At 58.4% G+C, this 140,980-nt stretch overlaps 1 protein-coding gene and 1 non-coding gene across 3 annotated transcripts; both read right to left on the bottom strand.

The window, feature by feature from the left end:
- Positions 1–27,163: 27,163 nt before the first annotated feature.
- Positions 27,164–129,965, bottom strand: PDZRN3 (PDZ domain containing ring finger 3). 2 transcript variants are annotated; one of them, XM_024566080.4, is made up of 10 exons: positions 129,073–129,965; positions 122,632–122,718; positions 117,881–117,988; positions 40,151–40,398; positions 38,075–38,150; positions 32,811–32,909; positions 32,582–32,644; positions 30,996–31,097; positions 29,925–30,041; positions 27,164–29,412 (listed from the first exon to the last, which is right to left on the bottom strand). In XM_024566080.4, exons 1-10 carry the CDS (start codon positions 129,793–129,795, stop codon positions 27,952–27,954), a joined length of 3,084 nt encoding a protein of 1,027 aa, XP_024421848.3. In that variant the 5' UTR covers positions 129,796–129,965; the 3' UTR covers positions 27,164–27,951. The 2 variants fall into 2 exon arrangements, with proteins under 2 accessions (XP_024421848.3, XP_053785474.1); XM_053929499.1 differs by lacking the exons at positions 122,632–122,718; positions 129,073–129,965 and adding an exon at positions 119,450–119,567.
- LOC112310025 (small nucleolar RNA SNORA67) lies at positions 30,408–30,542 on the bottom strand. The gene has a single exon (XR_002975342.2). It is a non-coding gene; the product is annotated as a small nucleolar RNA SNORA67 (small nucleolar RNA).
- Positions 129,966–140,980: the final 11,015 nt, after the last annotated feature.

Genomic DNA, 140,980 nt, shown 5'->3' with positions numbered 1-140,980 from the left:
GCCCCCCCCCCATCTCAGCAGCTCCTACAGCCACATAAAGAAAATCTATGTCAGAAACGTGTCGGCCTGATGGATGTGTCCCCTCCCGGAGTGCTATTGTCGCCCTCTCCTGGGGCCTGGCCACGGGGGAGCTGGGCTTATTAGCCTCACGCTCCACCTGGCGCCGTGCCCTGCGGCCAGGGCCCCACACCCGCCCTCGCAATTACCATCCTGCTGAGCACCGTGGCCGGGGACCCGTCGGGGAGAAGACCCTGGCTCTCCCCCTGCTGTGGGTCTGCGCTATCGAGAAGACTTGAGAAGGAATCACTTTGTGGTTTGGCCAGCCAGTTGCCAATGTCTTGTTCTGTCCTGAACGGGTTTGATTCGGTTTTAATTAGTGACCAGAGGGGCGTGTGACGCAGGCCTGGGCCGTGGGCGCGAGACAGACTCTGCGGGAACATCCTGTGCTGGAGTTTCTCCCTGGGAGGTGACCGAGTGGCGGGATCTGGGCGTGGAAATGAGGTCATAGGAGTGACATGGGGACAAGCATTTCCCACGGTCCCGTCGGAGCATCAGCGGCAAAGTGAGGGCTCCGCTGTGGTTCGGCCTCGCTCGCCCATGGGCCCTGAGGCTCAGACCTCTCACTGAGGGAAGAAGGGACCGCGTGCTGTGTCTCCAGCTTCAGAAGACATGTGGCTCCTCCAGGAGCAGAATCGTTCGCCTTCTCTTACTGTGAACTGGTTACTAGGAAACACCATTTACAGGTTCCTTTTCGTCAAACGTGTACACCATCCAGTCAGGCTGTGTCTTAAATTCATCATAATTGTGTGTAAAACACATGTTTTTGAGTCCCCACAGCTCCTACAAGCATTTAGATGTCTGAGCTTGAAAGAAAAGTAGAAAAAGCTGTATCTGGTGGAGAAAAATGCTGAAAAATCTACTTAAAAATCTATTATCTCAATTGCATATGATTACATGGGCACACATATGCATTTTAGGGTTTTATTTACTGCAATTAAGCCTTTAATTAATGTTATTATAACACAATAGATTAAACACGAAAATGAAAAAGAATGCATTGAGGTGCAAAAACAAAGCAAAACCTTGAAACTAAAACTGTATCTGAAATTAAACAAATGTACCTACTATTATGCCCGATACTGAAGAAGAGAAAGTTCTATACATTGATGAATAATTAAACTTCTCGAAATCAAACCAGTGGGGGAAAAGGCTGCTCTAAAAAAAATAACAACCCAGAGACATAAAGGCATAAATCATGATTTATAGCCCATCCCAACTCTGACCCCACGGAAAGCAGGAAAGATCGAAGGTGCTGCTTCATTATGTATTTATTGCTTGGCCCCACCATTACTCATCGGTCTTCATTTTGAAAGATATATATGGAGAGAGTTCAAATTCTCACAGAGCCATTGCAGGGAATTTTTTATGTATGGAATTTATCACGAAATCTGCAGCTAATAGCACAATATGCCTAATTTGTAATTTGCCTGTCTTCTTCCAGATTTATAGCATCGCCGTTTTATAGCCAAAGATGCAGGCTTCCCAGATCCCGGGAAGACGGCTGATGCTTTAAATATAATCACCGCAATTCTGCAATTCTGCAGAGCCCGATTCCTTAATTCTCTGAGGAGGACGCCAGGGAGTAACCGCCCACCGGGCGCGCCCACACGTGCAGCCTGGAAAACTCTACTTGGACGGCCGTGTTCGTTCCTAAGAGGAGGTCGTGCCAGAGAACCGCCTTGTCTGCGTGCCTTTGGCAGGAGAGATGGCATCGGGGGTTTGCTTGCAGTAATCTGTGAACTGAGAGGAAACCGGTGCCGCCTCCCAGTGTGCTTGGAAAGCCCCAGGGGTCCCCTAGTGAGTGTGAGCGGCCTCCTGACAGCCTCAAACCCACCTAAATCCACTTCACCACTTTGTGAGGTGACACACACGGCGAGGGGGTACGTTTGTACATTTGGGGAGAAGGAAGGGAGAGACCCTCACAAACACGAGCTTTGGGTTGCCACGGCGCCCCAGGCCCGGCATAGACCCCACGGGGTATGGGCCACCTGAGTTTCTGGGATGTTCTCCCCCCGGCCTTCGGGCAGCGTGAGTACCCTGCTTGGGAAAATGGGGTGCGGCAGGCCTTCCCTGAGTGGCGTTCATCAGAGGACGCGGTGTGGTGCTTCATCTCACGTGTGGACGCGCCTGCCCGGGGTGCTGGGATGCACACGTTCCTTCTGGGGGTGTCAGCAGGGTGTCTTCCTGCGGAGGTGAGCACTGGGTGAGGAGAACTCAATGGTGTCCAATGTGTGTGGGATCTACTCCGCCGGGGGCTTGAACAGATCCAATGGGGAGGAAGGAGGACCCGCCCCTTCCTTCCTGCCGGCCGGCTGGGACCTCTCGTCCCCTCGGCTCCTGCCCTGGGCCTGGACTTGGGTCCCTGGGCCCCTGGCTGTCCAGCCTTAGGACTCAGCCTAGAATTCCATGCTGGCTTTCCTGGGTACGTGCCCTGTTGGCTGTATTTCCCAGCCTCACCCAGATATAGGGTTTATTGTTTGGGGGCTGTTCAGAGCCCCGAACACACTGGCACCCAAGTCCCTGAGGGGACAGTCCCATGCAGTGTTTCCCAGGTGGAAGCAGACTGCCTTAAAGGGTTAGATTTCCCAGGAAAACAGCTTGGAGAAGGAGAGGAACCAGTTTTCCCTCCTCACTGGAGCAGGTGATTCAGAGCCTGAGCCTGCAGGTGTGAAGGGGCCCTTGGTGGGGGAGGCGGGGGATGCAGTGGAGGGCGTCCATCCCCTGGAGGGAGGCTTCCTGCCAGAACAGCTGCCTTGCTGGGCCTTGGGGTCAGACACTCCCGGACCCCACCTGGCTGTTGCGTCTCCAGCTGCGGCCCTTCGGTGCTGACGTCAATATTTCAAGCCATAGCTGCCTCATCTCCAAATGCCCTAAATGAGATCATGCTCCTAACTGAGTGTCAGAAACTGGCCGTCACCCCCAGCCCCTCTCCAGAGCGGCTGGGACAGGAAGGACAAGCAACGACCATGGAGCATGTGCAGAGTAGCCGTCCGGCGGGGGTGCCCGGCTCCCACACCCCTGGTTCCCGCACGCTGGTTCCCACAGCGGCCCAGCCATGCCTGAGGGTCTCCCTGCCTGGTGGTGTGTGGTCCTAGCAGGACAGTCATTGCAGAAAGTCCCCGCACTGTGGAAGTCAAAGCCTAGATCTGCTCCCTCCGCCGCCACATCTGGGTGCGGAGGACTTCAGTTCAGGCAGCAGCAGCCTCTCCGCCGGGGCACCCTGTTTGCGGTCACCCACAGGGAAAGGCCGTTGGAGATCGGCTGAGGCAGTGGCAGCAGGAACATCCTGATGACCGGGGAGGTACTGGGCTTCCTACCCGACCCCTACCCTGGGCGCCAGCATCCCGTCCACCCACGGAGCCCCCAAATCCACCCCATCGGTTAACACGGTGAGTATAAAACTGAGCTCCTCTCCGCTGTGCTGCTGAGCAGAGACACAGCTCTAGAACACACCAGGCCTCGTCCTCGATGGCATCCAGGGAGGAAGACAAGAGGGACAGGGATGCAGCGAATAACCGAGCGTCACCTCCTGAATGGTTCCCGTGGGGCCGCGTGGAAAACCAGAAGAACAGGAAGTGGTCGGCGAAGGGCTCCACCTCGGAAGCAGGAAGCGCCGCGTGCCTGAGGCCACAGAGGCTCTGGCCAGGACCGTGAGGCTGGGTGGGAGGAAGGACAGCCTGGCCTATCCTTCCTCTGCCTTCCAGCCTCCTGCTGCGTCCCCTCAGCCCAGGCGCTGGCAAAGGAACGTGTGGAATGCGGCTGCAGGTGGGGCCCCTCCCCTCCCAAGATGGATCCCAGGCACACAGCCGCACACCTTGCGTGTGTGTGTGTGTGTGTGTGTGTGTGCACATAACACACTTCTCGGCTCCTCGGGAACCTCCGGGTCTGATCACGGTTCCTCCTTCACACAAGACAAAACACTTTCAGCCCCACCTCCTCCAACCCCACAAAACACGGCAAAACGTTCTCCTGGCCTCCCCTGCAGATGGCCTGGGGACGCTCCAGTCCCTGGGCTGCCCAAGGGCCCACATTTCACTGGCATTTCACCCCCCACCGGAAGACAGCGGGACGCGTTCACTGCATTTATCACTTCTGCAGGAAAAATGGAGCCTGGTGAAGAAGCGAGTGCCAGCAAGATAAGGATGAAAGGTATCGCTGTGTTATGTGGGATTAGGGTTTCCTCAGCCACAGTTAACACTGATTTTTTCTCCAGGGAATTTCTGATGATATGGCCCTGACAGGGACCATCCCCTAATGGGATTAGCCAGTCACACCTGCTGCTCAGCATCCACCCTGGAAGAACACGTCTTTGGGCAGGAATGAGTGCAGCGGGAGGCCCCCTTTGCTGGCACAACCCAGGGGTGCCTGGATGGCTGGGCCCCCCACCCTAAAGAACCCGAATTAGAGAGATGTGAAGCCTCAACCCAGACCGTGTACCTCCTCTCTGCTCCCCGGTCACAGGGCTCCCCAGTGGTGGTGGCCCTCCTGGTTGGTGGTCTCCCTGGTGCCACGGCAAAGGCCCCCTCGGGGAGCAGCAGCCAGCTCCTGCTTCTTAGGTGCAGCAGGGGACTCATGTCACATGGAGACCTGGGGTGTCCTCCACCGAGAATCTGCATCACGGCCCAGAGCGTCTCCTGGGAGAGAGCTGGTGAGAACAGAGAACTGTGACACGGATTAGAAATAACTTTCAGTGGGGCCCCGGGGGCGGGGCCTTGGTCTCCCCGAGTCCAGGAGCAAAGGCGGGTACTGCCTCAGAGGGTTCTAAAGCAGCAGTAACCCTGCCCGGCCCTCTGTCTCCACTTTGTCATCGCCCTGAGCTGACACTTCTAAAGGATGTGAGTGAAAAAAATTCCTCCTCAAAAAAAGAAAGGACCGCTGTCACGGGTCTGAGTTCTCAGCAATTGCTGTGGTCACCAGCATGTACCCTGTAAGAGACGCTGTATTCTACACGGAAGTAAGCTCTGAGAGGTAACTGCACAGCCGTCCCCCAAACTCAGGGACTCGGCTGCTTGTTTGCTTTCGAGAGCCGTTCCTGGTGGTGTGAGCGTGCTGGGGGCGCCGGTCCCTTTCAACGCCTGCGTGACGACACGTCCCTGTGTTTTAACGGGAGGTATGAAGACCCAGAAACAGAGTTCATGTTACTGCACTGGTGTCACTTGGTGTGACGTCGGGGTGTTTGTGATTGACAGCCGCTAGGATCCACCCTTAACAATCGAGGAGGCCGGTGGTGCTGGGAGCTCTGGGACTGGCGGTGAAATCAGGTGTTATGGGTCCCAGTTGGCTCGGCCTCGTGGTGAAGACTCTCCCCAAACCTGTGTGTTTCTGCCACTTTATGTGGAAGGAACATGTAAAAGTCACATGGAAAACGTTCTTTGACCAACTGCGAGCAGAGACAGATTCACGGGACTGGTAGGTATAAACGTCTATCGGACCCCAAAACGCGGAGCTCTGTGGAAGTAGCTGGCAGAGTGGCAGAAGCCTTGAAAGCAAAACTACCTATCACCACAAAGTAAAAAAACGGGATTCTCTCTCTTTTGTCAGAAAACACATTAATAGGAAGTTTCAACTCATTACTCTTTTCCTTTCTGACACAATATGTTTTCCTGTTTTTGTATCCAAAATGTGTTTCCTGGGAGGTTCCCCCTCATCTCGACCCGGGTGCTGCTGGTGCTGCTTCCTTCCGAAGGGGCAGCCCGGCAGCCTCGCTTGTCCTCTCACGGGCTGACCAAGGGCTGCAGGGCCGCCAGCACACACAGCCACCACCCACCGCCCGTGCAGGGCCGACGGCCATGGCAACATCACGGCGCCCCAGGCATTTCACGCCCGGGCGTAGGAAGTGGACTCTGGGCAGGCGCCTCTCCCTGGGGGTCCCCGTCTGCTGTCCTGGATAGGGGAAGGGGGTCCGCAGCAAGGGGCATGTGGCCGTGGGGAGTGTGCCAGGAGAGTCTGGACTTCTGCCTGTCCTTTGTCTCATCTCATGGTTGTTGCTGAAGCTAGCCGTCCATCTGCAGGAAGGGGCTGCAGACCTCATGCGGCTCCCTCAGGGAGGTCTGGGAAAAGGGGGGCCGTTCCCCCAATTCCACTGTCAGCCTCCAAACAGCTTGAGCGAAGAGCTCCGTTCTTGGTTGTTTTGTTTCTCTTGAAACTGAATTTGACTAAAAGCAAACCTGGATCCGACAGTTCTGAGGGCTGCCTAATGGGCATCTTCTGGTACCACCTCACCCTCCTAGGGTGGGCTTCCCACACTGCAGCCTGAGCCTCCTCCTTCCTGTCCACTGAAGGCCTGCCCTCTTTCCAGGTGAACAAGGGACCAGATCATGGCTGGGCAGCTTGTGCTGCAACCACTCCATCCTCAGGCAGACACATGTTGTAACCTGCCCTGTCTCGTCTGCTTTTATTTTTGTTAAAGATTTTATTTATCTATTTTTAGACAGAGGGGAAGAGAAGGAGAGAGGGAGAGAAACCAGGCATGTGCTCTGACTTGGAATCGAACCGGCAACCTTTTGGTTCACAAGCTTGCACTCAATCCACTGAGCCACACCAGCTCAGGCTTCTTGACCAGCCCGTCAGGTGTCCTTGACTCGACAGGCAGCCCTTTGCTGTGAGTCTCAAGGGCTTTGTTCAAGATGCTAAAGGAGAGCCCCAGGCAGCTTGGCCTCAGGAGGGGACGGCCCACAGCGGGCGTGGTGAGGACGACCTTCAGAGCAGCTCCAGGGCAGCTGGGCCTGGTGACCGTCTTCCTGGCACCGAACCTTCTGGTGGGACAGATGCCTGCGCTGCGAGGTGGCTCCTCTGGCAGACGCCTCGAAGCCATTCCAGGACCTTCCCTCAATTGTTGGGGACCATTCTATTCATTTCCTGATGTCAGCATCCAAGCAACCAGGGCTGGACGCCCAGCTCTGCACATGAATGCAAACGCCTGACCCTTTGGGCCTCGCTTGTCAAATCCAGAGGCCAGGCTCAGCCTGGAGGTGGGAGCGAGGGTTAGGGAGTGAACCTATCAGAAGAGCCCACCCTACCCTGGCGCACCTGAATGCCTACCAACAAAATCCCGCTGCTGTTAGGACCTGAGCAAAGGTGTGGCCCGGAGACAGAGAGAAGATAAATGGGCTACAAGGATAAGGCCAGTCTTGTGACAAAGGATGTCAAATAAATGTCATTTGACTCAAGGAAACATGTGCTGGCTGTTGGTGTGACAAACATCAAATCACAGAGGTGACAACGGAGGAGAAGCCGCGTCTGTGTGCGTGTGCGCGTGTGTGTGTGTGTGTGGGCACTGATGACACAGGGCCCTGTGGGACGGCCGTGTTCCCGCCCAGGCAAGAGACAGCTGAGGAGAGAAGTGGGGGCCAGGGTGGGGGGAGATGAGAAGGAGGAGAAGCAGAGAGGGAGAGAATCTTCCCCCACGAGTCCCCCGACTGGGTCTCCTACGCTCCCCAGACGACCAGAGGGGAGGACCAGCTCACAAAGGGACCCAGAGCAAAGCTGCTGCGGGTGGTGGGAGGTGCCTCCAAGTGCTGGCCAGGCGAGCGGCAGGCTCCTCAGGGAGGGGCTGCAGGAGAAAAGACAACACGGCCACAGGGACCAGAGGTTCCTACAAACCCCCAGGAGCTGCAATTCTAAACTTAGCAAAGCCCAGATTTGAAAGACGCAAAGGCAACTGTGCGGGAATATTAGACGAGTTACATCAGGGGAGTGGAATGAACTATTTTCAAGTTCTTCTTTGTACTTTTTACATCTTTTAAGAATGGAAAAGGTGTTCCCATTTGAATCAAACTTGAGCCCCAAACTGTGAGCTGACAAGCAACATACAAGAATTAGGCAGGACTGAGTGGTCCCCTGGGGTTACCTATTCCAACAGGAAGGAATGGGACAACTTCATGGCTCTGGACTTAGAGAAGAAAATGTTTCGGTTCGTAATCAGTTCATTTGGAAACAAACAAAACGAATACCTTGTGGAACACCGAGAACCTAGGAAGGGGGGCCAAAGACGAACAAAGTGTATGTGGCCCAAAGGATTTCATTGCTAAACCCCAACTGAAGTGACGAATCTTTCATCGAATTTCATTGTCCACCCAGGTACAAACCCAACCTTACTGTACGAAGCCTATTAATTGGCGATTCGGAGATGGGGGCCCACCTTCCCTCAGAGCCGGCCTCTGGGCGCTCTGGACCCCACCTGCATCTGAACCAGCGCTGTGAAAAGGTGGAGAGACAGTTACGTATCCAATTCACCAGCCCATCTTTGCAAATGATTGTCCTTTTCTAGAATGATCTCTGGGCTGCTATAATGTAAAGACCAGAGCACACTGGAAGGCCAAGGAGGAGGAAAAAGTAGACTTTCTTACGCAAGCACTCTTTAAGATTTTTAACTTCAAACTTGGGCCCCTTTGATTAGGGACTGAGTAAAACCAAACACTTTTAAGTAACAAGAACAAAAAGGGAGGAAACGGGACCATATCAAGAGGAATGTTGGAACCGGCAGGAGAAAGCAGTTTCCCAACAGTGGTGGGGCCTGCGGGCCTTGGCGGAGGAAGAGCCTGCATCCGGCCCGAACCTGCTGTGTCCGCATCGGGTGGAGATGCCCGGGCCTCCCGCCTGCTCCATAGGCCGCTGCCCCACTCGCCCTGGTGCGACTCGCTCTGATGAGGACGGCGTCCAGACCGAGCTCATTCCGCTTCCGTCTCACATCGACACAGCGCTTCGGGTCCTTACTTGTCCAGCCGGGACTCCCTCCTGTGGGGCCGGTTCTGATCCACCTTTTGTGAGGCGGGCAGAGGCCACACACACTGAGTCTGCGGTGAGTTTGTCAGACCGCGTGTCTCTCCTAATGCCAGCACCGGGACTCACACTCAGACACACACATTCACACTCACAGGCGCGCACACACACACAGAACAGTCACACGCGAGGAGGTGTGCACGCCCCCCCCCGGGGGGGGGCACTGTGGCCGACCCCCCTCCGGGGGTCTCCCCAAACTCCAGGACCTGCTGTCCGAGGACCCGATGTCTCAGCACAGAGACGTTAACGAGCACCCCCAACGAGCCACCACTTCACTCCCTGCGCGAATCTGCATTTTGCTTCGGTCACGGCCCAGAAACCGCGGAGGAACCGCTGTGAGAATTAGCTCTGCCGCGCGGGTTCCACAGGCGCAACCCCTCGGGCTGTTATTTGCAGTATTTACTTTTTTTTTAAGTGAATTATCAAGTGAACATGCAATTGCTCCTGAACGCACTCCGTGTGTTTCCCATCGTCGTACATGAGGAAGGCTTTATTATCCATTTGCAGTAATTAAGACACTGATGGTATATAGGGCCATAAAAATCCTTCATTAAGCCAGTAAGGAGCTTTTCATCAAAATTACTGTGGCTAAGTATTTATTTAAAAATAAAAATTAAATTAAACCGAAGAGCTCCCCCGGCCAGTCCAAGAAAAACGGAAAGCTTTGAGAGATGTTCGAAAGCGGAGACGGGCTCCCCGAACCGTTTCTAACCACAGGACTGTACTTTCTTACCCGGGAGAAACGCGCCCAACTGGCAGCCAATCACGGCTGGCTGTAAAGAAATGAAGTAATTAACCACAAGGCAATAATTCAGCAAAACGCTAACAGTCTGATCACATCTAAGCGTTCGCGTTTAAGCATCGCCGTCGGGGATGGTGGCACAATTGTCTGAGGGGCGCAGAAGGGGTCGCCATGGGAACACGAGGGCGATGCCGGGTTTGGTGATTGTCGTGGCCGCGCTGAGTCCAGGACAGGCCCGCTTGGTCCCGTGGGACTGAGAAGGGGGCAGCCAGCGAGTCCCCACGAAGAGAAAACCGTCCGGTGCTGCGTGACGTCACAGGGGAGCCCGCTGAGCGAGGAGCGAAACGCGGAGCAGCCTGCGGGGCGGGCGTTTCCTAGCAGCCTTCCCTGACCTTCGAGGGTCAGGGAAGGAGCCGCGAGGAAACCCGAGGTCATCCGTGAGCGAGTCCTCGGGCCACAGGGTAGTGGTCTGCGCCTGAGTCACTATCCCCGGGAAGGAACCAGGGCTGTCTCCACTTTCCATCAGAGACCAGATGGCCCTCGCACCCAGGACAGAGGCGCAGGGTCCGCGGGTTCTCTGGAAACACTTGGCTGGTCTCTGGCCTTAAACTGTATGAAATCTTCAGAAACGTGGGGAGGACTGAGTACTGCTCTCCTCCACTGTTAGGTTCCTGAGCACAGGGCACCAATCAGTGAGGCCTTGCTGGCCACAGGCTAAGGAGAGAAATGACAATCGCAGACTTTAGATGAAAACGACGTTGGTGCAGAATAAAGGCTCACACAGGCCGCTGGGTGCCGGGGGAGGTCTCCTGTCCCCAGCAGAGCTGGGCTCAGGGCCAAGAGTCACCAAACTCACACTCGCCCTGTGAGCCCCAGTTTAATGTCAGCCAAACTTTCCATCGATTGCCAGTTGTAAGCAGATGTGAGTTCACAGCTGGAGCAGGGATTCTCAACCCCCGCACCCTTGTCATCTTGGGCCCCGAAACTGAGGCTGTCGGCGGCATTGCGGGGGGCTTAGCGGTATCTCTGGACTCTGCCCACTAGATCCCAATAGTACCCCCGATGTGTGGTGGCAGCCAAAATGTCTCCTGGCAGTCTGGAATGTCCCCCCACGGACCCGGTGGTCCCCAGTTGGGAATTGCTGGCTGGGGGACCAGGCCAGGGTGCAGGCAGGCAGGCAGGCGATGGCGCAGTGAGGAGGAGGCACTTTGCCTGTGGAGGCTGTGGATGAAGGTGGGAGGGGCAGGGCACACACGCTTTGCAGGCCCCACAGTTAACGCCTCGCTGTCCCTGCTTTACCGCAAACCTGTCCGCCGCTCTACTCTCAGTCCACTCTGTTCCTTCTGTATATTTCACAGCAAATTGCAGACACGAGTCTACTTCCCCCGAACATTTCCATGTGCACAGCACCCAAACTGCTTTTGAATACATAGGTCATGGAACGCTTTCGCGCACCAGGGGGGACCACACATGTCCCATTGGACTGTGAAAGGGGGGCTCGGAGGGAAGTGGGGCTTGAGGGACTTCAAAAGCACTAATTGGATTGGGTTTGCCACCTTGGACCAGACCTCACCGAGCAGGAGCAGGGAAGCACCCACGCTCACAACCAAACACCAGCGTGTTTGTCATCAGTCCAAACGGCAGCTGAAAACATCAAAGTGAACACGGGACCTGGACGTGCTTGTTGCTGTGAGCGGCTTCCAAGAGGGGCTGGCATCTCCCACGGGCAGGGTCTGGCGGTTGGCTCCGAGCCTTTTGCTCCTGGGAGGGTATCTCCAGCCAGGCGCTCTTTCAAGCCTAAGAGTCTGTTGCTGTTTTCCTGCAAATATTTGCATGTTGATATCATTGAGTGTTCTCAGTTTTCTCAGGTGTTGTTTTAGCTACGGAACATCTCACCCTGAGCGCTTTCGTGCAACTCAGTGTTGCCGCCTGACCTGAGAGCTTTGTTAGCAAGTAACCTAATAGGACTAGCAAACCATGCCAGCGCCTTCCCTTTGACAGATGGGCCCCCCGCCCACCTGGCTTGGGGGGAAGCAGAGCATTTTTCTTCCGAAACCAGATGTCACAGGTGCTCCGGCTTTGATGACGGCACCCGGTGGGCACTGCCCCCTTCACACGCAAGAACCCGACCGGACTGACCCACCCTGGGACTCGCCCCATCCTGCAGTCCCCACCGGACCTACAGCTGCCGGGGCTCTGTCCTCACTCGGGAGCATGAAGCTCACCCAAGCCCCCACAGAGCTTTTGTTCCATGCCCATAGGGACATCTAAAGTTCCAAAGTTTAAGACTTCCCCCAAATTCTGGAATAAATTGCTATGGAGTAGAATGAAAAAAATCATTAGAACATCTGCCACAAAGATTAGAAAATCATTAGATTTAATTATTTTTCTACCTGCCAAGATGTCCCCTCCCCAACTGCAAACTACAGATGGTGTATTTAAGTGAAGTGGCACAGGATTCTTGGGAGTCTGCATGTCACGCTTGGTTAATAAAAATGAGAATCAAAATGGAAAAGCAATTTATATGTCTTTTTAGGCATATCTGTCCAAGCCTACATGCTCATGTTTTCCTATTTACAATTTAAGAATAAGCCCTGGCTGATGTGGCTCAGTGGATTGAATGCCAGTCTGCAGCGCATGAGAACCAAAGGGTCGCCGGTTCAATTCCCAGTCAGGGCACATGCCTGGGTTGTGGGCTGGGCCACCAGTAGGGGGCACGAAGGAGGCAACCACACATCGGGGTTTTTCTCCCTTTCTCCCTCCCTTCCCCTCTCTCTAAAAATAAATAAAACCCCCCAAAATAAAATAAAATCATATGCAAGAGTAAGATGGCAGCATAGGGAGACATGGCTCACCTCTTCGCACAACCACATCAAAATTACAACTGAAACATAGAACAACCATCACTCAGAACTGTCAGAGATTGAATGGAAATCTGACAACTGTGGAATTAAAGAAGTCACGTCCTCCCAGACTGATAGGAAGGATGCAGATGCAAAACAAGCTGGTCCCTCACCCACATGTGGGGGGTAAAAACTCAGGAGGGATGTCTTGGGAGCAAGGAGTCCCAGCCCCACACCAGGCCCCGCAGCCCAGGCTTCCAGTGCCAGGAAGATAAGTCCCCACAACCTCTGGCTGTGAAAACCAGTGGGTAAGGAGTTGGTGGAAGAAACTGCCGAAGCCCTGAGCAGTTCCTCTTAAAGGAGCTCATCTACTCAGGCTCACTCCCTCTGAGCTCCAGCAGCAGGGTGGGACCTTGAAAGGCACCAGTGGTATATGGGGAGGAACTGAAGTGTCTGGCATCAAGGAGAGCAGAGGCCCTTGTCCCACTGCTGAGCCTTCCCCCCCTGCCCCCACCCAGAGCCAGCAAGCTGGTGCCATATCCGAGACTCCGTCAACATGGCTAACACTTGACGGGCCTTGGAGATCCCAAGAGACTCTGTCCCACACAACTTAGTGGCCACCCCAGCTGCTTTTCCATAAGAATGGCTGGTCTTGGCTCCCGAATCCTATCGAACAAGCAACAGGTGGCCTCAGTGAGCCCCAGGCCCCAGGACTAGCAGCAGCCAGCCTAGATTCACAGGTTGGCCTCACCTGAATCTCCAAGCCCAGCACAAGTAGCAACCATCTCAGACTGATTTATAGCTCAGGCAGGGTGTCCCTAGGAAAAACACAGGTGGGGGCTGACCTGGGCCTGCACCACCCAGGAAACCACAGGGCCAGTGCACCCAGTGGACAGCTACAGACCATGTCAGAACACAGCTGATCCTCCACAGAGCGTGGAGGTTGGTGGTTATCGGTCACAGTCAATCCTTGCAGCTGACTGGCCTGGGTAAATCCCTCCCATTGGTCTGCCAGCAGCAACCAAGGCTCAACTACAAGCGGATGATGTATTCAGCCCACATGAAGGGTGCACCTTGAGTACCCAGCTTGGGTGATGAGGAGGCTGTGCCACTGGACCCTACAGGACACCTACTACATTAGGCCACACGACCACGACACGGAGCAAAGGAGCTTTACTACTACACAGAAACAAACACAGGGAGTCAGCCCAAGTGAGGAAACAAAGAAACATGGCCCCAATGAAAGAACAGAGCAAAACTCCAGAAAAAGAGCTGAATGAAATGGAGATGAGCGATCTATCAGATGCAGAGCTCAAATCACTGGTTGTAAGGATGCTCAAGGAACTCAGTGAGGACCTCAGCAGCATAAAAAAGGCCCAGTCAGAAATGAAAGATACGCTAATTAAAACAAAGAACAATTTACTGGGAAACAACAGTAGAGTGGATGAAGCTGAGAATCAAATCAATGATTTGGAACATAAGGAAGCAAAAAACAAAAAACAAAAACTGAAAACAACGAATCATAACAATAAGAAGAGGAATCCAAAGAAAACGAGGGTGGTATAAAGAGCCTCTGGGACAACTTTAGGAGGTCCAACATTCACATCATAGGTGTACCAGAAAGAGAGGAGAAAGAGAAAGAAATTGGAAATCTATTTGAAAAGTAGTGAAAGGAAACTTTCTTAATTTGGTGAAGGAAATAGACATGCAAGTCCAGGAAGCACAGAGGATCCCAAACAAGATGGGTACAAAGAGGCCCTCTCCAAGACACATCATAAATAAATGCCAAAAGTTAAGTATAAAGAGAGAATCTTAAAAGCCGCCAGAGAAAAGCAGGCAGTTACCTACAGGGGAGTTCCCATAAGACTGTCAGTACTGGCAAGAAATATTCGAAGTCATGAAAAGCAGGGACCTACAGCTAAGATTGCTCTACCCAGCAAAGCTATCATTTATAATTGAAGGGCAGATAAAGAGCTTCCCAGACAAGAAAGAACTAAAGGAGTTATCATCACCAAATCATTATTATATGAAATGTTTAAGGGGCTTATTTAAGAAACGATCAAAACTATCAACAATAAAATGGCAATAAATACATATCATTAACACTTGAATCTAAAAAACAAACTAAGCAAACAAGAAAAACAGAGACAGAATCATGGATACAGAGAGCATTTTGATGATTGCCAGATGGGAGGGGCGTGTGGCGGAGAAAGGGAGAGGAGGTGAGGGGATTAAGTACAAATAAGTTGTCACAGAATAGCCATGGGGATATGAAGTATGGTATAGGAAATGGAGTAGCCAATGAACTTATACATAGGACCCATGGACATGAACAATGGTGTGGGGATTGCCTGAGGCAGTGGGGGAGGCCGGGTGGAGGGGGCAAAGAGGGAAAAACCAGGACAACTGTAATAGCATAATCAATACAATGTAATTAAAAAAAATAAAATTCAAGAATAAGTGAAGAGCTAAATCCACTAAGACTTTAAATGACTTTCATGGTGAGGAACGAATGACATTACATTTATCTGTTGAGAACATCAATGGAAAACTAATTTGAGGAAGAAAAGACTAATAACAGCAGAAAAGACCGCTTAACTTCCTTTCATCTTAGAAATTATCAAACAGTAAAATAACCTCTCCATTTTATTGGGCACGATAAACACAGACAGTGAAGGAAGAGGAAGCAAAGCAGCACTGAGCTGAAGAGATGGGAAATTCCTTCCTGCAGGAGCTCCAACTGCCCCACCCCCAGGTTTCGGAGCAGAACCCCAGCCCTCTGCGGGTTTTGCCCAGTGCAAGGGGGCTCCCCAGGTCCCACCTCCTGTGCTCCAGGGGCCTCACTGCCCCAGGCCTGTGCAGCGCTGCACACCCAACGCTGACCGCAGAGGCGGAGAAAGCCCTGAGTGGCTGCAGCTCCTTCCGTCTGGTGGAGAGGCTACATAAACCCCTGTGGGGACCAAAGCAGCCTGCCCGGAACGGGGACGCAGGACAGGGGAGGGAGAGATGCAATGGGACCGGGAGGTCGACAGGGAGGGAACAGGTCCAGGCACTCTCAGGGGACTGGGAAGGTGAGCTGCGAGGGGGAGACAGCTGTGGTCTGTCTGGAAAGCAGGTCCGATGGCCCTGCTGCCTTGGAATCGGTTCAGCTGAGACCAGATATAACCACAGCATCAGAATCTCCAAACGGCTGCGTATCCCAAAGCTGCTTTGTAAACAGAAGGGCGTGGACACAGGAGCCAGAAATTCTGTTATGTCTTGACCGTTTCCCCAGGACTTAGAGGAACGCCGGGTGCTGGGTAGGTGCCAAGTCAAGATGGCAACAGCAAACTCTACACATGAACTTAAAAGCCACAAAAAGGAACTAACAGCGTTCTACGTGCTAACTAGGTATGTTTCCAGGGTTGCTTGATTTTGTTGATTTCTAAAGGAAAAGACACACACGAGACGGTTTCCTGAACTGAAATAGCAGCCTGCCAGGCCCCTGGAGCAGCAGCCGTGGGGAGGGAGGGTCAATGACTCAACCCGAGAAGAGGAAGCAGGAGCCGGGAGCTGTAGCATCCTCCCCGGGCCAGAGCGCTAGTGACTGAGAGCCCGCCCACACCCACGCTCTTCACTCTCACGTGGAGATTCCTTTACCCAAGACCTGTCACAGGCGTGCCTTTGCCCACAACTTGAACCACAGCCTTAAAAAGGTCCCTTCTAAGAACTGTTCGGTTGGCCACACGTCAGTTACGGTTTTGCCTTAAACTAAAGGCATTTTTCATTTCACCACTAACTTTACCTATTTGGATGTGTTGAGTATGTCGGCTCTCTCCTGCTATTGGCTTCCAGTGGGGAGAGGCCAGGGGTGCTGCTCATCACCTTGCCAGGCAGAAGACAGCCCCTCAGCAAAGAATTATTTGGCCAAAATGTCAGTGGTGCCAAGAAACTTCACAAACCACTTCTGACACATTCCATGAATCACAGCACCTTCTCCACACACTGCACAAATTTTATTTTTTGCGTTTTTACCTTTTTGAAATAATAAAGCATAATAGGACAAACATGTTGCATATCTTCTTCCATTTTCACTATTAAAATGGCTGCACAAAAATTCACCAGTTTTGACAAATTTTTTAAAAATGCAGACTGATGTGACAGCTGTCACAATACAATCTAACAAATTGGAATGAAGTTTAAGACAACTAAGCGCCTCTAGAGCTGTCACAACGGAGAAACATAACGGACTTTTCGGCCGACCCAACCCGACTCTCCTAGTTGCGTAGGTGGCAGGGTGCAGCCGACAGGCCACATCCCAACAACAGTAGGACAGGAGTAACAAAAGTTACACGGGAGTTGTCACTGCCCGTTCTAAATTCTGCTCCAGAGAAGAAGACAAACGCAGACTTAAAAACTTAGGAAAAGCACTGTGTTTCAGGACCGTTATGGACGCACACACCTCCGCTTTCGTGGGCGTAAAATTTCTCCTGAGTCACACAGCCACCGGAGGCCCACAAAGGGAGAGGCCTTCTCCCCGAACAACCTGCTTTACTTGCAAAGCTGTGAACCACGGAACTGCGTTGCCTGACTCATCTGACTCACATTTCATTTCAGTTTTAAGGGTAATTGGTGCAGAGTGGCAGTGGGAACTGCGGCTCAGAGGCCAGCCAGGCGCTGCGGGGGGGCACATCCCCCCCACCACCCCAGGAGCTGCCTGGGTCAAGGCCCATGGTCTCCCACGGGGCACAGGACTGACCTCAGCATCCCAAGCACCCAGCCCACTCTCACCATCCACCAGCTTGCAGGAACCGGCTTTCCTGAGCTCAGGGCCACGCCGCAGTGGCCCGTCCAGAGGGGCTGAGTGAGCGCACGGCGCCCTTGCCCGTCACAAAGCCCTGGGCGCCCAGGCTGCCACAGCCCTGGAGGAAAAGGCCTCGCAGGGGAAGCTGGGTGTTTCCCCACTTAACTCTTCTTCCAGGTGAAACTCCCCTCCCAGCCCCGCTGTAAAGAACTGTAGCAGGAATTCTTAATCTAAGACTGCGAAATGCAGACCCATTCCAGCAAACAAACAAACAAACAGGAAGACGCACATTGTTCTGAGGAGATTCTCCAGGATTTAAGCACCGGTGTCCTGGAACCCATATTGGACGTGTGGCCCTGTCCCCCTCCACCCCCCACGCACAGGGGCGCTTCTCCTTCAGCCTGCCGCCCTCCCGCACCTGCAGGCCACACCTAGGAAGTCCCTGGGGAACGCGGGTGAGCGCCCGCTCGCCCACAGTAGGGCTGTGGCCCTAAAGAGCGGGTGGGTTGTTTCCTCGTCACGGCTGCTGTGAATGAGGCTGCTGTGGCACGGGACGGGCGGGCAGACCGCGTGTGACGCAGGGACATGTGCGCTCTTTAAAAAGGAGGGGTTCTGCCATCTGAAACAGCACAGGCAGACACAGAGAGAGACACACTGGGATCTCGTTTTCAGTGAAGGCTGAAAGAAGCCCAGATCGTAGAAGCCTTGAGCAGCGCAATGGTTGCCTGGGGGGTAGAGGGAGGGGCGGAGTGGGGGGGTCGGAGGCCAGGGCTGGGTGAGGCCGAGGGAGGCCGCTGTGGGGTGTGACACAGCGTGGTGACTGTGGTTGACCGTTGCGAAAGGGTTGGATCTTCTTCGGTGTTTTCACCACACAGGCCCCCAAACAGCAGCTGTGAGGGCATGGGTGGGCCCGTCAGTGTGGCTGCTCACTGGAATAGACACGACTTTCATTTGTCGAGCTCTCCTCAGTAATGCTGGAAAAAGTCAAAGAAAAGAAGAAATGTTCAGAAAACACGGCACTTCCTGGAGGTAGAGAATTGGTGGTCTCTTAAGAGAGCAGTGTGGTGGGGCCGGGGCTGTGGATGAAACAGAAGCTCCCCAGGAGGGGAACAACGCGCCATGCTGCTTGTTTGAAGCTCTTCTGGGTGTGGACCGGGCCAGCCCTCTCGGAAACCAGCGTCTTGGAGTCGAGTTCAGATGACACACCACTGTAATAGGTCTTCAGTGCCATACGTGAAGGGCGGCGTATTCTCTAACTTTATAAACCCTTCTTTGAAAACCATGCCTGATTTCCAAAGACGAAAAGAAAGTCTGAGTTGTTTATTGCTCACTCACTTAGTTGCCACACATAATGTTCCCAATTGTGATGTATTAAGAATGTAAACCTAACAGCGACTCACACCCAGCCTGACACCGGGATAGGTATGTGTTCCAGGGTTTCTGCCGCCTTCTTCATTCCAGCCTCATGTCTCCTGATGGAAACCTCCTCGTCTGACCCACAAGGCTCTCGCCCAGGTTTTCGTCTCGTGAGTAAAGATCTATCCATGTGAATTCCTTTTATGTCGGTATCTTAATGGAACACTAAAATAATAATACTTTGTGGAATACAAGATTTACTGTGGCACATAAAAAAATAAAATGACAATAATAAAAAAATCTATCTCACATATATTATGGCAAAGCCCTAAAAGTTCAGCCTCTGGATATCATATATTCTGCAGTTGATTTTCCATTTTCGGCCCCCAAATGCAATAAATTACGAAGTATTAGCATGCAGCGCGGTGCCGATCAGACACATTAATTCTCCCCTAAAACATCTCGGCCGTTTCTTGTATCATATTTGTCTTTCCAAATCTTTATTAACTCCACCAAGAGAGCTTATTGAAGGCCTACCTTCGTTTTGACCTCAGGGGCTGGCAGCCAGTAAAAACAGAACGAAATTAGAACTCTGATGTTCACATACAACATGGGGAAATCAATAGTTTTAATTTTCACATGGAGGCCCACAATTTTCAGTGACGGCCTCAGCAGGTTTTAATGGACACAAACAATTTACTTTTACTGTTTTAATTGTTTTTAGTCAATCGCGTTTTATTGCCCTCCACATCTGACTAAACAAATTAATCAAGCTGTATTCATAAATGATGACTTTGTAAAATGGCCGGTTATGTATGTTTCAGCATTTGAGTCTCGATTAGGGAGAGGTGGCCCCCAGGTAACTCTGGTCATTGCGGAAACCAGAGCACTCGGCAGGGAGGTGACAGAACAGTGGCCCCGGGCTGGGGCCTCTGAGGACAGCTGCCTGCGGTTCCCTTTCTCCCACCTGAATGCAAAGTGCTGCCCCGTGGCCCCGGGGAGAGGGCCTGAGAGTTTCAGGTTGCTGCACAGCCAAGGCCTCAGGAGCCCCGGGGCAGGTGAGGGCTGATGTGGGTTAACTAGGGGACGCTGAGGAGGCAGCTCAGGGGTCTGGTGTGCAGGCTGCTGGGACAGATGCAGTGTCAGGTGGGCCCCCCACCCTGCAGAGCCTGTGGCACCTGGAGCTAAGAGTGCACTTGGGGTGCCTTTATGTCAAGCAGACAGGTGTGAGGGAACCCTCTCCCCATGGAGCTGCCAGCAAAGTGCATTCTAACCGTGAAAGTCATAGCTTCTCGTTGTCTCACCAGAGCACGGCTCTCTCCTCGTGGGCCTGACTTCTGCGAGTTCGATTCCATGCACTTGAAAAAAAAAAAAAGAGGGAAGAGAGAGGGGTAGGAAGGGAAATGGGAGGTACAGCACAGACGAGGGTTTCTCACCCACAGGATGAGCAGGTGTCCTCCAGGGGACATGGGAACGGAACTCAGCCGTCCCCGCAGGGGCCCTGAGCCTGGACTGACTCTGAGCCACAGCTGGTGCGCAGCAGAAGCCGCCACTGTGAGCACCGCGCAGCCGGAGAAGTTATCCGGTGGGGTTCACTGAGAGATGGAACCGTAGTTTCCCAAATGGGGCCTCGCACAGGCTTGCAAGGACCGCGACACCCTCCTCCCCTGTCTTCCTCCTGCGCACCTGCCTGCAGAGCTGTGAAGGCCAGTCGGCAGCTCTGGGAAGTCAAATAAGACTTGTGATCGTCTCCTCTCTGGGTGCAGCGACCTAAGGAACCGAAGAGCTCCGTGGGTGCCAGCCGGCGTCTCAGACTCACGGGCTCTTACCGGGCCCCCAGCCCTGGCGCTTTCTCAGCAGAAAGTTCTGCTGCATTTGCCCGTCACTCAAGCACATTGTGCAGTGAGGGGGAGAATGCAACTCTGAGTCACAGTCGCTGCCAGGTCGCTGCTACATGGCTGCACGGGATCTCCGGCCCCAGCTCAGGCTTGGAGACACCGGGAAGACACCTGCAGAGAAGGAGCCCAAACGACACCCTGCTGACCACGCTCCTGACAGCCATGGTCGCGGCCACACTGTGCTGCTGACCAGTCTCCCCTGCGGATGAAGCAGGAGTGGGGGACACAGTCCCAACGGCAGCTGACAACCGACCCACTCACTCTTCCTCGGGAGTGGGATACACACCTGCACCCTCTTCAAGGTTCTTTGCCTACAAGCAAGAGGAACCAACTCTCACTGAACAGAAGACTTAACTAAAAGGGCAACCGAGGCAGTTAGAAAAGACGGCCCGGTCCCCCACCCCCCTGAACCCCATTCCCCGGCGTGCCACCTCGCCGCGCCCGCCTACCACTGTCAGGCTGGCTCGTTCCCCCCTTTGACACCAGGCTCAACTGTGTGACCGGCCTGGGAATCGGCTGCCAGCAGACAGCTCCCAAGACAGTGTAGACTCACTGTTCCCCGCACCGTCCTGCACCAGCCAGGAAGGTGACCATCAAAGGTGCGCTGGGGAAGGGGGCTCAGCACTAGAGGGACGAAACTGCAGGGAGCCTCCCAGGTCTCCTTCCCGCCCACTCCCCACGTGTCCCGGACAAGGCCCTGGGGACCCACGGCCCGGAGCCTCCAACAGGCACGGACCAAACCACAATGACAAGCCAGCTCTGCCGGGGCCACATTCCCCGGCAGGGCTCAGGAGGGTGACCCTCGTTCAGGCTGACCGACCGGCAGCCTCAGCCCCAGCAGAGCTCAGGAAAGAGCGCGTCCTGGTCTTCTCTCAGCACCACCAACCCGGAATCTAGGCAGGTGGCCTCACTGCACAGCAGGCTTCTGTGGCAGAGGTGGCATCTCCTGGCACCCGACACAGAGGGCAACCCAGGCCTGGAGTCCCCACCCCACCCGGCAGGCGCAGGGCCTCCTGATTCCTTGCCCTGACCTCCTGACATGTGGCCCTCTGCATGGAAGGAGGCCCTCCAGCCCCGGAAGGCACAGGCAAGCACCGACCTCGCGCAGGGCACCAGCACACGCAGGGCGAGGAGCCCACCTGCCCCAGGCGGCCAAAGTCCAGACTGGGAGAAGCACTGCCTGTCCTGTGGGCCCAGTCCCCCCGGCAGCACCAGGTGGCACAGGACGGTGTGTCAGGCCCCCGTGAGTCCCCCCACCCTGGGCAGTACCAGGACGAGGCCGGAACAGAGCAGAGGTCAGTGTGGCGAGGGCTCAACAAACTGAATTGCCGTTGGAACTTCAGCTTACGAGAGTTGGCCAGAACCCAGACAAGGTCGCTTTCTGATCAAATTAAGAAAATTTAGATACGATCAAGAACCAACAAAACGTCAACTTGTTTGAGAGAAAGATAATCAGCTGCCACCAGCACTGAAGGAGTCAGGTGTCGGACTGCGCGGCAGAGATGGCAAAGCAGCCGTCCGAAGTGGCTCTAACCCGTAATTATGAATTCTCTCGAACAAATTAAAATGCGCTGGTGGATTGTCAGCCTCAGCACATTGCAGATGTCCTTCTCCCCAAATGGGCCTACAGGGCTCATGCCCTTCCTGTCAAAATCCCGGCACAAGACCCCACGCTCATTCGAAAGCCTCAGCGGTAAAATAGCTACTATAACCTCGAAAAGGAGAATGAAGTGGGGGGTCGACTGGAGCTGACGTGGAGGTTTACTAAGCGGTGACAGGGAGCCGGACAGCGTGGTGTCGGTGGAGGGAGACGCAGCCTTGACCAACAGGACAGAGGAAGGAGCCCAGGAATAGACTCACAGGTGCATCCAGCGTGTTTCTCACAAAGTTTCAAAAGCGTCCCAGGGGAAGACGGCCTCTCCGCACCTGGTTCGGGGGCCGATGGCGGCACAGGTAGGAGTGAGCCGTGGCTAAGCCTCACGCACCACACAAAGTCAGCTGACAGTGGCCCACGGGCACCTGTAAACGCGAAGCAATAAAACACTTAGAACAAACACAGGAGAAAAGGTCTGGGGCTCGGGGCTCAGCAAAGAGTTCTTAGACTCGACACCAAAGTGTGAGAGCAGAGGTGGTGACCGGATGTCATCCACACTGAGCCCTCTGCCTTCAGAGCAGCCGGGTAACAAGCAGCAGGGAAAGGCGAGTGCGACGTAGGAGGCAACATTGCCGAAGACGCGGAGAACATGTGGAGAACCACCAATGCTCAGCAATCAGGCCTGTCGGGGACACCTGGGGGATGGAAAGCAAACGATCCCCTTCACACACAGGCCAGACGCATGGATGGACTTTTCATCCCACAGAACACACAGGTAGTGACCAAGGACGTCAAAGGACTTTCAGCTGTGTGAGCTTTTAGCAAATGCAAATTAGCCCACCGCGAGGGATCCACCTATTGAAACTGCTGAAACAGAAGAGTGAGAACCCAACGCTGGGAGGAGGCGGAGAAGCCCAGTGGTTTGCGCATCGAGGGGGGCAGGGCACAGGCACGGCCCAGCCTCTCTGAGCCTGGCGGTTTCTTACACCACTGAACAGGCAGCCAACCTACCAACCAACCAACCCACACGACTGAACAGGCAGCCCTCCCACGCCCCGGGGGTGAACTCTTAGGCATTTCCCCCTAAAAATAGCAGTTCCAGATTCACACAAAAACCTGAACACAACGAAAAGCAACTGTTCAAAGCATCTTTATTTGTAACAGCCCAAAACTAAAATCCACCTGGACATGTGTTGGTGACTGTTTAAATAAACCGCGGTTCACCCGCGCTCTGGAATGCTCCCCAGAAATACAAAGAAACGAAGTGCTGACACATCTGACAGTTTCGTTCTATTATTTATTTATTTGTTTATTTTACTTAATAGTTTTACTTCTTTACTTCTTGATTTATTACTTCTATTTAATAAGATACGTTTGACAATTGGGATGATGTCCGGAGAAGCGCACTGTGCAAAAGCCACTCTCAGAAGGTTACACGCCACATGATCCCATTTGCACGGCACCCCTCAGGCGGAGAAAAGGCCAGCGCTTGGGGAGCGAGTGAGGTGAGGGACGGGGTGTTTGCACCGACCCTCACGACTGCAGGCACCATGGCTGTGATGCGGGAGTGGGGACGCGCAGGTGATGGCACTGACTGCCCGGAACACGCATGTGCGGAGGGCAGGTGGGCTGGGCAACCCGGGCCAGGAGGGCGGCTGCGGTGGTGTCGGCACCCTGGTTGCGCGACTGTGAAGGTTGGGAGGTGTTGTCACACAGAGAGTGCCCAGGGTCTCGCTGTACTTCTCACAAGTTCATGTGAATCTGTGATCCTCTGAAATAGTTTTTAAGGGGAAAAAGGTGGAATTTCACTTTTTTAAGGTGGGCCATGCACCCCAGTGCCTCTTTCTCCCTGTGCCTCTGACATCAACGGGCCCCGAGCGGCCGGCTGGGAGGTGAACAGGAGCGGAGCTGGGCCGGCCGTGGCTGCAGGAGGGACCGAGGGGAACCAGCAGGGCCCACGGCCATCCGCTCCAAACCCACACGGAGCTGACGCTGCTGCTGACGTCCCTGCAGGCCCCTGTGTTTGTCGGCTGCAGCGTTGGGACTCTCAACTGATCCAACCCCACTGCTCAGAGAAGACACCAGGATGGCCGCAGAGGAGAGGCCACTGGCCTCATCAAGGCTCCCGCCAGGGCAGAGCTGCTCCCGCCGGGGTCGGTGCTGAGTTCTTTGGCTCAAGTAGAAAAGGTGCAAACCCCTAAGGCCTCGGCTTGGCCCCTCTATGGACCCCTTCGCAGGCAGGACACTTCCTAACTGCACATGAAGAGAGAGTGGGGGCCCCGAGGGCCACGTGGTGTCCGCTGACGAGAAGGGGCGATAGCTGTGCTCTGCCGAGACAAGCCAGTCCCATCCAGTTGCTCCAGGCTGTGGTCAGCTTCCAAAATCGATTTAGAATCCAAACTCTCATTCTGCATCATGCTGGAGAAAAAGCAGCTTTAGGAAAGTGGCCACGTGGAGCAGCAGGACGGTGGGGGTCAGGGAGCTTTCGGACCCCAGAACCGGACTGTGGGGGTTTCCATTGAGCTCTTCTGCAAACTTACAAACTTCCTAGCTCTGGGCAATTAATGAACTACAAAAATGCCAAAACCTATACCTGGCTATTGACGACTGCCAGCCTTGCGGCACCACAGCCTGCTCATGTGCGGTTCTCAGCATGCACGGCACAGGGAAGTGAGGTCTGTCTCCTGGCTCACCACCCATCTCCTGTGTGACCTCGGGCAAGGTGCCGAACCCCTCTGCCCTCAGTCGCCTGGTCTGCAAAGCGAGGATGATGGCAGCTCGTGGGGTTGTTGGGTAGACTTAGACAATGGATCTGTGAAGCATTCAGAGCAGTGCCCGCTCTAAGTAACGCAACAGCCTGGCCTGGCGCGGCTCCGTGGGTCGGGAGGGCGGCGTCCTGCAAAGCAGAAGGTCACCGGTTCAATTTCCAGTCAGGGAGCAGACCTGGGTTGCGAGTTCAGCCCCAGTCGGGGCGCGTCAGAGAGGCAACCGACCGCTGCTTCTCTCCCTCTCTTCCCCACTCTCTAAAAATAAATAAATAAAATCTCTAAAGAATAAATAACATCCCAGTAAGTACTGCCTAGGAACGCTTTGCTTGAATGAGGAAGCCCACTCCCTGACCCTTCCCCTTGGTGGGAGAAGATGGAGTTTACGGCACTGACCTGGGAGTTTTAACCACAGGAAAGGCCTGTGTCCAATTTCATTCCTCGGCAGTGGGGGGAAATGACCGCAGAGCCATCACAAGCCCCCAAACGCTATTTTAACAGCCACTGCAACTGATCCTTTGATGTTCAGCATCCCTTTTCACTGTGGTTGGTGTCCTGTCCCTTCCAAGGTCCCACAAGGATGCTTTGTGGCCACGCCTTTGTGGATGGGTGGCTCATGACTGGCCACAGTAAAGCCCTCGGGGGCTTGTCCCTCCACCCGTGAGCACCTGACAAACAGCTGGTGGCCGTGAGGCCTGGGTGACTGGCCTGCATGAGGCCACCCCGGAATTAGATTAAGGCCAGGGTCCCAATGTCGCAGGTTAAAGAAGTAATTCTTCCTCTCTGGAGGCCTGGCTTCAAACGTCACTGAGGCCACAAAACAGGTTTCGTGGCTTCAGTCGGCCCCATGATTTGTCAACATGCAGCAGGGAGCAAGTCCTTCCTGGGGCCAGTAATGGAAGCGAGTGGAGTCATCACAGCACGAGGCTGGGATGCGGGCTGCGGAGAGGCTGTGGTCCCCTTTCGGATTCCGTGTGCTCGTCAACGAGCCATATTTGTCTCCTGGAGTCCCCTGCTCGTGGGAAATCGATGATTTCTAAGGTCTCTTTTGACTTCTTTTCGAGTGAATTTGCTAATGAGATCAGGGGAAGCTCACGTTCCACTGCATATTAGGACCAAGTGCATGTCTGTGGTAAAGTGATTTAACAGTAAGTCGTCATGAAGGATCTGGCACTGGGTGCACATGTAGGCTTGTTTTTGTCTCCCCCACTTTGCCATGAGTGGTGCAGGTGACCCCCAAACCCAGAGGCACACGGGAGCCCTGATTAGAAGCCCCCCTGCTTGACCCTGATCAGGTGGCAGCTCTTTGTACTTACAGCCCAGCACCTCCCACCCCCCACCCCCATCTGTAATGAGAACACACAGGGGAGCAGAGCTGTTTCCCCAAAGAAACCGGCATTTAGATGTGCCTCGCACACTTCATAACTCATCGGACGGGAGTGTGTTCTCTGGAAGACGGGCTGGGAGGTCAGAGGCCGGGGTGGGGAGCTCCTCCCGGGAGCCCAGGCCCAGGCCCAGGCTGCGGGAGGTCAGCTAGGGGAAGCCAACAGCCCACCTCATGCTGAGTCCTGCCTGGAGGGCCAGAGTGTGGGCGTGGACGTCACGACCTTTGCACGCCCAGTTCTAAGAGGGAGTGGACAGGTGTCTCAGCCGTGAGGGAACTAGACGCTCCCGTCACATGGTTGTGTTGCAAGTGTGATGCCTAATTCGTCCCAAGAGTGTGGCCCCAGAGGAGGAACCTCGGTTGGAACAGGTAGTGTGGGGGGACGGTCTGTCGGAGATGCTCGGTCTCCCGGCAAGCGACACCCTCCTGCGCCCAGTCCTGCCGGGAGGTGCTGTGGCTGGAACTGCTGGGAACACTGCCACCAGGGGCAACTTACAGCAACTTCGCTACTTAGGACCTGGGGTCCTCGGGTCTGCGAGATGCCAGCTGTGAAGCCTGTGCTTCTGTGAAAGAAAAGCATGTTTTCAGATGCACCTTAGAGAGGGGAGCCGGGCCCACGGCCGGTGGTGGGAACGTGACGGCCAGGCTGAGATGGCCGCACGGGCCCAGAGAGGCCCAAGGTGGACACGACCCTGACGAACTTGCTCACGGTCATTCTTGGGTCTAGGGAAGCGGGCCAGGCGGAGGCTGTCTGCAAGACACACTGTTGGAACGTGGGGCCCCAGGACGCCCCCGCCTGCGGCTCCACATCCCTCTCAGGTTCAGGCAGAACGCAGGGGCTGATGACCGGACAGGCAGCAGGCAACACAAGGAAGGAAAAAGCCAACACCGAGAAAGGCTCTATTTTAGAGCCTTTTGAGGCACCGCTTCAAAAATGAGAGGTCACTTCAGAACATATCAGATAGAAAATAATTTATTTTATCTTCACTTTACTTAGTGTTTGTAAGTGATCGCGATTTCGTGGACTTGCCAGTGAAGTCTGTCCCTTCACACCCACCCAGCAAAGCTCTGCCGCCGCGAGCGCTCACGTCTGCAATGCGGCTCCCCTGCGCGCACAGGCTCCCGGCCCACCGCGCTACTTGCGAGGGAGCTTTAAACCTCCGTAAGGCTGCACGATACTTCATGTCCTACTTAAACTTTTACCCTCGCTTGGGAACTTTAACCAGAAAAATGCTTACAGTTGGAAGACACATTCAAACGCGGCTGGTTTGGTTTTGTGCATTAATCGTTAACCGGTTCGGAGTTGAAGCCCCGACCCACATATTAACGGTCACGCGTATGGAACATGTTCTGCAAAGTAGCTCTGAAGTCGGGCTCCGTTAAACATACGTACTGGGGGGTTGTATTTGTGCTTTCGGCAGGAGAAAAGCGTGTTTAACTTCTTTTATCTGAATACAGTTTAAACAAATTATTCTGTGAAAGTATGCTTAATAAAAAGATCTTTTTGAAATTTAAACACTTTATGTAAAAGGCAACAAGTAAAAAAGTACCACTGCTATCTGAAAAGGGCCCTGCTTTTTAACATTGCTTTCCACGGCAGTTCAGGGCCGTCTGTCTCCACGTCACTAAAATAGAGCCGAGACCCGGTGCTGCACAGCTGGGCCACCAACACGACCTCATGACCTGCGTACAAAGACCTGCCGCGCAGACCGAGGCAGGGGCTTCCGCCCCGCCCTGCATGGCGCTTACACAGTCGTCACTGAGAGGAAGGAATTGTACACTCGGCTGCCGTCCGGGGACTTGGTGCCGTGGGTCAGGAGCTCCTGGATCGTCATCCAGTTGTCCAGTATTTTTTTGTTCCTCCTCTTCATCATCTTCTTGTGGCTCAGCTCCAGGATGCTCACCTCCCTCCTGTCCTCCTCGGCGGGCTGTTCCCGGGGACCCTCCAGCCGGCTCTGTAGCAGGAGTGCGCGCCGCCTCCGCTGCTCCCGGGCGCGCGCCACGTGCTGCTTGCGCTCCTCACGGCTCCAGTAGCGGCCCAGCTTCATGTCGCTGGCCGCGTCGTCGTCCGTGGTCACACCGCTGCGCTCCTCACGGATCCGCAGTGCACGCTCCCGCAGCAGGCGGTCGCGCACCGGCCGCTTGGTGATGTAGCGGGAGCCGTCGCTGCGCACCTTCACTTTCCACTCGGTGCGGGGTTCAGCGGGGCTGGCGGGGCCCAGGTCCTTGCACACGCCCAGCAGGCTCACCTGGCTGTGCGCGTATTCCACCGCAGACTTCTGCTGCACCAGCTGCATGTAGCTGCGGTAGCGCCGTGCGTGCGCCGGGATGTGGGCCAGCTTGTGGGGTGTATGCGCAGGGGGCGCGGGGCTGGGGCCGTCTCCGGGGCTGTGCTCAGGGCTCTGTGGAGTTGGGCGCAAGTCTGTGTCCTCCGTGATGCATAGCGGACTCTCGAGGGACGGCCCGCAGGCCCCCGCAGTCCCCTCCGCTCCTCTCCTCAGGGAGCTGTCTGGGGACATGTCCAGGGCGAGTGGGGTGCTGCGGCAGCTCTCCCCAGTGTTGTAGGCGCTCGAGCTGTCCTTGTCTGACTTCTCGGGGAGCTCGGTGATATCCGACAGCTCACGCCTACGGCCGTCAGCCTCCACGTCACAGCCACGGAAGCCGCCAGGGTGCAGTGTCCAGGCCTCGCGCAGCTGCCGCGCCCGGTGAGCGCGCACGACGCTCAGACACTCAAGCTCGATGCTGCGCAGCTCGGCATTCAGCAGCTCCAGCTCCTGGTCCACGCTCTCAGGGGCACCCCTGCCTGCGACCGCGTCCCGTCCTGGGCACTTGAGCTCCAGCAGCTCGGCATCCAGCAGCCCCAGCTCCCCGTCTGCACTCTCGAGGGCGCCGTGCCCCGGACACTTGAGCTCCAGCAGCTGGCGGAAGCGCTCGCACTCGGCATCCTCAGCGCAGTCGGCCCAAAGCAAGGAGTCGCCTCCGAAAGGCAGGTCGCCGCTGCCCAGCGTGTCCTGGCTGCACGTGCGCGTTCTGGGCCCGGCCAGCGGGGTGTGGGATGCGGGCGCCTCCTCGCCGTTGTTCTCGGGCTCTGAGCTCTCGTCGTTGCGGGTGCTCTCGTCCGTGCGGCCCACACCGCTGTCCTTCTCGTGCTGGTTGGACAGGATGGTGGCTGTGTCTGTGGTGCCCCCGTCTTCTTCATGCTTCTTCTGCACAATGGAAAACAAGAAAAAACGGTCACGGGGAGGGCGGTCTGGGCACAGTTACCGGGAAGACCTCTGGACAGGGCTTTGGGGCAGGGCTGGCCTCCCCCACTAGCCTGGATCAGGGCTAGGGCAGGGCCTGGGATTTAGCCAGACCCACCCAGGCGACCACTGATGGCATCGGACCAGTGAGGGGCTAGTCGCCTGCCCTGGAGAAAAGACCCAGTGCGAGCGAAGGAACGGGCCTTCCCTCGCTGGGACGGCAGATGATGGCAGTGGCACGGCCGCACGGAAGGAGGAGCTCAGGTTACCAGGGGGAAGGGCTTTACTTTGGGAAACGCAACCACTCCCCGCTGGACGTCAATGCCGCCAGCTCATGTGTTTTCCCAGTGAACACGGAGGGTCAGTGGCCCCTTCGCATTTTCCCCTCCGGAGTGCAGGGCTCACGGCTCACTCAGGGGCAGACGGACCAGCTCCTGTCCGTGCTCCTGCCGCCTGGGCGGCTCCCCGTGGCCCACCTGCTGCAGAACGCCCGCCGTGAACTGCATGGCCTGGTGGTGCTGCTCCTCCAGCATGTCCATGTGCAGGTCGTCCAGAAAGTCGTTTCTGTCGTCGTCCAGCCAGCCCTCGTCCAGCTAGGGGAAAGCAGCAGCCAACATGCCTCAATCCCTTTGCTTTCATTTAGTCAATTTGCAATTTTTAAGAACAGTCACTTCCTTGGGGAGAAACATTTCCAGGGCAGCCTGCCCTGCTGCCTCGCCCTGGATTAGACAGAACACCGCCCATGTCGGGGGAGTCGCCAGGGCCCACTGTCATTTGTGTGCAGAGCTCCTCACCCACACCGGCTACTTTTAGAGACACAGGCGGGGCCCGCCCTCTGCTTGTCCGTGAAATAGCAGACCAGTCAGGGCCCTTGACCCACGGCCCCTGTGCCACATCTGGCCTTCATTTCTGTTTCAGTAAAAAATTTGTTGACTAACATTTTTCTTTTTTTTTTTTTTACATGTAGGCTGCGAAAGGAAAGCACAGGAGATTCTGCGTCACCTTCTGCCCTGAAAACCTGATTTTCCTCCAATTTCTACTTTCCTGAAGAGGGGGAACCATTAGGCTCCTTGGAGAGGGAATCAACTTGGCGTCTTTCATTTAAAAACATTCAAGTCGTACTGGTTAAGGTATGCGTCGTGACTTGACGAACAGCGTGAAATCATCACTATAGTCCAGCTGATTATCGTCACCCCGCGGCTGCTTTTTTGTGGTAAGAGCACCTGAAACGGACTGGGCAGGTCCCCCAGGGGCCAGGCCCTGCACTCTGCAACCAGACAGGACAGCGGGGGCGGCGCTGCGGTGTCGGCCAGTCTCAACTCGAACATCACCAGCGGCATGGCCCTGGATTCCCCTTTCTGTGCTTTTCTCTTTTCCCTCGTTTGGTCCCTTCGTCCACACACCTGCTGGGCCGGCACCATAACCGCCAGGGTGCGGAGTGTCTCCAAGTTCAGACCTGACGCTTGGACAGTGCTCTGCAGGGACAGGAGCTTGGGTGTTCGGTTTAGGGATATGGACCCAGCTTCTTGCTTGGAAAGCTCACTCACCTGGAGTTCGGGTCTGGCAATCAGCAAGGAGAAGTTCTTGTTTTCTTCACTGGTGAGAAGAGCCACGGCCTCCTCACGGTCCCGCACCTCTATCCCATTAATCTTAAAAAGAAAAAAAAGGTGTGTGTGGGGGGAGACGGGTTAGATCACACAAAATCAGTCCACGCTATTTCATGCTTGCACCTGTACCCACTTATGGCTGGAACACGGGACTTCATAGAGCCTGAAAAGGACCCTGATTTTGGGGGGTCCTTGCTCGGATGGGTGCAGGGTCTGGCCCAGGACAGAGCCCCGGGTGTCCAAGGCCCATGTCAGGTGGGCACCATGTGACCAGAGGAGTGGAGAAGGAACATGTGAGCCAGGTAATCAGACCCAACACTCGGGCAGCGGTGTCGGTGTGCCGGGCCGGGGCTTTGCTCCAGACGTTCTCAGGGAAGATGGGGAGGCAGCAGCGGGTCCGAGGGGAACGTCATGGGAGCCGAGGCCGGAGGAGGACATGGAGTGACACTCGGTGTCTGTGTACCCAGCCTGATACTTGAACTTGTTCAGGCTGGATGGATGGACGGACGGATGGGCAGTGGGAGGGACTTTCTCACCATCACACCTGACAACCCTCCTGCAGGGCTGTTGCTTCTAGTCCTGGGGGTTTCGGGCTCTGCTGCTCTGGAGAGTCAGTCCCAGGTGGGTGACCCCCTCCGGGGGACACAGGGACAGGCCTCCTGAGCTGGGGGCTGAGCCTTCCACCAAGTCCTGTGCCAGTGACCCAGGAGGCAAGCAAAGGGGTAGTCTACTGGTTGGGGTGAGGGGTCTCGGTTACCAAGGAGAAATGGGGCGCGCCCCACGGCAGACTCTGGTGGAAACCCACAGCAGCCACGAGAGGGCCGCCGGCACTGAAGTGACGAAGGGTTGGGGCGGTCCCGCAGCCGGGGGACCCCACGCAGCGGGCGTCTGGGAGAAGTCTGAGGAAATGTGGGATAAGCAGCGGGAAGACAAAACCACTCACGCTGAGGAACGTAGTGACAGGGGCAAGCACAGTGACTACAAGAGGCAGAGCTAAGCTTGTGGGGCCGAGAACTGAGGAACCCGGTTTCTGTGAGATCAGAGGAGACCGGCAAAGTGTCTCGTGATTCAAAAGAGCACCAGGCTGGAGGCAAAGAACGACCCTTAGAAGCTGTCCCATTAAATGCTGAGATGTTTCCACTTTGAAGAGGAGACCAAAGTTGACATACTTGTTTCAAAATGAAGCCTTTGGGGAAATCTACAACGAGAATTACTCTGGCTCACGAGTTACAATCTGGGGGCCTGGTCGGACCCTCTCATGCGTTGTCTTTGGCGCAAAGAGAACCTAAGAAAACGAGGTGCATCGGCTCCCGCCAGGTGCCGGGTGCCACCCTCCGCACACGCCCCATTCCCTACGGTCCCGCCCTCGCCTCCCTGGGCACCCTTTGCTGCGCCTACTCCTTTATCGCGTGCGGTCTCCCCACACGTCTGACTCTGTGATCCGCGTTCTCTAACCCTCGAGCTGTAATCAGAACCGTCATCAGAACTGTCCATCCACCCTGTGGCACAGGCGGGAGCTGGCCTACCTGGATGATGCGGTCCCCTTCTCGGATGCGCCCGTCCTTGGCCGCGATGCTGTTCGGGTCGATCTGCAACACACAGCGCGAGTCTCAGCGCCGGCGGGCTACGCGGCACGCATGCGCGCTGTGGCCGGTCCCGCGCGGCCCCAACGCAGCCCCCCTCCCTCCACCGCCCCTCTGGGACAGAGCTCATTTCCCGACGGAACCGGGTCGGTGCTGCGAGCACAGTGCGCACCTCGCTGATGTAGATCCCGATGTCGTCCTCGTCGTCCGTCCGGTAGCACACGGTGAGGCCCAGCTTGTCCTGGCTGTTCACTCGGTACAGGTCCACTTCCTGGCAAAGGGGGGGCGTCCCCGTGAGACTCCCGCGGGCAGTGGCCGCCGGGGGGGCCTCAGGGGCCTCCAAGTAGTTCATTGAGGTGATGAACTGAATTTCCTTGCACTTTCCAAACAAAAAGTGATTGCGGGCAAGGCATCCACGCCCGGGCACTTCTCACCTTTCCGTCAACGTGAAGTCATTTTGAAAAGAGCTTTTTATTGATCCCCCCCACCCCCCGTTACCTATATTTCACTCAGCATGGGGACTTGGGGACAGGCCTTCTCAAAAGCATTCCTTCAATGTCTGCCACGAACGACACCACTTCCACGCCCCAAACCACGCAGCCCCTTCGCTACAGACGTTCCCAGTGTGTCTGGGTAGATAATTTCATGTTATGTGGCCTGAATGTTTACAGCACCAGAACGCGCAGATTACAGGGACACGGACCCGAGAAAGGAGAGTAAGGTGACAGCAGTAATTAACGCTTCCCACCACAGCTACGGCATTTGTAGTCGAGAAATTACTCTCAGCCGCCATCACTGCAAATTAAGTAAGATGGAAGTCCAGTGAGCCAGACGGGGAGACCCCCGAGCACACGGCACACTGCAGTGTCTGCCACTTAGTCCGTGTGCCTGGTGGAGGCAGAGCTCTGGGAACGGCTGGGGCCCTGGAGGGCACTCCCGGCCACGCTGCTGAGCTCTGGGCACCGTACTGCCACCGCGACTGCCACCGTGGCTGCTGCCCACGTGCAGGGCCGTCCGGCTGAAGTTCTCGCTCCAGCAGATCCCGTGGTGTCTCTGAGCCACTGTCCCTGGGGACGGCTTCCTCTGTCCGGGCTCTCGGTGGAGGGTGGTGAGGATGCAGCTGCTGTGCAGCGAAGCTCAAAGTGGTTACACAGCAGCTGCTCCCTAGTCCTCCCCACCAGACGCACCCAACGCCATGGTCACCGTGCAGACCGAGCAGCGGCCGCAAAGGCCCACGGGTGCTGTGTGTGCGAAGATGAGGGGCTGAGTGCGGCTGGGCCAGCTAGGGCCCCATCGCCTGAGGGAGGGCTCAAATTTCCCTTTGCATAGTGGGAATCGTGACAAAGCCCCATGTGGGCACTGCCATGACCCCACGGGCCGTTTCCTGCCCTCTGGAGTATCACGTGGGTCGGAGCGCAGGCTGTGAAGCCTCCGGTCCCTACTGGGCCCCTTCCTAGCAGCTCTGTCCTGCAGCGGCTGTGCCCAAGCCTGCGTCCTCACCGCAGCACCCGGTGGAACGGGAGGCGCAGGCACCGTGTACGTCTGACGGCAGCTGCTGTGCCGTTTGTAACCAGACGCAATAGTCTGGGGCTCGGTGGAAACTGCAATTCCTCCACACTACCGGGTGTTTTGTAAACTCAGCATCTCCTTCCCAGCGGGAGGCTGAGCCTTGCACAGCCGCCTGTGATGAAGGAGATAAGGTTTCCAAGACAGTGAATCAAACGGGTGTGAATAATGCAGAGCATCCTCTGGATTACAGTGCCCCCCAACCCCCCGTGGGTCCTGTTGCTCATCGTCTAGATGGACCACAGGATAAAAACGAGCCGCTAAGCCTGACATTTCAGAGGCGGCTGAAACGATAGTCCAATTAAGAGAATGAAGAGGCCCCTCCAGCAAGGGAGGTGCTTCCTGTTTCAGCAGCAGCCACTTCCACGGAGGGCCCCAGAGCCCAGGCTGACCAGGGGGGGGTCAGCTTCTCAGCTTGGAGAGCAGCTACGGAAGAGTCAGCTGGAAACTGAAACTGTAAATGAAGGCGAGGCTTCCCTCAGACGTCCGCCGTCTTTCCCAAGTGCCGACGGGAAGATCCAGAGCTGGTGGCCCATCCATGAGTCTGTGGGTGTGCGTGGCTTAACCCCTTTAACTCGGAGCATTTTGCCAACAGCGGGGATCAGACGCTACATACATACCATCACTCTGTGGGCTTTAAAAGAGGAAACGCCTGTTCCTCTCTGTGTGTGTGATCCTAGAATATTGCAAGACATGTAACATCCCCCGTGGGACGTCCACAGGGCTGGTTCCTTCTAGAGCTGTGGGTGTGGCTCTCCCTTGGCTGTGAAGTGCCGGCTGGGCTGGGGCTGCCCCTCACTAATGGGGGCCCTGAGTGCGAATGGGCAAGGGGCCTGCCACACAGAAATCTCGGGGGGCAGTGGCAGGATGGGATGGGCCTGCTCTAGGGTCATCTATTAACCTTGAAGAACTGACCAGCTACTTGCCAAACACTGAGTCCCGAAACTGCAGTCTGGGGGAGATGGGGGTTCCTCCTGGGGAGCAGCTGCCGGAAGCTTCAGGGGGGTGCCCTCGAGTCAGCTCAGGACACAGGACGCTGCTGTCAACCCCACAGGTTCGCTGTGAGACGGAGCTCGGTTAACAGAAAGGACCTGGTGACACCTAAGCTGCTCTGGACGAGTGGCCACCGTGCCTGGTGTGGCTTCGTGGTTCCACGTGAGGACCGACTGAAGGGCTGGGGATGGAGAAGGGCCACACGTGGGGTTTCCAGGGCGTCAGAGCTCCCATATGATGACCCTGATGGCTTATGGACCTCGGGACCAGGACCTGCTCAGGGGCTGGCAGGCAGGCGGTACTCGTGTCTGTGTTTCCAGGCCACACGGTATTTCCCGAGGCAGATGCGCAGTGAAGGGGGAGTGTGGGTGTGGCGCCACAGCGTCAAAGATCCAAGTTACACCACCCACGGATGCTCTGTGTCTCTGCACCGAGTTGCATGGCCACGGGCAGCTGAGTCACGTCCTGGGCCCCCGGGACGTCACTCTACGGGGACAGTGTGTGCGATTGCAGAGACCACACGTTGTGTTGTCCCGGCTGTGGTGCGACCAGAGCCCATGGGAGCCTGGACTCCTTCCCGGGGCCCCTCCTACTTGCACGCAGAGGGAGCTGTGAACGCGCAGGCCAGTTCCGTGGCTCTGAGGGGCTGGGCTCCGCGTCCCCTTCCCCACCTCCTCTGCAGGGCCCCCCATAGCTGTTTGCAGGGGCTCGCTGCACCCCCACCCCCCACTCCCAGGACGCTCTCGGTAGTTCGGAACCGGGAAAGCTCCTTCCCTTCGGGAGAGAGACGCAGCCTGGGCTTGTCTCACACCCTTTAACACCAGACTTGGAGCCGCTGGTGGTGACAAAGACCGGGACTCGCAGCCCTGCGGGCCCCAGGGCAGGCGCGGGTGTGGACTCAACGGCGACACGCGATATGGTGTGGTGCCGGCTGCGGACAACAGCTCCCTCCGACGGCCACGGACACCGACTTCCCGACTGCAGCAGGGATGCGCACTTCCTGCTAACGCAGTCCCTTCGAACGGGGGAGTTTATGGAACGGGAGCAAACGGTGGTTCTGCTGGGACTCGGAGAGGACACACCAGAGACAGAGGGGTGGACCTGGGCGGGAGGTGCGACTGTGCAGAAACAACGCACAGGAGCGGTTTCCTGGGCGGAGAGCGAGCGTCCGTCAGGCTCTCAAAGACGCGGGAACTGAAGTGGAGCCGAGAGCCGGTGCAATTAGGCGAACTGGACTGAACGCCCAAGACCTGTGAAATCCACGTGCGACCTTGCAGCCAGCTGCTGAGATAGCCGAGAGCTTTTCAAGGCCTCTGCCTGGCCCCTGGCAACGGCCACCAAAGGGCAGGGGCCTCCTACCGGCCTACTGAACGGCCCTGCATGCGGCACAGAGGTCCAAGGACGCGATCCTGAAATGCTGGCGGGGCCTCGGTGGCAGCAGCAGCGGGCCGGGTGACTGTGCCGGCAGGGCCCCGCCCAGGGCCTCGGTCTCACCCTCGCCCGTATTCGAGGTTCCAGACGCCCTCGAGGGGCCAAACCTGGTGACTGCTCTTCAATCTGACATTTCCCAAACAGCCCTGCCCTTGGGGGGACCACAGACCCTTCCTTCCGTTCCCCGAGGCGACAGCTGGGTGGCCTGCGCGGTAGCCCGGGGTTGACAGCAAGCGGCCTGAGCCCCCAGCAGTTTCCACTTCAGGGCAAGTGTCCCCCGGTTCAGATGTGGGGGAGACACTCCCAGCCACGCCCGCAGAGCCAGCACACCCGCCTCTCGGCATCTGCCCGTGTGAGAGCAGCCGATGGAGGCATCGTTTGTGCACTGTTGGGGTCGTTGTCCTCGGTTTGGGAACGAAAGCTCTCAGGGACTTCACAGCAGTGCTGCTCCTTCTGCCACCGCACAGGGCTCCGCGTCCCCCGCCACCCGTCAACCTCACAGGTGTGGGCGGGGCAGCCTGGGTCACACTTCGGCTGGCAGCTGGTGGGCAACCTGGAGGAGGCGGAACCGGTTCCGCCTGGCTGACCTCCTCCTGCCAAGGGACTCACCCCTCGACGCCAGTCTCCTGTCAGAGGCCCCTAGTGCCCGACTCCGTGAAACTGGTTTTCAAAGAACGTGCTCCTGTTTTCTTAACACAGCCGAAATGTGAAGCAGTGTTTTCCCTGGAGCGTAAGTAACTGCACCTTGAAAGTGGAGTTCTCCCTATTTTCCATCGCTCCTATTAAATGAGACGTAGACCTCCATGACCTGGTGTCCTCTGAGAATTTCCCACCCTGGAGGCCAATCTCACATCACGCAGTGTCTGGAATCTGTAGTCATTTTTGGCCTCAAATATGGCTTGAGGGGAGTTACGGGTTTGCTTGATCTGCAAGATCAGTGTCAGGAAGCTTTCAGCGAGGACATCAGTGCACCAACCCCCTGCTGCTGGGTGTGGGCAGGTCCCCTTGACCCTCTGCCACCATCCCGAGTGAGCACGGGCATGAGCACGGGTGTGACCACGGTGACACAGGCGAGTGCCGGGAGCTCCCAGCAGGTGCGGAACCTTGCACATCAGATCCGTGCGAGTAGGGTGTGTGGCTTCAAACCCCCAGAACGGGACTTGCTGCCCTCTTTTGAGTACTTTAAATTAAAAAAAAAAAAAAAAAACACGCTACGAACCAATGTCACCCCAGTAAACACAATTTTAAAAATTGGGAAAAGAACAAGTACATCTCCGCTTTGGGATCTGGTTGTCAAACTCTGCTGTGGAGGGAGAGAAAAGCTCACATGCATTTGAAGCAGCTGGAAGTCGCTGTTTTGAAAGGAATCCACCGGAAGTCACCCAGGTGGGCCGACAGAACTTACTGGCCGTCACGCGGCCCTGAAACGAGACAAGGACACCTCACCTCCAGCTCCAGCTCCTCCCTGTCCGCGTCCTGATGGTAGTCGCCGGGGTCGTAGTACTCGTGGGCCGAGGGGTGCCTGCACCAGGGGAGAGCTGTCAATCCGATGCAGCGACGAGGGCCCGTCAGCTCCGCCCACTCCCAGCCGGCCAGGCAGGGGTGTCCGGCATAGCCCCCACACCGCCCGTTGTGTCCCCAGCTCAGTGGCACAGCCATCGCAGCGTATCCACCATACACACGGGTGCACACCACTCACGCACACACACGGGCAGGAGAACGGAGCTCCTGTGTCTCCAGGGCAGCCTGGGTGACTCGCTCTCCGAACACAGCACGTCTCAGAAAGGGGCGGGATGGGGACGCAGAGCGTCAGCCTTGGTTGTTGGCTGGGGACCGAACTCCCTGTTCTCCAAGGTCAGCACGATGTCTGGCAGGCTCTCGTCTCACCGCCCCGGCACGTGGTTTTGGAAGGACAGGCCAGACAAGAGGGGTCATTCGGACAGGGCCTGCCGGGGCATCTGGCACTGGGGTGCTGCTGGAAGGCCTGCGGCAGGTGTCGCGTTAACACGCCCACTCAACCTGACGTGCTCCCACTGACCTCTGGCCTTGCAGCCAGAACTGCAGGGGTCCCACCTCCCAACGCTCCTGACATTTCTCAAGTTTCCCCTTTGGATGCGTCCCGTCACACCAACGAGACCTCAGAGGAAATCGGGCTCCTCTCTGAGAAGGCCGGCACAGTGACAGTTCAGCCCGTGAGTGCCAGGCGTGGCCCGGCAGGCATCAGTAGCGGTGAGAGGCAGTTTGCTCCGAAAGATCAGAGAGTGGTTTGCACGCTCACACTCGGAGCTGTCCCACGGGGCTAACTGCAGTGCTGCCTGGTGGCATGTTACAGAGGACAGACAAACTTGCCTTCAGTCCAGCTGCCTGCGTCCAGCTGCACAGGAGGGACAGTGCGTGGGACACAGGGGACAGCTCTCTGCACACGTGCTGCTCTGCCTTCACACGCTGTCACCACAGCCACGGAGCCTGGGCACGGGCCCGGGTTCCGGTGACAGGCTGCCGTGACACATGGGGGTGAGGGGAGCCTCTGGAGTCTGACAGAGCCCTGGGGCGCCTGTCCTCCCTCCAGCCGCGGGGTTCCCTCGGGTGCCCCCAGAAGAGGCGAAAATGTCCTTTGAGATAATGCGCCAGGGAGTTGCCTGAGCCAGGAGCAATGTGGGAGGAGACAGGAGGGACGGACCCCGGGTGGAGACTGGGCCCAAGGTGGAGGGCCTGCTCCCAGATGTGCAAAATCACGTGCAAGAAGCCACCTGGACTGAACATCTGGTAAGCCAGTGGCCATACCCAGAAAACTTCTTGCTTCCTGTTTTGTTCCTGAATATCTAACGTCAGTCACTAAATAAGGACAATCGCTGCTGCCACTCGATAACTTGGCATACCTTGTTTCACCGAGCCCAGCGACCCTGTGTGGCAGGTATGGCTCTCATCCCATCCCAACACAGGGAAGATGGAGCCCCGGCAAGTTGCCCCAGCTGCAGGGCCAGACGTCGGCCGACCCCCAGGGAGGGGACGGGAGGCTGGGAGCTCCGGGGAAAGCAGGGTCTGTGCGGACGATGAATGTGGGAATGCAGCGTCCCACATTCAGGCAGCGGCGGGCTTGCTGCGAGACCTGGGTTGGCGGCGGGACCCAGGAGAGCAGAACACAGGCCTCCTCCGGCTCTGTTCCCACCCGCAGCTCGCTCTGCTGTCAGTCACAAGAGCCATCCACACCCCCTCCCGCTACACCCTTCCCACTGCCGTTTGCGGTGATTAAATTTTATTCGGAACCAACTTTTACAACATTAGTGAGTAATTGTGTCCTTAGAATATAATTTGAATAACTCTGCTCCAGGCCTGTAATAAAGTAATTAATATGTCGGGGTGGTTCTGAGCAGGGTTCAATTTACTGCCTCCATAAACGACAGCGTGAAGAGCGGGCGGCTTGGAGGGAAAGGCTGAGACGTGCCGATTTCCCACCACGTGGCAGGGGCCACCTGCCTCCAAACTGCTTTGGCTCAGGGGACCCGCGGCAGTGCTACTTACTCCTCCGGCAGGAGGTAGGGCTCCAGCGCGGGCAGCGGGGGCGGGGGCATCTTGGAGAGGGCCATGATGTGCTCGAAGGTGATGTCGGTCTGGGTGCCCGTGTCCACCAGCTGCGAGTCCGACGGAGCCGGGAAGGCCCGGGCCCGCGGCGTCCTCCTCAGCACCTGCACCACGATGGGCTCTCTGGCCGTCTTGAACGCTTCCACGGCCTGGTCATGCGTCGCTCTGGACAAGTCTTTGCCGTTGACCTGTTGAAAGAATTTGGGCTGGGATGAGATTCTAATTAAGCAAATTAGAAACGACTGGTTTGGGTGTAAGCAGGTAAAAGGAAGAACCGCTTGGGGACACGGGAGAACTGCCATTCTCCAAGTTTCAGGTTTCCCGAGGAAGGTGGGGGGCGGGGTGCACATGGAGGTGCAGGGATGGGCGTGAAATCTCACAGGGGGCCTTGATGTCTGCAACCCAATTTCCTCAAGGAGCCTGTGAGAGGGGAGGGCGGCCTCAGGCAGAGTCGCTATCAAGAGTAACAGCTCACTGTGGGGAGAGGGGATTACAGGAACTACTATAAAGGACACATGGACAAAATCAAGGGGGAGGGTGGAGGTGGGGGAGGAAGGTGGGTTCAGCTGGGGTGGAGTGGAGGGATAGGTAGAAAGGGAATACAACTGTAATTGAATAACAATAAAAATTTTTTTTAAAAAAGCGTAACAGCTAATAGCCACCTAGGAACTACTTACATTGTTATGTTTTAAAAATCCAAACTGGATTTTTCCAGTTTGTCAGGTGACATCATTGTTGCTTTTATGGAAGTGATAGGAAGCTTACTTTTTAAATGAATTCCTTTACCTTTCTTTAAAAAGCCAACTGAAAATACTAAGTGAATGAAACCCATGCCACAGGTGGGTACTACGGCAGAGGTCGAGAAGGAGCTCAGTTGGCTGACGTTTGGGCCGGCATTGGGGAAACGACAGCTGGTTGGTCGCGGCATTGTCCCAGTGTGTGCGGCTGCCACTGCTCTGTCCTCCCGGCCCTCACACCACCCGCCTCCGACACATCGAGTGAACAGCATGAGGCCACGCTGGTGGCTGTGGTGGCTGAGAACGCTGCAGGCTGCGTCCAGGGCTCTGCCCAATGGCACCTTCAGAACTACCTCCACACGGCTCGCTTCACCACCACTCACAGCTGTGAGGGGGGTGGGAGCAGCACCTCACTTCTAGAACAGGAAGTCGTCCCCAGCAGCACGGAGAGACCACTACTCCATGTGCCCTCCCGCCCCCACCCCCACAGCCGAGGGGTGCAGCTCGGTGCTCCCACAGTTTGGTGGCATGGCATGACGGCACTGCATGGACACCGTCAGACTCTGAAACATTCCAGCGCCGTTGCCCAAGTGGTGGGTTGTGCTTTACGGCAGATGTAAACTCTGGCGCAGGAAGCATTCGGCGGAATACGCGAGGTCTGTCCAGAGGTACCCAGCCACATACTAGAAAAACAACCGTTTCCTGAACAGGATGCTGGACACAAGAAACACTGTGCAGGGACAACGATGGCTCAGTCCCTGCAAAGCAGGCCCCTGGGACCCCACACAGCTCTCCCAGTCTCCATCAGCTGCCCCGTCATAATTTCCTGAGTCTCGCTGATAATCTGAACTCTCTTCCCTTTCAAAGGCGGTTTTAATTGGGGGAAAAGCCAGAAGTCACAGGGCACCAAATCTGGGCTCCAGGGCGGCTGAGTCACCTGGGCGATTTTGGTGGTTCGCCCAAAAAACTCTGCATGAGCCCTGGCTGGTGTGGCTCAGTGGATTGAGTGCCGGCCTGCAAACCAAAGGGTCACCAGTTTGATTCCCAGTCAGGGCACATGCCTGGGTTATGGGCCAGGTCTCCAATAGGGGGCACTCAAGAGGCAACCACATATTGATGTTTCCCTCTCTTTCTCCCTCCCTTTCCCTCTCTAAAAATAAATAAATAAATACATATTAAAAAAAAATCCTCTGCAAGAGATGTGATACATGAGTGGGCGCATTGTTGTGATGAAGCTGCCAATCCCCAGCTGCCCACAGCTGCGGCCTTCTGAGTCATCCAAATAACTTCTGTGGAGGAACGTTCAAGCTTAACGCAAAACTGGATGCAGATTTGTTGCTCTGTTCTCTGTCTTTTTGAATGTGACAGCCACACAGGACACATGCTCACTCAACTGTGTCTCCCGCCCCCACTGACCAGTACAGTGAAGTCGTCACTGTTCACACATGCGCATTCCAGTCCCCTCTCCTCGGCCGCCAGGTCACATGGATGTCGGGCAAACGTTCTCGTTATGTTAACAGTGGCTGGACTTTTTTCCAGACAGACCTCGTATACCTTCAGACGTCCCTCTACTTCTCACACTCTCCTTTGGAGAGAAACACTGACAAATTCACATCACTTAACATGGGGACTCAGCCCTGAATGTAAATCCCTTCAATCAATGCTGCATTCTCTCACAGGCATGCCTTTAGTATTGTAACGCCACCACGAACGTCGGCCCTTTTCCTCTCTGGCACATGCACCTCCCACCTCCAAGTGCACTGACAAGGAGGCCCGTCCTCTGCGGCGCAGAGCTCTCGGTCTCTCTGTCCAAGCGGAACTCGGGACGCCTGACCCCGTGCCCACTTCCTCTGTTCTCCTGAGCCCTTTCACCTGGCCCTGCGGGGCCAGTGCCTGGCACCACGGCTGGGCTGAGGAAGCGACGTCAGGCTCTGCCCTTGAAGTGAAGCCCAGATGAGCCACCGCACAGAGTGGGATCCCTGATGGGCTGGGCTCAGCCCATTTCAGTACTCACACATCACGAGGGAAAGTTGCAGAATCCGAACTCGGCCACAAAGTGACTCCACGGCACCAGTAAAGGAGTGAATGGCAGAACCACCAAACTCCGAGACCCTCCCCCCAGAGGGTTGGCCACGCCAGGGTTTAACACACAACTGTCTTCACTCTTCCGCCTTCGAGAAAAGAGTAACAGGACACAAAAGAATTACTTCTAGTTTTCTAAACCAGCTGACCACCTTGACCCGTTCCCTGCTCAGAGCCCAGGGGCCGTGGCCCCAGACGGGAGGCAGTGAGATTGGGGGAGGGGGGTCAGAATGCGACCCGGAGCCGTGCAAGGCCCTGGCCTAGGCAGAGCTCTCTGGGCCGTGTTCTCCGTGAGCGCACGACTCCGGGCTCAGACATCACAGGAAGTGACAATGTGCTGGTAAGTCTGTCCCTGAGGTGTGGGTGTGACAGCCAGCTGTGCTGGTCTCTGCCCTCAGCAGGCACTGGGGACGGCTGCCCCAGAGGGGGCTTTGCCCATGAAGAGCACGGACTCGGGACTGAGACTGGTCCCAAGTTACTCTTTATGCATAAACACCAGGCCTTTTGCCACAGGGGACGACCGTGGGTGTCATTTCCCCTGGAGCCCCCTAGCGGTGCCTATACAAGAGGCCACCCCTGGGGTCTCTCGTCCTGTACAGTCAGGGCTCAGGCACAGCACTGGAGACGACGTCAGCTGCCTGGTCACTAAGCGGCCCACGTTGTGCCCCTCTGCTGAGACAGCTTGGGGTCTGGTGCCCTGGGCTGGGAGCAGGTGCAGCCCTAGGGGTGCTCCAGGCAGATAGGGTGGGAGTGGGAACCTGTCAGGGGGCCTTGAGGCTTTGTCCCTCCCTAAAGCAGGGTACCAGGCAGGGAGGGGGCCCCTTCTGCTGTGGGCAGAGCACCTGCTTGTGTGGTCTGGAGCCCTGGGGGTGCCTTCGGATCAGGTGGGGACCCGGTGTCTGAGGCTGAACTTACACGCTGAGGGGGCAGAGCCGAAACAAAGGAGGCCTGGTGTCTCCGGTGATGTCACTCAGCAAACGACTGGTCTCAGAACCTCTTAGCCCCCAAACGCTTGGCACACTCTTTGTTATGTTCCTCACACTTTAGGCCATTTCATCTTGGAGCCTAACCACCTGCCGCCCAAGACACCGACAGGCTAAACATCGCACACGCACGTGGTCACATCAAGCAGGAGTGTGTTCTCACTGGGTCGCTGGGAATTACTGAAACTGCTTTCGTGATGTGGGGCTGCACCCCCATCCGCTCCTTTTATAGAAAAGTGACGGTCGTTACTGCTTCCCTTGAGTACAAGCTGGACCCCCTGAGTGGGTGCTGAAGTGGCACCTGGAAAAGGGAGGGAAGGGCCCACCTGGACGGGCCTTGGGGATGAGGGCCGCTGGGCGCACAGCTCCAGGTCCTGACGCTCCCAGTAGGAGAGCGGGGAGGCCCTCCGAACAGGGCTCAGTGGGTGCTACTAAAAGGCGCCGATGCAGCCACACACCCACGGCGCCCTGCCCCAGGCCGAGGGGAAAGGGAAGCGCAGACCCAGGGGGAGGCGGGGAGCCCAGGCTGCCTTCCAGGTGCCCTCTCAGCCCGCACCGGACGGTCACCCCCACCAGGGCCCCATCCTCACTCGGAGCGGCATTTCTCCCCATGGTACCTGAGGGGACAATTCCAGCAGCCCAACGCAGAGCATGTTTCACTCACACGCAGCTCAGACAAGCCCCGCCACACACCAGGTGGCCTCCTCCTTTGTCACAGCCCGGGTGGCATGCACAGGGACCCCAACTCCGGGGTCAGGCCACAGCTGCGGTCCTGACTCTGGGCCGTGCGCAGTTCAACTGTGGAGTCCCATTTCCTCATCGACAAGGGCAGTGTAGCTGGCGTGTTGGGGACATTAGGAAGTTTAATGAGATAATCTACGTACAAGACCCAACATGCAAATGACACGAGCTCACTCAGAAACCAGGACTAATGGGGACCCTACTCCAGGACAGTCCCATTTTCCCCGGAGACACAACCTGTAAATCACAGATGCAGAATGCGGCCCAGCTGATGGCCGGAAGACGCATTTGTGGGGGGAAGGGCTCCCAGCCCGTCCCCCGTGCACAGCTGCTGGCATTGGCAGGAGTCCTTCCTGTCCTCACCCTCAGGGTCCCTGGGGCCCTTCAGGGGCCGTGGGAGATGAAGTTTACAAGCTCCTGACAAGGCACCCTAGGGATCGGTACATACCCGTGACAGAGGATGAGACGTGGCGGGAGTCTACTGGCCCGGACCACCCATCATTACAGCCAGATTTGTTCTGAATTACCTTGTGCCCATAACACTTATCACAATGCCACCGAGCAATCACATCACCGGCAAGGCGATGACTCACCCGCCAGCCCCCAAGAACAGCAGCCTGCCTCCTGGGATCAGCACGACCCACTCCAGGGCGGAGTGACAGCCGCCGTCACAGGCAGAGCACTCACCTGGGGACGTTCAGCCAGTCAAATTAAACACCATTACCTCGCCCAGTTGAGCAGGTTGCTTTTACCACAGTTCGTGCTGCTCGAAAGCCGAGCAAATGGGACATTGTGGAACGAGAAGTGCTGACTGCAAACTTTATTATAAATTAAATGCCTAAGTTCTCCACCTAAGGCTCTGGCTGCTCCCCTGAGACTCTGGTGCCATTAGGGAGGAAGGCCCATGGGTTGTCTCTAGGCAAACAGCATAGCCGCAGAGGTGACTGGAGCTACGAGACCTTAAGGAGGCCCTTTACGGGAAGGTCTCCTGAGACGAAACAATCGTGCCGAGGGCGAGGGGTGAGACCTCCCCCGTGCCATTTCAGCCTGGGTGACGCGCCCACGGCTGCTCGATCGCGCGGTGTGGCCTTTGCCATAACGCCACACGAACGCCAAGCTGGGGGCTTGTCCGCTTGGGGGTAAATTCATCGACAGCCCACCTGTCCACCCCCCAGCACTCAGTGGTTGCTGTGGCTCCTCCGACTCCCTCCCCTCCTGGCTGAATGTCCTGGGCAAAACCGAGGCCGCTGCAGGCAGGCAGCAGCTCACTGCAGGGCTGGGGTCGCTGAGGTGGCCCGGTGGCTCTCAGGCCGCACCGCGGGAGCACACACTGAGCCTAGGGCCAGGACAGGCTTGGCCTCCAGCGTCTACCTGGACACTGTCCCGGAGAAACTGCTGTCCTATAGCTCTGCTGCCACCTTTCGAACCAGGAGCCCAGAACCTTGCAGAGTTCTGTATTCTCTGGTGCAAGCGGTTCGGGATATATTTTAATGTCATGTTTGGAAAACGCAGTCCATACTCTCTCCAAATAGAAAAATAAGTATCTTTTTAGGGGAAGATAGTTGGCTCCTGAGGACAGGTGCCTCGTGGTCACCTCCAGATCTATTACATGTGCAAATGACCCAGGACAAAGTGCTAACGCAATTTAAAAGTCAGCCTGTTATAAATTGTGCCCCTGGGGGAGAACCCAACTTTTAAGGGTTCATTTAATTAAATATGGGCAGTGATTTCATTCTGTAAAATATCACACCTGTTTTCAAACTAATTAGAAGTTAGATTCCACTGGAAGCCGGGAGGACAATAACCCACACACTGCAAAGCAGAAGAAGGGTCAGCCCTGACTTAGGCTGGATCAAACACATTCTCGGAGTGACATCTGCAAGAGGGGGACATAGGCGGCTCCTGACTTCGCTCCCGGGCCCCAGGAGCAGAGCCATGAACAACTCTTCCAGGACAGGACCCCGCGGAGGGAACCCTGGAGCGTGGGGTGAGGCGGGAGCACTGTGCACAGACAGTGGCACTCAAGGAGAGAGAAGCCATCGCCCTTGACCGCACTGCCCCTCTCCCTGACAGATGTACCATGCGGGCAGGTATCCCCTGAGCCTCTGGTCCCTCCTTTGGGGACAGAGAGCCTGGGGGGACAACCAGCACCCCCCGCATGGAGGGTCACTTTGGGGGAGCCCCTGCTCTGCTTTCAAACCATAGGGACTGCAGGGGAGTCGGCGGCTCAGCCACCAGGAACCTGACGTGATGAAGAAGGTGGAGGGGACTGCCGCAACAGGCACACGCAGCGGGCACTCCAAGTTCACACCTGCAGCGCCAAGCCATAATCCCAGCCCGCGGCGGCTCTGCTCCCTGCAGAACCCGGCCGGCTGAGCTCGGACCAGGGTGCAGCGCGCCTGGCTCGGACCCTCCGACAGGCAGTGCTGCTGGCCCCAGGGTCCACCGTGCTCTTGCCTGGGCCGAGAGCTGAGGCACAGCCTCTCCGGGGAGTGCGTTCTGGCCCCAGGTGCACAGGAAGGCCAGTGACAGCTCAGAGGCCCAGAGGCGGGCAGGGCCGACAGGGTGCAGAGCCGAGCCAGCGGCCGTGTTTGGTTGGCAATGTAGGGTGAGCGTCGGCCTGAGCCGAGCAGCAAAGCAAGAGCCCTGCAGGCTCTGCTTCCTCCTCTGTGCCCGGGCCCACCCGGACTCACGGGCCCACCCCGACTCACGGCCCCACTGAGGTGGCACAGGCCCGTCCTCACTGCCAGACCACTCCCACCGCTTTATCCATCTCCCCAGAGACCCGCGACCCGGGACAATGACCTCTTTGACCCCTGGCTGCCCCCTGCTCCTGCAGGAATGCCAGCTGTCCCCCTCAGGCCCAGAGCCACCACCGGCTTGTTTGACAACACACACCAGCCAGCACCACGCCACACAGACTCTGGGCCTGGTTTCAGTCCCTTCTCAGGGCGTGGCCCCCAGCCAGGAGCCCTCAGTGCAGCAGCCTAGGGACAGGCGCCGCCCTCACTGTCACCGCACAGCCCTGCTCACGCAGGACCTTGAACAGAAACTTGACCGGGGAGGAAGAGACCAGAAAGCTGTGCTGCACAACTCAAACTTTCATTCCCGGACAGTCTCCAGGCCCCCAGCCCTGCCCTGCCCATTTCAGCTGTGGAAAGCGGCCGGAGAGAGAACTGAAGGAAAACGGGCCGGGCCGGGGCCGCAGAAGCACCTTGTTCAGGAGCTACCCCAGCGGGACGCACCTGTGCCTGCAGGTGAGCCCAGCCTGCGGCAGCAGGCACCACACAAGGAGAGGGCGCGCAGGGCCCGTTATCGGGACAGGCACTTCTGAACTGGACAAGAGGGCAGCACCCCAGACGTCAAAGGCCACCGTGATCGTGGGGGGACCCCTGCACTGTCACTGAAATGGTGCCGGAAGGTGGCGGCTTCTGTCTGGGCTTTTCAGACCCCCCGAATAGTAAACAGCCACTGGACGTAGGGACACTGCTTCACTTTCTTTACCAATTTTTAATTAATTAACATGCACGTCACCCCTAATTTATGTGCCACAACCACAGACACTGTGGGCGGCGGCGGGGAACAGCTGTCACGAAGGGCAAGACAGGAGAGTGCCCGCGCTGTGGCGAGGAGCCCACCACCCTGCCACCCGCCACCCCGGGGCCCTTATTTTCCCAGACGCCTGACAGACTGACTGTCTTCACGAGTTTACTGCTGAGAGGAGTCGGTCTGCACTGTTTGTTCACAAAAAGACAAAGTTGTTGCTTAAGATTTCTGGACACACAAACACGCAAGTGTGAAAACTCTCAGAAGCTGTGTTTACATGTACTAGCCCATCTGTAGCTTATACACGTGTTCCCTTCTATTTCAACAAATGTTATCGTCTGAGAGAATTCTTTTACAGGTGAAGAACGCTTTGTGGTAATACTAAAACAAAGCAGTATTTTATAGCTTTTGAAAGATCTTTATAGCCAACCAACCCCTTTCTATCCCCCCATTTTTGTTTTGCTTTCCTTCGGAATTTGGGGGAGGGGAAAGTAACAAAAGGTAGTTTTTCTTAGGTGTCTCCTAAGTACTTATACTTTATTAAATATTGAATCAGTCAAACACGTCTAAGACATATGGCTCATGAAGTGCATCACAGTGAATGAGAAAGAGCACCAGAAACGTGTCGCCCGGACGAGCTGAGCAGCCCGCGGGGACGGGCGAACAGAGCAGCCAGTGAACCCGCCACGAGGGACAGAACGAGGTGGCCCAGGGGACCGAGAATTACCACCTAACTGTGGCAGATGCGACAGAGAGCCCCTCGCAGTCCTGGTGCAGGCAAATAAACCGGCCAAACAAGAAGGCCAGAAACAGCTCAGCCTCACAGGGAAGCCGGCTCACCCCCGTCGGCAGACATGAGCTTCTGTCCCGAGGGAAACGCAGGAGATCGCCTTTATGGTCCCCAAAGCTCTCTACTTAAAGAAGAGAGGCAGGAGGAAGGCAGAAGCCCCGGTCGAACCCTAAGCCATTCCTTCTCTCGGCTCTTCAGTGTGACGGGGGTTTATCTCCCATTGTTAACTGAAGAGCCAGCACAGCGAGTGACGGACAAATGCCCGCGGCAATAAAGTATCTTTCTCAGCCACGGGCAGGCGCCACATGCGGAACCACGGGCCCCAAGTGTGTTAAAGCAGGAGGAAACGGGCTTCCCCCCACCCCTGCCTGGCCTCCACCAGCTCAGGATGCAGAGCTGCTTCCAAAACAAAGCTTTCAGAGCTGATTGGCTGTTTAAACAAACACACTCCTACTTTCGAGAAAACTACACCGGGTTCAGCCTTGCCGTATAGGGGTCAGGTTTATGTTCGTCCAATTACCCACCATTAACCCTGCCGGCACGTAATGAACCTCAGCAGACTCGAAGCGGCTCTGCTCTAGAGCACTAAACTCATCTGAGTACTGCACGGAGCTAATTGAACATGAAAACGGAATTGTATGCAGTCAACCTTCCAGAGTGTTTCTTAAACTTGATTCGCATTAGCATTCACTACAGAGATCTGCGTTTTTCCGACCAACTGGCTAACTGATGTAGAAAGGGTCACAAATACACACATCTATAGTTTCCTGGCGAGAGGCGTAAGAACACGAGCTATCTCAAATCACCCTTCTTAAACTGTCTGGAGGTCGGTGGGACCACAGCTCTTCTGGAGCTCCTTTGTGTTGCCCAAGGTGCTGTCCCCGGACCCGAGGGATCAAGAGGCTCCCAGGAGCTCTTGTCATTGCCGGAGAACAGACCCAAGTACCCCCAGACTGATGGAGGTGCCCGGCCACACTTGGTTCTGTTTGAAGAGGTGGGGTCTTCATGTTGGCCCCCCCCAGAGCAAGAGCGTATTTTAAAGGTTAACCCGTGTTTTACATCATGTTGGGGATCTACTCACTGACCTCGACGAAAACGATTGGTACGAGAGAAGAATTCCCGGAGTGTGGGGTCACAGCCCAGCCCCAGCTCCCAGCCCCATTTGTAGCCCCTTTGTGTTTTAGCTTCTTCCTCTTTGAAGGGAGGGTAATGTCACCTGAGTCTTGGTTGCCATCGTGAGGGGATGTGTGTGGCAGGCACTTAGCACAGGGCAACACGTAGTAAGTGCTCAACAAATAACATTGTGGTCGCTGCGGTGAACGTCACTGGAGTTGAATCAATAGGTTTTCCCTGCCATCGGGACACGTGCGTGAGGGGTGAGGGAGCTCGTTACTGTGGTTTTGAGTTTGAAGCCTGAATCCCAACCAGAATCGCTTCCCTGTTCCCTAATGAAATGAGCTAAGTCACTATTCTCCAAGAGTCTCTGGGTGACCTTAGAACGGGTGGAGGGAATGAATGACACTGGCCAGCGTGTTCTTCCCCAGGCGGCCTCCCTCGCAGACCCACCTCCCAGCCTCCACAGATGGGTATCCCCTTGCCGTGAGAGGACACAGCGGGGTGGAGGGCTGGAGCTGGCCTGATTGAGTTGCCAGCACTGAGCCAGCAGAGCCGTAGACACCCCACCTCCACAAACACTCCCTCCGTGACCAGGTGACCGGCTTCAGCTGGAGCCCAGCCACAGCCTGAAGCCCCACAGCTCTCATCGCTGCCTGGACAGGCAGCCAGGCCCCTTGGCCAGTTCGTCTGCCCAAGCAGAAGTCTGCACCCCAGGGGACGGTGAAGCCCGTTCCTTCCTCCTTCCTCCTTCCTCCCCCTCCTGCTCTCACAGTGCTGAGCGAAGTCACAGGACGGGCTGCAGCTCCACAGCAAGAAGCAAGCGCTAGCTTAAAATTTAAATAGCCAGTGGCCACAGACGCTGTCTCAACGCTCCCTGGACACGAGTGCAACCATAAAAGCACAAAGAACTGCTGGGACTCAACTGACCTTCCCACCCCGGGGCGGGCAGGAGGCGGGGCTCGCGCTCCCCCTGGAAGGGCTCCAAACACCCCCAAATATCTCCGTGCATTGTTCAGCCTGGGCAGATCGCTGACGTGTGTGCACCCCGTCCAGACCAGGCGACTTCACGTGCTGCTGTTTTCCTAATGTGATTAAAGGTACCATGAGGTATGTGTGCAGCAGAAGCAAAGCCATTGTTCAGCATCATTAAGCTCACAGCAGCCCCAAAAAGAAATCGCGGGCAGCTTGCCAAAGGCCCTAATGAAGAGCATCTCTTTGAATTATCTCTGGATGTGGAAAGGATAAAGTCTGAGCCCTGGAATATTTGATCCTCTTTGTGCGGCTGTTCAGAGGGCTTGCGGAAGCCAGACACACCAGCCCTTCTGGAGCGGCGATCTGCGGAAACCTTGGTGTCTCTGCCCCAATAAGGCTTTGCGTGAGAAGAGTGGGAATGTGATCATTAAGTCCTGCGAGTGTTCTGTGAATTCCTTTATGCTACGGCTCGGGACCCCCGAACAATAGGAGAAGGGCACTCTACTCAGTGAGCGCGAGGTTACTGGGTCCAAAAAGTAGCTTGAGTTTCCTGGAAACAAACCTGCGTGGCTTCCTAAATTGCTGACAAGTGTGTCCCAGATGGAAGTCATTCATCATCAATTTACCGCATGAGGCTTGGGCCAGATACACTTCCACATAAATTCACCTGGTGAAAAACAAACAAACAGAATCCAGGCGTCCTCCGTTTGGGGGTGGGGGGAGGAGCCCTCACAATAGGAATGAAGCGAGGATTCACGCAGATGTGCAGGGGGTGTGCTCGGGGATACCTTTCAGAGCTAACCTGTGGAACTAACACAGCCACAGCCACGGCTGCTGAGGAATACTTTTGTGCGCTGATGGTTAAAAGGAAAAAGCTGAGTTATTAAAACTACGTTTTGTGCATTACTTGTACCTTACACGCGGCAGCAAAGTCTGTAATACAACTTGTTCTTGCTTCAGCCCCAAGTGACTGACTGGCCGAGCACGGGACTCCGTGGCCGGTTTGGGATCACAGACGGGGTGTGGCCGACCTCCCACGGGCCCCAGACCGCTCGGGAAGCGCGGGTCAGGCAGAGTCTGTTTTCCAAACGTATTCATGCTGCTTGTGCTTTGTCAGATATGTGCCCCTGCACACATGGTGAGGGGCACAGGCCCCCAAGGGTTTGTTTGGGCCATTTCTGTGCCTTGGTGCGGAAGAGACACCCCCCAACCCTCCCGCCCCGCCCACTTCTTTCCCCCAGGGTCCCATCTCATTAGATAGAGGCCGGCCAGCTGGGTCTCGGGGTCTTTGTAATGCTGCGCGCCCTCTGGTGGCGTGAGCAAAAATGACACCCAAGGACGCTAATCAGATTCTTTTTTGACTTAAGTGTGGCCCTTAAAGAATAGGTTAATACATTACTTACTGTGATAAGTTAAGAAACAAGAACCTTTTTTTCTCACCACCACAACCTTGTTCTAATATTCTCATATTAAAAAACCTTTGTGGCGGGATTATGACTTTTTGAATACTGAAGAAAAACTCGAAGGGGTGAGAATAATTTAAGGGGAAAACAGTCACCTGCCAAGCTAGGCAGCCAACAGCAGTGTGAGGACCTCCCAGCGCAGGGCAGGGCTTGGGTACTTAAGAAGGAAGCGCTCAGGCGGGATGATGGTGATGGGAGGAGGTTTGCGGGGGGCGGGGGGACACACAACACAATACACAGATGACGCAGGCACTACAGAATTGTGCACCTGAAACCTATGTGAGGTTATTAACTGATGTCACCCCAATCCATTCAGTGCAAATTTTTTAAAGATAAGAGGACAAGGCAAGCGTCAGAGATAAGTTATCTGGGTTGTACTTTAAACATCCCGCACCATCTCAACTGGACTTTCCTGCCGCTAATAATGGCTCAAAGGACAGAGAAGCCACCTGCTGTGACGACAGCCCCCAAGATCAGGGCAGTGCCCCAAAGTTGCTAAAACTCTCCCGGAGGGAGGTGTGGACGCAGGCAGGCAGGAGGACTTCGCCCCCAGGTCCCCGTTAGGCCGGGGCAAGGACAAACGAGGGAGCATCCGGCAGCACTCACGTCCCCTTCCCGGCAGTGTGCGCAGAGCCCGCCCGGCCACGCTCTGACCCTTCCTCCTAAGACACCCGCTGTGCCATCTGCTTGAACACTCCAGCACAGACACCTCCGTGCCACTCTGATGGGAAGTGTGTGATTTAACAGAAAACATGCAGCAAAGTCAGCAAGGCTGGTGCTTCCGAACACAGATATGCCCCAAAGCCTCCCCCCTCCCCCCAGAGGTGGCGCCCAGCCAGGTGAGCGCCTTCCATGCACAGAACACAAGGCAACGGGTACCTGGCAGACTTCGTAGAGCAGCCGGTACTGCTCCTCGGGCTTCTGCAGGCGGCACAGGCTGCAGCCCATGTTCAGGGAGACGTCTGCGCAGGCTCCGGACGCGCCAGCACCCTGGGGGACGGCGGCCCCTCCGAGCCCCGGGGTGCAGGGAGGGACCTCAGGCGGCGCTCCGGAAGGCTGCACACCGCTGCGCCCGCCCGCCAGCCAGCCCTCCCTCCCTCGCAGCAGCAGCCGGCTCAGAGGCACTGCGCTCCCTCCTCCGCTCCCGCTGCCTGTGCTCCGGTGCACACGTGTATATACTGCTGCTCATGCATATTAATCAGCTCTCATTGACTATTCATAACAGACAACGCACAGAAGCCATAATTGCCAAGTAGGACAGTTGAAATTTCTCTAATTAACAAGCAAGTGGTCCAGTGGTGGGGAACAACAAAAGGCACCCACAGTTGCTCCGCAAGCCGCTCCTGGGCAGTGACCGGTGACCACGGCTGCCTCCCGAGGAGGTGTCTCAGCAGAACCCCTTGTGCACAGAGCTCCGCAGAGACTCTTTTCATAAATATCTTCAGGTCTGTGATGATATAAAGTGGACTCACTTCTGCAGGTGACGAAGGCACACAAGCGGGCTTTACACAACGGATTTGTTCTGAATGATGTTCATACAATGTTCAGCGCTTTCCTAAGTTGCAGGAAAAACCCTACGTATGTGAATAAATTGTAAAAATTCAAATTGTGAGACACACCTGTGCATGTGCAAAGGGACCAGGGTGGTAAGGACGGGGCTGCCCTGAGGTGAGCAAGCAGATAATCATCGTCACCAAAGCACACTTTCAGCTCCCAGAGCAGAAAGCCACTTGTTGGGGCTGCCCCGCTGACCGGAGGCAGCGGAGACACCAGCTTCACGCCACCCCCACTGCGACGCAGGTGCTGCCGGACCTCAGGGCTGCCGGACCCGATGTCTGGACGCCGCAGCTGTGCCTGAGTCCTGGGCCGCGAAGGCAGGAGACGCCACTGCTCACACAGGGGGCGCCATCCCGCCACTCAAGCCTCCGTCCCACTGAGTGCGACAGTCAAAAACACATTTTTCTGTTTAGCTCAGAGGGAGAGCATTTACTCTCCATAGAGAGAGTTGGCACCAGAGGTAAAAAACAAAAACAAGAACAAAAACAAAAGCCCTTTTTCTAAGCGACAGCCCCACGGCCCGAAGGAGACAATCACACAGGTGCCTCTCCCCCGAGCAGGTGGTGGAGGTTAAGTCTCTCGAGGGTTCCCACAGCCCTCGCCCCTTCCGCCAGAAAGGGCGAGCTGTCTGGGAGGACTCCCACGTCCCCCCCCCCCCCCCCCCGAGGTGTGGCGGGGCCTGCAGCATAAAGCCACCTTTCAACGGGAGGCAGACGCCCTGTGACGTGACCGAACCAGTCCCAGTAAAACCCTGCATGGGTGGGCGGGCGGCCAGCAGACACATCTGGTCCCATTTCTCAGGCAGCTGGCGTGGAGGTGCGGGGACCGGGCTGGGACCAGGTGGAGGAAGGGCACCGCAGGCTGTCCCCTGGGCAGCCGCAGAGGGAGCAGGCTGCGCAGGCAGGGCCCTGGGGTCCCCAAGCAAGTCCTAGGCTCTCAGCGTCCCCGTCTCCAAGGGGGGTCACAGCTGCCCACAGGCAGGGCTGTGACGACAGGGTTCTTACACCACACGAGGGCCACACCTGGTCACCCCCCACCCCCTGACGTCTCAGGCCGTCACCATCTCTACCCGGTCACCTGAGGATGTGGCTGCCGCTCCTCACCCAGTCCCTCCACTCTCAGGGTGGCTGGTCACCTCACACCTGCCCACCAGGCCAGTCCTGTGGCTCCATTGTGGCCCCCGGTAGCACTGGCCCCTTCCCGTTACTTGCCTAGCACCCACCTCAGTGCAGGTGGGCCTCCGAGAAAAGCCTTTGCTGGCACCCTGTGCCAGTTTACTTCTCAACCACGCGAATCTCGGTGCCACGCGAATCTCAGTGCCACGCGAATCTCGGTGCCACGTGACCCTGCCCACCATCCCTGTGGAGGGTCCCCAGCTTCCAGGGGGCAGGCCTGGTTCTGGCTGCCACCTGGTCCGGCCCCGGGACCGTGTCAGGAGACACCTGCCTGCTGGCTGAGTGAACGGGGAGGCCGGCCCAGGGTCTCCCAAACTCCTGTCCTCTCCTCCTCCCATGTCACACATGCCCAGCTTGTGCCAGGACAGCGGGACTCAGACTGGGGTGAACACGCAGATCACTGCCACCATCCACGGGTCCGCCTCTCTGTGGACCCGCTGCCCCAACGGCCTGTGTGGGTGGAGAAACGAAGTTTGTGCAGGTGCCTGTCCCACTCCCCAGGTCACACAGACACAGAGGCCTCTGCCCGTGACTCTGGACTCTGTGCTTGTGGACAGTCTCCCAGACCGTGGTTCTCGCTGCGCTGTCTCTTCCCAGGCTGCAGAGGTCCCTTCCGGAGACTCTCACGTCTGCTCCCCGACCTGCTCCTGGCTCCCGCTCACCCAGCACTTCTGGTCAGAGCACCCACAGGCCTCCCCTCCTTCTGCACCTCGGCCCACGTGGTGTGGTATGCCTTCCTCCAAACACGATTGGCTGGGGGGGGTCCCACCCCGGCTGACAAGGGCCTCCCAACGGTCACCACCGAGAGCCCCTCGAAAGCCCTCAACGCAAACCACCCAAGCAGGAGGACCGAGAGGTCACAGCGTAAGCTTTACTGCTGCCACCTTCAGAGATCGGAGCTGCAGAAAGATTGGGGCCTTGTGGTCAAGGCCGCGCAGCGACTTCAGGCAGGACAGGAAGTGGCCCAGCCTCCAGCCCACGGGTGTGCTTCTTCCTAGCCGCCCGCCTTTCCCATCACGTCTGACCCTGCGGTCCACCCACCCCTCCTCAACGCCTCCCGGGCCCTCCTGGGAGTACATCCCCGACCTCCAGGGTCCCTCTGGCACCTACAGCTGGTCCCCCTTCCTCCTCCCACCTTCTCAGCAAATACAGAGACACCCAAACATCCTGGCCCCCAGGCTGTATGCAGAGCATCTAGCAAATTTCAGTCTCCTGCTCCTGCCTGTCTTGTCTCTGAGCTCCTGTGGACGAGGGTCCAACACCTTAGAAATAACCTTTGACGTCTCAAGTTGTCCCTCCCTCTCGTCACCTTCCAATACGCATCTGTGTGCGAGGACTGGCAGGACGGAGTGGAGTCGGGGTGCGGCCCTGCCTCTGGGGCCCAGGACACTGGGGCCCCGCTGGTGTCTGCCTAGGGCTCCTTCCCCGAGTCTCACCCCACGGCAGTGCCGCGAGGCCCGGTGAGGAAGCTTTCTGAATTCCCCAGGAGACTGGCCGGCTCTCAGCCTTCACGGCAAAGGCTCCATAAGTTTTGTTTTTTGCTTAAATTTGTTTTGTGAACGTCTGCCAGACACGACGTGGAGCGCTGGCTCAGCACGAGGCCCCCAGATGTGTGAACTGGACGGCACGGTCCACGGGCGATGTGAAGAGGGACGCAAGCGGAGGGAGCGGGGGGGGGGGGGGGAGGGGGGGGCGTCACTGAGCCAACCAGTTTGCCCTCTGAGGAAGGAAGCTGCTCCATGGACCGCGTGCGAACCTCATGTCAGCAGGAACTGATGGCGGAAGAGTAACACCGTGGAAGGAAAACACCCCAGACACTCAGGACAGAATTACTCAGACTCTGGGGCATCAGAAGCCTTGTTCTGGGGGCTGAGGTGCAAGATGCCCCTGACAGGGAACCAACCGTCAGCCTGAGCCCTGGTTTTCCTCCCGGGACCCACGGATCGGAGTGAGCACCCTGGTGGGAACTGCGGGGGTCGTGACAGTGTGAGCCACGCTGGCTCTTGTCTCTTCCCAGCAGTGACCTGTGGCTTAGGGGGCCCATGTGCTCTTGGATCCAGTGGGGAAAAGCTGCACTTTGCCGATGTCCTGGTTTGGTCAGTAGTTTCCTACTTGGACGGTTCTCCCCACAACATGGCCCCTTCCTCAGCAGAGGATGCGCCCCAGTGACCAGGGGCGGCACGACAGAGTGACCTGTGGGCAGCCCCGGGGGTCCCTCCCAGCGTCCCCACCTCAGGTCAGGGGAGCCGTGGAAACGCCCAGGGGGTCTGTCTGCACCTGCGTCAGCGCAGGCACCGGCACACGCAAAACCAGCCACCAGGGGCACCAGCCCCTGCTGCCGTGAAGAACCTTCTCTTTCCGGCCGCAGTGTGGGGTGCGGGGCGTAGCATCAGAAGGCTGAGTTTTCAGGGGCCCTGGAACCCCCAATCTGTGTGTTTCTGTGAGTTTCATTGGAAGCCTGGTCTCTGAGGACCAGGGAAGACGTCCTGGGTAAGTAAAGCTTAGTGCTTTCGCTTCACAGCGGGCTAACGAGCAGAACTACAAGTAACGGTGTCATCCGAGCTGTCAAAAAGGGACGTGAAGAGCAGAGACAGCAGGCAGGCCAGAGCCCTGGGGCCTGCGGGCCCGTGTCACCTCCTAATCAACTAACTGATCCTCTAAACTGTCACCTGCACCAGGAACTCCGCAGCTGAGCGTCTGATTAACATTCTCCTCTGGGCGCCGGGCATCGGACTGAGGTCCCTGTGGCCCCTGCTAACCATTGGTGTTTAGAAAACGGAGAAGCGACACCTAGCCTGGGAGCCGAGTCTCCAGGTCCTGCACTCCTAGGTGAGTGAGGGCAGCCCCCGAAGCCCACGACCCGCCCCGAGTGAGCCCGCCACGGGCGCTCACTGATCTCTGCATCGTGAGGAGGACTTGCGGGTTGAAAAACAATCATTCTTCTTCCTCCTGCCGGCAGCCTCATTGTGAACTATGAGAACGACGTGAGCACAACCACACAGCCCTCGGAGACACAACCACGCTTTTCACGGCAAGCAGCCGCAAGTGGACATGTGACTCAGCGGAAGCCAGCCGGGCCCCACCACTCAGGCAGCTCCAACGAGTGGCCGCCTGAACCTGGCGCTCAGGACCCAGGCTGCTGGGAACGCTCCCTCCCTCCCACCCACGTCGCTGGAGAGGGCCCGTGTCGTCCAGGTGCCGACTATGTGCATTCTGGGGAAGAGGCAGCTGCTTAAGGCACCAAGACCCACCCGCCATGTGTGAGTTCAGTTCACACTCAACGCCACCAGCAGCCAGATGCCCTGTGGGCTGCTCCTCGGGGACAGTGACATGAGGCGGGGAACCTCAGAGGCACCGGAGGGACTGTGCCTTCTCCTTCACTGCCGGCTTGTGTTTTACACAGTACAGACCTTCGAGGAAGACGGTCCTCGGCCCGGTTCCACCTGCTGTCCGACAGCCTTGGCTTTCAGAAAACATCCCACACGTGTCTCTGGGCCCTCTGTATGTCTTCCCTGGAGAAGTGTCTGTTCAAGTCCTTTGCCATTTTTTAATGGGGTTGTTTGTCTTCGTGGAGTGGAGTCGTGTGAGTTCTTTATATATTTTGGAGATCAGGCCCTTGTCTGAGGTATCATTGGCAAATATGTTTTCCTATACTGTTGGTTCTCTTTTCATTTAAATGCTGTTTTCTTTAGCCATGCAGAAGCTTTTTATTTTGATGAGGTCCCATTTGTTTATTCTTTCCTTTATGTCCCTTGCTTTGGGGTACGTGTCTGTGAGGATGTTGCTGCGTGGAATGTCTGAGATCTTCCTGCCAATGTTTTCCTCCAGGACTTTTATGGTGTTACAATAGCCAGAGGGGAGTGGGGAGGGAACAGTGGGGAGAGGGGTCTACAGGAGCTACTATAAAGGACACAGGGACAGAATCGGGGGAGGGTAGAGGTGGGGGAGGGAGGTGGGATTGGCTGGGGTGGGGTGGAGGGATGGGGAGAAAATGCAGACAATTGTAACTGAATAAACATTTTTAAAAAATTAAAAAAAAATAAAACAAACAAAGAAAGAAAACAACTCACAAAGGACCCTGTGAGCCTCACCCCCCCGCCCCCCCGGCGCGGGATGTCCGCCCAAAAGACCCCCTGCTGGACCGAGGGGCCTGGCATCCCACCAACCTCTCCACAGCATTTCCCCTTTATCCCGTGGAGCTTACGGAATGTCCTCACATGCTTGCTAAACCTACGACTGAGCCATTTCAACATACATGAAACACGGGTGACAGTCCTAAGGGCTGGGGGACACAGCTGCCACGTGTGCGGAAAGCAAACGGCGGGGATGGCGACTGGAGCTGGTCGACAATCCAGCTCACCTCCCTTTTTTGGGGGGAAGGGGACACGCCACACACTCAGCACACCCTTCACAAGGGGACAGGCCAGTCCTAATAAGCAACTCTGCGCCTTCCAGGTGACCGGTAGGGTTTCCAGACGGAGCACACACTCTCGGCCAAGGCATTCGGGGAACCAGGTTGCGTTCCAGACCGGATTTCTGCAGTCCTGCTACCAGAATGGTGAAGACGCCCCAAAGGCACCCGGTCATTCTGTCTGAGCCGCGCCCACCCGGGAAAGGTCGGACCCAAAGGGAGAGAGGCAAGGGCGGTGGGGACGCCCGTCAGAGCCTCAGCTCCTCCAGCCTCAGGGGAGGCGTCCACACGCACCGGGGACCAGCGTTTCCCCTGAGCTCACGCTCTTCCAGAAAAGCTGACAGACTCCAAATTCACTCAGCTCCCCCAACCCCCCCTCCCCAGCGGCCTTTGGGGCTGAGCCTGCGGTCCGGCCCAGCCCGCCCCGCCACTCCAAGTCCAAGGCCAGGAGAAGTTTGATGTCTCCCTTCATATGCCACCCCCACCCCCAGTGCCCTCCGGGGAGCCACTTGCACTTCTTCTGGCTCTAGGGTCACCGAAACCGGCCGCAAGCCACCGGCAATCAAGTCATTAGTGGTGCCTTTCAGGGCAAGCGCAGTGAAAAGCTAATTGCTCCCGATTTCTTACTGGTAATGAATGATAGGCACAGTCAACGTTTGTGTTGTTGGGAGTGTGTGTGTGTGTGAGAGAGAGAAAGAGGGAGGGAGGGAGGTGTGCAAACACCAGACCCGGCGGTCAGCCGGGTTAACGACCGCGGACTGGTGGCCACGGACGCGGTGGGCGTCGGCCTCACGTGCCCACAGGGAGACGCGTCACGGATCAAAGACCACACTGATGACCCCACAGAGACCACGGCCTGTCACTTTGCTCGCGATGTGGACATGGACCACACGGGTCACTAACGGGAGTAAATAAATGGCAGGGAAACACCCGAGAAAGTGGTTTCAGACGGGGTTGAGCTGCCAACCACTGTCCAACTGTGACTTATTAGGTAAACATCTCCCTTCCCCACAAGCACCCGCGGGCCGACGCCAGCTAATCACTACATGTGGCATGAGCTCATCGTCCCCCACGGAATCCCACAGACGCCCCAGCTCTGGTCACACAGCCCTGGGACCACAGATGTGACGATCAGCCAGGTGGCGGCGGGGGAGGCAGGTCTCACATCAGTCACGGGACTGCTGCTGGCAAGGGCGGCCCAGCCAGTGAGCGCACGCAGGGACCACACAGGGAGGACAAGTGGCCGCGCGGTGACACAGGGAACCCGACCTGCCCGCCTTCCACAAATACGCACTCGGGTGGGGGTGGGGCACGACGAGCCAGACGCGCCCACAGGGCAGGTGAGCAGGCGAGTCGTGGGTCTCAAGTGGACAGTGGGGGGGGGGCAGGCGAGTTTGCACTTGAGCGACAAACACCTTCCTCTGCCGCCAGGTGACCACAATCCCTTGTTATTTACCCCCGAAACCCCGGACTACCTGCCACCCCCAGCCCTCCCCGGGGGACACACTCGGGCAGACACTGTTCCAACCTGCGGCCTCACTTCTCCGCAGGCAGAGCCTGCGCTGGGCGCACCCACCCCCAGACACCACCGCCAGGCCCGGTCTTTCCGGTCTGCCCGCCGGTGGTGCCGCCCTCACGCCCACGAGAGACTTGACTCCCGGAGCGGCACCGCCCCTGGGCTCTCCACACGCAGGGAAGCACTGGGGCTGCGCGTTGTACGTCACACCCGTGCTGTCCGTGGGGCGCCAGCGCCTCACTGGGACCAGACGGCAGAGTGGCTCTGTAAGTCACCCATGAGGTGACCAGGGCGCCGGCAGAGCCAGCTTTCCTGAGAGGCGCTGTCACTGGCGGCATGAGCCTCTGGAAGTGCGGTGTCCCTGTTCTTCCATGTGACTGATTGTGCAGCCGTCACACGCGTGTGCCCCCCTCTTGTGGGGGACATTTGTGCAGCGAGAAGTGACGTCGGGCACAGACCTTGAGTAAGTGGACAGCAGCGGGCGGGAGCAGCTGGGACGGGTCGCCGCCCTGGCCGCGGGCCTGGCTCCTTCACACGGCGCAGCGCGGCCCGGTTACACTTTCTTTCAAACCTGCACAGTGACCTCAGGACGCACACCGCCACTTTCTCCGTGCATTAAGTATGCATAAATCCACATGTAATTATACATGTTCCACAGTGACTTTGTAACGCCAGCCACATTGCTGTTACAGTAAAAAGTACACTCTGAAAAACTCGCCTAAACTTCCCGGAAGAGAACGCCCAATTTCTGCAAGCGGGCCAGACGCCGACAGCCTCCCTCTCTGACCTTCCCGGCCCCATGGTGCTCAGCGCCTCCGATCCTCCTCCAGCATCCACGGGGAGTCTGGGAGGGGCCGTGCTGGCCAATGCCAACAACTGTTCCCAAACCTACGGCCCGGTTTAAACTGACCACCACAGTGGCCCCCCTGGTTAAAGAGTAAATTCCAAATGCTGTCCTGGCAGCCTGTGACCGAGGCCTGTGCACAGCCCAGGGATAAATCACCACCCAACGGTCAGATCCCAGCAAGCCACTGGGCACAAGCCTCCCTGTTGTTAAACCAGCCTGAAGACAGACAGACAGACAGAGAGTGAGACGGGAGCCTGCACTCCGGGACACAGCAGGCAGGTGCGTTTCAGAAGAGGTTCCCACTCGCAGCTGAAATCAGCACCAAGGACGCGAACCGAGGGGCCTCAGCTGGACCCCCGGCAGCTGGACAATCAGAGGGAGAAGCTCCGAGCGGGGAGACATGCCGGGCAGCCTCTCCCCGCCAGCTATGTCTCCACCTGCCCCAAGCTCATTAGCAACGGCACCCCACCCTCACCTGAGCGGAGAGGTGCCCCGCCACATCTCCGTGTCTCCAAACCGACGTTCCCTGGCAAGAGGTCATGGGAGGGGCCGGCAAGAACGGTCCAGGACGCACTTCTGCCGAGCTCTGAGCAGGGGTCCGCGAACCCGACTCCAGATGTACCTCTGCTGTTCGCTGGGCCCGGCTGTTACTGGGACTAGTCTGCATTAATTAAGAGCACTGTCATTAAGCTGGGTGGGGTGGTATCTATCTATAAATGCTGACAACCAAGCAGGCCAAGAATAATACCGCCTGGAACCGTGATGGAGACGTGCAGGCACTGCCCGGCAGAGGCGGCCGAGCGGGGTGGGGGCAGACAGCCGGGGGCTCTGGAACGGGCAGGGGTGGGGGGCACTGCTCAGGTAACCACACGGGCGGACAAGTGAACAGACGCAGAGCACGCAGCGGCTGTGTGCCTGAACCCCGCCTCTGACTCTGGGCCACCAGCCGGTTTCAGGTCTCTTCACCATTGCCAGCTGGCGGTGGTGGTGGTGGTACCGACGCTCTGGTCTGACGGACTCATCCCCCCCAGAATGTGCGTGTTCAGTCTCTGCTCCCGTGGCGCCCTGGCTGACTCCGTCCAGACTAGTGCCTCCTGTTCACGCCGTTCCCCTCCTGGTGATCCTACCCTTGTGTGGGAGCCCCACTCCACATTTCCGGTTTTTGTAGCTGGGACAGATGCTGTTATCATGTTGGAGAAAGGGTCACCGTGACTGATGACCAGAGGCCACGCTTGGACCCTCCTCTTCTGTGCGGGTTAAGCGACACTCTGATCATGGGGTATGTCCTTTGCTCCTGGCGATGGCTCCGGGAGGTACGACTGGTGGCCTAGAATCACCTTTCCAGTTTGTGGACCAGAAAGGTGAGGTTGAGAAGGTGGGACTCACGGTAAGTACTTGGAACCAGAACTCAACCTCAGCTCCTAGTGACTCGTGACGCTGCGCAGACCTGAGGGAATGGCCACACTCCTGCTGGCCCCCGTGAAGGCCAGCAGGCACGGGGGGTCGGGCGCAGGCCCCAGGTGCACACAGAAACCTCCCCCAGCAGCCAGGCCCAGCCCGCTGGCCACGTGTGCTCAGGGACGAGAGGGCCTCACTCGTTTCCAAACCCCGAGAGGCCGGGCCACAAGGAGCCCATTGACAAAAGACCAATCATTTTCCTCCAGCATTGAGCAAATAAAAAGCATAAAACTGTGTCTAGGTTTTTCCAACACATTCAGAAAAGTCACAACATATGTTTTCTTTCTTCCCCGGGCCAACCGTCCTCCTGTGACCCCCTGCTAGTTTTCCTGATGCTGCTTGCGCAGAACATGCTGATGTGGCTAATTCCGCGCCACATTCAAAAAGAACCGATGGCATTGCACAGTCGTGAGGATCAGGCTTGTCAGGCGGCAGCAGAGCTAGTGGAGGGGGTGCAAACCCGAGTGGAAGTGGACGCACACTGGACACAGTGTCAGGAGGGACGTCCATGCCGGGGCACTGTCCGCTCGGTCTGAGTGTTGGCGCTCTGCCTGGCTAAGGGGCCGGCAGCTGTGTGTACACGTGTGTGCACGCATGCGCATGCTTCCCGTGGTGCCGTAGGGACGCCCTCCCCACCAGTGGGGCAATTAAGCTCAGAGGCGCCGCCACCCACAGCCTGCAACTGTTTCCCGTTCACCCTGACGCGGAGCAGCTTCCACGTCGGCTCCGTCTTCCTACAAAGCGCTGAGGATCAGTGAGGGTTCACGTTTGTAGATAGAAAACTAAGTTCTATCAGTAAAACGTATTTTTAAACTATCTGCCTTAAGATGCGTCGGCACCGTCCACAGAAACTGCCGGCTTCTTGGGAATGGAGAAATTCATCAGACACCCGGCGAGTGTGGCCCAGGCCTTGCCTTTACTAATGATGCCATTTTCTACGTGAAGGTGATGTGGGTTTTTCTTGGGAAGCTTTCTCACTAGATCAAGAACGAAGCAGCAAGGGAACAATGTGTTTTCACCCCGTGTGTGATTTTGCCCCCATGCGTGGGTCAGGTGTGAACACGGGCAATCTTGTCGTGTTTACTGTCACGCGTCACGGTCTGTGTCGACTGGCCTTGGAATGAGCAGATCGACAAAGACCTGGCCAGGAAGGTGCTGGAAGTGCCAACGCGATGATCTGTTTCAGCGAAAATAGCCGCGCGTGAGAAGAGCCCCCGTTTCACTGCCCAGGCCTGGGCAGCACGTGTTTTCACTGTTGGCGTCTCACAGCCACGCTTGCCAATTCCAGATAACTCAGGAAGCTGTATACACTCAGGAGAGGCAGCATGAATTTGGAGACCCCGGAAATCGTCAAAAGAATCCCTGGACACCTCCCCCACTTCACCGAACAAACACCAGGAAGATCCGTGAGTGTCAGAGGCGCCGGCCACCACAAATGTGCCAATGCTATGAGCAGACCCCTGCTCCACCCCTCGGCTCAGAGACCCTGTCTCCCCCCCCCCCCCCCCCAGCGCAGAGTCCTCACGACAACACAGAAAACCCCACACGTCTTACACGGGTTCTGGGTTTGCGTTTTCAAAGAGATCTGGAGACGATAGTAAGTGATGGAGACGTGCAGGCCCTGCCCGGCAGAGGCGGCTGAGCAGGGTGCCGGCTGAGAGCCGGGGGCTCTGGAACGGGCACGGGGTTCCATCTGAATGGTTCTGTGGCCAGTGGGTGGGTCTCATCACAGACGTGTCACATGTGCCTGGAAAAGGGCCTGTGACAGTGGTGGTCCAGGTGCCCATAGCCCATGCTTCCCCGAGGACAGGGCCCGGTGTGGGGGCACCAGAGGGACAGCCGCCAGTCACTCTGGCCTGGCCGGGGCTGGGTGGAGTCATCTTTAATTGCCTGGTGGCTGGTTGTCATCTCCCAGACAGTGTCGGGTGGCTGTTGGCTGGAGTAATGATGAGATAAGTATAGAGTCCGGTCTACTCCGGGATCCTGAAATGCTCCACTTGCTCAATGTTCACTAACGAGGAAAAAAGTCAGTCCACCTCTCAGGTTTGGCGTCAATGCCAGGAATCACTTTTGCTGGAGTACAAACAGGGATGGTGTCTTTCAACCACGTAAAGCATGAGGTGGCAGGCAGATGACACATCTGCAGGGACGCTGTTTGTTTGCTGGCGTTCCTGCCTGCCAGCATCTGCGTCTGCAGGGGTCCCTCAGCTCCCGGGTGTTGGTCCCATTTCCTCACCGACGTCATCGGAGAGTTTGTGGACCTGCTACTAGGAACCTGATTCCATTCAGTCTCACAGCGTCTTCCAGTGGTAGAAGGGAGCATAAGTCAGTCAGAGACACCCAGTTCGGGTGCGAGAGAAAGCTGAGCCTGCGTGGGCCACCTGGCCCATCCTCAGTAGCAAAGCAGAGATGCCGCCGGTGTCGCCAGAGCCCAGGGCCCAGGGGTGCTCTGATCAGGTTACCACGCTCACCTCGCTCCTCGTTCCTGCAACACTGGTCACATCGCGCAAGGGAGGCTTGGAGGACGAAGTGCGGTGTCTAAAGGCAGGGTCCTTGCCCGGGTCTCCCGCGTCCGAGCCCCTCTCTGACGACTGAATGCGCCACCTCTGCTGCTCTGCTTGTTTCGTGGGCACTTGTCGTGGCGGGGGTCGCCGCGGGGAAGGAAACGGCAAGGAAAGTGAGGGTAGAGTCAGTCGTGGCCCTGCAAGGGGGGTTGGAGCTAAGGGAGAGACTGCGACATCAGGGAGAGGCTGTCACCTTGCTGGCAGCGTGACCCTCAGGCAGGGCTCAGCCGTGGAAAGTCTGGGCAAAATCCAGAAGCAGACCGCTGAGGTGCTCAGACGGGAAGGGCTGGTGCTTGTGGTCCAGGACAGGGGGCTGCCTGGTTACTCAGGGTCCTCCGGCAACGCCCAGCAGCAGCGAGGGGCTGCTTCTCCCACACCTGCTGCCCACGTGGCAGACTCTCCTGTGACAGGGACAGTCGCTGCGAGGGGACTTACCACGCAGAGAAGGCTGCGTCATCTTTTTAAATCTGGAATCCGGATTCCCCTCTGCTAGGTGTCGGGCACCCCGGGCCAGTGTGTTGAGTGTCGGTTACACGCGGAGGCGCTGCGCCCTCCTGAGCACGCTCACGGCGGTGGGGTGGAGCCTGGCTCGCCCCAGGCTCGCTCTCAGCCGCGATGCCTGGCCATGCACGTCTTCAGGTTTTCCAGTGTGTCCCTCTCTGGTTTTTAAGGAAAAATCTCCGAAGGGACCCGGAGCTGAGGATCCACGGATGACGTGCGGCTGGTCGGAGGCTCGAGAACCGGCCGCTGGGGCCTCACGCCTATTGCACGCTATTTGTGTTCAGTGCCAGAGAAGCGGTTTTCCTCTCCCATGTTTCTGTCCCAGGAACATGAAGAACTTGGTGTAGGACCAAATTCCGCCCGAAGAAGTCAGCTTAAAAAACGTGGCAGCTGCATGGCCACGGGGATGCGCAGCAGCAGTTCGGGGTTTCTGAGGACACGAGGCAGGTTCCCGTCGGGGCCCTGAATTTCACGCCAGGGAAAGAATCGCAGAACGGTTTGGAAGATGTCTCCAAAACAAGACGCCTTGGAAGTGAAACACACACCGAGGACTGTATTTTCCTGATTGTCAGTCACGCTAATTGTGCTTCGCTCTGAAGCCCTGTCAGGCGAGAGGGACGGCCGCCTGCCGCCTGGGACTCGACAGGCTCCCCCCCGGCAGGGGGCTGCTGTAATTGGCAGCTCCGTACTCTGCACTGGAGGGCAATTCTCCGGGAAAAGACACAGTGTTAACAAGATTTTACAAATCCGACATATGGCGTCCTACCCGAAATGACCAACAAAATTCCTCCTCTCCCCACGCGCTTGTCACCGAGAAGGACCACAGGGGAGTGGGATAAACGCAGGAAATGGCCCCGCAGTTCTTCGAGGGACAGTAAGTCTGTGACTGTAAGAAAAGGCCCATCAATAGTAACAAACGGTCAGGCACTCGGTGTGGCTTCGGGGACTAAAGATGACAGCAGACGCTGCCTCACCCAGGACACAGGGCTTCCTCTCGACCTGTGGTCAGGCCCTGAACAGGGCAAGGCTGGGGGCCCTGGTGAGGCTCCCAGGAGGCCGAGTCCAGGGCCGGGCTGGTCCCCAGGGTGAGTGCAGGGGTCATCAGGACACACGGAACCCAGAGACGGGCGGGACCCTCAGCACACAAGCTCTAGCACGGATTTTCAGGGTGGTCACACTGCTTTCACGTGAACCCAGAACCTTAACTGCAGCCCGATTCTCGTTCCCAACCGGACACCCGCAGCAAGGGCCCCGGATTCTGTGTTTACTCACAAAGGAATGGGAGGCGGAATGTTCCGGTGCAGACAATACCGGGCAGAAAGGGACGCAGACTCTGCAGAGAAAGGGCGGGATTTCACCGCCTGCCCGAGCTTGTGAGGGGCCCACCGCTTCCTCCTTCCCGGCAGGCTCTGCACAGACAGGCTCCGTGAGGACCTTGCCCTGGACTTGCTGAGACACCCCGGTTCACCGCCTCCAGCAGTAGCCCAGGGACTGTCCTCCCCTCCGACTGCAGCTGTGGAGACTGCGCACGGCCAGGCCTGGGGGGTTCCTTTAAGGCTGTGATTGAGAGGGGGTCACGCGGCGGGAGTGTGAGTGGCTACCAGACACCAGGCTCTCACCGTGAAGGCAGAGGCAGGTCCCACCCTAAGTCATAGGAATCAAGCAGCCTTGGGCCTCCACCTGGTGGCAGGTGACTGAGGGCCACCTGGGGTCCACCAGGGGAGGGAGTGGAGGCGGGTGAGCATCTCATCTCCGGGAACTCGGGCACAGACCTCCAGCTTTTTGGGAGCAGCACCTGCTCCTCCCCGGGAAGGGCGGCTACCTCACAGTCTCGTGGGGACGTGCCTGGCGGACGCCCAGTGGCACCAGGGCTGTTACGCAGGATGTGAGTGTGGCAAACTCATAACGTGTCTGCGGGCTATGAACGGCAACCCGAGGTCCCAGATTTGTTCCACGGGAGGCACGCTGGCCACAGGGACAGAGGGCAAGCTGGCGTCCAGCAGCACCCGCTCAACTGCAGGCAGCGTCGTTAATTCCTGCAAACACCCCCCTCCCGAGCTCCCTGGCCATGCAGACCAATGCAAACGTGACCCCGGAATGAAACTGGGCTCTGGCGGCAGCATCCCTGGTCCAGTCCCAGCCCTGCCCCTGCCCGCCACATCCAGAGCTTCCGTCTCCGCAGCCGTGAGATGGGACAGCCACCGCCGCCCTCCTGGGACTCGGAGGAGAAGGGCGTTGCCCCCGTGGCTCTGGCCTGACCCGTCTTACAGTTATAACGAGGCACCGAGTTCACCAAATAGCCTGGAGACCGCGGTGCCCCACCACGCAGGCGGGCAGGCCCTCCCATGGGCTCCGGGGGACAGTCACAGTGCTGTGTGCCCCTCACGGTACCGTCTCGAGGACGCAGGCGCCATGTCCCTGCAGCTGCCCTGCGTCAGCAACAGGGACCTAGAGACAGGTGCTCACTGAGGCCTGTTGACTGGAGCTGCGGGGTTGTCTTCTTTCACACGTCAGAGAACATCGCTTCTGGTTCAGACGGTTTTCTTTCCAGGACGGAACTGAAAAGCGAAGAGCCATTTCAGGCGCCCAGTTCTGACCGGGTGCAGTGGTGGAGGGGGAGCGATCACGGACACGCCTTGGCGCACGTGGTTGGGCTGCTGAGGCTCGGCCGAGTGGCAGTCCCAGCCCCGTAGCCCCCAAGCCCCACCCCTGCTGTGCCAGCTGAAAGTGTCTCCAGAGGCCCAAGTGCCCCTGGAGTGCGATGGTGCGCGATGACCAACCACGGCTATTTGTGAGCAGAAGAATTAAACTGTTTAACATAGAAAGATTTGCAGTTATGGCCACCAGTGGTGAATAATTTAAAAGAAACATTGTTACATTTTTAATAGAGCCCATCCATCCAATAAATATCACTTAAATGTAACGGGAAGAAAACTGCTCTGTAAACCCAAGGGGTTCACATCAAACTAACACCCCACCGGGGCCAGGCGGAGTCTGTGCCAGATGCCTGCACTGTGTCCACCCTGTGTTGCAGCTTCGCCCTCTGCTTTTTCCGGTTGAGGGACGAAGGCCCAGCATAGCTCAGGGCCCGATCAAGGTCCTTCGGCGGCAAGAGCGCCAAGGCCACCCACTGGCCAGCGCGGGTGGCACATCGGAATCGAGGTCTGTGATACCCACGCAGCCCGCCTCCTGCGTGGTGCCCCTCTGCAGCAGGAGGGAGACACGCTCCCTGACAAGCCCGTCTGGAAACACGGGCTCGGGTCCCTGGAGAAGCCAGCCCGGCCGCAGTGACGTCTCAGCCTGGAGCGAAGCCGAGTGATCCAGTGGCCTTGGGCCCAAATCAGGAACGAGACCCACGGCACCTGGCACCCACCGCACCTGCCACAGAGGACACGCTGGGCCCCTGGTCAGCACTCACCCCACTTTCCTCCCCTGTAAACACCCAGTGATGGTCTAAAGTGACCTTGGTAACAAAAAGAATTTTAGATTCTGTTTTACAATGTTTCTAAAATTTAGTTTTAGAGAAAGGAAAGGGGAGGGAGAAAGAGAGTGAGAGAAACATCGATGATGTGTGGTTGCCTCTCACACACACCCCGACCAGGGACTTGGCCCGCAACCCAGGCCTGTGCCCTGACTGGGAATCGAACCCGTAACCTTTCGCTTTGCGGGACAGTGCGCAACCCACCAGGCCACAGCCGTCAGGGCCTGTTTTGCAATTTTCAAACTTAGTTTCTGTAGTGGGTTGAAGTGTGTCCCCTCGAAAAGACTGTGTTTAAGTCCTGAGCCCACGGGGCAGACGAGCTGAAGTGAGGCCGTGAGACAGGCCCGAGTGCAGGACACTGGCGTCCTCGGGGAGCGGAGAGCCACGTGGTGCAGAGGGACGACACCGTGGAGACACGTGGGGGCACCGTGGGAGGCGGCGGCGAGGCGTCCACACGCCCAGGTCATAGGCGGCGCCCGGGAGCTGGGCAGGGACAGTGCTCAGAGGGGCCGCGGTCCGGCAGCACCTCCACTGACTCCGGCCCCTGCACGGTGAGGCCTGCCCTCTTTCTTTAGGTCACCCAGGCTGGAACTCTATGGATGAGGAACTCGCAGGCCCTGGCAGCCCTGGGGGGACTTGGGGAAGTGCACGTGGGGTGTTTTCAGGGTCTCTGGAAGACCGCATTTGTGTGAGTGCGAAGCAGCCTTCCCCGGGCCCTGTCCCCCGGCGGCCGGGGTGGCCTGCTGTCTGTCACTGGCCTCTCCGCCATCCTGAGTCTCCCTCCTGCATTCTCAGGATGGGTCTTTCCGGGGTCCCAGGCAACACGGCTCCTGGCTGTGCCCCCGGGGTCGGAATGTGCATTCACACCAGTTCTCAGGGATTTACACAGGTGATGCGTTAGGTGAGAACCTCTATCTCAAGCAGCTGCGCGCAGAGGCTGGGAGAAGAAGGGAGGCTGCGCACTGAGACAGAAACACAGCGGCTACGTGGTCACACCCTGGACGGAGGGCAAAGACGGGAAATCAACGGCAAGTCCTCTCCCAAAACCGTTCAGACTGAAGTGACGCCGACCGTTTCCTAAGATGCTGTGGTGGAGAAAAGTCTGCGTGAGAAGTGAGAATGCTCACAGGGCCGTTAGTGAGGCAGAAAACAGCAGGGCTCCCCGGCCCCAACCTGCCCGCCGGCTGTCACCAGTGACTCCAGTTTGGACTGCTGCGCTCCCAGGCGTCCGCCCGCAGGGCCCCCTTCCACCTGTCAGGGGCTGCAAGCCTGAGGCCACGAGCGGACCTTCACTCGGGGACCCTCGGGCTCTGCTAAGCAGGCCTTGGGGACCCCCGACCACCCTGGGCGGCAGGACCTCAAGCTGGTGTTTCCTTTAATTGACTGACCTCAGAACAGCCGTCACCCACGCGTGCCCTCGCCCTGAAGCTTCCAGTGACCTTTCTCTGGCCCTCACACATGTGGCCGGGACCGTGCAAACTGCGTTTGGAAGAAGAGCAAATTCAATAACTCAACCGCAGCACCATTTATCAAACTGGGACCAGAGTGCGCTGTCTCGCTTAGCTTAGTCCTGTTTTCCACCGCGAGGCATTTGGGGAAAGTCGGTAATCAACTTAGGAATGATTAAATTGGAATTTGTAACACTTCCCATTATTAAACCTTCCATCTTCATTACCGCAACTTAATGATTACATCATGGCTGAGAAAAACAGATTACGGGTCACGGGCATCATTGGGAAAGCTGCAGCCACACACCGCAGAACACCAGCAAGCTGTCAAAGCCGGCAAGTCTCCAGCGCGTGGCTGCAGGGAGGATGACGCCGAGTCGCCGTCCCTTTCGGTGAAAACAGGCAGTGAGACTCGGCTTTGCCTGCACCCTGCCCTTCCCACGCAGACTGAGGTGAGGGAATGGATGGCTTCCGGGACCTTCCAAGGTTCTGGGCTGCACTCTGATTCAGGAAGCAGGCCCCAAGCCTCACCTGGTCCTTCAGCCGGACAGGGGGTGGGGGCGTGGCCAGGGACGGGGTGGGGCCACACCCCTGCAGAGGGATGTTCTTAGGCTCCCCAGGTCCCTTGTCCTTTCTCTCTGAGAGAGAATTTCTTTTGCAGAACCCTTTTCTCACTTAAGCCCTCCACCATCCCCCCACCGCCCTGGCCTCAGAGACGACCACCGGGCAGGACTCCCAGCCCCTCAGAGCCGACGTCCAGTGGGGTCTCGCTGTGGGCAGCCAAGAAAGCATAGGAAGTTCAAGGAGGCGGGAGGCATGTGGGAGGCACAGAGGGGAAAAGCGGATGTGGGGTTGAGGGACCCATCCACACATGACAGAAATGACAATGGTGACAACGGCGGAGCCACGAATGCGCACAGACACCCAAGCTCCTCGAGGCCCTGAAGGGAGCCTGGTCCCCCTCCCTGTCCAGATGAAGGGATGGAGGCCCAGGGAAGTCACCAGCTGCCCGGCGGGCAGGGAAGGCAGCCTCCATGTGCCCGCCCGTGGGCCCTGCCTGGAGTGGGGCCCGCCGCTGCCCCACAGGGACCAGGGCGGCCCGTGACGGTAAGAGAACATCGCAGATGTGACCTACGCCCCGTGTAAGGTTAGGGGGTAAGATACTGAGGCCTCCGCCATGGAACTCTCTCCCGGTCTCCTTCATGGATGGCCTGCTCTCGAGGAAGCCAGCTGCGAGGTGCGACCTGTGGGGTGAGGCCCGAGGCCCCGTCCCAGCCGCGGGAGGAACTGCAGCTGGGTCTGCTGCCTGTGGCCGGTCAGATGCTGGGCAGAGCTGGCCAGTCCCGACCGACACACGTCTGTTTGTGGTTTTCGGCTCCTGGGGTCTGGGGCTGGAACAGGTGGCCATGCAGCAGCAGCAGGTGACTGATATGCTCGTCACACCAAACAGCTGACGTGTGACAGGCTTCCCGCTCCTGGGAATGAGACCCGGCCCCTCTCCTCTCTCACCGTCGCCGTCTCCCTCCCACCCAAGTGCGGGGGAGCATTCTGGCCGCATCACAGACCCTGGGCTCACCGTCTAGGACGCTCGGTAGCATTTTATCTTTCCAGCCACTTCCTGAGACCTTAGTCGGGTCCAAACTTACTGGCAGCAGAAATGTTCACTTTAAACTAAGAGACCGTGAAAAATGGCGTTTGTTTTTTTAAATGCAGACGCTCACAGACACGTAGCTAGCGTGCAGAGGGTGACAACGACAAAAAGCCCGTTTCAGGGGAATTGGCAGGTAACCGGACGTGTGCCAGCCTATCTGTCTCCCCGTGCGACGTGCAGAAGGAAACTTGGAAACACTTACAGGCAAGGGTGATAAAAACCTCTAATTACAACCGAAAGGCGCCTGTAGCATCTCCATTCGGTGATCAGCAGCAAGTCTGGCAGGGCTGCTGGTGACTCACTGTTTCCAGTTCCTCTAAGTGCATTTCACCGAGGTCAGCGCCAGCACGCAGCACAACGGAGCTGAACAGCTTCCATGCGACAACTTCACCTTCATCACGGAGGTCAGGGGGTCGGCTCATGGACGTGGGGAGTGGCGCTGGCTGTGGGCCCAGAGGTGCCGGTGGCCGGAACAGTCCGTAGCCGGCGTCCGACTCCGCTGGGCGATAACTCGAGCTCTGCGGCCTGCGCAGGGGCCACGAAGGCACGGGCGGGGTGCAGCCACGCATGAGGACGCAGCGGCACCCACACGGCAGAGGCGTGTGGGGCGGAAGGAGAACAGGATAGTATCGAACAGAACGGCCCCGGCCCCGTGACACCCACCTGCACCGTGTGTTGCTCACAGAGCTTCTGTCCGGGTGATGAGAGGCTTTGCAAGTGGATGATGGTACAGCGGGGAGAACACAGAAGCGTCCACGTGGGGTCACACATTTCGCCACAGAGAAAGAAAGAAGCGAGGGAGGGGAGGGAGGGAACAAAGGAAAGGAAGGAGAGAAAAACGAAAAGAAAGGAAAAGAAAAAGAAAGGAGAAGAGAAGAGAAGAGCGGGCCACCGGTGTGGCCGGGGCAGCCAGGACGGGTCTGTCTGCAGGCAGGTGGTCTCTGATCACTTGTGAGTCGCCAGCAGCTTAGCGTCAGACGTGTCAAAGGTCAGGAGTTTTGTTTCATTTCAGGCAAATCAAACATTTTGAAGATAATGGAGAGATACGAGTAAATCAGGCAGAGAAAGAGTCTTAAACTAAACCTTCAGCCTCCCAGAGGCAGTGTGTGCGCCTGACTTACAGCGTCCTCTGCTCCCCCGCTGATGCCGGCTGCACTGCACATGCTGCCTTCCCCCGCGCGCCGAAAGCACAGCCTCGTTCCCGCGGCCCAGCAGGTCGGAATCCGCTGCCCCGGCTCTAAATTTATATGGCTGTTTCCTGAGTGACAGCTTCAGGTTTTGAAATTCAAGGCATTTTCTCAAAAAATTACTGGATTAAAGTAGCACTTCATTCTGTGTTTTATTATTAGAACATCATGTTCTTCAAAAAGAAAACAAGTGATTTTTTTTAACCACTAGGAAAATACCACCAATACAGTAAGTGCGTAAATAACCAGCACAGCAGGAGCCTTGGCTGCCCCTGGGCACGCTCGCCCGAGACCCCGGAGAAGGCTGCCCCCTGCGTCCCCCGAACAGGACTGGCCAGCCTGCCGTGGCACGAGAATGAAGACGCCTCGTTTACCTGGTCCCGGCTAACGACTGCAACCGTGGGGACCAGCAGGGCCCTCTCAGAGGTCCTGCAAGGACATGAGGACACGGGAAGGAGCAGGTTTCAGGCAGGAGGAAAGCCTGGGCCCGGCCCCTGCTGTCCCAGCTCACTCTCACCTCCTCTGGCGACCTCCCAGGGCACAAACAACCGGGAGGACACGCAGCCTGTGGCCACTAGTGTCCTGACCCTGCCCCGCCCCGTTTATCTCCTGCGGACTGGAAAGCAGGTCCCCGAGCCCCTGCCATTTTGTCACAAGTCTTTCACAGCTAGCACTTCACGCCCAGTGCAATTGGCCGTAATTTCCCCCTTCCCACCCACGTCCATCTGCATTCGGTCTTTTTCCAGTTAGTAAAAAAGTGAGTTAAGACGGTTAAATTAAGATCCAAACCCCCAATGCCACACTATTTTAAAAAATTTTACCCCAGACTTTATTAAACGGCCAATCTTTCCCCCAAATTGGCACGCAGCTAGTTTCACTGTATAATGAATAACCTCAGTGAGCTTCACTGGCCATTAAATCCGGGGCGAAACGGTCGGGGGCCCCGATGCGGTCAACACGCGAACTGAATCACGCGGTGCCTGCAGCCTGTCACCACGGGGGTAACATGCACCCCGGGCCTCGTTTTCCAGGCTCACAAATAGCCGGGCGGCCACACACAGCACTCGGGTTGCAGCCCCTTCCTGCGGCTTTCCTGAAGGACGCGAGTGACTAATCCAGACGCAGGCATTCAGAAACGTGTGCTTCCCTGGTCTGTCTGCTGTGCATCTGCCGACGAAGACAGGTGTTGGGCAGCTGCAGGTGAATGCTGAAACTGCCCCTGGCGTTTGGCCCTGCTTTTCCCAGTGGATTTATCACAGGCCTGCGGGAAACACGCGGAAATCCCCTTCAAGCCGAGTGATCAGATCTGAGGGTGATGTTCTCACTCCCAAGGCCGACGCAGGTGCCACAGATCAAAGGAAAGTCAAACCCAAGAGCTCGGGAGGTGGAGCGGACCACTGTCTGACGGTGCTGCAGGTTTAATTGCGGGAAATCTCAAACCCATGCGGAAGTAGGTGGCAGTGCCGTGAAGAACAGGGGCCCATACCTCGGTCCCCTCACCTGGCTTCTACGACTCAGTCTCACTCTCGGGCCTCATGTGGGGACCGCTCGCCCCCCAGAACATCTTAGGGACCTCAGGGAGGCGAGACACTCACCCAGCCAGGCACCTGCAGGGGCCCAGAGATGGGCCCAGTGCACTCAGGGCCCACAGAGTCCCACATCCCCCCAGAGGGACAAGTGACATGGGTGCCACGTGTTGATTTTTTAAGAGAGATGTGAAGGGCCTGGGAAGTGGTGAGGCAGGGTCAGACAGCATGGGGGTTTGTGAGGTCCCTTCCTCACCTCCAGGGCTGTGCTGGCTCTACAGCTCCGCGACAGGCTGAGGCCAGGGGTCCAGGCTATCTGCCTCTGTCCTATAGAGACCCCGCCCCCACTATCCAGATGTGACAGGTCACGGCGCCTGTCACTCCACCTGACACTACCTCCCAGACCCGCCCCTTTTTGCACCCGCTTCCTGTTTGGGCCCCTCAGTGGGCGGCATGTTTGTCCTATGACTCTGGCCCAGAGCACGACCTTCGGAGCTCCGTCTGTGAGGACGGCTGGCATCTCGGCGTCAAAGGACACCAGAGTTCAGGCAGGACGGGACTCCAGGACTCCAAAACCGGAACACAGAAAACTGGGTGTTTGATGGCAGCAGAGCCAGCGTTTGGGCGCTGTTTCATCACTGCTGCACCCAAAACGGCGAACGCGCCGTCTACGGCCGCGCCGTCCTCGACCGCCCCATCAGGTCTGTCCTCCAGAGCTAGACGAAGTGCTTTGCATCGACTGTGGTCACTCTCCTCCCAGCGGCCGGAGAAAGTTGAGGGGGGGTGATGTCCAAATCCATGGTGACTCTGCAGACAGGGCGGGCTGCACGGGGGTGCGGCGCCTCGGCCACCCTGGCTGGTGTTTGCTGAGGAGATGAAGGCTGAGGGGCACCAAGCCAGCTTCACGGAGACCCTGCCCTGTTCCTGCCCGAGGTTGATGAGCGGCCATCAGGCAGCTCCCAGAGACAAATGAACACACGGCTTGTTCAGCAAGTACAGCTTGTACTGAGTCCCCTGGACTCTGGTCCCCAGACAGCATGCGTCCACCTCGGACCCCAGCACGCACAGGGGGCCCCCGCTGCGCTCCCTGTACACCCAGGGGCTGCCGTCGCGTCCTGATCTCTGGGAGTTTGACTTGGAAATCCCTGCAGTGTGACCAGGGTCCCATGACCAAGGCAGGAACCTGTAAACCTGGGCCAGGCCCAGAAGTGCTGGGAACTCACACAGCCTGGCTGGAGCTCCCCCCCACCCCCCCACCCCCCCCCCCCCCCCCGCCCCAGCTCCCACCTCACACACTTCAAAGGCACCTGCTACTCTCAGTGGGAGGCCTGGGGTGGGGGCTCCACGTGGAAGTGACAAGGGCGGCATTTTGGGGAACCTCCCTATTCTAGTGACACCCTGGGTGGTAAGCAGCACAGAAATTCCAACACTGGCCCCCCCCAAAAGCCCAGAGCCTGGAGGGGCCGGGGGAGGGGCAGGAGTGCCTCTGAGAGATCACAGACGGCAGCGCCTCTGAGAGATCACAGACGGCAGCCGCCCCAGCTCACGCCCTGGAGTCCTCAGGGCACAAGGCAGAACCTGCCTGTAAAACGAGGGTAAGGACACACCCCTCTCTGTGCTGTCCTGACCTGGAGCCTGTTAGGCCTCAGTGCGGCACCAGAGCGGCCACGCCGAAAGCCCAGGGCATCTCAGCTGCCCTTCTCTGGGGCTGTCAGTGTTACCATCGCCAGAGGTTTCTTTTATTGTTTGGGAAACCCACTCAGCACAGGAATGGGGCTTAGCAAGAATATCAGGGGACACCTTTGAGCTTCCTTTGCCTGTTACTGAGATTGAACTTGGCCTTTAAACTTCTTTCTGCTACCCGCCCCTCCCCCACTTCTACATGCGGGCCATGGCTGAATCACTACGGCTCGAGGGTGAACCTCTCTGGGCTCCAGAGCACCACCGCAGGGCGGTCCCCTGAGGCCCAGCCTCCACTTGCGACACCCCCCACCCAACAGTGGCTCCTGCTGCAGACTCACCCAGCCTGGCCCACCTGCCAGTTCCTGCCTCCCCGTGCTGGGTCACCCCTCAAACCACCCATGTGTGTTCCAGCCACTTCTACTCTGTCCACCAGAGCCGTCCACTCTTTCCAAATCGATCATCTTCAGGCCTTGGTTTCTTCATGACGCCCGTCTGTGCTGGGAACCCTGCCATCTGCTCTTCTGCCTGTTGTGAGTCGTGTGGCTCCTGTTTGTCCTGCTGGCTGGGGTTTGGGCCCCTCGGGCACTCTGGGCCCCAAGACTAAATTCCTCTGGAGCAGGCATGGCTTTGCGCTCACCCTGCATCTCACCTCCCTTCTCTTCCCCCACGAAGGTGCAGGCAGGTGATTCAGAAGCCTGGTCATCTTTGGAGCCATTTGGAGAGATTACCACTACAGACTCTTTCTGAGACGTTGCTATGACTCCATGAACCTGGTTCAAGTTGCAAAATCCAAACCGAAAAGCTCAGCTGCCCGGTTTTCTGCAGGGATCTTGGAAAGTGAACCAACTTCTCTGCTTGATTCCACCTCTGACTGAAATCCTGCCGAGTCCCCGGAGCGGAGGGTGACTGGTTCCTCCCACATCTTTTCCACCTGCCACTGGGACACGGACGGCAGAGACGGCACCTCCTCTCGGAGTCGCTACATTCCTGCGGTCCATCCCTGGGGCCCACCCACCTGCCTCCAACACAGGTGCCACCTCAGGAGACGGGCCGCCGGTGCCGCCCACCTGTGGCTGCCGAAGACTCGGTCTCACCCACTTCTCACCGAGCGGCACCCGTTCCAGACACCTCCGTGCTCCTATGTGTGAAAGGCATCAGCAGCAACACTGCCAGGCAGGGAGGGGCAGCCTCGGCGCTCGGGTGTCAAAGGGAAGCCTTGCTGAGTGCAGACTTCTGGCGGCACACGGGGGACAGGTGCGTGACGGTCACCTAAATTCCGAGACCAGTCACTGGAAAACGAAGCTCCTTGAACTGTCTCCACTTTTCCCTGAAGGAGGCGCTGTCCTGAGAACCTGTTACTGAGCAGAGAGGAGACCCAACAAGCAGCACAGCACAGGGAGCTGGGAGCCATCGTGAGGCACACCGGGACACGGCGGCCTGTGACGCACGGCCAGGTGTAAACCTCTGTCTGCGGTGACTGGCGTGCTTTCGGCCACGCTAGAACTCGGCTGCAGCCCCGGTGACAGGTGTTTATGGGGAAGAGCCCTTTTCCACAGGGGTGTCCTCAGTGCCGAAACGAATGGCTTCCCACAACGGGGACCCCAGGTGGATTCCAGAAGGAAAAGCAAGACACTCAGTTTTCTGACTTCCTTCAGAATCTGTTTGTTCTATTTGATGTTCTGCTTTATTACAGCACCCCCTCCCCCTCCCCCGCCCCCGCCCCCCATGTACAAGAGGGGCAGGTGCAGAGAGGAGCTCCTGTTTGGTGGCTTGTTTGGTGTGGAACCAGCGTCAGGAAACCTGGTGGCAGCCCCAGGGCCAGCTGCAGAGACAGCGGCTGGGCCAGGGGCTCACTGGGCAGATGGAAGGCTCCTCCCTGCAAGCTCTGGATCTCTGAGGAGCTCACAGAGAACCGTGGTCCCTGAGCACAGCAGCCGGGATGGGGCAATGGACATGCACGGTGCCAGGGTGCCACCTGCTGGCAGAGCCCAGTGTTACACACGACACTTCTTCCCACTGGGGTCCTTTTGATGCTGTTTAAGTGACAAGGGAAAATGAAATTCTTCCCAGTGCAGTGGTGGTTTGGCATCGCTGCCGCTGGCACAGATGCCGGCGGCCGGGGACATTACCCAACCAGCGTGCTCACATGCTCAGCGTGTGGTGGCTTTACAAAAGGCAATTTTCTCTCAATGTTTTCATGACCTCAACTTTATAACATTTTTTATAAATGTAAAATATTTTCACAAAGTGTTTTGGTGATTTGGCCTTTCACCAGAAACCAGCCAAGTCTTAGACAGCCGTGCTTCCTTTCTAGGCTGCATCCAGACTTACTTTAACGGATCCCTCAAACGTTTTTCTACCAGGCACTACTTTTACAAGCAACGGCGGAAGTGGCCCTTCATTTACCCGGAACATTCTAGTGAGGCCGCGTTCCAGTCACAAGGGCAGGCAGGTGAGACATCGGAGATGCGCAGCTGAGTGCCTGCATCGCAGACCAGTGGCTCTTAACCTTTAAACTTCGAGGACGCACGCTCTCACAGCTGGAACACACGGCTTCAAAAAAGTAATTCCTTCATTTCAAGCCAACTCTTTTTCCACGATGCTCTATCCCAAACATCCCTCCCATTGCTGTCTTCTCGGCCTCAGCGAGCGAACAATGAAAACTCCTTCTTCCGCTCAGGCTGGTGGTTTTTCATTATGGACGACATCATCCAGTGCTTCTCCCCGGGGGCTCTGCAAAGTCTTAAATGACAGAGTGCAAGTGCATCCCCCAAACACGACACAGCACCTGTTGTGTCTGAACTCAGCCGGCTCGGTGAGACCGTGACTGTGTCTCAGGAAACTGGCGAGAAGCTTTGAACTTCTTTGGGGCAGAAAGGCACCACAGGCTGAAATAAAAATCCTTCAGTTAAAGCTTTCACACAAAACGTACACACAGATCGAGTTCCGCTCTCTGACACACAGGCCAGGGAGCAGGGGGCAGGGAGAGAACGCGGACGGACGAGGTTCTGTACAGGAGACCGCCTCCCCCTCGGGGCGCAGCCTGGGGGATAGAAACCGGGTGGGCAGCCCTTCTGCACCAGCGCAGGGGCATGAGCACAGCGTCGGACGCTGCAGCGCACAGCAGCCGCCCTCCCACACCCCTCTGCCCGGAGTGGAAAGCGAGTTACATTCTCGGCTCTGAGTGGACGTCAGTATCTCCCCAGGTGACCGCCCCGTGCGTCCTGTTCTCACCAGCAATGACACGGTGTCTGGTTAGACACACAGGAACGCAGGCGAGTTAGCAAGTGTTGTGTAACCACGATTCCCACACAACTTACACGTGGTCTAATTAGCTGATAACGGAGTCATTAACGGAGGGACTGAAGAAGGGAAACTAGTCCTTCGCGCACACAAAGGCGCCATTCAGGAGGAACGGATTTGTTTTGACTTGGCCCTTCCTGGCTGGAGCCACCTGTACAAATACCCCTCAGGCCCATGACAGGCAGGGGTTCGCGGTACCAGGAAGAGTTCTGTCTCCATGACAACCTCCCTAGCTCCAAACAGACGGCTGTTTTCCTGCAGGCAGCCTCTCAGCCACACTAACAGACTCGTTCAGGCCTGGGGTGTGTCTGACCGTTCGTGCTTCTCCCACATGCCAGCGCGCGGTGACCGCAGACCTGACATGGGTCCTCCAAGTGCGTGCGGCCTTTTCTAGGAAACGCTCTGACTCCACAGCCCCGCGGGGACCACGAGCCGCACCTCATCTGCACACCCACACCCATGTAAGTAATTACATTCTCCACCTAAAGATTACCGTTGGACGGGCAGGCACACACTTTCATTTTCCAGACGGTAACGACATGATTAATATGTGGGGGAACACGCCAGAAGGTTTCTGGGACCTGCTCTCTGGATAAAAAGCGAACAAACACAGTAGTGACATTTGTGAAAACGTCCAACAAGTGCTCCCTGCCCTTGGAAGCGAAGTTCCATCAGGTCTCTGACTGGCGGCAAATCAGAGAGAGCGCCACGCCCACCCGGGGTGGAGCTGAAGAGGCTGGGGCCGCGGATCAGAAGGCCAGGCCTTTGCTCCTTTCATTACGGACGAAGCTCTGCTCCCCCACACAGCGTGTGGTTCTGCGTAACCGGTTCCCCACGAATGACACTTGGGGACACTTCTGACACGCAGCCCCCCGACCCTGACACAACCCTTCTATTAGACACAAAGCTCTTAGAGTAACAGACTCTGATTGAGGACTCTCGGCAAAGAACACGATTCAGGACTGGAAGTCAGTGTAACTCACGCACCTTTGTTCACGTCAGGTCTGCTGTCGTCGGTGCTAATACGACGGGACAACGCGCTGGACAGAAATACCACCACACAGAAAACACCCGAACGAAACTTACAGACTGCCAATTAACCGAGTCAGAGGAAACAGACTTTACTGAACGAACCGGCAGGCCTGTCGGCCTGAAAATCAGAGTTTTTAAACTGTCTGTCTTGTGAGACTCTGTGAAGGTGACCAAATGTCTGAAGCTTGAAACCTCGTGTATTATTTAATGTAAGTGTTACTTATTGAGTAAATAATCAGCTTGTTAAAGATGGTTTACTTGTATCTACAACATCTCAGGAAAAAAGCAAACAAGTAAATGTTTGCAACAAAGATGGAAATGTTCCTATTTCTAATGTAAGCGAAACTTTTCCCACCAAACACGCCCCCCAAAACTCGGGAAGGTCATGGGCCTCGTTGGGGAGACACTGGCTGAGGAGCTAATGAAACAAGGCCCGACTCACTTAGAGGGGAAACAAGCTCGACTTCAGTGATGCGGCGCCGTTGGTCACCCACCCGCACGGCAAAGGTGACGATGAGCTAGCCCGGGACTCTGAGGGGAAGAGACCTGCTCAGCAGCCCAGTGGGAACAGTGGCCCCACCTCTGCAGGGACACGTCCGCCCCCAGTAATGGCACAGACACTCCGATTCCAGACACCAATGGGAAAAGCGCTTCAATGGACGGAGGGTCTCCATGGAAGGGAAGGGTCTCCCTAAGCGCTGTGGGCGCAGGTAAAAGGACAGTAAGGAAAGGCCAGGGGGCGTGGCAGCCGCAGGCGGGACTCCCCAGGCCTGGGAAGCCCTGAAGCCGAAACCTCACTCAAAGCTGCAGCCCCCATGGTCGGACCGTGTACTTCCGTTCCCGTGTTCTGCACGCCCTCATCCACACACATGTGCACCGTGCACACATTCACGTTCACACACCTGCACGCACACACCGTGCAGCAGGCAGCAGGACCACACTCACAGGTAACAGGTTTCCCTGTGTGGTGAGTAGGCAGGTGAGCACTCCCTCTGTGCTCTCAGGACCGTTGGATCCCAGGATGCCTATCACTTGGGTCACCAGGAGCAGGTAAGGAGCCTGAGCCGAGTCGGGTAAGGTCGGGTCTGATTGGAATTGGTGATGGTAGCAGGACACCTGGCCAAGGTGAGTGGCAGTAAGTGCCGCGCTCCCCGACCTCAGCCACGCTTGGGAACTGCCGGTCAGACCCCACGATGACGACGCAGAAACTGCTGCCCTGCTGTCTGTCCCTAACTCAGGATAGCCTGGCTCCCCCTGCAGACCTGCTGGACAAATGCACGCTAGACGCCCCCGCTGACCTGCAGACACCTGCGCGAGGCCCCACCCTGCATCCTGGATGCACTGACAGCATCAGAGCTCAGTGCATCAAACAAGAGAAGCAAAGAAAAACCGTGACAGGAAACCAGAAACGCCCACCAGCCCGCGTTTCTGCACACAGACCTGCATCCTAGGTCCCTGCGGCCCTGTTGTCCCAGCGGGCGGTGGGCAGGCCCCGGGGCCGCGGTTCCGCATGCCGCCACCAGGGGGCGGTGCAGGCGCGGAGTTGTCCTCCCTGAGCCCCCCGGAGCCCGGATTATTTCCAACTTTGGGCACTGGGGGCGGCTTCCAGGGAAGGCCTGGAGGACCCCGCAGACTCGGGATGTGAGAGCAGGAAGAGCTCTCAGCGGGAGGCTGCAGAAGGTGAGGGGAGGGCCACAGAACTGATCTGCTGGAGAAGGAGTGTCTTCTCTGCCCTGCCCTCCCCCGCCCATCCCCTGGCCTTCTTTCCTCCCCCAAGACAATACAAAGCGACCAACCTGGACCCTCAGAGGCCCCAGGGTCCCTCTGAGGTCCACTGACAGGGGCCACAGATAGGCCACAGGCTATGCAACCCTGGCAGCAGCTCCTACACCAGGGTTCCTAATCGAGGGCCTTGCCCCTGAGCCGCCCTGAATCCTTTGTGGAAGGAGGCAGGATATAAATAACAATTTCAAAACGCAAAGGCTCGCCCTGCTGTTTCCATTTTTCGAGTCTGATTTCCCTTCTCATTTTCCAGGGCCTGGTGAGGAAGCGAGTCTGCCCCCAAAATCACATTGGCGGCCGGCCACCCGGGGCAGCTGAGCACCCTCCGTGGGGCTGGCACCCCGAGGTGCTGAGCCGGATCTATGCTTGGTCTTTGCCCTTGAACAGCATACAGAGTAGCTGCCACCTTCTGCCTGTCCCTGCTCCCCCAGCCCCCACTTTGTGGATGAAAACGAAGAGCTGAGCGAGATGCCGGCGCTGGCCGGCTCTTGAGTTCCCAGGGCCATGGCTGGGGCGGGGGCAGTCCACCCACCTTTACTCACTGACTATACTGGGCCCTTGGAGTGTCTCACTGGAAAAGTCACACAAAGGTTTCACTTTAGATTGGGGTCTCAGCCTCTCCCCTCCCTGCCCAGAGCTCTGGGCTCTGACCAAATCAGTGATTCAGGCCAGAGCTGCCTAGGCAGACTCGAAACAGAGGACTTCCCGCCTTGGGCCGTGGCACGGGCCGCTCTCTGCCTCTCGGAACACCCTGAGAATGCCTCGGCCCGGGGAACGGGGCTGGGCCTCCTGCCACCTTTCCTTGAGAGCGAGAGCTGCAGATGTTCTGGGAGCAACAGATTACCTTTGAAGACGCAGCAACAACAAAGAGCCATTTGTCTGGTCCCTGCGGTGGTTGGGGACGGCCCTGGGACAAACGGCTGCCACCACAGGTGGGCACCACGATGTCAGGTTTGGTGAAGTGCTCCGCTGCCGATTCAGGGGATCCCTACTGCGTTGTCCCCGGTGCCCAGTCTCCCCAGCCCCTTTTCCCAGTGATCAGCCCATTGGCTGGAAGTCCAGCACAATTGTCACACACAGTCTCTGGGTGTGTGCGGAAGGGGGTGCTCTCCCACACAGCTCAGGAACGCCCACCCTGGGCTCCACTGCAGAAGAAACACTAGCCCAGGCGCACGAGGAAAAACGTGCGAGGCCGCTCACCGTGGCACTGTTTGGAAAAGTGAAACAAACCTCAAACACCCTAAAATCCAACAACAGGGCAGTGGGCAGCGTGTGCTCCATGCCAGTGAGGAGGCCTGGACCAGAGGCGCACCTAAAGGACCCACGGAGAGAAAATACAGACAGAAAGAAGGCATCAAACTCACAGGAGGGGCTGGCCCCTGCTGTGGGGGAGCCCTGGCCTGGGAGGAGGGAGTTTGACCCAAGCAGAATCTTTTTGGTCCTGTGGGCTGTGAGAAAGAATGTAGCCAAGAAATGGGAAGGGCTCCTGGTGGCTCCCTGGGCTCAGACCAGAAAGCAGTCTGTGCACAGGTATGTCACACAAACTGCCCTGAGCTGCCCATCCGCACTGGGTCCTGCCGGCTGAGCAGCCCTTATACAGGAGTCCCTGGAATCCTATTTCAACCAATAGGACTGAGGCTTCCCCTGTCTAATTGGAGTTGTGCAGCTCTATCCCCGCCTCCATCAACATCTTCACCAACCAATCACAGTATCTCCATTCTCACGGATCAGGACAGTGCCTTTTGGACCAATCAAACTTAGATGATTTGGAGTCCTCATTTACATGAGAACAGACCAATCAGGGACCAGGGGCGCTGCGACTTCTGTCCATGGAAGCCAGCTCCCCTCGGGCTCAGGGAGCACATTTTCCCTTTTCAGCCCGTATTGAAACTGCGGTTTCTGGTGGGAGCTGACACACAGATGCCTAGACCAGAGCACCGAAGAGCCGGGCAGCACTGAGGGGAGCTATCTCCCCAGGGAGGGACCTCACCCCAGGGCCGCCTCATGGCCTCACTGCATCGCAGCTGAATCAAGCTGCTGTCTTCACCGCACCCCAGGGTGGAGATTCCTGTTGGTGTGCAGTGGGTGCCAATGACCCTGTATCTGTAACACTCCACAATTCTGACGTCACTTTTCAACACAGGACCGGTCCAGGGTGTGCACAGCGGCTTCTGCGTGGCAGGAGAATGAGTGACTTAGTTCCTCTTCTGCACCGTCCCTCAGCCCCCGTAAGAAAACTAGCAAGCCCTTCCCCATGTGGTCCCCCAGACGCCCATCTTTGAGGAGAACACCCACTGAAGAAGCTTTAGCCAACGTGGAAAAGGAGGGGCCGCAGCAGGTGCAATGCTCCTGGTCCTCCCCAAACCACCAGCCCCTGGGTCCTGGGACCCTTCCACAGCCAGGCCCCTGGGGTGGGCTGGCAGTGGGGTGAAAGGGGTGGCCTTGCTTTTGGACATCCGTGTGGACAAGCGTGTCCCTCCTCCCCTGCAATGGCCCCTGGCGGAAATGGCCTTGCTGCACGTCCATCGGGGTGGTGGGCCAGGGCGGGTCAGGGGACGGCGGCGGATACGCAGACCCCTCCCGGTCCTGTGGTGCGTCCGGAGCCTCAGCAGACAAAGCAGGGCGTGTTGTCGGGAGTGCTGCTGGCAACCGGAACACAAGTGCTGTGTTTGGGCCCGGGCGCGGGGGCCACATCTGAACAGACATCTCATTGTGCTCGGCCTGAAAGAAGCCCGTCCAGAGCCAGCCGTTGAGGACGACGGTTAAATCACAGGGCTGGTATTTACCCGGACGGCTTCCAGCCGCCTGCACGACCACACGACATTTCAGTTTCACAGGAACAAGGACGGCAACGACGCAGACACGGGGTGGCGGGGGTGGGGGGGCGGTGCGCCTCTGTGAGTGCAGTGTGCAGCCCCGGTAGTTGTGGGAGTTAGCACACGCGCCCTGTAAACAAGTCTGCTTGTGCAAATCTCCGGACAGCGCAATCGGTCAGCACGCACGCGTCTCCTCAGGTCAGGTGCGTCCCCGTCGGCCCTGGGCCGGCGTGGTGGCAGGGACTCGAGGGTCTCCACTCACGTCAAAGCTGCCCGGGACTGCTCCCCCTCCCCCCAGACGCCCTGCACGTTCAGAACGGGATTCTGAGTTGCTTGTAAATATGTGTCTTGTTTCAATAGAACACCCCGACCAGCTTCATACCCCTCAGCTCAGAAGGCAACACGTGCCGCTTGTCAGCCACACTCTGGTAACACACGAGAACACACGTGGGCGCCTGGGAACGCTCAGCACGTCACACGGGCACTTCCCTTTCGTTAGGGGACAACTCTCTCCTTCCACAAATAAAGCCCGAAGCAGGCTTGTTTCCTACGAACCTTGTTCGCGTACTGAAGTGAAATGAAGCCCAAATTAAGCCCAAGACCCCCTCGCTGGCGAGTGCAGTAAATAAGACACAGGCAAACCCCTGACGAGAGGCGTTCCCGTGGCTCCCAGTTACAGCTCCAGGGTCCAGCGAGACCAGAGGCCTTGCAGCCGAACACTCAGCCCTGAACACACCCGGACACGTCCAGACTTTAAAATGTTCTGAAATGCTGCTGAGATACTGAAATGAAAAGTAGCTCAGCTTGCCTGTTGCAAAGCAGATGTTTAAAAGCTATTTCTTCCTGTTTTTAGACTCTTCCAGATTTCCCACCAGAGACACTACTGCCCTCGTTTGTGGAAACAGGCAGAGCCTGCCTCACAGAGAGGAACGGGTGGGTGGAGGGGGGGCGGTTGGGGAGGTCCAGCCGGTCAGAGCAGTCTCGGGCGCTGAGGGCAGAGACAGGCTCCCGCCAGCCTGCCTGCCTGCCAGGCACCCCAACTACCCAGCATATTTTCTATGTTTTCTGAGTCAAAAGGACAGAGACACCCAGGGTCGCCGAGAGTTAAGTGGGCGACTGGGTCATGGGAACACGAACACGTGAGCCAGTCCGAAGGCTGCAGTACGTGAGCTGCTGGTCTTCCTTGTCTTTGAGCAGCTGTGGTGAAAAGTTCTTCTGCGGACCATCAAGTGCTTACTCTGGTCCAGCTGAGAAACGGCAGCTCACCTGCCCCCCAGGTGCTGCAGGTCGGCTGGGCAGAGGTAGGAGGTTTCGCAGGAGCACTGCAGAACCGAAGCCGCAGCCGCCAGAGGTCCCGATGAAGTAATCCCGGACGCGGGCCGCAGGCGCTCAGTCCCTGGTTAACGATCAGCGTCTGGACCCCGGCCAGTTCAGCAGCTGTTTAACCAGCACCCCTGAGAAGCCAACCTGTGAACACCCACCTGCCCGAAAGCGCTGCTGCGGCTTTCACAGGATTTCACACAGAACGAACTGCAAGGCAGCGCCCCCCCCATTCCCTGCCCCAAACCAGGGCCCCGGACAGCTGGATGCTGAACTGAGACCGAGGACGCAGCATTTCTGAAACTGTACTGCAACAGTCAGCCAAGGAAACGCTGGTCACCCCCAAACATTCCGGCCCCCAGTGCCATGGAGACTGGGGGTGGCTCCGTTTGCGGTTCTTGAATGGCCTGATCTTCATTACTCTTGAAAAAGGACACCCACCAGACGCAGGCCTGTGACGGCATTCTACCGAAAAAGGACTGGAGAGAAAAATCCCAGCTGGTCTATCCCCAAACCTGTGACCTGGGTGGTGCTTCACCTAGAAGCCACCCCTCATTCCAGGGTCAGGCTGCCTTTGTCAAACACAAGGGAGCCATTTAGGGACAGTTAATCCAATTTTAGGAACAGGCTTCTGAAGAGGGTGATTAGTGATGCAAATGGCAGGTCACCTTTGGTGGGGATTAGCAGGAGTGACAAAGGAGTCTCAGAAGAGCCCTTGGGTCACCGCCCTGGAAGGCAGACTAAGAAAGACTGAGAAGCTTTCTTCAAGTTGGAATCAGCCGGGAAAGGTCTGGGATGACCCTAAACCACCCTTGCCTGGGGCAGGCCTCAGCAAATGGCCGATTTAAACCAACGGACTATAATCTTTGTGTGTGACAAAGAAATAGGGTTTTAACAAGATTTTCATTGAAAAAAGGCTTCAGGAAAGGGGTGGGTTGGAGCCAGCTGGAGGGAGGGACTTCTGAGTTCACTGGGTTCCTACATCTCCGCACACCCCCAAAAACGGCAAAGCTCCGTCCACCAGGTCGGGGCCTTGTGTTCGCACCTCTCTGGGGAAGGGGCAACGGTTCTGAGTTCTGATCTCACCTGCTTCGCAGATGGATCAGTGCTGGTTGGAAACCCGATTAACTAGTCGTCCAAATCCCAAGCAATGACCTACAGGGCTGATCAGGTTTCAGGCAGAGGTGCCCAAACCCCAGCTCAGGTGGCTCAGCTATGGCCCAACAATAGTGGCAGGTACCAACCAGGGCTTTCCCTGTGCCGGGTGCAAGGACAAGTGTCTCAGCAGCACCATCTCATTGAACCTGAAACAGCTCCAGGTGCCGAAACCAGCCGCGCTCCTTACAAATGGAGAAAGTGAAGGAAGAAGCTGCATTTGAATCTGGTGTCTGGAGTGCAAAGTACAATCCCTCTCTCTTTTTCCCGGCACCAAAGGCCACCCTCCCATGCTCACTAGTGGCTGGGCTGGGACGGCCCCAAAGACACAGAAGCCTGGTGTTCCTTCCCGAGCCTCCCCGTCTGCCAAGCCAGGCCCGGCACTCAACACCTAGAAGCCCCACCCCACAAAGTTCCTGTAGCAAGGAACTGACGTCTCTCCGCACGTTCTGGGTCCCTCCACCCAAGACTTTAAACGATGGATTTCCACAGACAGCAGACCCCAGTTCCCCCTGGAAAGCAGCTCTGGGCCCCAGCACAGGACCCCATGTCCTTCCTTCCACAGGTTGGGCCCGGACACCTGTTCCGCAGTGAGAGCAGGACTCCCAGCTTCAGCTCACTCTCGGGGATAGACCCCTTCCTGATGCAGGTCAACCAAACTCTATTTTGAATAAATGGAATGTATGGTGGGGGCGGGGTGTATTTTAAAAAGTATACAATTAAAAAAAAATCCAAACTCCTCCCCAGCCCTAACAGTAGTCCCCGAACTTGCACCCCTGGCAGCAACTGCCAGGGACCCTCCAGATGAGAGTGCACCCCAGGGTGGAGAGGCTGCGTGTGACCCATGGGACACTCACCGCTGACACAGCACGGAGCCTGCAGATTGACCCCCCAGAAACGTGCGGCCTGGCCTTGCGCTCTCCGGCAGGCCAGCCACTCACTCCTTGCTTCTTGCCTGGTCTGGCCGGGAGACTCATCCAAAAGCCACCGGCACCCAGACGGCAGCGAGGACACCAGGAAGAATCAGATCACTGGGTGGGGGGCACGGGACAACCAGGGTGCCCCAGGCCCTGGAGAACCCCCACATTAAGGGAAGGGCTGGAGAGGAGGGTGGCACCTGCCGGGAAGCCAGGAGTTGAAGAAAAGCCAGCAGAGTGCAACCAGAGAACTGCTAGCTTGGAAGGTTCTAGAACTTAGTTTCAGTGAGACGTGTCAGTAGGAAAAGGTGGAAGCCCAGGAACTTGCGGCTCACATGCTCTGTCTCCACAGCTCCTGCTGCCGGTGGCCCCAAGCTGGTCAGGGGCACGCTGCCCGGGGTCGGGGGACAGGGCGGGGGTTCCCATGCTGGACCCCCAGCCGGACACGCTGTGGGGTCCAGGCCACCCACGCAGCCCCAGCGGACGCCCCTCGCCGGGAGCGTCTGCCGTGCCCACGGAAAGGGAGCAGCACATCTGGAGCCTCCGCCCAGCCCCACGTCCCGGCTGCTTCCAATCCTACGCACCAAAGACGCATTTCAGCACAAAGGTTTCCTTAAAAATACATCCCTAACACAGAGCCTGCCTGCGGGAGGGTCCCTGTCTGGAATGTCCCATGTGCTCCACAGCTGTCCCTGTCCTCAAACCCTGTGGTGGCAGGTTCCGCCCAGAGAAGTGTCTTCCGTCCTCGCTGCATCAGAGACTACCGAGAAAATGGACCTGGAGGGACCACGCATGTCCCCCTCTGCTGTGCGGACTGCAGCCCGGGGTCTGGATCGGCCCAGGAAGCTTCTCAGGCTCAGAGAATCTGTCCTGTGTCCGAGGAGTCACTCTGACTGCCCATCACCCACGGAGGCAGAGGCCTCCTGTGGCCAGTGTGGAGCCTGCTGACCACCTGCCCCTGGCCCCGACCCAGCGCTCATAGACACTGCCCTGCGCTCAGCTGGCCTGGCCTGCGGTTCATGGGGTTGTGTGGCACTGTGGTGGCAGCTCCTCTGATGGTCCACAGAGGACCCTGCGGCCCAGGGGCAGGCTCCTGAGTGCCCCCACCCGGCACACGCTGGGCAGACCGCAGTGCCCGGCTTTGTCCTCCCCATTCCTCCAGGGGCCGGCCTCCCCGACGTCACCTGGTTTACAAAAATATAAGGAGAGGCAGTAATTCCTCAGGCTGGGTCTTCCGCTCACATTCGAGTCCTGAACCAGCTCTGCACTCCTCTCAGAGGCCCAGGTGTGAGCCGGAGAAGCTGTGGCAGCATGAGTCATTTCTAACCGAGGGACACCTGGGAGGCGCACAGACGTCACTGCAGAGAACCAGCGACAGACGAGGCTGTGGGTGGTGACAACTGGCCCCAAGTCTCTGCTGGTTCCCTGTGCAGAGGTAGAATCCAGCTCCTCCCTGGAATCCGGGCCGGCCCTGGAACTGCAGGGTGGGTGACAGTGTGACTGCTGAGGTGACAAGGGCACTCGGGGACCACGGCATCCAGCCGCCTTCGCCAGCCTCCTGGAGCAGGACAGGCGTGGGGATAAGCCGGCCACCCCAGGGTTCGGGTCCAGCAGGAGTGGGGGCCCTCGACTCCCACTCCCCACGGGTTCCCGGGAGCCGAGCACTGTGCATGCTGGGAACCCCTTTGGGAACCACAGGCCCGGAGAGAGAGAGGGGCCCTCCTGCAGGAGGAAGTGGCCCCCACGGAGGCCCTGAAAGTGTTGTCACAGCACCCTTTCCTTCAAACCCACATCCTTGCTGCCTGGCAGCTGAGACCCAGGCTCCGAAAGGCGTTCGGGTAGAAGGAGGGTAGACCGGTTCACAAACAGTGTGACGGTTCTGTGGAATTGTCACTAAGGCCCACAGGGGCCAGGCACCGGCAGCTCCGGGGAGAGGGGAGGGGAGGCCCTGAGGCTGTGCAGGCCGGGGCGCGCAAGGATGAACCAAACCGCAGTGTTGGCCCCGAAAAGGGCGGCCTGGCTGCAGAGAGTTCAGTTTGCGGCCAGATGCACATGCATGCTGTCGGGGTGGACGCCCGCACGCCGGCCCGTCCAGTCCTCAGCACTGGTCCCACACGCCTTCCCGTGAAGCCGTCCTGAAGGGTTTGGCATCGTGGGGTGTGACCTCTGCCGTGTCTGGAGCACCCGGCTGCCTCTGCTGCTCTCTTGACCCTCAGGGAAGCGTGAACTCAGACCAGCAGCTGCTCCAGCCCTTCTCCTGGGTGTCGGGGCTGAGCTTTGCAGCCCTGCGACGTCCTCGGGAGGTGTGCCCCTGCCACCGACAGAGAAAAGAGGAGCCCATTCTGTGCGTGTCTGTGCATTGACAGACCCCTCCCCCCGCCGACCACCATCAGGACGCTTGGCGCTGAGCGCGCCAGGGTGCTCCACTGTCCGGTCATCGGGGTTGGGCTGCTGGACACAGAACCCCTCGCTCTGCAAGGAGATGAGAGATGATGATGTCGCTTCGGCGTTAAGGCGGAAACGTCCGAGGGCAGAGTCTGTGTAGCTCAGGCGACCGTCGTGGGCGGCAGGAGCAGCCGAGCCACCGGGCCTCCGACCCGTGGGGAACGTGGCCCGGGAGGGGGCGTCCCCAGCGGCCTGAGTTATAGGCTGGGCTGGGCCAGCAGGTGAGGTCTTCCTCATGGGGTCTCTGTCCCGTGTGTCTTCTCCACATGGTCAGCCTGTGGCCGCGGCCCCGGTGCCTCCCTCTCCCAGCCCCTGCTGCCTGCTTCAGGGTCTTGTCTGTTTCCCTTCAGTGAGAACCGCTTTTCTCGACTTGGACACACTGGCTGCCTGACTTGTAAAGTTATAATTAAAGTCTATTTGAAGTCTCAGCCACAGCAGGTGTTGAGTGATGGACCCCGTCAAGCAGCTCACCCTGGACCGGCTTCCACTCCGGCTGCTTCACGACTCTCGTAATTTATGGCTTAATAAGACACAGGTGTGAAAAGGTGGCAGGGCGGGGTCGCTCTGCTGCCTTGCCCCCACCTAGGGGGGTTGCTGTGGGCAGGTCCAGCTCCTGAGCCGAGGTCCAGTTGGGACTGGCTGCAGAGTGGACCCTCCAGAGCTGAGGCCACTGAGAACGTGTCTCCTACAGAGAGCCACCCGCACGCCTTTAGTGGGCCCCCAGGGACGTAACATTTTCACATGCTGTGCTTCATGATTCCCGGCAGCCCCCTAATATCTAATACTTTCTGGCTGGTTACAGGAAATCTCCAAGTCCCCAGACTTCAGAGAAACCGCAGACCTTGGTCATCAGAGTGGGGTAACGTTCTCCCTCTTTCACCAGCACCTGAGGTCGGCTGCTGGCCATGAAGACCTGGGGGGGGCCACGTCCTTGTCCGGACTCAGTTTGCGCCAGCGCCCTGCCTGCGGCCTCGTCTTGGCCGATGCATCCCCGACCCCGGCCATCATGAAGGAAGCGAGAGCCATGTGTTTCTGATCCATTTACATGTAGCTCATCAAAATGTAGTTCTGTAAGAGCTCTTGCCTCCAAGAAGCGTTTGGAGCCTTTTTATGAGACTTTTAACCCCCCCAGAGCCAGGAAGCGGGGCCTTGCCAAGAGTAAATGAGATCAGGTTCCGGGTTGGCGTGTCTCTCCCACCCCGACTTCAGGGGCTCACAGCACCAGCAACAGACACCCTACCTGCACTGTCATCAGGGTGCCGTGGAAGTGGCACGGATCCACCTGGACCCCGGTGGCCACGATGGCCTCAGCCACTGGCTCCTATGCTGTCCCCTCAGGCTGTGAGGGTTCCCTCCTACCCCCCAACCCCCTCCGCCATCTGTCACTGAGTTATGTCTGAGACTCTCTAGGCCACAGACTCCACCCAGGCCTTCCTTTGCACCAGTGACATCTGTCTTTCTCCTGGGACAATGACGGCGGCACCCGCAGCTATGCACCAGGCTCTGCCGACATTTGATGGCAGTTGGGGTGTTTAGTCTTTCTGCATCAGGAAAGGCTCTGAGCTTGGGGGAAAAACCAGCTGCAGCGGCCCAGACGGCCCAGCTCTGCTCTGTGAAACCACAGAGATGCAGTGAGTCACCCTGTTTCCAGAGCTTGCTCCCGGAGAGCTGGCGGGGAGTTTTCTCCTCGATGCTGAGATGGGAATTCTGGAAAGGCCTTCGGCAGCTCAGGAACCCTCCCTCAGCCTCATTGTTAGTGCAGGAGAGTCTGTCTCTGTCTGCGCATCTGGCCTGTGTCCCTCAGTCGGGGAGGGGCTGGGCCTTCCAGGGAAGTGCAGGGGCCTGGACATCTGTTCCCCCACCCCAGGCTGCGGGCCTGGAGGCAATGCTCTTCCTGTGGCCGCACATACATGCCGCTCACCCACATAAGCCAGCAACCCAGGGGGCCTGTCCGCAGAGCGTTCTGTCTCCCAGAGCCGGGCCAAGTCCTCGCTCAGCCTGAGGACAGTGAGGGTGACTCCTGCGCAGACGCCCGGGATTGTGAGTGCAGCCGCTCCCGGTGGCTGACTCTCTGCAGTACAGCAGCTGGAAAACCTTGCAGGCTGGTTGGGAAGGCCTCCTGTGACAAGGCTGAGTGACATCTCTGTGACCTTGACCCCTGGGCCTCAACTGGAGCCGAGCAGGAGAGACCTCCGTCCAGACGGCCTTGTGCAGGCGGCTTCCTCCTGGCAGAGGGCACGGGGGCAGAGGGCACGGGGGCCGGGAGCACGGGCTTGATCCTCCATGTGAAAAGCCAGCTTGTCCACCACCTGAGGTCAGAGGTGCCACCCTGTCACAAACGTCCCTCCAGGGGTGGCAGGGCTGCCTGGCAGGACTGGGGGCCGGGCCACTGTGGTGGCGGGCGGGGCCAAGTTGGTACGGCTGGCTGCCAGGACTTCCTGTCTTAGGGTTTGCCACAGCCGAGCATCACCCTCTGCCTGTGTGACCCCAGGTCCCCCAGGGTCCATTCCAGGGGGTGTTTTTCTCTAACTTCCTCCCCCTGGACAGTTTTCGCTGTCCTGTTGTTCTCTGTGGGCATGCCTGTGTTTGTAGGTGGGGTGCAGGGGTGCGGCTCTCGATGAACAGGCGCACCGCGGGGCCCAGTCTCCCCATCGGCTCCCACACACATTCTGCGCAGACGTTTCCCAGGCCGACACCTGGCACCCAGCGGGCGCCCGAAAGGTATCACAAGCCACAACACCAACAGGTGGTCCTCTCTTCCCAAACAAAGTACCTGGTTTTGTTGCCTTTTCTTACACTTTTTCTAAATGCCAAGACCACTCCTTGACTCAGTCTTCTCGGGAAAAACTCCACGTGGTGAGTTTGGGGTTGTTGGTGGGAAAAGTGCAGGCGGGACCCAGCAGAAACACTCGGTCCCCGTTCCCGTGTGCGCCGCAGGCTGGGGCGTGTGTCCCAGCACATGAGCAGGCTGGGAGACGTCACGGGCAGCGTGCTGCCTTCTGCGTGAGACTGAACGCCGCTGGGGCAGCGTGACAGTCGTCGGCGTCCCCCTGTGCACGCGTGTGTGTTTGGTGACAGCGCCGACGGGCCCCGCGCCCGAGGTGCTTACTGGTCTGCGGTCGGTTTCAATCTCCCTGCCTCAGTTTCCTCGTTTGTGACAGGCTTGGGTGGGCAGAATGAATTAGTATGTATGAATAATTCAGGCCTCTGATGCCCTGCAGTGATGCTCCATCAATCTTAGGCAAAAGGGTCGTATTTAAACTCTGAGATCACGGAGCTTGTCTTTTGTTCTACATGGTCTTACCTGCTTCCGTGTTTCCTATAACGAGCATGCCTGTTTGAGAGTCAGAAGAAAAGCATTCTTAAAATAGGGTCTCGTAGTAGGAGAATTCACACCACAGAGCGTCAGAGGTAGATGCTGGAGAGCCATTTGGGGCAGATTCTCAGGAGGGGAGGTGACATCAACTTAGCTTCCTCAGGAACCCCCTGCAGGGCAGTCCAAGGTTCCCGCAGGCGCCCAGGGCCGCCTGGCTCGTCACAGGCTGTGCTGAGTCCTAGGCCAGCCCGTCCGTTCCCTTGGCACCCGCGGCGGGCAGGTCCGCTTTGACAACTGAACGGACAGGCGTCCAATAGGTGATTTAGTCCTGTGGTCGTTCCCAGGAAATAAACAGTTTGTACACCTCCTCAGAGTCCCTTTTGCCAAGTTGCAGTCACCGGTCTACAACTTTGTGATAGCTCTGTGCTCTATCATATTGGGAATGGCCACCAAGGCCCCAGAACAAGACAGGTCCCTTTCTCCAAGGAGAAAATTCAGACACAGCGTTTCATTTTGATGGGGCCACACTCAGTATGAAGCTTCGACGGATGCAGGTGAAATCGCCAAACACACACATATGACATGACAGATCCCGGCTGTTTCACGCTCTCGGATAAACCCGTATGAAATAACAGGCTGAATTAGCAATAGAGCCTTTTTTCTGTCCCGTCTCATGAGCGAGTTTCATAGAAACTCCACTCGGAAATTTCGCGCATGTATCTCTGTCCGTCCACGGGAGCTGCTGTTTCACGCGGCAGGCCGGCCGAGCAGGCGGCCCGCTTTCGTCCACGTTCTCGGATCCTGCGTCACGGGAGGCCGTCACCTGGGTGGCATGTCCCCGGGGTGGCATGTCCCCACACCCCCACTCGCCCACGAGGCCACACTTCTGCTGCCGCAGTCAGCCACTTCCTGACTGCTCCCAGAAGACTCTGCACGATTTCTCCCACCGGCACCGTCTTCCCCGTGGTTCCGGTCACCCTGGCCGTGTGCCAGACCGTCTCCGAAGGTGTAACTCAAAGTGGCAGCAATGGCTAATTCCTCCCAGTTCTGTGGATCGAGGGTCTGTTCCCGAGGGCCACCCAGGGGGCAGCGGTAGCACCCCCTCACACACCTGGTGGCCAGCGCTGGGTGTCGGTGGGCCGTGCGTGTGCGGGACCCTCGGGAGACTCCACGGCACCTCCTGCCAGAGAACTGCCCCACGGGCTCTGGCCCCGTCCTGGCGGCACATTTACTCACAGGCACCTGGGGTCCCGGCCCAGGTCCGACACGCCAGAAACTCGGACGGGGCCCAGGAGGCAGCCTCATGTCCGAGTCCCCCAGTGGGGTGACTGCACAGTCAACACGGAGAGCTGCACAGGGGGAAGACACCCCAACTTTGGGGCTGTCCTTATACATTTAGGGGGCAGAACTGGAGATGGGGTGACTCTGTCCCCACAGTAGTTACGCCTTAGAAACTTCCAGCGGTGGCTGTGGTGGGCAGCTTTACGAACACGCCCACATCCATGTTCAGTCCCCGTTCGCTGAGCCTGAGAATCTTGGCATCCTGAGCAGGACCCGGCGAGAAGCCTCTCCAAGGGCGGCAAGCCCGGCGGAAGAGGAAATGTGATTTCCCAGCCTCCTGCACACGTGCAAGGATCCACCTGGACTCTGGTCCCAGCCGTGACAGACACTGGGCAGCTCTGTCACCTGGGTCCAGTGGCAAAGCTTCTCTAGACCCACTGCTCCCACACGTAAAACGAGGGGAAGAGGAGGAATGTCCCAGAGGGCCGCTGTGCGGACGTTCACACTCACGCACGCTCACACAGTGCGGACGGTCACGCTCATGCACACAGGGGACATGCACACCCACGCACGCCCACTCACACACACGGGGTAAGAGCACCGCCGGGCACAGTGTCCGCAGTCTGAGCTGGACTGTGGTCGCTGCCAGCGCAGCAGCACCGTCTGCAGAGCGCAGCCGGCACACGGCGTGTGGCAGTGGACACAGGAGCACCCTGAACGTCCTTCCACAGGGAAGTTCCAGGCAGCAGCTCCACCCTCTGGGGTGGCATCTGTGCGTCCCACCCGGAAAACCTCCAAGACATAGACAAACAAAGGAGCCCAGTTCCAGGACTGTCCCCCAGGTGCGCTTACCGTGACCGGGCAGTGACCGGGCCATGACCGGGTGCCCTTTGCACGCAAGGCCCCAGCAGAACCCTCAGAGGCTGGGGCCCGATTCTGGCATGCTGGCTGGGTGGCCACCTGCTTCAGCCACCAGACGAAGCACACACGTCACAGAGGGGAGAGAAAAATTAAACACGTTGATGTTTGCGTTTCAGAGACAATTAGGGATCTATAACCAAGGCATCACTTTCTGAGTGGGAGCCAGGATGTCTCGACGGCTGTGCCACCCTCACTGCCACCTGTAAGGGACACTTGGAGTCACCACTTCATCCACTGGGAGGAGCACCGGTCACTAGAACTGAGCACGGCTCCCGGGACAGGAAGGAGCTCACCTACGGGCCTGCAGCCCCTCGGGAGGGATGGACCATGGACCAGACAGCCCAGCTCTGCATCCGAGACCCGTGGGAGGGCCTGGACACTGTCACAGTGCCGGGTGTTTAGAACAACCAAGGCCTCGAAGAAGTTAACCTCTCCCCTCTGACATTTTGAGAAAACGCTGTTCTCCTCGGGAAGGTGGCCTCTCCTCGAGAAAGCCAGGGCTGTCCTCAGGCGGCTGCGGCGTGAAGACCTGCGGCTCCTGGGATGCGGGCCTGGGTCATGGCCGCTTCTCGGCCAAGATGGGGATGCACGGGGCAGGAGAGGGACACTCCGGAAAACCACGTCCAGGACACAGAGGCATGACAGGGCAGGACCGTGGGGACCTGGGTTCTCTATTTCTGAATTCCAAGCAACTATTGTTTAAAATGTGTGAAAGTAAAAAGAACAGGTTTAAACACAGGACTGTTCACAGCTAGATTTACGCCTTCCTCCCACGTCCATACTCACAACTAAACACGGGCGTGACTCCAAACATACGTGCAGGGTTGGATGCCTGCTCGTCCCAGGAGCTGCCACGTGACGCAGGAAAGGCGGGAAGTACCGACGGGCTGACAGAAAACTCCGGCCCATCCTCTCCCCCCACCCCGGAGTTCTGTCCCAGATCGGCCTCGGACGGGGAAATCCTCTCGGCCTGCACATTCTTCAACATGTGTGACAGTGACAAATGCGCCTTCGCCTTTGAAACTCTGAGAGCGGCTTGGACCCCAAGGAAACCTCTACTACAATAAGCAAAAATCATTCATAACCAGTGAATGTTCTTCTCTTAAGAAAAACATGTGAATAAAAAGCTAAGACTTTGCCAAAAATGGTTTCAGACATTGATACTACAAAGTTTACATAAAATAACTTATAAAAATTTACATAATGGTAAGAAGTCATAAATAGCTAATAGAAAGAATACAGTAACTTTGTCCCTTTCCTTGTGGCAGAGGTAATGCTCTCAAAATTGACACGACTATTTTTAGCCAGAGCTGCTGGACCCCTAGACAGAGCCAGAGAGGTGGCGGCTGTCGGGGCTCGGTGACAATTCACTGAGCGAGGGCGTCCGTCGGCAGGCATACAACGTCCATCCTGAGACGCAAGGCAAGACCCTGAAAGATGGAGTGGAAGGAAACAGCCGGTGAGAGTAACTGGTTAGAAATGCTGAGCGAAATTCCAGGCCTGTGACTGCTATTATCTGAGACCACTGGTTGGGCCACGTAGTTTCGGACACGAGGCCTTGGATTTGCAACAAAACCTACGTCAGCAGTAAAGAATAGCCACACACTCCTTTTTTTAACCACCACAGGAACGAAGGAGTCAAATCCTCAGATGAGAAATAGTCCCAGAAATCCAACCTCCTGACTTAAAACTAGCGATCGGGTTCCAAGCAAAGATAAATGCTTTTTTTGAAGACGGAGCAGCTGTCGTCTGCAATGCTTTTTCCCCCGGAAATGGAAACGGCCTAGTAAAGAATACATGAGCCGTTTCTTTCTGAAAGCAGCTGGCTTCTCATCCTTGAGCTGCTTAGGCTGCAGACACCAGGCTCTGGAGGTTTTCCCTGTGCGGGAGCTGGGGGGGTGGAGTTAGGGGGGGCTTGGCCCATCCTGTGCAGGGCCAGCCCCCAGGCCTGGGGGCTTGAGGACTGGAAACCCCACCAAAGTCCTGGCTGTGGATCAGCTTGAGGCTTGGGGGCTGGGGGCAGCCGAGGGAGGCAGAGGCTGGGGCAGTGGGGGCAGGGCCGCCTCCTTCTGGGTCAGGTGGGATTCCGCGGGGTCACTGGGGTAGTAATGCTGTCAAAACTGACATGGCTATTTTTACCCAGAGTTGCTGGAGCCCTAAATAGAGCCAGAGAGGTGACGGCTGCCAGGGGTGGGTGTCCGCGGGCAGGTAGGTGCCTGGTGCTGGGGACAGACAGGGAGGGACAGACACTGATCACATGATCTACGGTCACTACCAGCACAGGTGAGATGCCCAGGTGGACAGGGCTTCGTCCCAGAACCAGAGGCCACTTGCAGAAATGGCCCTGAGGGGCTCTGACGGGGACCCTGGGTCTCACAGCAAGTCTGCAGAGAGAGCCCAGGGTCTAAGCCCGGCCCCACACAATGTCGTCCCAGAACCAGTGTTTGCGCTCACAGAGCACAGGTGAGCAGATGGTTCACCTACGCATCTCAGGTAACACTTCCTGCCACGGCAGAAGGAGCAGCCCTGCCCGCCGTCCCTGACAGGGGCCCCTTGGCGGTGCTGACACTTCCCTCCACGGGGACACGTCCCCAGGTCTGCCCCAGGCAGTGCCTGCTCTCAGCCAGCGTGACTTCAGTCCAAGACGACGGAAGACTGCTCCTCCAAGCCTAACAGCTTCCCCTAAAAGCTCAGGGTGCATCGGACCAACACAACAATCCCATCGACCCGCAGGACAGCCGTCCCGGCCACAGGTGGAACGACAGAGCCTGGGAGAAGGAGCAGGTGCGGCTTTCCCCCGGCAGCCCGGCACCCGGCCCCGCCCCGCACGTGTATCCTCAAAGCCCGACTTCACACACTGACTGGGGAACGGCACTCCACTGACCGGGGAACGGCACTCCGCCGACCGCGCACACCACTGTCCACGCAGCAGAGGAACGGGGACGTCATCCACCCCAGTGCTCAACAGCAGGTCGGGTCCCCTTCGCTCTGTGACGGGACATGCCTGACCTCAGCAGCTCTGTCAGCTCTGTCAGCTCTGTGCCCTCTTCCCCTCGGGGGCCGGGGGGCGCTCTGCCTCAGCGTCACACAGACTGCACAGGGGGCAGCTGCAGCCCCGGGATTCCCAGGTCGGAGCCGCCGGGGTCAGGAAACCTGCCGCGTGATGTTAGCACTCACTCCTCCATCCGGGGAGCCCGGCTCCCGCGCGCGGTGGGCTGTTTGCTGGGCCTGAGTGACGTCTGTCACAGAGACACGGAGGACAGAGGGAGGACGCACAGTTACAGAAACTGCTCTTCTGGGGAAAGCACGTGAAAAGTAAGCAAATCCATCTATCAGTGTGACAGCCAGCCAAAGGGACCAACCCTCTCGACTTTCTTACACCCAGCTAGAAACTGTACTTCCCCCCGATCATCTCGAACGACTGTGTGTTCTGTGTGAGATCGGACTGATCTGCGAGGACACGTTTGGTGTTTACATCTGCGGAGCTGCTGCTGTGCACCTGTTTTTATGAAAAACGCTTTCCTCCTCCCAGCACTGGCTGGGCCCACCCGACAGCCTTCCCTTCTTGTAGCTGCTGGGACCCAGCAGCCGGTGTTCCATGCAAACGAGCCGTGGTTTCCAGAACCCCTCTGAAACGCAGACAGGCGGGAAGGCCCCGTATGTCATAGCTCAGACCTCACTTTGTAGTTGGAGAACCGCATTACTACCGGGGCCTTCTCCATGGGAGACCAGTGTCTCAGGCCCCACCCCAGGCCCCGCCCAGGACTCGCCAGGCCCCTCCTCCCACCCCTGGCCCAGGGTTCCAGACCCCGCCCCTGGGCTCCCAGCCTCAGAGTGAGCACAGCAGCCTCTGACGTCCACAGCTTCGGGGCACAACGGATGAGTATGGGCTTTTCCCCCACACATGGGGGGAAGAGCACGAGGTTCCGCACTTTCTGTCTCTCTAATTTGGGGAGAGGGAAATGGAACTCTGCCGAAAAAGCTCCGACACACCTCTCCATGGCTTCTCACCGTCAGGGCGGGGCACGTATCCCTTAGCGGCACTGTCCCCCTGCGGCACTGTCCCCACGCAGCACTGTCCCCACGCAGCGTTGTCAAGTTGGCTCGACCCATCGCGCCACAAATGGACACCATGTTTCCAGACTTCCCTGTGGTACTAACTTAGCCGTGGGCTGCAACTTGGCAAATTACATTTTCTATTTAAAAAAAAAAAAAGGTAGATGAGCTGGATAGATCAAAAGCAGCGTCTGGGAGAGGGCTGAGTGGGGAGAGAGCGGCCGATAGAACTCGCCTCTTGGAGTCACGTTCGCACGTGGATGAAAACCCTGCACATAAGAAGGTTTCCTGTTCTCTGCACTTGCGTGTGTCAACAGTTCGGAGCCCAACGTCCAACAGCTGCCATTTTGTGCAACTTCTGTTAAAAGCCGGGGGCACGCACCCACGTGGGACTTTCTGCACATTTGCTATGAAAAGTAATAATTTTCAAATGCCTGTATTTTCCACCCGGTTAAGAGCAGAGTGGAGCAGACTGAACAGAGACCACACGGCCTCGAAAGCCAAAACCATCTACCACCTGGCCCTTGAAAGAAAAGGTTAGCTGGCTCGCTCCTGGTGTTTGCTGAGCTATCGCAGTGTCCTGCGAGGCGTCACCATTACCCCCCCCCCCAAAGGGAAGGCAAGTGCGGCCTGGGCAGGGAAAGCAGTCTGCTAGAAGCAGCACGGCAAGGGAGGCAGGAGATAGGACCCGAGGCGGCCGGGCTCCTGGCCCAGCCATAACCGCGGCGTGCCCTCCGTTACGGGTATTATTGTAACTGTGACCACGAACGTGCCACCAGGGTTGGTGTGGGCGCTGGGTCGCAGGCCTGCCTGGCACTGCCCAGGGCTGCCCGCTCCCAGGCCCCTCTGTTCCCGCCCCCCGGAACTGGGCCTCCCAGACCTCTATAGACAAAATCTCGGCTCCGGGGCGGACACGTGGGTGACTGAGAGCAGGGGACAGTCGCTTCGCAGCCCCAGGACCCACCTGCCCGCTCGCTGTGCAGACGTTGGCTGTCCCTCCCCATCCGCCCCTGGTCCTGACCCCACTTTTCATTTATGCATCTGGGCTGTCCTCACTGGCAGCCACATGGCCTTGATTTGGGGTGCAGCCCCGGGGGCTGGGATCCCCACTCAAAGTACCTACCGCCATCCTCTCCTGGTGGGGTGAAGAGGGGGCCTAGTCTCTCCCAAAGAGTGCTCAGTACCCTTTGTCCACCGGCCGCTGCTCCCTCCTCCGGGTCGAGAACCTTCCTTCTCACCATCATCACCGCCCTCCTCCCATGCTCAGAGCTGAACCCCATCATTGTACCCAGGCTCCAAAATCATTGAACGTGGGCGCTTACCCGCCCAGTGCCCCTGGGTGTGTCCAACCTCTGACCACCACAATCCCCATCAGTAAAAGGAGGACCAGTTGTTCATCAGGCCCGCCCTTGAAAGGACGTCCAGCATGGGGCTCTTCTGCCTCCTCCAAGCGGCAGGCCAGCAGGGACCAAGTTCCAGGGACCTGGTGGACTGAGCGGCAGGGACAGCCATCCCTGAAGAGGGAGCTCCTCCTGGCTCCCCTGGGCCGCAGACACCCCCCCCCACACTGCCCTTGGGCAGGACACCCCCACCTGAAAAGTGGGGGGTAAGGAGCGAGCCTTCGGAGCCCCACATAGACGAGCTCGGGATCGAAGGTCAGCAACCCCAAAATCCACAAACTGAAAACGAAGTTCAAAATCACAGCCTCAGTCTCCAGAGTTTAAAACGTCCTCGGGGTGAAAGCGAAGCTGAGGACCAACTCTGCTCAAGCAGAGCAAGCAGTGAATTGCTTCTCATTCAAAGTCCAGTGATTCGCTAAAAGAAAAATTCCCCGAGGCGAGCCTTATTTATCTGCCAGACGTTATTTAGAAAACGACACTTATTAACGTGTAAACCTGGTTCCTTTCTGAAAAATGTGTTTTCATAAAAATTCTCACACCTCAGTCGCCTTCCTCCCCCCTGCTTCCGCCCTCGAACACGAACGTGCCGTGCCCAGCTCTGCTCCCCAACTCCGGCAGCCGCCCGTGCGGGGGCAGGGGCTGGCCTTCCTGGAGGGGATTCCTGACAGCTCTCACAGACTAGTAAGTAAAATTAAATGGTAAATGCCACTAAAAAGCCTAATAAAATAAACTCGAAGAAGTGAAGCCTGTGACCGACGCTGACACGGGAACTCTCACACTAATACAGGAGAAAGGGGACAGCAGGGGACAGCCAGGCAGGGTCTCTCTGACAGCTGACGCAGCTGAGATCGCAGGGGACTCGGCCGAGCCAACCAGGGCAAGAGCCGCCGGCAGCCAGAGGGCAAAAGCCACGTCCACCTCGGGGATCCTGCCGGCAGAGTCAGCCTCCCCACACCTGCCCGTCCGCCAGGGGCTGATCGTGGTTCTAGGGAGAAAGTCGTCTTCTTTCTAAGTTCGAGGAGAAAAGCCTCAGAAACAACGAGGTGCCCTGGTCTGGTTGTTGAGCTTCCCTGGGACGAGCACAAGGCTCCAGCTGCTCCCAGAACAAACTCACTGCCCTGCCAGGTTTCCCGCTGAGCCTCTGAGGCTGTCGATGATGCTCTGTCGATTTGAGATGTTTGGAAGCCGTGGAGGCCCCTGGAGAGCCGCGCAGAGCTGAGAATCACTGTCCTACAGCATTCAGGAAAGGCTCGTCATTCCTGTAACCATCAAACTGCAAGTGACTGAAAACTGCCTGCTACCTGTCACTCAAGAGGGCACGGCCTCTGGGTGTCGAGCTGTCCTTGGGCAGCCCAGAGCGCGCGGGCCGGCCACCAAGCCCTGCTGGTGACGCATGCTTTGTAGCCACGGCTCCTAAGACGCGAGCTTTGCCACATGATTTCACGAAAATTAAATAAGCAGCCACAGCACTAGGGAGACACCAAAATGCTGTGACTCCATGAGGTGACCCACTGAGGGACAGAGCACCTGGCTGAGGCCCTTTCTGCCTGATGAGGGCAGATCAGACCTGCAGCTTTCAGAGAGACCAGCGTCGGGGTTGGGAGGTGGAATCGGCATGGCGGAAATTCCGTTCAGTGCTCTGCCCCCAGAGGCGGCTTCACTGTTCCCATTTCCAAGTGAAACAGAGGTCTTTCATCATAAAACAACTCGGCCCTTTGCTGGGGCCGTAATGCCGCTGAAACCCAAACCAAACTGGCATCACCTGGCCACACAGGTGGAGACAGTGGAGAGGCTCCCGAGAGCAGGGCCTTGGGGCGACCCGACCTGGCCCCTGAGTCCCTGCGGCCGTTTGTGACACAGCATGCCTCGGTTTCCACGTCAGACACAGGGCGTCGTCAGGGTAACAGGCAGAGCCCTGAGGACTGCCCCAGTCCCGCGTGTTCTCCCCCGCCCCCAGCACTCACTCTGTAGACGACGCAGGACACACTGGTCCCGCTTACGGCCGGGGCCTGTCGTCCGGACGGGAGCCCAACGGGACGGGATGGCCACTCCCCGCGCTGCATCGTGGCACCCAGCACGGGAACTGGCGGGCCGAGGGCTCGAGCACTTCTTGGATGGATGGATGGATGAGTGAATGCTGACAGGCCAGCTCAGGGGCCGACGGCCCAGGAGACGCGTGACGGACGTGGGGGGTTTGCAGACAGTAATTACAGGGATGCTTCACTTTTCGCGTGAGTCAAAAAGTAAAGGCTGCACATCAGGAACGTTCTTGGGGGGAGTGGCGAGTGGATTCACTCTCAGCACCACAGTCCCGCCCCCTGCACCTCACCTGCCCCAGACTGCACTACAAGTTCGATGCTCACTCACTGACGGGCGTGCAGAGAGCGCCCTAGAGAAGGGGAGTCCTCTGTGCGGGACCTCACTGCAGTTGGCTGGCCGCTGCCCAGAGTCGGGCCAGTCCGGGTGGACCAGAGCCCTCCAGCCACGAACTGTGACCCAGGGGCAGGATGGGGCGGGGGGAGTGCCCAGGAGAGAGGACCCCCAGCTCCCACAATCTCCCAAAGTCTCTCAAGGTACGTGCTTCGTTCTCACCCTCACACCCTATAAATGAGCCTGCCCGTGTTTTTTCTGAGCTACCTGGCCGTGCAAGAACACCTGGGCAGGTTAATGAACAGGACCTGATTTTTATTACCCATCTCAGTGACCCGTTTCAACTTGCAGGAAAACCCTGAAGTGAAAAGCGTCATTTTACTCCATCCTGTGTACTGACTGAGTCTTTAAGATTCTGCTTCACAAAAGTAAGTGACTTTCCTCAGGAGGAAACGAGAAGGTTCAATGCCACAGCACACAGACCCACCTCTCAGGTCTGCCGTGAACGCGCGGGGGCGGCAGGGAGGGGTGCGAGGCTCATCACTGAGGAAAATGCTCTGGGTGCTTCTGCACCTCGCCCGGCTTGCACAGGGTCTCTGCGTCCTTCTTCTCAGCACCCAGTGGTGGGAAAGGAGGTGTGTGGCTGCCGGGCATGGCTCCTTCCCCCACAAGCACTGCGTCTGGGACGAGACCCCGGTCTGCAGAAACAGCGTCCGCCATTACTGCCTCATGGCACTGCCCTTTCGTTTCAGAAGGGCTCAGGTTCGTGACAAACCCTTTAACATCCCCGCAGAAGACACACTGCAGCAGATGCCTCCGGTGAGGGGCGGCCCGCTGAGAATTCCCAGGGAAACCAGTCTGGGCCCCAGGACACGTGTCAAAGACCACTGCCATTTGGTGGAAGTCAGCTCCAGGCCACATGCCTTTTCAATCACAGCCACAGCTGCCTGAGGGACAGCCCTGCCCCTCCCCCCGGAGCCCTGAGATGTCACTGTGTCCTGGGGGCAGGCGGGTCCAGCCGGCAGAGGGGCCTGAGGCTGGTGTCCAGATGCACCTGTTCCTCCCTGGTGGCAGGGGTTCCCAGGCTGGGACGGGGCAGCTCAGACACCGGGATGGCTGAGGTTTGAGGGCATGTCTCAGGCAATTCTGCACTTCACCTGAGTGAGGGGCATCACAACAGTTTTCCCAAATCAGTCTGGCTGTGCCGGCAGAATGGGGCGCTCACAGGAAACGACCTTAAAGTCACTTCTCGCAGCATCTCCCCTGTGCGGGAGGGCAAGCTGCAGCGAGCAGCTAGAACCCAAGTCTCGAAAGCCACTCTCTCTCTCTCTCTGGCCCGAATACTAAAGACACAGAACAGCGACTCTGCTGCGCACAGCTGTGTGCTTTCCCGGTTTGGGCCCCTCTGCTGGGAGCTCCCATGGACTGCCGTCTCTCAAAGCTTTCAACAAGCACCTCGGCGGCATCTAACGGCCGTGGTGACCAGCGGGGTGAAATCACGTGCCAGGTTCTGCCCCAGCAGAGAAGAGAGACAAGTCCAGATAGGTTCATCCCCCGTGTACAAACGCTGCCGGACACACCGTCTGCGCCTCCGGTGAGCTCCCGGCCGCTGCACAAAGTGCGGCCTCACGCACCTCACGCTGCATACTCCGGCCGTCGGTCCAGGCTCACCTGAGTCCCTGCAGGAGGGGCAGCAGCTCTGAGGAGGACCACTGCCCCCAATAGCAACAGCCCACCCACCCAACTGGGCCCAGGCAAAGAGGGGAGCTGATGGTCAGGAACCCCTCACCCGACTGCCCGACAGAAAATGCAGAGGCCTCCCTGCAGCTCAGCAGTTTCACAGGAAACCTGCAGACACCACAGGCTCACCAGCAAAGGGGGCCGTCGGCTGTGTCCCAGTGTGTCCTGGGGACTGGGGCTCCTGTCCCGGCTGATAGCAAGGCTGCTGACAGCTGGCATGAGAAATCCTGGTGAGTCCCCCCTGCCCCGAGGCCCCTCTGTGGTCCCCTGCAGCCAGGGCCCCGGGTGGACACCAGACGTGGCCTCCCGTTGCCAGGGAAGGACGATGACCACAGTGCACCAGGACCGACTGTTTTCATCATGGGCCCAGCAAGTGGCCGTGTAGAAAACAGGTGTCTCGAGACAGAGGGAGGGACGAACTGGCCTGAAGATGCAATCAGACACAAAATCAGAGCCGCATTGGGATTGGTGCGTTCCAGCGGGCGTCAGCCCGCCACAGCCTACAGGAGACAGGCCCACTGCCTGGTTTTTTAAATAAAGCTTTATTGGGGCACGGCTGAGCTCGTGCATCCAGAGTGTGTGTTCTTCCCTAGGAGGGCGGAGCTGAGTGGTTGCCACAGAGACAGTGCGACCCCCACTACAGCCGAGGGCACTTCTCGTCTGTCCCGTCACTGAAACTGAACCCTGCTTGGTGACAAACGTCCGTGTGAGGGGCCATTTCATTCTTCCAAATCCACATGAGCCCCCCAAGAGGCCTTCCGAAGCTTTCTGACAGCCAGAAGACAGAACTGAACCAACTGCCCCTCCCCGCCCCACGCAGGTCATGCCCACACTGGGCCCTAAAGTCAACCCACATGGTGACACTTTAGAGAGTCACAGCAAACACAGAAGGGTGCTGCTGGCCACCGAGGATGGGCAGGTCATGTCTCAGCCACCAGAGCCTGTGGGCACGTCCTCAGGGTGAGGGGCGGGTGGGCAGGTCCCCTCCATCCTGACCCCACAGCGAAGTGGCAGTGGTCAGGCTGAGCCCTCCGAACTTGACTCTCGACCTCTAAAGGAAGGATGTCTAGCATTAAGTGCCTCCTCGGGCCGAGGCTGCCCACTAAGCACTCAGCACACGCTAACCCCCCTCTCTGAGCCTCTTGTCCGCTAATCCCCTCAGCACCAAGGAGACCCGCCCGCCCGGGATAGAAGTGCCCTCTTGGCAGAGCTGTGAAAGCGCCCGAGGCCCAGCCCAGCACTTGACCGTGGTAATGAGGCTGCGGGGCCTGCACAGCCTCCCCTCGAGTCTCTGAAAACAAGTGAAGTCAGCGAGTTCCGCCAAACAGGCACATTCATTCCTGCGAAAGAGCCAGAGGCCGCGGCCAGCGCTGACTCAATCTAAAAGACATGACGGTGATTTATTTTTAACCGAATCCACGTTTCCCCTCATCTCACCAGTTTCTGAGCCCAGCCAGCAGTGCAGCCCTGGGCTAGTCGCTCAGCTCACTTACGACACAACCCTACTGCTCCGTGAGGTCGATGCGGCTGGTCTGCGCCTCCCGGGGGGGGGGTGGGGGTGGGGGGGGGGTGGGGAGCCACTGCTCTGCATTGTGGGCCTGGGACGGTTTCTGCGTTAGGTACAGAAAACCTGCACTCTCCGAAGGGTTCCTTCCTTCCTGCAACTTAGTAACAGGACGTCTGGAACTCGGGGTGATTGCCTTAAAAACAGCGAACACGCGTGTTCACTTTTCTCTCATCTCCCTTGTGGAAGGAGGTACATCAACAAAAATGTTAGTAAAACAAACGTCAGAGAGTTTACGGGCTGGGTTTCCTTCTAGGAGTTCTGTGGGACCACAGCAAACTAAGAAGTTTCTGCTCACAAAGGAAACCATCAACAAAATGAAAATTTAACCCACTTAATGGGAGAACATATTTGCCAATAATATATCTGATAAGGGATTGATATCCAAAATTTATAAAGAACTCATACAACTCAACACCAAAAAAAAGAAACAATTTAACTTTTAAAAAATGGGCAAAGGATCTGGACAGACACTTCTCCAAAGAGGACATACGGATGCTGAATAGACATGAAAAGATGCTCGACGTCACTAATCATCAGAGAAATGCAAGTTAAAACCACAATGAGAAATCACCTCACACCTGTCAGAATGGCTGACATCAATGTATCAACAAACAAATGCTGGCGAGGACGTGGAGAAAGGGGGACGCTTTTGCACTGTTGGTGGGAAGCAGACTGGTGCAGCCACTGTGGAAAGCAGTGTGGAGTTCCCCTAAAGTTAAAAATGGAACTGCCTTATGACCCAACCATTCCACTTCTGGATATGTAGCCAAAGAAACCAGAAACGCTAATTTGAAACAATATATCCACCCCCATGTTATTTACAATCACCACGATTTCCAAGCAGCCCAGGACCCATCGGTAGTTGAGTGGATAGAAAAGCTGTGGTGTATTTGCACAGTGGAACAGTACTCGGCGGTAACAAAGAAGGAAATGTTACCATTTGTAACAGCATGGATGGGCCTGGAGAACATTATACTCCGTGAAAGAAGCCAGTCAGAGGAAGACAAACACCATATGACTTCTCTTATAAGTGGAATCTAAAGAACAATAAACAAAACAAAAACAGACCTACGGACATAGAGGACAGACTCCAGAAGGGAGGGGTGGGGGCCGGGTGAAAGGGTGAAGGGACCCAGAAGGATGGAGTGGCGGCTACAGAACAGGCATGGGGACGTGGCGCCCAGCACAGGGGGCACAGCCAACAGTGTTGGGACAGCCGTGTGCGGTGCCAGGCGGGTGCTGGGCATGCTCATTGGTGACCACTCCCTAAATTACACACAGGTCTGACCGCTGTGTGCACACCCGCAACGAATGTAAGATAGTGCTGAATGTCAAGTGCAGCTGACAGACAGACAGCGAACACACCCGCATTCTACATAAAGGACTCAACAGGCTAATTCGGGAGACACCTCGTGAACAACTTCCGGCCAACATGTGTGCTGCCCACGGGCCACGGAGGGGCCAGAGCCGTCTGGAGAGGCCTTCCCTGCAGACCCCTCCACTGTGTCACCTCGCGCCTCGAAAGCCGCCTGGAGGGACCCCTGCCAAGTCTGCTGGTGACCAGCTCAGGAGACTCCACAGGCCAACGCTGCCCCCTTGATGCCCATTTCTTATCCAGGAGAAATGGGGGGAAGTTCATGGGAAACTGCAAACTGATGACCAGACGCGATGCCGCCACAGCTGGGCCCAGCAGGGGCGAGTGTCTGACCGATGGAGGGCTGGTCGACGCCCACAGACCTCGCACGCAGGTTCTGGGTGAGGACGCGGAAGCACCTGACAGGCAGGTGTGCTGCGGACAGCGCCTGCACACAGCCCTGGGCAGCCCAGCGCCGGGAGTCGTCCTGCCACCCTGTTGCCCGGCCTCCGCTGCCTGAGCACAGAGGGCCATCACCGTTTCCACGACCGGCCTTGTCCGCACCGTAACCCAGCAGTCGCCCCCAAACAAAGGCCTGCTGACTGCCAGAAGCACGTAAGGAGTCGTGCGGTCTGAACTGCAGGAAGCGAAGAGGAGCAGCAGGTCGAAGGATGGGGAGGGAGAAGGGACCGGAAAACCCAACTGAACCCCTGAGTTACGGCACTGTCTTTTCACAGGAATAACCGCACCCTTCAGAGACGATCGCACCGTTCGCACACCAGTGCGCGTGCACATGTGGGCCAGGAGCCGCGGGTTTTCTGCCTGGAGCCCCCTTCCCCCACCCCACCCCAGACCGGGGGCCCCAGCTTCATCTGGTGCTGAGGACAAAGAAGAAAGTCTCAAAAGACTGATGAAAACAATGCAGCGAGCGCACCTGACAAGTCCAAAAACGCAACCGATAGGAGACGAGGGTCACCTGCCCGACCGGGCTGGGCCAAGACGAACTCGCCTGGAAGGTCTGAGCCGCGTCATCCACCAGGACGGCGGCGGTGACCCTGCTGGGCTGCCAGCTCCCTGCAGGGAGGCCTCGGCCCGGCCTTGTGCGGGGCTTCCATGGGGCTCCCCCTGCGTGTGCGAGGGGCACACACAGGATCCAAACCACCAGGATGCAGAGAAGCACATTCCAGAGTGACGCAGGGAGGATCCTGATCCTGCCCTGCTCAGAAACCCATCTCCCCGCGGCGACTCCGGTCAGAATTCAATGCCGACACCAGGCCCCAGCCCCCAAAGCACCTGTTGAAATCACCCGTCTTTACCCTTTCCACGCTGCTTGGATGCACTCACCGGCTAATCACACATGTTGACAGAACGCACGCCGGTGTGTCCCGCAGCCGGGGGGGAGCTGGCAGGTTTGCTCTCTCGCAGGGGCGGGACACTAGGCGTTGGGAGTGACAGCTTGGAGAGCCACACAGAAAGAACCAAAGTCCTGGTGCTGAGTAGCATTTCTGGAGAACGGAATTATAAAGAGTAAAGAGGGCTTGAACATTAACTCAGAAAAATCTGAGTCCTACCCGAAGACAAAAATCTTCGAAAGCACGCTGGTGTGGGGAGGCCCCAGTCTGTGGGGTCTGGGACCGACAAGCAGCGACGCTTGGAAATGAACTTTCAAAGTGAGCCCAGGCCGCCCGCACCCTCGAGGGAGAGCGCTTCAGTTCGAGTGGCGGGCAGGTGCACACACAAGCAAGTGCCCAGGTCCAGGCAACTGTCTCCTTTCTCGGCTCGGGTGTTTGAAGGAAAAACTGAGACAGTCGCTCTGTGTTAGTCTCACCGTCCTAAGCTTAGGAGTTCAAGTTTGCACTTTCTGTGGGTGACGTCACCAGAAGACAGACCAGGAAATGTCTGGTAAGGAATTTCTGATTCCGCATTTATGTCAACACCTCCACGGTTTTTAGCTTCACGTGAATTCTGTGGGGACGTTCAGCTGTGCCAGCCCAACCCTTTTACCACCAGTTCAGCACAGAATGCAAAGCTCAAACCTGTCGGCAGGAAGGTGACAGTCAGGAGGGGAAGTCAGCCCTGACCGGTGTGGCCCAGAGGTCGGGCATGGTCCCGCAAAGTGAACAGGTCGCCAGTTCGGTTCCCGGTCAGGGCTCAGGCCCGGGCCCCCGCTGGGGTGCATGTGAGAGGCAGCCGATAGACATTTCTCTCCCTCCCTTCCCCTCTCTCTAAGAACGGATGAGTAAAATTAAAAGAAAAAAGTTGAAATCCATCTTTTTGCTCCAAACACCTGGCCCTGCTGTCTGGTGCCTCCCAGGTGTGTCTGCAGCCAGAGGCCTCTGCTCAGACCCCTCCCAGCGACCCTCCCAGAGTCCCCTGGGGACCCCGCTTCCTGACGCCGACACCCTGGTCAAATCAAGCAATCTGGCCGAGTAATTATTTCCTGGGAGATGTCCAAAAATGCCACGCCAGATAATGGCACACTCAAAACAGAAATGAGAGAAGGAACCTTCCAGAACTCCCGTTGCTAAAACGGTCCTGCAGGAAGAGCAGACCCAAGCTGCTGAGACGGTAGAGGGCAGGTGAGTGACAATAAAACTCCCCAAATCTGCTGGCAAAGCCTCGGCTGCCGGAGCAGAGAGCACACCTGCCAGCAGAAACCCACACTGGAGGCGGCGTGTCAGCCGCAGCCGGGCAGCCTGCCTGGCTCTGCACAGGAGAGACCAGCCCCTGCTTGAAATGCAAAGCCTGGGAGAGAGGAAGGTGGCCACCTTCTTGTTCAGTGTGTGAAACCCAGCATGGGGCTACAAAAACTGGAACCCCATTGTCTTATGACACCTTCCTATTTGCCTAACAAAAAGCAAAACTAGGGCCTCCTACTTCCCTGTGGCAGCCACTTCACCCCCCTCCCCCTCACCGCTTCCAAATAAAGCGACTCTCTCCTGAATCCCCTGCACAGAGTTGGGGGTGGGGGCGCACGGCTATTTAAAGCCGCTGCTATTCCTGTGTGGGCAGCTGCCGGCTCCACCTGTCTTCTATCCAAGTGTCCGATGTCCCGAGACCCTGGGACACACTGTCACCTGCCTCTCGTGCTTCTAATGTCTGACCTCCTGCAGTCTGACCCTCAGAAGTTGGCTGTGTGACCTGAAAATCTATTTCCAAGTCAGGTGACAGACAGTAACCCCGAGGACCCCTGCCCCGGGCAGGAGGCCTTGTCCCGGGAATGCGGCAAACCCAGAGCCGGATTGCCGGGTCCCTGCTCAGGAGCGTCCATGGAGCAGCACCCGCCTGGGCCCACCCAAGGGCCTGCAGACCTCACAGGGACACGCGGTCCCCGCAGGCCCCCAGGTGTGGGTTCAGGAGCCGGGTAATATTCAGACGTCCGAGCTGGCGTCCTGGATGAGCCAGCAGCAGACGGGCCATGTGAACATGACATCAGGAAGGACGTCTGCTGTCAGCACGGAGGTGCGGCTCCGTCTGCACAGCAGGACCTGCCCAAACTGCCGGCCACTGCCCTTCAGGGAGTGGGGAACGCAGCTCAGGGGCGAGCCGCGAGCACTGAAAACCAGAGAAGCAGCAGAACTACAGCCTGCTCGTACGGGGTGAGGATAGAGGACGGCTGGCATCTGCGGGTGCCACCCCGTCTTCCTTCCCGAGGTCTGCCCGGTGCTCCGGGGACCCGTCCAGCCTCGGGCGTGCGGACGTCTACGCTGGCTGCCCTAGCCCACCGGGGCACACACCTCGAACAGCTAACACCGCAGAGCACAGCAGCACGGTTTTCCAAAACTGTGCAAAAACACACGAAGCTTTATCGAAGATGGATTCCCCGATTTCCGGCCTGTGACACCGATATTTACCGTTGTGCCTCTGCCGACGGACTGAATCCCCTCTGCAGTGGAGACGCATCTCTGAAAGCTCCTCCTTCCTCGCCCGGCCACACTGCCGAGGCTGCACCGCAGGCCCTGCGGCCGGGGGCGGGGCAGGGCCAGGAGCGCTGGCACCAGGTACGCGGCTCTGGGTGACGGTCAGAGGCTGGTGACAAGGTGAGCAAGCTGGATGCAACCAAGGACAGAGGCCACCCGGGCCCACACGCCTGCGAGACCACGTCGCAAATGAACTCCATCACACGGATGTGTGGATGGGAGGTCAGGGTCAGTTCACAGCACCAGCACGCTCGGTCACCACCCCCCGGGCCAGGAACCGGGCGGAACCCACACTGTGACCCGTCCCCACCCTGACGTCTAACCCACAGGGGCAGCCGCTCTCAAACCAAGAGAACTCGGGGCTCAGGGTTGGTCCTCAAGGGGCAGAACCCAGCGGAAATGCACCAGCTACAGCTTTCCCCACGTTTGTTCACTGACACCCGTGTTGGCAGCCACGAACGTGACTTTCGGGTACAGTCATGACACAGAGTTCCCTTTAACTTGGCTAAAGAGCAGCATGTTGCCCTACGAGCAACATCCGCATCCGGCAAAGTGGGAGGTGCCTGGTCTGAGACACGCTGGGGGAAGCTTGCCGATCGGTGAGAAATGCTCGCCCGCCGGCCAGGACGGCAGCGGCACCCGCTCCCACTCAGTCAGGACACCCTCTGCGTTGTTCTCACCCGCCCCGGCTGGCCTTCCCCACCCGTCCTGCTGACGAAGACTGACCGGGACACAGGGTCAGTCTTCCCTGCCACGTTCTCCGTAATGCTGCACAGCTGCACGTTTCAGAGATCACTTAGAACTGCGATCCGTTACCACAAAAGGCCAGAAACAGTCCCTACTGAATGCCCTTAACGTTCTAGTTACGGTGAAAACCAACAAGCGCTTACACGGGCTTCACTTTCAAACCAAGCAGAGAAGAGGAAACTGGGCCTTGTTCTCTGGGCTCAGAGCTCCCTGTGCGTTCTGTGAAGTCCAGTGACTTCAGCAGACAGGACGATGGTGAGATGGACTTAATGTATCCTCCACATCGACCCAAACTCCCCGGGATCGGGCTTCCCACGGAGTTGAGTCCCAGATCACACAGTCCCCTGACCCCACACTTCACAGCGGCTTCTGCTTTCATCTCCCGCAAAGAGAAACAAAAGTTTCTAAGACCATGTTCAAAACAGCTGGAAACTTCCGGATTGGTCCTGGGGCTTGCGGAGTGACCACGTCCCAAGTTACCGTGTGAGGTCCTTAGAGACGCACGCTCAGACGCACACGAGCCCACCTTCCCTTGCAGACGCACACGTACAAGCGGTTTTTTCCCCTCTGTTCTTAACTAAGCAACCAAACAGTCTCGTCTGTCCAGACACGGCGAACGAGGGCCACACTGTCGCTGGGAGGCAGAGACAAACGCCACCACCAGGCTGAGGCCGCGCTCCTCTGTGAGAGGCACTGCCGGCCGCAGCCCTGGTGTCTCGCCCACACACCCTCGGCCGCTTCCTGCACCGCAGGGACCCGATGCCGACGCAGAGCCCGTCACTTCAGCCCTGTCACCGCCGAGGACAAGCCCTGTGGGACTCTGTCCCGTGGGGCCCCGGGAGGCGTCAAGGTCACAGGCAGGCCGTCGATGGCGGCGGGGGCTGGGTGACAGGACAGTCTCCCCGACTGGGGAGACGAGAACGTCCGGGGACGGTGGGGACCGGTGCCCAGGACGTGACGTACCTAACGCCGGGAAGGCGCAGGCAAACGCTCCGCGTGTGGTGAGTGCTGCGCGCGTCTCTCCGCAGTCACCGCACGCACCGGAAGTGTGTCCATCAGAGGGCGGCCCTGCTTCATGGCCCAGAACTCAGCCCTGGTGTGCTCACCGTGGGAAACCGAGGCAGGGACGGAGACGCTGCTCAGGGTGCACGTGTCCCAGCAGCCACGGAGTCCCGGGAGGCAAAGCAGCCGGCGGCCCCACACTGGCCGTGCCCGAGCACTCAACACGCCCAGGCCGGAGCTGGCCACCTCCCGTGGCCTCTCCAGCACGTCACAGAGCATGCAGCTCCTGGCCAGGTGTGCATCCACACACACTGCTCCTGAGTAGCGCTGGGGACACGGAACACACACTTAAAACAACGACACTCGTGCCGGGAGCAGGCTTGGGCACGGACGCATGAAGCCGAGAGAGTGTACCAGTCCGTGTGGGATCGCCGTTCCCGTCAGAGGAGGGACCAAGGGGGCCGGCGTGTTGCAGGTGACCCTTCTCCGCCGGGGCCTGTCCTGGCACTGCAACGTGGTCAGCACTGTCCACGGGAATGTGGCTCAACCAAAAGTGGGCTGATCGTGCGAACTCCATCACCTGGATGACAGACAAGTCCCACCCCCTGCAAACAGACACCAGGCAGTTTCCTCACGGACAGAGGCTGGCGGCCCCCAGGCCCCGGCCATGGAGCCGGGCTCACATTTTTGAACAACAGCCTCAGAAAACGCATTCCCCCCAAGACAAGGCAGCAGGTTCGCCCACGTGGTCTCACCCAAGCAAATTCCGGCCTGCAAGCACAAACAGACCCCAAATCACGGGCCCAAAGAGCCCCTAGTTTAAGAGCCCCCCAAAAGTGAAAGTGTGGACAGTACTAACCGTGTCCTGGACACAAACCAAGTCTCCTCTTCACACGGAGGTGACCGCAGCCCTGACCCCTGAGCACCGTCTCCTGTGAGACCCGCTGTCTCTGTCCCTGAGGATGAGCCACTAGAGACCACGCCTCCACTGGGGACGCTTCTGAAGGAGTCAACCTGGGAGATCTTGTCCTCCTCACACTTGCTCGTCCTACAGCCACAGCTGCCCTCGGCCCGAGCTTTGGAAACACAGCTGCCAGGGGAACACGCCCCGACAAGAACACCCAACGGTTGCTGTCTGGTCTCCTGTTCGGCGGCTGAGCTTCTCGCGGGTTCAGCACAGCACCCTGGGTCCCACATTTCATTGTCCCCCCTGGGGGGCCCCCCCAATGTAGCTCACAAATTTACCCCCTGACAGAACAGCCAAAATGGTCAAAAAGACCAGCAAAACGTCCTTCAGGTCAAACTTTGCAACAAAAGCCCAACAAGGAGGCAAGAGCGGGGCCTTCCCCTCAGCCACGCGGACGTCCCGCCACATCGTGGCTCTTCCCGAGCGTCGTGCCCCCAGCAGCGTGGAAGACAAGCCTGCCCCACAGAGAGTCTGAGATGGTGAGTGAGGACCCGAAGCTGACGCGTCCGGGGCAATGTGCGAACAACCCGAACACCAGCCTTCGCCCGCAGGGCCCGGACAACCAGCCTGCACAACCAGCCTGCACAACCGGCAACAGGCGGCGAGGACACCACAACAAACCCAGGGACCAAGCACCTGGGGGTGGGACACCGGCCTGACTCCAGCGCCGACAGCGTGCCCCGTGACCGGCGTGAGCAGTCGCCTCACACCATGGGACCACCCGACACTCGGCCCCCCGTGGGGCCGCCCTCGCCCCAGCACCTCGCTGAGCCGGCGCAGGCGGGCGGTGTCGGCCGCGGAACTGCTGGCCCGTGCGCACGTACCTCAACAATCCTGTCGTGAATCTGCAGGCCCCCGTCCTTGGCTGCAGGCCCGCTGTCCACGATCCTGGAGACGAAGATGCCTTCACTGGAGGACGCATCGTGGTTGTCCTGCGGGTTAAAAGCACAGGAGTGAGTGCCAGGCGCCGCGGGGGCCCCACAGGTAGGACAGCATGGAGTGGTGGTGACGTGAAAGCCGTTTGTCCCCCAGCCTGTGTTCGCATGGAAGACACCGATCAGCCCACACCGAAGGACGCAGGGGGCCCTGCCACCCACCCCGGCCTCCATCCGTGTCCGTACCAGCTCGCGTCTGTGTGTTGCCTTCCTGCAGCAAGGCTGTTCCTGCCCAGAACTGTAAAAGCCGGGGGGTAGTTCATGCAGCCGCACTGCCCACCTGACACCCCAAGAGGCCGAGCGGCATCCACCTCCTGGGTGTGGCCACTGGAGACAGGCAGAGGTCACACCTCCCTCCCACGTCCTGAAACGCCTTTGCCAGCGTTTACGTGGGGTGAGCCCCATGCCATGGGAACGCTGGGGCAAAGGGCACGCACATTGATCGGTTTGGAGGAATTACCCCCTGGAGCCCGCACGATGGCTTCCCGACGGGGCGTTTCCCGAATCCTCCCAGCACAGGACTTTCCGGAACACTGAATAGCTCCCCGTGAATATATTAACACTTTCAATTGATTTAGCAATGCTAAATACCAATCAGCTTTGTGACATCTAATAATCTGACTGGAAACAGTCGCTTCATTCTGTTCTGATTTGTATCGGAAAGGCCCCGCCTCCCCAATCCAGTCCTTCCTGATCCGTCTCACAGTGCCTGGGGGAGGGTTCCAGGACAGGAGGGGGCTGGCTGCTTCCATGCCTGCCTTTCCTCAAAATCACAGGCTCTGACGAACTCGTAAAAACGTCCCTGCAGCTTGTTCACAACCATTTTTCCAAGCGGCGCTGAGGTGACTGTCCCCGAGCCCACACACCGAGTGCCGGCGAGCCACAGCGGGTTTGTGAGCTGAACGCACGGCAGGCGTCCGCCCAGACAAAACCCCTGGTGTGCGAGTTCAGGACGTCTGCAGAAACCCCGGGATCCAGCGGGCGGGGGCGCTCAGCCCAAGGCTGTGGGATCCGCTTCAGTGATGACCAGCGTGCAGGAGCTAAGGGGGAACCACACTCCTGGCCCCTGTCCCACAGGCACATGCAGTCACACCCGTGATGCAAAGACGCCAAAGTCACAGCCTAAAATGGGCATCAGCGGTCTCCCCAGTGCTGACCCCACGTGACAGGGGCAGGTCTCTCACTGCCCCTAGGGTCCATCTGACTCTCCTAAGAGGGCCGGGTCAGCTGTCCTGAGCCACAGCCGGCTGCACAGCCCCCTTCACTGCCTGAACTTCCACGGGTCCCAGCCCCCCTCCCCCTCCCTATGTGTGACCTTGCGTGTACGCCAAAGCTGGGCCGCAGCCCTTGTGTGGAGCACACGCCCGGTATCGGGTCCGTTGTGAGCCCACGGTAACCTCGAGGGGCACATGCTCCTCTCATAACCAGAAGTGCTGACCCAGAGAGATAGCAACTTACCAAGATCACACAGCTGAACCACGGCAGGGTCAGCTGCAAACCGAGGACAGGCTGTCCTCTCAGACACGCTCTGAGTACAATACTGTCTCCCACTGAGCGAAGCCCAAAATAGTCACGCGTGCAGAAGACCAGCATTCCAGCGATGGAATATTCCACCAGCGGAGCTGGAAGGTCTCCGGGGACCACAGAGGGTTTACGGACAAGCCCGAGCTCCCCGGGGGTGACGTCAGCCTTCCGAGTGAAAGAGGCCTGTGTTTGCTCTGACTTCACCGCGCGCGTTCCTTGGCTGGAAGGACAGGCAGATAGGGACGGGGTTTTGGCTTTGGTTCATTGTGCAGAAACCACGTCCAACACAAGAAAGTCTCTCTAGGAGCAGCGGAAAGTTCAAGCAGAAACCAGAGAGAACAGCAAACAGCTCGACTCGGGTTAAATCGAGACCACGGGGGGAGCACAGAAAGACAAAATCGCAGAAAACCATCACGTCCACGGGACAGCTCGGTCCGCCTCCTCAAGGCCTCTCCTCGTCCGTCCTCCGTCTGGAGCCTGTCCCCGCGCGTCCTCGGTCTGGAGCCTGTCCCCGCGCGTCCTCGGTCTGGAGCCTGTTCCCGCGCGTCCTCGGTCTGGAGCCTGTCCCCGCGCGTCCTCGGTCTGGAGCCTGTCCCCGCGAGTCCTCGGTCTGGAGCCTGTTCCCGCGCGTCCTCGGTCTGGAGCCTGTCCCCGCGAGTCCTCGGTCTGGAGCCTCTCCTCGCAGGTCGAAAGCCGGCTGTTCGTCGAAGGGAACTGAGCTGGTCGGGGTGTGTTGTGTTCTGCTGGCTTCAGAAATGTGGGGAGTGCCTGACAGTGACAGCCACCTGCCGGGGGCGGAGGGGACGGGCCGCCCAAACTGGCCGCCACGCACTTGAGGCTCTGAGGACGAGTGAGGAAGCGGCGGCTTTGCTAGACGTGCTCTGTGCCGGATGCAAAGCCTGTGCCAGAGTCCGGCTGTAGTGCGGCTGGCCCGGCGTCTCACAGGAACTCCTGGGACACGTGCGTCCCGGTCCCCTGCACTGTGCTCTACCTGTGGCGCTGGACACCACTGCCCGTCGGCTCCGCAGGGCCCTGCCTGGTTTCCAGGTGATGCCGCAGAGCACACTTAGGTTCCGTGGAGCCTTCTCCGCTCGTCAGCAGAAGTTTGAAAAACACGCAGTGGTGAACTCGTGCTCACAGAACCCGAAACTCATCCAGGGATGCTTGGGAGGTTCCTGCAGGAAGGCCACAGACTCGGAGGACATGCGGGAATGCCACGCAACCCAGTTGTTCGTCCCGAGATCGCTTTTCGAGGGAGCAAGAAAATACCCGACCACACGTTCCTCCACGAGCACGAGAAGGGACCAAAGACCCTCACACTCCGGCGAGGCTGCGGTGCTGTCCCCGCCGGGGAGGCGCAGAAATGGTGCCGCCTGCCTGCTTTCTAGAGGAGGTTTCCCGCCCCCGAAGCGTCCTCGCATCATGTGACCCTCGGGCACGGCCCCCTCCTGCTGCTGCACTTCTCAGGTGACGCGAGTCTGACAGACTGCAGGTTTGTGGCAACCTGGCACCCAGCCCGTCTGCCGGCACCGGTGTGCCAACAGCATTGCTCCCTCCGCGTCTCCACGGCACATTGTGGTGCTTCTCTTGCTATTTCAGACACGGTCACGGTGAGCACATGTGTTATGTTGATCTGTGACCAGCCATCTCTGATGCTTCCGTTGTGATGGTCTGGGGCACCAGAAACTGTGTCCAGAAAAGACCGGAAACCTAACTGACCAGCAGCGTGTGGCTTCTCACCACTCCATCCACACGGGGGCCTCATTTGGAAGACGCCGCCGTCCAGGGCTTCTGAAGCCGGAGAGTGGAGTCCGTGCCGCCTCACCACCTGGGGGACAGGTGGGTGCACCAGGGCCGGGCCCGTGCCGCCGTGACCCTGGGCTGCGGCCAGTGCTCACGTGCCACCCGAACACCCCAGGGCCCTGAGGGCCAACGCCCCATGTAGGTCCGCAAAGCTGGACGACCACATGTGTCCACGCGTGGCTCACCGAGCCCCCTGTGCCCACTGCTGCACCCTGCTGCTCGCCGACAGCCCCCCACGCACGGGTGGAGACTGACAAGGAGACTGATGCTGCTTCTGCACCTGTGACGTGGCATCCGCTCCACCACCGGGGCAGGAGCAGCTCTGACTTCCACGTCTCGTTCTGTGAAAAGCACATTTTGTGAGGCTATCGCTGCCACAGTTACTCGTCAGACGGATCTGGGCAAATAGAGAAGCTTCTGGAAGGATTCACCACCCTAGATGCCACTAAGAACACTCACGAGTCACAGGGAGAGGTCAAAATGGCAACAGCAATGGAGTCTGGAAGACGCCGATCCCGGCCCTCGCGGACGACTTCACGGGCTCACGACCTCGGCGAGGCCTGGCGACGCACCCTCGCTCCCGGAATCTTCTACGTGCCACCCTACCGCCCTCCTCATGCTTCACCCCATCTGACACTTGCATGTTTGTGCTTCTTCCCTAACGTCCCCTGGGCCAAACCCAGTGACTGCAGGGACGCAGGCTGCTGGCCCCCGTGGTACCCCCCCCCCACCGGGTCCCAGCAAATGGTCCTGTTCGATGCTCCTTCATTAAATGCCTTATATTTCCCTTTCCTCCGACTAGCTCCCTTCTCCTATGAAATGAGGAGACAGTCGGCCACAGGTACGAGCGAGAGGTGACATGTGCTGAGGTCATCCCATCTGGAGCTGAGACCCAGCCACCTGCCTCGGCCCCTCCCTGCCGGGAGCCCCGGCACAGACTTGTCCTCACAGTGACCCTGACCGATGGGGACTCAGGCCCTTCTCTCCAACGAGGGGCTAGGACCAGTGGGGTGGACCCAGAGCCATGCGGGAGGAGAGGCCAAGCAAGCAACCCACAAGGACGGCCCGTCCCCGCCTGCATGCACCGCCCACCAGGCCCGTCAGCTCGACTGCCCCACAAGCAGACGTCACCCCGAGTCCGGCAGCTGCTGCATCAGCAGGACAATGGCACCGTAGGAAACCACCCACCTGGACCCCCCAGTGTGGGGACGCGACACAGACCACGGAGTCTCCGGTCACAGCAGCCACGATTTGGCCGAGCCCCCGACCCCACTCCCCAGGCCACCCGCTTGCTGCTGCGGCAGCGAACGTACCGCACACGGCCGCCCGCCGATGATGTTGAAGCCGAGGGAGCCGGCGTCGCGGTGCAAGACCAGGGTCAGGCTCTTGGTCTCTTCACCCTGCAGGGAACGGAGAGGGAGGTCAGTCTCACTCCCAAGGAGAAGGTGGGTGTCCGGAGCGCTCCTTCCCTCCAAGTGCATGTGGGGGTCACCCAGGGTCAGTAAAATTCTACGCCTCTTGGAAGGGCCGAGCCCAAGCCGAAGCCCTGTTCTGGGTCAGGTCACAGACACTTCTAGGTGCCTCGTGCCCTGGAGTGACACCCAGGCGGCCGGCGAGCCCCTTCCCTCCACACTCCGGGCGGCAAGTGCGTCTCCCATGGCACACCCAGGGCAGCGGGCTGAGAACACACCTGTCAGTCTGCTTCCCCACCACGCCTCCTGTTACCTCGTGAACATCAACGCAACCGGCCCGGCCGTGTGAGTCCGTGCACAGCCCGTCCACAGTCACCTGCGCTGGGAGACGTCAGGACAGGCCACGCAAGGTCAGGGGCAAGCCCGAGGGGAAACAGGACTCCCGCCTCTGCGGAAAGGGCAGGCACCACCCAGGTGACACCATCGCCACCATGGGACACGCAGCAGGTGGGTCTGCTTGAACCCTTCCCGGCGCAGAGGCTGCGCCGCCCAGGCAGGGCTCAGAGGCTGCAGGCACTTGTCCTGGGGTGGAGAAGCCAGGACGCTGGGCGGAACCACTCGGTCACAGACCAATGACCACAAACAGGTCGACGCGTGGGCAAAGGGTCACCTGACAGGTGTGGCGTCAACACCAGACTGGCTGGCACGTGGCTGGACCGCTCCCAGGGGGCACAACCGCACATGGACCGACCGTGAACTCACAACCCCGTCACCATGTTTCTCATCTAAACATGGAATTTTCTAAATGCAGCATTTTTAAAAACACGGAAGCCTTCATTATGAGTGATCTTAAAAATACTGACAGCTTATCACACACGAGATTTTGTGCTGGAATCTCCTACTTCCGATCAAACTTCTGCCTCCTGCTCTTTGGGGGAGTAAATGCAGTGTCCACAGGGCCTGAGCTCAGCTCTGACTGGACGGCTCTGGCCGCTGCCCCTGCGCTCCGGGGCGCAGCTTCACCATCGCTGCCGCGAATGCCCGGTTCACACCAGCCCAGACAGCTGTGTCCGCTGAGCCAAGCACACACGCATGCACAGACTCGCACACACAATCCCCCCCACTCCCAACACACACACACACACACACACACACGCAAGACGAATGGGCTGGATGTGCAGAATCATCTCCCGGCTCCGAGTTCTCTGTGACCAGCGCTGTTTCCCCAGGAACGGGCCCCACCCCACATAACCGCCAAGGAACCACCCCAGCGGCCCTGGGCACAGCAGTGATGTTGGGGCCCCACCCCCACGGATCCCCAGCTCCGAGAGCTCACGCAGCTGCACAGGGTCTCAGGGCGGCAACGCGGCGGCCAACTCAGGACCTGGGTGGACACCAACGCCCACACTCTCTGCAGCCTGCTGCTCACCATCCACAGCCCCTCCTACATCCCCCGGCCCCAAAAGGCGGGCCTTCGCACTGAAACGTCACGGAGGATCACACAGCTAATTAGTTCTGAAGTCAGAGTTGTAGGCACAGCGCCTTGCCCTGCGCAACCCTCCACGCAGAGATGGCGCACGTCCTCGATGCCCTGCAGGGCGCCTGAAAAGTGTGCCGTCCCCCACAGGAGCGGGGTCGCAGCTAAGTGCTTGGACCCACAGCCAGGGCCTGAGAAGGGTGTCCTCGCCCACAGAAGGAGGACGGCAGAGCTCCCCCTGCCCCACGGTCACGACAAATCATGGACGAGTGCAGGGTGCGTCGCGTGGGCGGGGCCCGGGCTCAGACCACTGCAGGGCACCGAGGGGGCTGGACCTCAGCCCTTCTCCCCCCAAGTCCAAGCAACACAGAGTGTCTGCTCCTGAACGACGTCGTGAATCCAAAGCGCCCGGGAGAACTTCGTGACCTGTGACAGCCACCACCCGTTCCGCTGAACGGGCCGCCGGGGTGGGTGCCCCGTGGTGGCCACGTGCCGAAGCTTCTCGGGAACAGCACACTGACCGAGCTCCCCGTGCAGACCCTGCAAGTGTCCCGAACACCTTCCGGCACTACCGTCCCCTGGCCTCCTCGCATCCAGCAGTTCTGATGTGCAGCTTCGCACAGCGTGAGCCGGGCGGGGCTGAGTAGCCAAAGGAACGCCTCCAACACCTGGAAACAATTCTGTCTACTCAGTGGGGCGGGGCGGGGGGTACACAGAAAGCCCGTTCCTTTTCCTACAAGCTCACTCTGGCCTAGCAACCTGCAAAGTTGCTGCGGCCAACGAGACAGGCCCCTCACTCTTGGACTCGCACTGGACAAACACACTCAGTCTGGAGCAGGACATGGCCCCAGGGAGACAGACAAGAGACAGCCTGCCCGGTACGCCGTCACAGCTGTGATGGACAGCTGTGGTCCCACCCGGGGAGACACACAAGAGAGGGTGCCGTCACAGCTGTGATGGACAGGCGGACGCCATGCAAGGGGAGGACCCACCAAGACTCTCAGGACCAGAGCCAGTGTGTGAGGCACAGAGAGCTTCCTGGAGGCGGTGATGCTGGGGTGGGGAGGACACACGGGTTACCCAGAGATGGGCACCATGTGCTGATGGGAAGGCGAGGGCAGGGGGAACTGAGGACTCACAGGTTACCTGGGGATCAGGAGCTGGACAGACTGCTCCAGGTAGAGAGGAGAGCAGGTGCAAAGGCCTGGGGGGAGGGGGGGCGGGGTGTTGCTGTGCTCAGGGAAGCTGGGAGGACGGAAGCGAGAAGATAGGGGCAGGCCGGCAGCACATGCCACGGGCTGGACCGCACAGCCCCTGGGAACCTGGGAGGCACAGCCCCGTCTGAGGAGGAAGGTTGAGCTCAGACTTGCGTTTCTAAGAGATTATCCCTGGATGCAGATGGAGAGCAAATCAAAGGGAAGCGGAAGGCAGAGGGACCGTTTGTGGTCCAGCCAAGAGGTGCAGGGTGGGGTGGAGACCAGGCCGATTCTGTGTCCAGGGGGCGGGTGGCAGTGCCTGGACAAGGCTGTCATGGCACGGGATGCCGCTGGCATCTTGTGGGCAGAGGCTGGGGGGCCGCTCCACACCCTGCGCTTCACTGAGCACTCGGCCCCCACACGCCCAGGACCCCCCAGCCCATGAGGCAGCAGAGCCGGGCCCGAAGGGAGACCCCGGGGTGGGGATGGCGGCCTTCTGAAGAGCCAAGCCGCCTTCACAGCCTGTGCAGGAGGGAGAATGAGCAGGGCTGGAGCACAGAGGAGGTGGGGGAGGGCAGAGCAGAGGGACCCAGGATGAGTCCCAAGAAGTTATGGCACCAGAAGCCCTAGAAGCTTTGCTGTGGGAGGCTTGTGTTCTGAGACCCAGGGGCTAAGTCGTGGAGGGAAACCAAGGCGGGAACAAAGCTCCCTCGAGCCCACTGTCACCAAGCCTGCGGCAGCCCACCGTGCCTCGCACGGGCTCGAGGCCCCTCGCCGCTCACTTGGCAGCCTGGCGCCCAGAACGTGGCCTGGTCTGCCTTCGGGTACTAGCAGGGGCGGTGGCAGCAAGGGTGTGCGGTGCAAGCACCACGTGGAGGAGCCCGATCCTCACTCGCCCGCACTGAGCCTGCCCTCTGACCGGCTGAGGAGCCACGAGGTGGGACAGGTGGACAGGCCTCACCTGGGGCTCACCACGGACACAGACCTCACGCACCAAACGGGCCAGAACCTCGGAGTCAGACACCGGGGTCCGTTTCAGCAAGCTCTCTGAGTGGTTCCGATTGAGGGAAGGCTGGGAGGCTCCACCTGAGAACGGCGCCCGCAGACCCTGAGCACCCGGCCGGCTGAGATACAGTTAGTGAGGCCAGGTCATTCCACGGGGTGTGGGGCTGGGCCCTGGGTACCGGAGGTCTTCTGAGTGTTCTTGTCTAGTTCAGCCTGTAATGGAGACGTAAACACCACGGCTTATAAAAAAATAAAACCGTTGTGCACAGGAGTTTCGCAGGGACTCCAGTCCTCTGGCTTTGGAAAATAAAGTGTCCAGTACAGCAGAGCACATGGGATGAAGTAAACGAGTTCTCGAGCAGCCTGTGTGGCAGCTGCAAGGGCCACTGAGGGTTAACCTGGGGCCAGAGCAGCTTCTCGAAGGCCTGGCAGGGGCCCAGGGGCTGAGGCCAGAGAGGGAACCAGCAGAGCTGAGGCCGGCCGGGCGCTCAGCCCGCCCTGGGGAGCAGAGCGGTCCGTGAGTCCAAACAGCAACATCTTGTCCCCAAGCTGAACCCCCCGGTTCTCCCACCACTCAGAGCGTCAAACGCATTCCATTTTGATTCAAGTGTCGTGTTTTTGATTCAGAGAGAATTTACCCAAACACTCCAGAAAGAAAACAGAAAGGCAAGAAAAATAATAAACTGGCCCAACAATGAAAGGCGTGTGTGTTGAGCCTGGGGAGTGAGTGGCTTATTTATAAACAAGCGTCGCCTAAAACTGCACAGGCAGCACCAGGGCTGGCAGGACAGCAGAAGCTCCGGTCTCCCTCGCCCCAAACCGGCGCCTGCTTGAAGGCCAGGCTCTGCCCCGTGGGGTGACTCGTGGTCTCCCCAGGCCTTTGTAGCCTGTGCGGTCCCCGGAGGCTGGAGCTGTAAATATTTGCCCTGCGCCCAGCGCGGCCAGCTGCTCCGCCTGCAGCTGACAGTCAGGCGGGGCCAGGCACCAGGGCTGGAACACTGCGGCCTGAAGGAGGAAAAGCAGACGCAGGGCTGGGGCCCTCGGGGCAGACACACTCTCCTCCTGGAGCCAGAGGACAGGCAGCCAGAGAGGGGCGGCAGCCGGAGCCCCGCCCCGTAGTCCCCCTTGTCCAAGCGTGGCCTCTGCAATCAGGAAACCCTGGCTCTCAGGGGGTGATTTCTCCCCCCACCGCCACGGAGAACACCGGACAGTATCTGGAGACATTTTCATTGTCAGAACTTGGTGGGGGTTGGGGTGCAGGGGTGGGTGGGGAGATTGCTCCAGGGGAAGTGGGCGGAGGCCAGGGACCCTGCTCAACACCTCACAACAGAGGATTGCAGGCCAAGGGGTCCGTGCATCCCGCGGCTGGGCGCTGAGGCAGACCCCTATCCCGCTGGGCCCTGCAGTTTGACTGGGTGTGAGTTCGGTGCGCTCCCAGGGCCTGCTCGCCCACCTCAGAGGATCCAGCAGACAGGCGACGCCCACAAAGTGCTGTCCACGGCGGACGGCACATGCTGATCACCACTCGCTACACGAGGCTGCACCCAGAGGCAGCCTGACAGCAGCTGGAGAGGCGTGTGGGCTCTGAGCCCAACTCTGGCACCGAGACGCCGAAACCCAGGCCCGGACAGCCCCTCCCCTCTCCTCCCCTCCTCTCCTCTCCCTGGGGCCTCTGTGTCTTCATCAACAAAACGAGAAGCATCACAGCCTCCTCCTTTGAGTAGAAAGGAAACAGCTGAGAAGCCCCCAGCACAGGGCCTGGCCCAGAGTGGCCCCCAGTAGGGTGCTTACTTGCAGCACCTCCAGGCTGTGGGGAGGGCTCCATGGGTGAAGATAATCGTGAGCACAGAGGCCGAGCATTTAGCCCCCACCCCCTGCCCAGGCACCGTGCCAGGTCCTTCCCTCCTCCGCAGCTGACAGCAGCCGCTTTAGGTTCGGGGAGTCTGCTGCACCTGGACGGAGCCACAAGGTCACCCAGCTGGTCAGCACAAAGCCCAGATTCTAAAACGGTTCCAGTTCTCAGGACTCTGTCCCAGGGATTACTTCATGCTTGGTGTCGGCTCCTTTCATGCTTCCTGGAACCCCCGGAAGAGCGGCCCAGGGGGTGCCTGGCTGGGTTCCACCTCCTGTCACTTCGCCAGGGGGCACGGATCTCCAACTTCACAGCGGGCCAGCAGCTCCCCAAGGTCAGCCCCCGGCTGCCAGCGCAGTCCAAGCGGGAATCCAGCCCTCCCTGCAGAGGCCTCTCTGCTGGCCCCCTCCCAAGTGCTCCGAGCCAGGACACGGAGGCCCTGTGTGTCCTGGGTAGGGATCATGTCTCCCCACCCGAAAAGAGGTTAAGAGACTTCCCCCAACACCCCCTAGCTGGCCTGAGCAGCAAACCGTGAACCCTGTCCTGGCTCTGCTCCCTGGCTGTGGGTTCCTTTCCATCTTTCCAGGCTCCTGAAGCTGCTGTACCGTTTTTCACCCTACGTGCCTAGTAATCTGTAGGGACTCGAGTTTACAAGCTTGGGCTGACTCAGCGCCCTGTTCCCAGTGACACAGCTGGCAATCGGCAGCAGGAGGGGGAGGCCAGGATGCTCCTGGGAAGCCCGTGGCATCCCAGCGCACCAGGGAGGGGCCCGGGAGGCCGGGGCCTGGTAGGGGGTTCCAGCAGGAGCTTACCTTGCCTCCGGCTGGCGCGACCACGCAGCGGCTGAGCGAGTCCAGGCGCGCGCTGTACTCGGTGAACTTCTTTTGGTAGCGCAGGGCGGTCATTTGCAGCTCCAGCTGCGCCGCGGCCAGCTGCGCCACCAGCGACTTCTCGCGCTTGCCCGCGCGCAGAGCCTCCTTCTTGAGCGCCTTGTGCAGCCCGGCGAGCCTGGCCTGCAGCGCGCCGTTGTGCGCCCGCAGGGCCCGCGCGCAGCAGTGGCCGCCCGCGCGTAGCTCCCCGCGCGTCAGGGGCAGCCCGCAGCCGTCCTGGCAGCGGCCCACGGGTCTCGCGTCGCATGCGTCCCGCATGTGCGCCTCCAGGTCCCGGCGCAGCAGCACCTGGGCGCACCCGGAGTGGCGGCAGCGCGCGGGAGCGAAGTCACAACGCTCCAGGTGCTCAGGCAGCTCCTGCAGCTTGACCACCCGGGCGCAGCCCCGCGCCGCATGCGCGCACTTAATGTCCAGTTTGAGGATGAGACGCTTGAGCGGCAGCACGTGGTTGAGCTCCTTGGCCGACAGGCGGCCGCGGCAGCGAGAGGGGCAGCTGCCCTCCTGCACCACCCAGGGCAACACGCAGCCCGCGCAGAAGACGTGGCCGCACGGCGTGGTCAGCGGGTCCTCCAGCACCTTGCGGCACAGCGCGCACTTCAGATCCGGGTCCACGTCGCCGTCGAAGCGGTCCAGCTCGAAGCCCATGGTGGGGCCGGGCCTGGGTCGCCGCCAGGGAGCGGCGCCCTCCCTGCCGCCCTCCCTGCAAGGAGCGCAGACCGGCCGCGCGCGCGCTCTCCGCGGACTGAGCCCAACTCGGCAGACTTCTCGGAAAAGGCCCTGGGCTCCTCCGCCGTATTTGCGCGAGCGCGAGCGCATGCACATCCCGCCGGCGCCGCCCGCCCAGCCCGCCCGCCGCGCCGGGGAGGCAGCGGGAGGCCTTGGGGTCGCCGAGAGGCCGCGCCCCCGCGACCGAGCCGGCACCCTCTTCTCCCGGAACTCCTCTCGCTTGCTGGCGTTCTTCGCTTCAGGAGGCAAATTCCAGCCGTGAAAGGTTCACTGACCCGGGAGCCGCGGCTGCCGTCGCCCCGCCCGGCGTCGCGGAGCCCCTTCCGGGACCACCGCCCACAGAGTAATCTGCCTCCCGCCCCTTCCCCGCCCCCGGCCCGGCTTGGCTGTTGGGGCCGGCGAAAGCGCTGGGGCCGCTACGCCGGCACTTACGGTCAGTGCTGAATCCGGCCGGGACAGTCGGGAGCCCTTGGCCCCAGGACCGGCCCTGAGCCAGCCTTTGAGGCCTGGTCCCCACCTGACACCTCCAACTGGGAAGCCCAGCCTGGGAAAAGGCCGAGGGAGGCCTGCGGGGTCCTGTGCAGCTGAAATTCCCCGACTCCAGCGCCAGTGCGGCTGGGACCCTGCAGGTCTGGAGGGTCTCCAGGGAATGAGGCCGCCGCTGGCAGGATTCAGGCCAGACTGGTGTCTGTCCTGGAATCTGGGCCTTTTCAACGGGGTGGTGAGCTCCTGCGCGTCTTCAGCAACGCCCCGGGTGTTGAAGGAAGACCGTGGTGTTCACAGCTTCGTTCACAGCCTGGGGGACGAAGTGAGGCTGGAGGCCCCGATGGCACATCCCGCACATTCGCTCTGCCCCTTTGCTCTCACTGCTCCCCTTCTGTAGCTGCGGACCCCCTGACATTCACTGCTTAACTGCTTCACCCAGTGAAACGGTCGCCTTGACGTCCAGAGGGTCACTTGTTTGGAACTGACCTTTAAGAAGCTGTCACTCGACAGTGCTTGGTAATCTGGGGCTGGTGGCATTTGCTGTCTGTTGTGGGAGAGACTGTCTTGTAGTCGCCCTGCCTGCAGTTCTTTCGCGCGGCCCCGCGGGAAGCTCTGGCCTTAGCGCGCGCTCCGGACCTTCAGTGCGGCTGGTGAGCTGCTGGCACGGTGCCAGCGGGCGGACAGGAAACAGTCTCTCAGCAAAGGTCTGTGGGCTCCAAACTGTCACACCCTGGGCAACACTCTTCAACCCAAGCTGGTCCTGAGACGCAGGCCCGGCTCCTCATACAGGTTAGTGCTCACTTTGGGGCAGCTTCTCTAAGGGATGCCCGCCCCCCCCCCACACCCTGCAGACCGGGAGGTGGATGAAATGTTGCAGCTGCAGCTGAGGCCACAGAGTGGGGGTGGCAGGGCCTCTCTAGGCAAAGGAGAGTCTGTCTGAGCCACTCCTCCTTGGTTAATTTTAGAATGGGGGGGGGAACCCTCCTTGAACGTCAGCTTATTTTTTAGTGGCTGAATTTAACAGACGGGACTAGCAATGAGAACAGCCCGTTCCCAGGAGGGGGGTCTGACGGGGGAGAGCCAGCAGAACATTCTAGGCCCAGGGAGCGGGACTCAAGGTGTGAGGGTTTGTTTCAGTCGAGCAGGCCCAGGAGTTAACAAAGGTGAGAAAGGAGAGAGCAGAGCCAGGTGAGGGCAGAGAGAGGGCAGGAGCCAAACCTGGGGCCGGCAGGGCCCTGGACAGGACTCTGAACAGATTGGGCCGGGGCCGGAGGGCCCGACAGAGCTTTGGGCAGACGAAGGACCCAGTGTGATCAGGCCTAGTTCCCCCACAGAGTGGGGGCCGCGTGTCCCTGTGACACCTTCTGGTGGACTAGGACGGGCCCCCAGTTCCTGCTCCAGGCCAGCTCTTCTCTGGAGCCCTAATCACAGGCTGAGGAGGGGTCGCAATCCCGGTGGGGCCTGTTTGGGGTCCACACCAGCACTTGTGACACTATCCCCTTGACATTATCTGTGCTGAGTCCTGCACAACCAGCTGCCACATGAACTGCTGGGCCATTGCCTGGTTGTGACTGGCAGGCTTTGCACAAGCCCCCGCCTCCCATGCACTAGGAGAGCCAATGTCAGAAAGACAGGCAGGGCAGGGCTGGCAGGGGCTTGGGGACCTCGGAACCTTCTCCAGTGGCTGTGGGACAGCGAAAGGGCCGCCTTTCTGCGGAACAGTCCCGCCGTCGCTCAGACTGTGCGGCATTGGGTAACTGCCTGGCCCGGCGATTCCACTCCTCAGTAGGTGCCCAGGGGAACTGACAGCAGACACCCCACAAACGCTCGGCCACGCGTGTTCCCACTGGCGTGATCGCAGTGGAAGTTCAGACGACCTCAGGAACCCACCTCGCTCTCCTCTGTGTGGGCTCCTTTCCCGGGAGGTCAGCGTGGTTGTGCCCACAGCGCGGCGAGCCCACCCGAAAGAGCACCCTGTTCCCGACAGTCGCAATGCATGTCCTGCCTCGGGTCGTCCGCCCATCCCTGGACCGGGGGCAGGGGGCAGTCTCCCTCAGACCTCAGAAACGAAGGTCACTGACGAAGCGCGGGGACACGCGCGGCCCCGGATGACGCCCACACACACCAGGCGCCCTCCCTCCATCGCCAGGGCACTGCCCTGGAGCAAAGGGACAGTGTGTGAGAGGCTACATAGCGCTCGTTGTAACAGACACACTCAACATGACTCCGGCACCTCAGGCCCTGCTCCGGGAGCTGCGTCACGTGACTAAGGGGCCGTTCCTAAAGTGGGTTACAGCTCTAAAGTGTGGCAGAAACCGGCCCGGCTGGACACCAGCTCACGGTGGCCATGCACCAGAGGCAGCCCCCCAGATGGTCACGGGTCCGGATGCGTTTCTAGAACAGGTTTCTAAGACGTCAGGGCCCCTGATTATTCCCAAGGGGGAGAAATGCAAGGGCTGCCATCTGAGTGAAGACCCGTGAAAACCTGGAATTCCCATCAGAGGTCAGTGGCTGCTCATCACAGATGTACGGGAAGGTACGGAATCATAAAACCTAGCGGTTTCCCCTCCTCAATGAGAAACAGAATCCTAGCACTGGCCTCATTATAAATCGAACATTTTTAAGTTGGAAAGTCTGTTTTGCAATATTCAAGTTTCACTTTATAGCATGTTGGGATTTTTTTTTTTTTTTTTTTTTTTTGCAAGCTCTTTAAAGTCCTTGCCGCTCAGGCCTGTGATCCAGGCCCTCGTTAATTTTAATTTTTCTCCTGGCACCTCCAACACTCTCATTTACCCTGTCTGTAAAATTAGGGTAATAATCATCTGTGCTTACCTAGCATAGGTAATAATCACTAATTACCTAATTTTTACATGTGGAAACCCCTGGAGACTTTACACGGTGCTCAGTGCTATTATCTCGGGTGGGCGGGGAGGGTCTGACCCTGCTCCTGGGTGACGTTGCTGCCTCTGCGGCCGCCCCTCCACTGGGAACGTCACAAACGGCTTCCCTGTGTTGCCCAGGCTGCCTGAGCATGACCTCGGTCTCTGGTGACCCAGGGCCTCAGGGAGCCAGGGGTGTGGGACCACGGGCACCGACACAGGGAGGCTTCCAAGCACCCGTTCCCCGCAGCGTTCGACCCACCACTGTTTTCACTGAAAGGCATTTCTCTGTGCTACAGACGGGATGTGCCCCTGGTTTGGAGGTTGGTTCCTTCTCTCTTCTTTTTATCGTTTCTGTGACCAGAGAACCATTTCTTTTCTTCTGGGAGGGCCTCAACAAAACATTCTTGAGGTGTCAGCCACCTGGGAGAAACTGCACCTTTCCCCTTCCTTTGAAAGCCTGTCCTGGAACTGGTTTGAGTGCCCAGAGCAAGCGACCATTCGGCGTGAAAACACTAACACAAAACATCAAGGAAAACCGTCCCACGAGGGTGCGGCCTTTCCAGCCTGCCCGTGGGTTGTGATTTAACAAACAGAAGTCCCTGGAACCTCTCTTGCCATTTTCCACGCTGTGCAGGAAGAGACAGGAGACGCTCCCTTCAGGCAGCTGGCCGTGGGCCACTTCTCACCGGGCAAGGCCGTCATGGAAAAACCGCAGCAACGGGAACATTCTTCCGTGCAGGTCCAATGGAAAATGTGTCCAGGTGCCGGCCGACTGCCGCGCTGGCCAGCAGCCACCGCACCCTGACGGAGGCGAGGGCCTCCGGAGAGGGCGCCGAGATGAAAGCGCCGGAGGCCCGAGCGCCGGTGGGAACCTCTGCGTGACTTGTAATTTCCCTGTGGGTTGTGCCAGCCTCCAGATGGAGATAAAGCTGGGATCGGAGCGCATCTCCCGGCCTCCTGGGCCCCAGAACGGTGAAGGTTCTGATGCCTTTCTGACTGTAGGCGACGTGGGGGGGGGTGCGATGGGCCCTGACCCCCTGGCCGGTAGGGACCCCGTTTGTGAGTGGGAAGGGAGCCAAGGAATGAACGCCCCACGTGGTGACGAGCCCAGAGAGGAGTCACGCCCCACACTTCACTGGGGGCTGCTGCTTTTCTTCGTGCAGAAATCCCCACAGGTGGGCTGCTGGCCCTTCTGGGGAGAAGGAGAAATGTGATGAAAGTGTACGGAATTGAACAGATAATATAGGAGTCTGGCACAAATAACGCCCCTTTTTATTACAAAATCATGAGCCTGTGATTCTGTGGCATCACACTCAAGCTCCCCATGTGACGCGTGAGGGGAAACGTTCACATTAAACTATAAGTTTCCACACCCTATTACTGCCTGACCAGCTGCACCCCAGCAGGCGTCACATCTGCTGGACCCTGTGCGCATGTAACTTCACAGTGGACGTGACCCGGGCCGTCCAACACCGCCGTCGGTCGGTGAGGGAGGACCTCACCACAGGAGCGACACGCGTGATCGTCCGGGGAGCAAATACTTACAGCTGTGAGGGCCATGCCGTCCCTGTCACGGATGTGCAGCAAAAAGGGCCACAGACCACGTGTAAGCACTCGGCTGGGGGTTCCCGGTAAAGCACCGTTGTCAGGAGTGGGGGGCTGGGCCGCGGGCCTCCATTGGCGGCCGCTGTCGTAAGTGATACACTGCTTTTCTGGAAAAACGAAATCGGTGGAACTGGACATGTCAGAGTGACACGGATGTTTCAGGACACGGATGCGTGATGAAGGGCTGTAATTTGGACAAAGGGGCCGAGGAGCGTCTTGGGCTGGGGGTCAGGACAGCCCTCGGCACATCCTGGGTCACTGGCACCTCAGCTGTGCTGTTCCTCTCTGGTTCCCATCAGTCACAGGCAGAAGCTCCCAGCGCTGGTCTCACAGGTGGACACTCGGAGAGGGACAGCGTGTCACTCAGCACGTCCACGCGCAGTGAGGGGTACGTCCAGGGGCTGGCAGCACTGAGTCACCAGCCCGGTTGGTGGCTGTGAGGGGCCAGTGTGCCCGTGACTGGCCCTGCTGCCCTCCCGTCACCTGCACACGCGCCGAGTCTCTGCCCAGGATCCCAGGACGCCTGTGAAGTGTCTGCCCACCAGGGCCGTGCAGAGAGACGGGCCTGCGGCTGCGGAGGGACTTGCTGCCCCCGCCCCCACGCCCGTAAGGACAGAGGGAGCCGAGGCCGCTCGGCAGCTGCCTGTGCACCGGGAGTGAGTGCCCTGTCGTGCTGCAAAGTCACCAGTCACCCCGGTGACTACGAGGACCACGACATCCCCGAAACAAACTCTAGGAGGACGTGACATCCTCTCTCTGCAGAAGAAGGTGGGCCAGTGGTCATCCAGGTGACCACTTGACAGTGAGCTCCTGGCTGCAGTGTCTTCTGAGGCCAAACGCTAAGTGAAAGCCCACCACATCTGCAGGAGCCCTGTGATGAGGTTCCGGCTCAGACGCCTCCGTCCCCGGAATCCCACTGGGGACACAGGAGGGACACGCTCGCTCCACCTCGGGTGACAGGGACTGGGGAGCTGCTTGAGGGAGGATGTCTGTGATCCCGCCCGGCTCACCTGCCCTGCGGGTCCCCACCGCACCATTCGAAGCCCTTGCGCATCTCCTTGGGCACACTGGAGACCGTAGCCGACGGCACAGTGATGCGGGGCTTTTGTCCCCTGCGGTGCCTGTTGGTCTCGAAGCAGATGCTGCGTCCTCGCTGGGCTTGGGCCTGGTGCTGGGCCGCTGGCTCGGCAGGACAGGCAGGGCTTGCAAAGCCCACGGGCACAGCCTGAGCCTCTCGCTTGGGAGACGTGGGCGGCTCCTCCCAGAAAAGGGAGGAACGTGTGGAGCCCCGGAGGGACCGAGGGACGTGGCTGACAAGGACCCGCAGGGGCTACAGTAGAGACCCCCAGGGGACAGCTGTGGTCGCATTTTCTTTCATTTTTCTCTCAATTCCTAAAAGAGCTGCGATCTGTGGATTGTCCCCCCAACTGTCTCCCACGGGCCCCACGTCTGGGCCACTGTCCTCACCCAGGCCCCAGCCTGCTGCCTGGATGACGGTAGGAGGCCCCGACGTTGTGTCCCACCCCGCCTGCCACCCCTCGCACACCCCCATCCCGCCCTCGGTCTTTCTGCGCTGGAGAAAGGCCGGACCACTGCTGCTGAAAACCTGCAATAGCTTCCCACTCCCCTCGAGAGAAAACAGCAACCCTGCACCTCACCCCAAGGCCCCGGCTCTCAGGGAGCTCCTGTGTGAGTGAGTGTGTGTGTGTGTGTGTGTGTGTGTGTGCGAGTGCAGGCATGTGTCTGTGAACACGTGTGTGTGAGGCCCTGTCCCTGCCCGCAGGCCCAGACGTCTTCACTTGCGACTTTCCCGTGAAAAGCGCTGTTTCGGCCCCTCAGCTTTCAAAGATGCTGCAGGCGCTTGGCCCCACCCAACTGTGCATCCTCCCCATCCCCCACTCCCTCCCTCCCCCTCCCCTAATGATGCGCACAGTGGAGTTGAGTCCCGGATGGAAGGGGTGCCCAGTGGCTCTGGGAGACCTGAGTATGGAGAGGGCTGGGGGGCGGGGGAGGCAGGAGTAAGGACGAGGTGTCACGTTACCTCAAGCTGCAGGTACGGGCTCAGCAGAGCTTTGCACCCAGGACTGTTGTCCTTAATGTCCCAATCGCTGTCACTTACTCGGTGACAGAGCTTAGCAGAGAAGGTCCTTGCGCCAGCCCTGATGTGGCAGATACGAGGACCGTGAGGCCCTCTTGCCCTGTGGATGTGGGGGAGACCAAGCAGAGTTTCAAACACCCGGCAGCCTGGGATCTGGACGGCACAGAGTGGGAGGTGGAAGACTTCTGTGGCAGGGACGCTGGTGGCCACCCTGGCCCCACCCATGGCGAGAGGCCGCACAGCCAGGGACAACACAGTGATATGCCTCACGTGGAGGGGCAGGTGGGACTTGGTCACGGATGGAGGGCGGCTGGAGGGAGCCTGGGCCACACACAAGCCCACATTTTTAAGAGGCAGGCACCCCTCTTAAAAGACGAGCTCCCGGTGTGTGTGTGTGTGTGGGGGGAACCAGGGACAGAAGGGTCTTGCTGCCAGTGACTCTGGGTGCAGAGGCATGGACACACCAAGGCTCAGACCCTGGAGGGTGCAGAGGCCCCAGGACAGCACCCCACAGGGAGCTGGCAGGCTGGCTATGGTGGTCAGTCTGGGAGGAGGACGAAGGCCAGGCCTGCACCGGGCACCTGTGTCCCTCCAACCAGGGCTCAAGACTGAGCCCCGAGGCAGAGCACCTGGCCACCTGTTCCCTTTCCCCTTCGGGAGCTCTTCCCTGTGAGTCACGGGAGCAGAGAGCCGAGCGCAGGCTGGGTTGGATCACGTGCGAGCCATAAAAAGGTTCATGTTCAAGGGCAGTAGGTTAAATAAAGGCAAGAGGTTCACTGGTTTTACAGCCGTGAGTGGCTTCTCGTCTTCAGTGAGTCGAGCGGAACAGACACGGCTGGGTGGACGAAGGGCCCCGGGGCCGCGTCTTTGGGGCGAGGCAGCGGAAGTGGCACCTGGCTCGGAGGTCATTCACCGTGAGCCTGGAAAACACCAACCCTTCGCAGACAGGACATTTTATACCACAGGCCCCGAAAGCGTGGGGCCTGGGCTCTCAGTGCTCTGCCACGCCACTCTCCCCGGAGACACACGGGCAGGCGTCCTTCCTTGCAGGTCGGAGGGTCTGCCTCTTACTCTGTCCCCCTCACTGAGATGCCAGACAGCGCCTCTGACCGCTGTCCTTTACACCAGAGTTAAGCCCACGTCACCGCATTATCAGAATGGGGGAAACGTCAGAGAACAAAGAGGTGACGGAGCCATGAGCTCTGTGCCGCGGCCACCTTGCGAGGCGGGTCCTCGCGCGCGGCAGCATCCTTGTATACGGTTTCCTGGGCTGCCAACATCCCTCGCACATTTTACCCTCAACGGACAATCAGAACGAGCCCAAGTCTCCCCAGAGATGAGGCGCCGTGGCCCTGCAGGGTGAGTCCACGGCCAGGAAAGCAGGGTGCCGGTCCCCTGGCAGGACGTCGCCACTCGGACAGTGGAGCGTGGACACAGCTGGAATTGAGGGACGGAGGACGCGAGGGGCGGCGGAGACGGGCTGAGGGCTCGAGTGCACCCCGCCACCCACAAGACAGGGGGTCTGAACGTGTGCAGCTCCGGGTGGGTCGCGGGGTGTGGGCCTGGCAGGCCATCCCGTGACGGCCTGTGGTCAGAGACGGTGCGTGTCGTGGGGCCCCAGCCACCCTGTCACAGCAACGACCTCCACGCAGAGGCCGACCTGACGTGCAGGACGCAGCGTGAAGGACCATGCGTGGGGCGCGCTCGGCCACAGGTGTGCTGGGGGCAGTCCTTCCCCTGCAGGCGCTGTGGTGGAATAGCGGCCCCTGGAGTGGCGGCTGGCGTCAGGGACACTGGTGGGCGGCAGGCTGCAAACATGGGAGCCGGGCGCACACACCGCAGGGACGCGTGCGAACGCGCCTTCGCGGAGTACGCGCGGGCGGTGGGTGACGGGTCGCAGACAGGGAGCAGGACGGCAGAAGGAAGGCAGTGTCCGTGGGGGGACGGGTGGGCCAGCGGAAGACTGCAGGCCCAGAAGGGGCAGCGCTGAGATACCTTTTTGGTGGCAGAGCCAAGGAGGCTGAAGTTTAGCAACAACCAAAACACGTGTTGAAGTCACTGATTCTCGTCAGCTGGATGGCTTCCAGCCGAGCCAGGGGTCCGCCAGCCAGGCCACTGCCGTCACCACTGACCCGGACAGCTCCTGGGCCTGGCGGCCCCTGACCGAGCCGAGGGCAGCCCCTGTGGAGCAGGTTCCCGGCCCATGGACAGGGTCAGGTGAGAGCCCCACTGGCTGCAGGCTCCGTCCGCTGTCCGCTGTCCTCTGTCCTGACCGGGCGCGGCCGTGGCAGAATGAAGCGCAAGCCTGTGAGGAGAGAACGGCAGAAGGAAAGTGCCCGGCACACGGGCCACATGGCCCTTTCCGGAGCCCCGGAGTCACCCGCACCAGAGGGGCCGCGTCCAGTCCAGATCTGCCGTGGCTCCTGTGGGTCACGTGTCTTTATGTGGCCTCTGGGAAACTCGACAAAGACGAATGTCACGGTTGTTACTGATGATTGAATTCCATAAGTAATTTTAAACTCCACGTGACCCACTGCTATTTCTTCGATCTAACTAACTAACTAACTAACTAACCAACGAGACTCCTCGAAATGCACGTTGGCCAAGTAGTCAGCAGGGCTCCAGGCGGAAAGGGGGGGGGCAAGTTCTCCCAGCAACGAAGTCCCCGCAAACTGAGCAACTTGGCGCCCCTCGTCACGTTACCCCACCCACACGCTGAGTCCCTCGCGTTTACAAGTGCCGTGAGCCACGCCGTTTTTCTTCACTTTCTCCTGCGCACGCCGGGGCTGCGGGCAGGGCGGGGACTGGAGGTGGCGGCCCTGCGGCAGGCCTTCAAGCTCGGTCGGGGGACACGAAAGAGAACATCGGGCCAGCCAGTCACGGAAAAATGACTCTCCCTTCTGTGTGCAGATGAGAAGGGAGTCCTAGGGATGCTTGTGGCCGCCTTGCCCCTGTGTTGCTGTGTCAGGTTGTGGTCGCGCCAGGACCCCCGTTTGACGCTGGGGATGTGAGAGGAAGGAGGGTGGACGAGGTCCCCTTCAGGGCCGAGGGAACAGGTCAAACGGGATGGACCCCATCGGGAGTGACCCCTCGGCCCGCGTTCACGTGGAAGGCCAAGCGGGGCCTCCCAGAGGCACGGCCCGGACGCTGAGGGTTTGTTTTCCTCTGTGTATCCAATGGGCCTTAGAATCCACTTCAAAAGTACACAAATATTTTCCTTGGAAATGCAGATACTTCCTGCCCACACGAAGGGAAAACAAATGAAAGTTGTTTGGATGAGCAGACGTGGGCTGGACTGGGCTTGGGGGAAGCAGAGGAACTGGCCGGCGGGCCCTCCGACGGGGGGGGGGGGGGGGGGGGGGGGGGCCCTGTGACCTCCGACCCCGGCTGTGACCTCTGACCCCGGCTGCGACCTCAGTCCCCGGCTGTGACCTTGGGCACTTGGTGCATGCCATCGCCCCAGCCTCAGTGCCAATGATAAAACAGCAGTGAGATGGTGCCATAAGCGCTGTTTCTTCTAGTTCTTCCATGAGTCACAACCAGAAGCCACTTCCTTTCTGCTTTTATTGAGCATTTTCAATAATTTAATGGGACCTAGGCACTAATTTGAAATTGGGCCCCGAACTGTTCCCTTCACACCTGACTCCCCCCGCCCCCGTACTGTGATGTATAAGCAACGAGCATCACCGTTCAGAGCCGTCTTTTCTGACGTATTTGGTCTTGGTCCGCAAGGGGCCCTTCCTGGTTCCCAGCTCCCAGGCTAAGTGAAGACAGCATCCGGGTGTCCCTTGTTATGCTAATGAGGTGGCTTTTGGACCCCACCCAAGGGTGGTAGCTGGTTGTCAGTAGGAGCCCGGAGGGAGAGGGGCTGGCTGTGGACTCGGTCTCAGCGGCCAGGGGCTCCGTCAGTAACGAGTGAGGAATGAAGCCCATGTGCACCCAGATGGCGGCTCTCAGCTTCGCCGCGTCACCTGCTGCCCTGAGTCACCTGCTGCCCTGGGTCACCGTGCAGGGCTCCGAGCTCCCCAGCTCA

The sequence above is a fragment of the Desmodus rotundus genome, chromosome 8 (assembly GCF_022682495.2).
Source record: "Desmodus rotundus isolate HL8 chromosome 8, HLdesRot8A.1, whole genome shotgun sequence".
In the NCBI taxonomy this organism is placed as follows: Eukaryota; Metazoa; Chordata; class Mammalia; order Chiroptera; family Phyllostomidae; genus Desmodus; species Desmodus rotundus.
The sequence above is the reverse complement of the archived record's forward strand: the minus strand, read 5'-3'. Positions and strand labels throughout refer to the sequence as shown.

Excerpts from the sequence above, each read along its gene's own strand:
- PDZRN3 (XM_024566080.4), bottom strand. The coding sequence starts at position 129,795 with ATGGGCTTCGAGCTGGACCGCTTCGACGGCGACGTGGACCCGGATCTG. Across the intron at positions 117,989-122,631 it reads TCGGCGGGCGGCCGTGTGCG|GACAACCACGATGCGTCCTC; the intron begins GTACGTTCGCTG and ends TTTAACCCGCAG. Across the intron at positions 31,098-32,581 it reads AAGGGGACCGCATCATCCAG|ATTAATGGGATAGAGGTGCG; the intron begins GTAGGCCAGCTC and ends TTTCTTTTTAAG.